Here is a 144,179-nt window from a genome sequence, read left to right as displayed (position 1 = left end):
GTGACTCTATGTAAACTATATATACTATACTATATTTCTAGGGGGGGGGGGCAGACTCCTTACAGGCCTAGGGTCCCAGCATCTCTAAGTCCGGCACTGGCATACGTACAAAACGGTACAATACCTATTATTTATCGCCTAACAGGGGTGTAGACGCGCCCTACTCGTAGTTGATATCATATGTCTCCCCTCTTTGGTGAAGTTACTTCATAGACTTCATAGTATTTATACGTCTTCGTTATACCGGCTATATGAAAAAAAATCATCACTGAGAGAAGAACCGCTTTCCCGCTTTTTCCCCTACCTTCTTCGCCAGATTGTGGGAGTTGCGCAGCGCTGTCAAACTACAGTTTCTGGTAAGTGATATACTTCAATTTCAATCCCCTTCCTCTATCGAAATACAACGGCCCCATGGAAATACCAAAATTTAGTTTTTGAATCATAGATTTTTTATAGACATTGTCACATTGTTTATTTTATAGTCAGAACTGGGAAAGATTAGAACATTGTTTAAGGGCGCAGTTATAGAAGCTCGCACCGGGGGCAGAAAAGGCTAGTTACGTCACTGCTAGCTGGTGCAAAAGTAAGTGATTTGATTGCTCGAGATTCGCTCCGAGTCTGTCACTGACGTCATAGATCTCGCCCAAATCAACTAGAGTAAAACCGCAAATGGAACATGCCATTAAAATATTTCCGCGTTTCGCTGTTCTTCGTCTGCTAGTAATTTGAATTTTAGCGTCATGGTCTGCCAATATGGCCAAAAAATCTAAAAGGAACACTCAAAAATTTGCTCCGATCTCGATCTCGATCCGTTGATCTGTCGAAAGCGGCAGATCGGTTTTCGGCGATCTCGGAGCACCCGAGAGCGGCAAATGGAACATGAGAAACTTGATCGGAGCAGATCCGAGCACGCTAATGGAACATAAAATGTTGTTCAGAGCGATATAGAGCGCTTGAGAGCAGTCAAATGGAAATCGCTATTAGAAACGCCTTGTGGCAAACTATTTTTTAAGATTTCGCTTCCAATTATTACTTTTAATTGCTAAAATTCATTAATCATCAAATATTAATCTAAACTAATCAAATTTTAATAATTGTTTATTTGCAATATCAAATATGTCTGTAGCAGCAGTTCTATTCACTCTTTGAATCTCGTGTTCTGGATATGATTTAAAAATATTTTAATAACTGTTCAAGCTATATTACGCAGACAGTCCATGAGTTTCTCCTTAACTTACTTTTTACAATATTTTTATAGTCATATCAATTAATTGTTCTTGTACAATATTTTTCTGTTTTCTATACATTCATTTCCGTGTCATTTATGGGTCTATAGAATCTAGGATTAATTGCGTATTGTTCCAAGCTCTACCGAATTTTTTTCGAGATCGATTACCAGCTTCGAACAAAAAGTATCGATTGAGAGAACAATTTATAACCCTTTGAAATCCCCTCTGCTCATTTCGCGATTAAACGACTTTTTCCATTTTTTTAACTCCCCCTCGTTGCTGCAATTTCAATGGCAAATTAACATTTTTCGCGCTCCAAGCTTTCGACAATCGAATTTTTTAAGTCTTGTTTAAATCTTTCTTAATAAGGTTACGCAATCAATAAAAAGCCTTTTTAAAATAAAATAGGGTTTCTATTTTAATATACGCACAAAAATTATGACCACCAACGTAGCAATGAATTTATTAAGAAACCGTTGCTCATTTAGTAACTTCTGTCAACACAAAAAGTAGGCAAAAATACTATTTCCATTTGCAAGTTTTTTATAAATTTTTAGGCAATCATATTTATTGCTATATCATTGTATACAAAGGTTTTTTAAGCATTTAACAGATGAATGAGTTTTTTTTCTCATTGGTATCTACATATCGAATATCTCACCGATTCGAAAGCGGGAAATTAGTGTTGCAGAAGCCTATGGAATAAGTGTAGGATCATATATATATATATATATATATATATATCTACTTATTTATCGTTTTTTTATTATTTGCTTTTTTTTATTTTCAAATTTCGAAATATTTGCACTATTGCGTTATTTGATACTTTGAGATCTATTTTAAAATTCGTTTGCGAATGGTTCCCCCTTTTTTGAATGTGACGGGACTAGGGTTTTGCAAACCTGCAATCCTAGTCACTTTGTTAAATAAATGTCAATGACGCTCACTTATCGGTTAAACATTTAACTGTGAAATAATATCATCTTATTGATTGTTTAAATATTCCATTTTATTCAAAAACCAAAATGGATCTTATGGCTGCCTTTTAGAAAATAGAATTGAAGATATATTAGAGGAATAGAAAATGACTTTGACAAGATTTTAAAATGTATTTCGAGTTTCTTAAACTAGAGTTTTCTCGGTTAATATACACGTATATTTCAACATATTACCGGAACTTATTAAGCCTAAAGTTCCCTGAGACGATAAAATGGGATAAATCCTACAATTTTGTTATTTTTATTTTACTTTTCTATGAAAATTCCAACCAAGAAAACTGTATATAAGTCGAATTTTCAAAAACCAAAGAATTGTCAAAGTTGAACGTCCTACTGAAATAGTGCGATATATATTTGCAAAGCGTATGATCGGTTTAGCTAGGAATTTATAGAAGTGCCTAATCTAGACTTTAACTTAGTTTAACTGAAGTGTGTTTGGTAATTAATTATAATCATTATTATCGACACCGAATGACGTGATTGGGAAAATGGACATCCGGTCTTTTGACCTATTTGACCCAGCAAAAACCAGCGGGTGATAATTTCAAACTAAATTTAAAACTATTCAAAACGGAAACCGCTTTTGAAAATTTCGAGCATGAGTGTGAAAATTCCACCAACCAAAAGTTACTTTAAAAACGAGCCAAGGTTAATTAATCACCATCCCCAAAATTAACAAAAAGGAAAATTCTCGGAAGCTATAGGGGGCGTTTGAACACAAACTTTGCCCTGTTCGATATCAAACAGGATGAAGGAAATTTTAGTCTACAATAGTACACTCGATCAATCATTTGGTAAACGCAAAGGTCCTTCAAAATGCAGCGCCGCGGCGTAGGGTTTGCGAGTGCTATAGATTGCACTCGGCACCGACTTCAGTACGGCGTTGTAAGCCCCTGCCTCGGCAAAACAAAGCCAGAGTCGCGGGGTGCTCGGGTCGTAAAGTTAGTATTCGATCGGTTATAATTGAAAGGCGGTTTCCCATCATCAATCTCGCTTATTACAATACACCCCTTTCGGGAATTTTTTTTCCTTCCTCTTTTCCCCTATAGGAGTCGCTTCCATTGGCGGCTGGTAAAATATGTTAGAATCAATCCATAATTCGATAAAACTCCACTATTAAATGATACGTAAACTACTCCATTGGTAAGCCCGGTTTGTCCACGTCGTCATCACAACGCCACCTGGTATCAACGTCTGGAAAGACGAGCGTAAACTGTACCGTCGTCCTTTCGTCCGCTGGTTCGTTTCGGGATGTTTAATCGAGTCGGACTCTAACGGATCATTGTTTGACGTTGAGAATGGTCGAAGCCGGTCGTGTTTGCGGGACTCCGGCCACGATCAAACAACGAGCCAACGTCTCCGCGTTTTTGATTAATAACATTACGCCTATAGCTAAGCCTCGGTTTGCCTCGTTTCGGAGTAAGCCTTGGCCTTCCATGTTTCCCCACGCCATTTGGGGATATTCAGGGTTAGGGTTGTTTAGGGGGGCGGGAATGGGGGTTGCTTGGCGTCCCATCCGGTCCACGCCGAGAAAAGTTTAATTATAGAGTGGCACTAATTGACGAACCCTTCCGCTTGATTGGTCGAATTAATTAGCGATAAAGCGACGGATAGAATATGGCGGGAGTTGGTCGTCTTCGGGCCGGGTTGCACGTGGGGGGTGTTCATTATCCGTTTGCGGGGGGGACAGCGACGCTAGCTGCCCTCCCCCTTTAATAGTACGATCAATATGGCGTAGAATAATCGGGTCTTAACCCATATATTGCCTTTTCAAACCAATGGAGGCATATATAATCTCCATCCTTTCTCCTCCCCCTGCTTGTTTTGTTTCCGATGGACTCCCAATCTAACTCATTAATCCTTTAATTTCCCAGGTATCGTTGCGGTTCCTGATGCTTTATTTGAGATTTTTTCTCTCCTCCGCAATGACTTGATACCTGTGATGGGCATTTGCTATAAAGAGCGGCTCACCTCACGCTTGCTTGGGGTGGCGGAGTGGTTAGCGTTTTCACCTCGCAGTAAGAGGAGCCGGGTTCAATTCCAACTTGTGGCACTGTGTGAAAACTCGGAACTACTCCTTCTGCGTTGAGTTGGCAAGTTGTCTCCAAACTGGTTAAAGGGGTTTTCCCATAATTTCTTCGGTTTTCCCTTCCCATAAAAACTTGTCGAGGTTAACGGTAATAGTTAGTGTAGGGAGCTGTTGGCTCGATCGCGTGGCATGCAGGGCTTGCCACCACCCTCCTACGCATTGTAACCCGGCCACCTGAATTAAAGGCTTCAAAAGTCGCTTGACGACTTAGGCCTAATGTGGTGCCTTGGGTATTAGCCTAGCTGATTATTATTATTTATTTTTAACATCTGCTCACACTTGTGCTCATTCGTGAGGCAAATTCAGTTCAGCGTTACTCTTTGTGAACGCTTAATTGAGCGGAAAGTCAGCTCTCCTCTCTTTCCGTGCTTAAATAAGATACAAAATCATAGTAAATTAACGGCTTTAAAAGTCGCTAGATGACTTAGGCCTAAGGTGGTGCCTTGGGTATTAGCCTAGCAGATTATTATTATTTATTATTAAAATAAATTAATACTTTTCCAAAGATAAATAATATATTTCCGTAAAGATATTACCGATAACCTAAAAAAGAACAGAAGGATACTTAAATTGTAAACAGTAGTGGTAGTTCGATTATAGGAGATGCCCTTTGAAAAAATGTAAGAGTGATGGTGAATATGTTGGTGAAACTGGTCGTTATGTAAATATTAGACTAAGTGAACTAGAGCTGTTCATTTTCCGAAAAAAATAAAAGCGCTTAAATTACCTGAATATTTTCCAGAAAAGTTAGAAATTGGGAAAATAAAAAACTGAAACCAATAACTTTTTAAACGGTTTTATTCTAGACTAGTCTAAAGGTTTAGTTTTACTTTTGAATTTGACAAAATTATGCAAAAATGCCGCGAAATTTAAATTGGCGAAAAATATAAGGAATGAAAACATTTTTTTTCGGAAAAATACGGAAATTTTCCGGAAAAAGACTTCGGTAATTTCCCGTAAAAAGGGAAAAAGGGTAATTTTCCGGAAAAAGGCTTCGGTAAATTTCCCGACTTACAACCCTATAATGAAAACCAAAGATATATGAAAATTCGTGACCAATATAACGGTTTAGCGGTTCACGTGAATTATCTAGCTGCCTGTCTTAGACCGTGAAACAAATGTTTACAAAGAAAAATAACGGAATCAGTGGATAGAAAAAAAGTAAACCTCAAATTTTAATTATTTGTTTTAAACTAAACGGTTATTTTCGATTTTGCTCTTTTAGCGCTCATTGATGGGGAAAATTGGCGCGCTTTCGTTGGAGCTCCTCTCTTTCCACGCTCATTTGAGAGGAGAAATCAGGGTCCTCCTTTCGGACTCACTTGATGGGTAAAATTGGCGCTCTCTCGTTGGAGCTCCTCTCTTTCCACGCTCATTTGAGAGGAGAAATCAGGGTCCTCCTTTCGGACTCACTTGATGGGTAAAATTGGCGCTCTCTCGTTGGAGCTCCTCTCTTTCCACGCTCATTTGAGAGGAGAAATCAGGGTCCTCCTTTCGGACTCACTTGATGGGTAAAATTGGCGCTCTCTCGTTGGAGCTCCTCTCTTTCCACGCTTATTTGAGAGGAGAAATCAGGGTCCTCCTTTCGGACTCACTTGATGGGTAAAATTGGCGCTCTCTCGTTGGAGCTCCTCTCTTTCCACGCTCATTTGAGAGGAGAAATCAGGGTCCTCCTTTCGGACTCACTTGATGGGTAAAATTGGCGCTCTCTCGTTGGAGCTCCTCTCTTTCCACGCTTATTTGAGAGGAGAAATCAGGGTCCTCCTTTCGGACTCACTTGATGGGTAAAATTGGCGCTCTCTCGTTGGAGCTCCTCTCTTTCCACGCTCATTTGAGAGGAGAAATCAGGGTCCTCCTTTCGGACTCACTTGATGGGTAAAATTGGCGCTCTCTCGTTGGAGCTCCTCTCTTTCCACGCTTATTTGAGAGGAGAAATCAGGGTCCTCCTTTCGGACTCACTTGATGGATAAAATTGGCGCTCTCTCGTTGGAGCTCCTCTCTTTCCACGCTTATTTGAGAGGAGAAATCAGGGTCCTCCTTTCGGACTCACTTGATGGGTAAAATTGGCGCTCTCTCGTTGGAGCTCCTCTCTTTCCACGCTCATTTGAGAGGAGAAATCAGGGTCCTCCTTTCGGACTCACTTGATGGATAAAATTGGCGCTCTCTCGTTGGAGCTCCTCTCTTTCCACGCTTATTTGAGAGGAGAAATCAGGGTCCTCCTTTCGGACTCACTTGATGGGTAAAATTGGCGCTCTCTCGTTGGAGCTCCTCTCTTTCCACGCTCATTTGAGAGGAGAAATCAGCGTCCTCCTTTCGGACTCACTTGATGGGTAAAATTGGCGCTCTCTCGTTGGAGCTCCTCTCTTTCCACGCTTATTTGAGAGGAGAAATCAGGGTCCTCCTTTCGGACTCACTTGATGGGTAAAATTGGCGCTCTCTCGTTGGAGCTCCTCTCTTTCCACGCTTATTTGAGAGGAGAAATCAGGGTCCTCCTTTCGGACTCACTTGATGGGTAAAATTGGCGCTCTCTCGTTGGAGCTCCTCTCTTTCCACGCTCATTTGAGAGGAGAAATCAGGGTCCTCCTTTCGGACTCACTTGATGGGTAAAATTGGCGCTCTCTCGTTGGAGCTCCTCTCTTTCCACGCTCATTTGAGAGGAGAAATCAGGGTCCTCCTTTCGGACTCACTTGATGGATAAAATTGGCGCTCTCTCGTTGGAGCTCCTCTCTTTCCACGCTTATTTGAGAGGAGAAATCAGGGTCCTCCTTTCGGACTCACTTGATGGGTAAAATTGGCGCTCTCTCGTTGGAGCTCCTCTCTTTCCACGCTCATTTGAGAGGAGAAATCAGCGTCCTCCTTTCGGACTCACTTGATGGGTAAAATTGGCGCTCTCTCGTTGGAGCTCCTCTCTTTCCACGCTTATTTGAGAGGAGAAATCAGGGTCCTCCTTTCGGACTCACTTGATGGGTAAAATTGGCGCTCTCTCGTTGGAGCTCCTCTCTTTCCACGCTTATTTGAGAGGAGAAATCAGGGTCCTCCTTTCGGACTCACTTGATGGGTAAAATTGGCGCTCTCTCGTTGGAGCTCCTCTCTTTCCACGCTCATTTGAGAGGAGAAATCAGGGTCCTCCTTTCGGACTCACTTGATGGGTAAAATTGGCGCTCTCTCGTTGGAGCTCCTCTCTTTCCACGCTCATTTGAGAGGAGAAATCAGGGTCCTCCTTTCGGACTCACTTGATGGGTAAAATTGGCGCTCTCTCGTTGGAGCTCCTCTCTTTCCACGCTCATTTGAGAGGAGAAATCAGGGTCCTCCTTTCGGACTCACTTGATGGATAAAATTGGCGCTCTCTCGTTGGAGCTCCTCTCTTTCCACGCTTATTTGAGAGGAGAAATCAGGGTCCTCCTTTCGGACTCACTTGATGGGTAAAATTGGCGCTCTCTCGTTGGAGCTCCTCTCTTTCCACGCTCATTTGAGAGGAGAAATCAGCGTCCTCCTTTCGGACTCACTTGATGGGTAAAATTGGCGCTCTCTCGTTGGAGCTCCTCTCTTTCCACGCTTATTTGAGAGGAGAAATCAGGGTCCTCCTTTCGGACTCACTTGATGGGTAAAATTGGCGCTCTCTCGTTGGAGCTCCTCTCTTTCCACGCTTATTTGAGAGGAGAAATCAGGGTCCTCCTTTCGGACTCACTTGATGGGTAAAATTGGCGCTCTCTCGTTGGAGCTCCTCTCTTTCCACGCTTATTTGAGAGGAGAAATCAGGGTCCTCCTTTCGGACTCACTTGATGGGTAAAATTGGCGCTCTCTCGTTGGAGCTCCTCTCTTTCCACGCTCATTTGAGAGGAGAAATCAGGGTCCTCCTTTCGGACTCACTTGATGGGTAAAATTGGCGCTCTCTCGTTGGAGCTCCTCTCTTTCCACGCTTATTTGAGAGGAGAAATCAGGGTCCTCCTTTCGGACTCACTTGATGGGTAAAATTGGCGCTCTCTCGTTGGAGCTCCTCTCTTTCCACGCTCATTTGAGAGGAGAAATCAGGGTCCTCCTTTCGGACTCACTTGATGGGTAAAATTGGCGCTCTCTCGTTGGAGCTCCTCTCTTTCCACGCTTATTTGAGAGGAGAAATCAGGGTCCTCCTTTCGGACTCACTTGATGGATAAAATTGGCGCTCTCTCGTTGGAGCTCCTCTCTTTCCACGCTTATTTGAGAGGAGAAATCAGGGTCCTCCTTTCGGACTCACTTGATGGGTAAAATTGGCGCTCTCTCGTTGGAGCTCCTCTCTTTCCACGCTCATTTGAGAGGAGAAATCAGGGTCCTCCTTTCGGACTCACTTGATGGATAAAATTGGCGCTCTCTCGTTGGAGCTCCTCTCTTTCCACGCTTATTTGAGAGGAGAAATCAGGGTCCTCCTTTCGGACTCACTTGATGGGTAAAATTGGCGCTCTCTCGTTGGAGCTCCTCTCTTTCCACGCTCATTTGAGAGGAGAAATCAGCGTCCTCCTTTCGGACTCACTTGATGGGTAAAATTGGCGCTCTCTCGTTGGAGCTCCTCTCTTTCCACGCTTATTTGAGAGGAGAAATCAGGGTCCTCCTTTCGGACTCACTTGATGGGTAAAATTGGCGCTCTCTCGTTGGAGCTCCTCTCTTTCCACGCTTATTTGAGAGGAGAAATCAGGGTCCTCCTTTCGGACTCACTTGATGGGTAAAATTGGCGCTCTCTCGTTGGAGCTCCTCTCTTTCCACGCTCATTTGAGAGGAGAAATCAGGGTCCTCCTTTCGGACTCACTTGATGGGTAAAATTGGCGCTCTCTCGTTGGAGCTCCTCTCTTTCCACGCTCATTTGAGAGGAGAAATCAGGGTCCTCCTTTCGGACTCACTTGATGGATAAAATTGGCGCTCTCTCGTTGGAGCTCCTCTCTTTCCACGCTTATTTGAGAGGAGAAATCAGGGTCCTCCTTTCGGACTCACTTGATGGGTAAAATTGGCGCTCTCTCGTTGGAGCTCCTCTCTTTCCACGCTTATTTGAGAGGAGAAATCAGGGTCCTCCTTTCGGACTCACTTGATGGGTAAAATTGGCGCTCTCTCGTTGGAGCTCCTCTCTTTCCACGCTCATTTGAGAGGAGAAATCAGGGTCCTCCTTTCGGACTCACTTGATGGGTAAAATTGGCGCTCTCTCGTTGGAGCTCCTCTCTTTCCACGCTCATTTGAGAGGAGAAATCAGGGTCCTCCTTTCGGACTCACTTGATGGGTAAAATTGGCGCTCTCTCGTTGGAGCTCCTCTCTTTCCACGCTCATTTGAGAGGAGAAATCAGGGTCCTCCTTTCGGACTCACTTGATGGATAAAATTGGCGCTCTCTCGTTGGAGCTCCTCTCTTTCCACGCTTATTTGAGAGGAGAAATCAGGGTCCTCCTTTCGGACTCACTTGATGGGTAAAATTGGCGCTCTCTCGTTGGAGCTCCTCTCTTTCCACGCTCATTTGAGAGGAGAAATCAGCGTCCTCCTTTCGGACTCACTTGATGGGTAAAATTGGCGCTCTCTCGTTGGAGCTCCTCTCTTTCCACGCTTATTTGAGAGGAGAAATCAGGGTCCTCCTTTCGGACTCACTTGATGGGTAAAATTGGCGCTCTCTCGTTGGAGCTCCTCTCTTTCCACGCTTATTTGAGAGGAGAAATCAGGGTCCTCCTTTCGGACTCACTTGATGGGTAAAATTGGCGCTCTCTCGTTGGAGCTCCTCTCTTTCCACGCTCATTTGAGAGGAGAAATCAGGGTCCTCCTTTCGGACTCACTTGATGGGTAAAATTGGCGCTCTCTCGTTGGAGCTCCTCTCTTTCCACGCTCATTTGAGAGGAGAAATCAGGGTCCTCCTTTCGGACTCACTTGATGGGTAAAATTGGCGCTCTCTCGTTGGAGCTCCTCTCTTTCCACGCTTATTTGAGAGGAGAAATCAGGGTCCTCCTTTCGGACTCACTTGATGGGTAAAATTGGCGCTCTCTCGTTGGAGCTCCTCTTTTTCCACGCTCATTTGAGAGGAGAAATCAGGGTCCTCCTTTCGGACTCACTTGATGGGTAAAATTGGCGCTCTCTCGTTGGAGCTCCTCTCTTTCCACGCTTATTTGAGAGGAGAAATCAGGGTCCTCCTTTCGGACTCACTTGATGGGTAAAATTGGCGCTCTCTCGTTGGAGCTCCTCTCTTTCCACGCTCATTTGAGAGGAGAAATCAGGGTCCTCCTTTCGGACTCACTTGATGGGTAAAATTGGCGCTCTCTCGTTGGAGCTCCTCTCTTTCCACGCTTATTTGAGAGGAGAAATCAGGGTCCTCCTTTCGGACTCACTTGATGGGTAAAATTGGCGCTCTCTCGTTGGAGCTCCTCTCTTTCCACGCTCATTTGAGAGGAGAAATCAGGGTCCTCCTTTCGGACTCACTTGATGGGTAAAATTGGCGCTCTCTCGTTGGAGCTCCTCTCTTTCCACGCTCATTTGAGAGGAGAAATCAGGGTCCTCCTTTCGGACTCACTTGATGGGTAAAATTGGCGCTCTCTCGTTGGAGCTCCTCTCTTTCCACGCTTATTTGAGAGGAGAAATCAGGGTCCTCCTTTCGGACTCACTTGATGGGTAAAATTGGCGCTCTCTCGTTGGAGCTCCTCTCTTTCCACGCTCATTTGAGAGGAGAAATCAGGGTCCTCCTTTCGGACTCACTTGATGGGTAAAATTGGCGCTCTCTCGTTGGAGCTCCTCTCTTTCCACGCTTATTTGAGAGGAGAAATCAGGGTCCTCCTTTCGGACTCACTTGATGGGTAAAATTGGCGCTCTCTCGTTGGAGCTCCTCTCTTTCCACGCTCATTTGAGAGGAGAAATCAGGGTCCTCCTTTCGGACTCACTTGATGGGTAAAATTGGCGCTCTCTCGTTGGAGCTCCTCTCTTTCCACGCTTATTTGAGAGGAGAAATCAGGGTCCTCCTTTCGGACTCACTTGATGGGTAAAATTGGCGCTCTCTCGTTGGAGCTCCTCTCTTTCCACGCTCATTTGAGAGGAGAAATCAGGGTCCTCCTTTCGGACTCACTTGATGGGTAAAATTGGCGCTCTCTCGTTGGAGCTCCTCTCTTTCCACGCTCATTTGAGAGGAGAAATCAGGGTCCTCCTTTCGGACTCACTTGATGGGTAAAATTGGCGCTCTCTCGTTGGAGCTCCTCTCTTTCCACGCTTATTTGAGAGGAGAAATCAGGGTCCTCCTTTCGGACTCACTTGATGGGTAAAATTGGCGCTCTCTCGTTGGAGCTCCTCTCTTTCCACGCTCATTTGAGAGGAGAAATCAGGGTCCTCCTTTCGGACTCACTTGATGGGTAAAATTGGCGCGCTTTCGTTGGAGCTCCTCTCTTTCCACGCTTATTTGAGAGGAGAAATCAGGGTCCTCCTTTCGGACTCACTTGATGGGTAAAATTGGCGCTCTCTCGTTGGAGCTCCTCTCTTTCCACGCTTATTTGAGAGGAGAAATCAGGGTCCTCCTTTCGGACTCACTTGATGGGTAAAATTGGCGCTCTCTCGTTGGAGCTCCTCTCTTTCCACGCTCATTTGAGAGGAGAAATCAGGGTCCTCCTTTCGGACTCACTTGATGGGTAAAATTGGCGCTCTCTCGTTGGAGCTCCTCTCTTTCCACGCTCATTTGAGAGGAGAAATCAGGGTCCTCCTTTCGGACTCACTTGATGGGTAAAATTGGCGCTCTCTCGTTGGAGCTCCTCTCTTTCCACGCTTATTTGAGAGGAGAAATCAGGGTCCTCCTTTCGGACTCACTTGATGGGTAAAATTGGCGCTCTCTCGTTGGAGCTCCTCTCTTTCCACGCTCATTTGAGAGGAGAAATCAGGGTCCTCCTTTCGGACTCACTTGATGGGTAAAATTGGCGCTCTCTCGTTGGAGCTCCTCTCTTTCCACGCTTATTTGAGAGGAGAAATCAGGGTCCTCCTTTCGGACTCACTTGATGGGTAAAATTGGCGCTCTCTCGTTGGAGCTCCTCTCTTTCCACGCTCATTTGAGAGGAGAAATCAGGGTCCTCCTTTCGGACTCACTTGATGGGTAAAATTGGCGCTCTCTCGTTGGAGCTCCTCTCTTTCCACGCTTATTTGAGAGGAGAAATCAGGGTCCTCCTTTCGGACTCACTTGATGGGTAAAATTGGCGCTCTCTCGTTGGAGCTCCTCTCTTTCCACGCTCATTTGAGAGGAGAAATCAGGGTCCTCCTTTCGGACTCACTTGATGGGTAAAATTGGCGCTCTCTCGTTGGAGCTCCTCTCTTTCCACGCTCATTTGAGAGGAGAAATCAGGGTCCTCCTTTCGGACTCACTTGATGGGTAAAATTGGCGCTCTCTCGTTGGAGCTCCTCTCTTTCCACGCTTATTTGAGAGGAGAAATCAGGGTCCTCCTTTCGGACTCACTTGATGGGTAAAATTGGCGCGCTTTCGTTGGAGCTCCTCTTTTTCCACGCTCATTTGAGAGGAGAAATCAGGGTCCTCCTTTCGGACTCACTTGATGGGTAAAATTGGCGCTCTCTCGTTGGAGCTCCTCTCTTTCCACGCTTATTTGAGAGGAGAAATCAGGGTCCTCCTTTCGGACTCACTTGATGGGTAAAATTGGCGCTCTCTCGTTGGAGCTCCTCTCTTTCCACGCTTATTTGAGAGGAGAAATCAGGGTCCTCCTTTCGGACTCACTTGATGGGTAAAATTGGCGCTCTCTCGTTGGAGCTCCTCTCTTTCCACGCTTATTTGAGAGGAGAAATCAGGGTCCTCCTTTCGGACTCACTTGATGGGTAAAATTGGCGCGCTTTCGTTGGAGCTCCTCTTTTTCCACGCTCATTTGAGAGGCGAAATCAGGGTCCTCCTTTCGGACTCACTTGATGGGTAAAATTGGCGCTCTCTCGTTGGAGCTCCTCTCTTTCCACGCTTATTTGAGAGGAGAAATCAGGGTCCTCCTTTCGGACTCACTTGATGGGTAAAATTGGCGCTCTCTCGTTGGAGCTCCTCTCTTTCCACGCTTATTTGAGAGGAGAAATCAGGGTCCTCCTTTCGGACTCACTTGATGGGTAAAATTGGCGCGCTTTCGTTGGAGCTCCTCTTTTTCCACGCTCATTTGAGAGGCGAAATCAGGGTCCTCCTTTCGGACTCACTTGATGGGTAAAATTGGCGCTCTCTCGTTGGAGCTCCTCTCTTTCCACGCTTATTTGAGAGGAGAAATCAGGGTCCTCCTTTCGGACTCACTTGATGGGTAAAATTGGCGCTCTCTCGTTGGAGCTCCTCTCTTTCGACGCTTATTTGAGAGGAGAAATCAGGGTCCTCCTTTCGGACTCACTTGATGGGTAAAATTGGCGCGCTTTCGTTGGAGCTCCTCTCTTTCCACGCTTATTTGAGAAGAGAAATCAGGGTCCTCCTTTCGGACTCACTTTATGGGTAAAATTGGCGCTCTCTCGTTGGAGCTCCTCTCTTTCCACGCTTATTTGAGAGGAGAAATCAGGGTCCTCCTTTCGGACTCACTTGATGGGTAAAATTGGCGCTCTCTCGTTGGAGCTCCTCTCTTTCGACGCTTATTTGAGAGGAGAAATCAGGGTCCTCCTTTCGGACTCACTTGATGGGTAAAATTGGCGCTCTCTCGTTGGAGCTCCTCTCTTTCGACGCTTATTTGAGAGGAGAAATCAGGGTCCTCCTTTCGGACTCACTTGATGGGTAAAATTGGCGCTCTCTCGTTGGAGCTCCTCTCTTTCCACGCTTATTTGAGAGGAGAAATCAGGGTCCTCCTTTCGGACTCACTTGATGGGTAAAATTGGCGCGCTTTCGTTGGAGCTCCTCTTTTTCCACGCTCATTTGAGAGGAGAAATCAGGGTCCTCCTTTCGGACTCACTTGATGGGTAAAATTGGCGCTCTCTCGTTGGAGCTCCTCTCTTTCCACGCTTATTTGAGAGGAGAAATCAGGGTCCTCCTTTCGGACACACTTGATGGGTAAAATTGGCGCTCTCTCGTTGGAGCTCCTCTCTTTCCACGCTTATTTGAGAGGAGAAATCAGGGTCCTCCTTTCGGACTCACTTGATGGGTAAAATTGGCGCGCTTTCGTTGGAGCTCCTCTTTTTCCACGCTCATTTGAGAGGAGAAATCAGGGTCCTCCTTTCGGACTCACTTGATGGGTAAAATTGGCGCGCTTTCGTTGGAGCTCCTCTTTTTCCACGCTCATTTGAGAGGAGAAATCAGGGTCCTCCTTTCGGACTCACTTGATGGGTAAAATTGGCGCGCTTTCGTTGGAGCTCCTCTTTTTCCACGCTCATTTGAGAGGAGAAATCAGGGTCCTCCTTTCGGACTCACTTGATGGGTAAAATTGGCGCGCTTTCGTTGGAGCTCCTCTTTTTCCACGCTCATTTGAGAGGAGAAATCAGGGTCCTCCTTTCGGACTCACTTGATGGGTAAAATTGGCGCGCTTTCGTTGGAGCTCCTCTTTTTCCACGCTCAATTGAGAGGAGAAATCAGGGTCCTCCTTTCGGACTCACTTGATGGGTAAAATTGGCGCGCTTTCGTTGGAGCTCCTCTTTTTCCACGCTCATTTGAGAGGAGAAATCAGGGTCCTCCTTTCGGACTCACTTGATGGGTAAAATTGGCGCGCTTTCGTTGGAGCTCCTCTTTTTCCACGCTCATTTGAGAGGAGAAATCAGGGTCCTCCTTTCGGACTCACTTGATGGGTAAAATTGGCGCGCTTTCGTTGGAGCTCCTCTTTTTCCACGCTCATTTGAGAGGAGAAATCAGGGTCCTCCTTTCGGACTCACTTGATGGGTAAAATTGGCGCGCTTTCGTTGGAGCTCCTCTTTTTCCACGCTCATTTGAGAGGAGAAATCAGGGTCCTCCTTTCGGACTCACTTGATGGGTAAAATTGGCGCGCTTTCGTTGGAGCTCCTCTTTTTCCACGCTCATTTGAGAGGAGAAATCAGGGTCCTCCTTTCGGACTCACTTGATGGGTAAAATTGGCGCGCTTTCGTTGGAGCTCCTCTTTTTCCACGCTCAATTGAGAGGAGAAATCAGGGTCCTCCTTTCGGACTCACTTGATGGGTAAAATTGGCGCGCTTTCGTTGGAGCTCCTCTTTTTCCACGCTCATTTGAGAGGAGAAATCAGGGTCCTCCTTTCGGACTCACTTGATGGGTAAAATTGGCGCGCTTTCGTTGGAGCTCCTCTTTTTCCACGCTCATTTGAGAGGAGAAATCAGGGTCCTCCTTTCGGACTCACTTGATGGGTAAAATTGGCGCGCTTTCGTTGGAGCTCCTCTTTTTCCACGCTCATTTGAGAGGAGAAATCAGGGTCCTCCTTTCGGACTCACTTGATGGGTAAAATTGGCGCGCTTTCGTTGGAGCTCCTCTTTTTCCACGCTCATTTGAGAGGAGAAATCAGGGTCCTCCTTTCGGACTCACTTGATGGGTAAAATTGGCGCGCTTTCGTTGGAGCTCCTCTTTTTCCACGCTCATTTGAGAGGAGAAATCAGGGTCCTCCTTTCGGACTCACTTGATGGGTAAAATTGGCGCGCTTTCGTTGGAGCTCCTCTTTTTCCACGCTCATTTGAGAGGAGAAATCAGGGTCCTCCTTTCGGACTCACTTGATGGGTAAAATTGGCGCGCTTTCGTTGGAGCTCCTCTTTTTCCACGCTCATTTGAGAGGATAAATCAGGGTCCTCCTTTCGGACTCACTTGATGGGTAAAATTGGCGCTCTCTCGTTGGAGCTCCTCTCTTTCCACGCTCATTTGAGAGGAGAAATCAGGGTCATATCTTGTTGCTCTATTTTCGAAAGCAATAATTGACGTCTTATGTTCGTTGAAAATGACAAAACATCGGAAATGAGAAGAGCTGAGATTTGGGAAATGTGGCGGGGTGCATATTTGAGCGGATTTGTAAAGACATTGTCTCTTATCAATTAAGTAGCAAGCACGAAAATCGTTTTGAAAGCTCTATAATTATTTCAAATGGCGCGAGATTTACTATCGCCTAAATCTTACTTTTCAAAGTTTTAGCACCGTATTTATCTTTTATTGAAATATATTGGTTTAGTTGACATTTTCTATCCTACTTCTAGATATTACACCCATGCGAAGGGGCACCAAAATGATCCTTTTGGACATACAATCTATGAATCAAATCTCATCTTTGGTCGTTGCTCATTTTGTTCGATCGGTTAGTTAAATGTAAAAAATAGTCTTTAGTCTAAACAATTTAACTAGACTATATCAAGTTTTAAATTTTTTGCCTTTGACGCTATTGAAGCACACGCTAGTGACGTTTTTCCTACCCCTACCCCCTCTAGTTCTGGAGGAAAATTCGAACAATCCTCGACATAGTCATTAGGTGGTTCCGGGAATTCGGAGTAGGGTAAGAAGAGTAATGCTATGACGTCCTTTTACTCCGATTCTGTGGTGGCGAATAGTTTAAACTATGATGGTGAAAATATTTCTTTGTAAAAAATTTTCTTATTTACCGCAAGTATTGTTTATCAATAGTGACCCCTTTCATATATATTATTAGAAAATCATTGTTTGATTAAAATTTATAATTAATTTCAATACGTTTGATTAAACTTCTTAACTTAAGCTTAATAAATAGGCTTATTACATATATTAATTTTAAATTATTTATCTAAAGGGTTTTCTAAATGAATTAAATACATATTCTAAAGAGTTTTCTATAGAAGTTAAAAAATATATTCTAAAGGTTTTTCTTTATAATATTCTATAGCACTCTATAGCATTTGCTTTAGAAAGTTTTACCTATTTCTATAGGAATTCTTTCTTTTAACTCTTTAAAATTACTTTAGAAATTCTATACCATTTCCTTTAGAAATTTGGGCCAATATCCTAAACAACTCTTTAGAAGTGTTAATATAGATTCTAAAGAACTTTCTATTCAGATTTTCTTTATAATTCTAAAGGAAGTTTTTATAAGGGAATTGAGTCGTAGTAAAAACGTTTTTCCAAAATGGCTGCCTGTAGCCTTTTCAGCAGATAAATTCTGGCTAGCAGACTACAAAATCCGATTTACTCCTTTACACCACCTTTTCAGTTCATCCCCGGAACAATCGAATAAAACGTTTTACGGTAAAAAGAAGCAGGCGAAAAGAAACCACACACTATCTCTAAGTATAAATAAATACCGAATAAACATAAAATCTCCGATGGATATCCAAGAAATATCAGGTTAAGACATTTGGAATATTCCTAAGAGGATCAAAAGACCCAAACTTTGAAATTTTTTATGTACTGGGGATGATATCACACGGACACTCACACGATATTCGTTAGGGCCTAAGTTGCCCTTTCTGGTGTTGTATTACAGCAAGCGCAAATAGGTAAAATCATAAGTGGATAGTAAACATAAGTATGGCACAGAACGAATTCGGTTAATGATAGTCTGTCGTGGAGTGATTGCGAAATAGGAAGTTTCCGAACAGGAAATTCGTCCCTTCTTACTTTTTCCCTTGGGAAAATAGTTGGTTTGTAGAAAACCTTTTGACACAGTTTCCATCGCATTATCATTGAAGATCGGGGTTAAAAGTTCCTCTCCAGCTCCGAGTAAGAGAGACTGTGGCCGAAAGGGAGGGTAATGTAAATCTAACTCAATAAGAAAACCGCCCTGATACAGAGCGCGGTCCTGTGGCAGCCACCAATCAAATTAATTACAAAACTACTTCTCATTCTTTCTCGGTCTCTAAAGACACGACCTTTTCTGGAGTAGAAACTCCACTTTCGAAAGCATTAAAAGACACTTTCAAGATTTTTCCATTATTTAACCTCTCGCCATCGCCTCCTAGGAGGACGCATTTCCCCGGGACATTCTGGATACACCCAGGGCATCCTCGCACCCATAAATAATTCCCGCTCTTTTAAATATCTTGAGTCTCCTTAATTCAAGAGGGGGCTTCAAAATTAATGAATTCAATTTCGTTCTTCGTGAAATTCTCTTCTCCGTGGCGCCCTCTCTCTTGATCCCTTTACTTTGTTAAGAGCGTGGATTTCCCCCAGCTTTTAATAGCTTACACTCTTCCGCTTTGGAATACTCTGGAAAGGAGTGCGAAAGATCGCTCTCAGCACCATCTAGCCACACCGCGAGAAACTATACTTTGGTAGCCTGTGGTGTTGTGTAATTGAATAAAGTTTCGTGACATAAATTGAAACATTTAATGACAATTTAATAGATTTTTGTGTGTGACTACTAAGTCTAAAACATGTGTGAATACGTTGAAACATAATTTTGAAACTGTCAAAAGAATGGAAGTCGTGTTGGAACGTCAAGTAAAGCTCTGTTAGAATATAATTATAACACCGAGCACTAGCTGTCCTTAAAGGGGAACGGCCAAGCTTTTCCAAATATGGCTTTATTTCCGTATCAAAAGATTAACAAGGCGTTCAATATACTACCACGTACCATTTTTGTCTTGAAAAAATAGCTTTTGGCCCAAAATGTTGAAACGAAAAATAACGCCAGGTGTTTGTGTTTGAATTTTTGCCGCCATCTTAGAGGCTGCCGCCAGCGCCCCTAACCCCGTATGAGCGATTTGCGAACTATCCTAACTTTTAAAATCGCGCAATTTAAGCTTAGGTCTCTTATAACTGGAACGCGCCGCGCATGCAAAACATATTTTTCGCGTCTTCAGTAGCGCGCGCTTTTACGTTGTTTTTCTGTCTCACCGACTTCTCACCAGGTGTCGCGGCGGACGCGCGCTTTTCGATTTCCCGAAATTTCCTTAATTTATTAAAAAATAACCACTCAATATTTTTTGATGCGGTTTTCGCCATAAATTTTAGTTTTTAATGGGGTATACGGCTATCTAACTGGTTAAAGCTTGACCGTTCCCCTTTAACGTCTGCCTTTTTAATTGTTTGTTTTGTTCGCCAAAGTAGGAGGCAGAACCAAACTGCAGGGGTGGCGACTGTTGCGCCGTCTATGGGGATATAGTAGAGATGTTAGTACAGAGCACTCTCCAAGTTTGAACGACTACGTTGAGAGTCACGTGATCTGTGATCATTATCCACGTTTGTTTTGCGTTTATACAGCCTTTGGTAGTGCTAAATCTGTAATCGATTACTAAATCACTTTAGTACAGTCAAACCTACAGGCTTGTACACCGATTACGGATATAGTGGTCAAAAGGTCAGCCCCTCGATCCCCGTTTAAATTGAAATGTTCCTATAAGCCTCGTATATTATACACTCTTTTTTTGGGAATTTTTCTGGGCGCGTTCAAGTTGAGTTTACCCCACTTAACCCCCATTCTCCATATCCTGGGAATAAAGACCCGAGCCTAGACCCCCCACCGGTGGTTCCAGGTAATGGCCGACTAGCGGGCGGCCAAAAAGAGGGGTCGAAAAGACCGCTAAAAAGAGTGTATAGGCGAAATCGAACTACGAAGACACATTTAAAGTAAAGTAGGGTACACGAAAAACAAAATGTTTGTCTGTAGACAATGCTCACAGTTATACATAAGGCTCGTTTTAGTATTGGTTAAACTCTTTTGTATTTTCGTCAGGTACCCGGGTTTGGTAATTATTTCTAAAATGTGTTGTAACTGTAAATGTTATTCTTTAGCAGTCAAAGTGAAAGCACGCTTAACTGATTTTAAAGAAATTAAATTCACGAACGTCTAGATACACCGGACTTTTTCACTCAAACTTCTAGAGTATCCTGCTTAACCTCTGTAGTATGAGCGTAGGTTTTCAATTGAGCTACTGGCACCACGTATCAGGCACAGGGTTGGACCGGTGCCTACGTTATTATAAGGGCCTGTGCACGCTCATCATCTAGGTGGTGACAGCAGCTTTCGGCTTACGCGGGAAAGACCGATAGGTGGCGTTCTTCCTTGTCTTTAACTTTTCAAATATTTGTATCGGTATATACGTTTATATTTTTGATTATCCCGAAATTTAAAATCACCGACAAGGAAGAGCGACCCTAGCGGAAAATAGCGGCGAACTAAAAAATTGAAAAAAAAATAAAAATATCGTCGCGTGCACAGGCCTTTTTAATAACGTACGCCCCGTTGGACTGACTACAGAGCCTCCTATCTTCATTTATTTTAGTAGTCACTGAGTAGTGGGGGTAAAAAACAAGAGGAGCAGCTAACATTTAGCTTTACCCCTAAGAATTAAAATAGGAGTTAATTATCACTTGAGCTACATGACTTTGGCCGATCACAATTTGTTCACGACTTGCAGTTTTTGACTAGTTTAAAATACTTCCATTGATAATATCATCAAAAGACGCATTGATTTGAGATCGAAATTTTGAATCGGAACTTGTATGAGGTGCAGTGGACTCTCAGGACTCTTGATTTTTTACAAGATCTACAAGCATGTTATGATTTTTTTCTTAAATAAAATGGGATTGATGAATGATGAATTTATGATATTCGCCATTATTTATTTAGGTAAAATTTTCACTATTCAAATTGACTAGTGAGCCCCAGATTTCGATTAATTTTAGTAGTCAGAGCATTTATTTTAGTAGTCAAATAATGTTTCTAGTGCCTTATGTCCAACCCAGATCAGGCCCCAACCTTCGTCATTGCCTCTTCATTCTTACGATAATAATATACCGCACCAGCGTTGCCAGGTCCCAAAACTGAAATTATAGTATCGAAGCCCAAAAATTATAAAATTTTCTAGAAAATTGATTATAGTTGGCCGTACCCATATATATTGTGTCACCCACATCCAAGTTCCACGGGACCACGGCCAATTTCGTTCCTACAACACGCTTGATTAGTCAGCCGTATTTGCGTGTCTGAGAAGGTACAAACCAAACACTTTAAGTAGTATAATATTTTTGTTCTTGGCTTACTAGGAGTAATATAACAGACTGGAAACCGGGTTCTTAAATTAACAGAAGGGACCTTTCTAAAATTTCTCAATCTGGGTACGATTGAAATTATAGAACTGAGAAAGTCGTAAGGTAATATTATCGAAATGTACTATAATTATAGTTAGTTTGGCAACGCTGCCGCACATAAAGAAAACCGTTTCCTACCAAGAACTAATTAACTAATTACGTTATTTAGTTCTTGATCCTACTGCCTATTTGAGTAAGAATATGCTACAAGCAAAATTTTCAAATTGGATTTTGACGACTTTTTCCACCGCTAGAGGGCTTATTAAGTACTCTTTGTTGAGTGTCAGTCCAGCTCTGCTATTGAGGTATGTGGCAAAGGGTTTTAGTTGTTGTTGAGTGGTTGCATCTTGAGTTGACGGATTCGTCACGTACCTAGTTAGAATTTCGCTTTGTTTTAGGTTTTCCATTTCTACTCGGGGTGGTGGAAAAGGCATAACTGTTTTGCCACTTGACCTTTACGACCAAAATGTAGGTCATCATTGCTTTCGGTTTAAAGTATGGTAATTAACTTATTATACGTTGAGCGAATTTAGAATAGTCAAGTAACTGGTATGAAAAGTTACTCTCAATTTGCTTCGTACCTAATTTAACTTTATTCTGGCAAGCATAGTTACTTTAAACATAAAACTAATACCACAGCTAAGGCCGTTCAAAAAAAGTATGACCTATGTATTCTTGGAAAAAACCCTATAAAATTACATCTATCGACGACCAAATTTTAAGAATAATGCGAGACAATACAATGGTAATCTTTTAAATTATCTCAACTCGCCGGCAGATGCCGCTTTACACGTACTTCCCCCTTAATATTCCAAGAATCGGCTTTCATATTAATATCTCGTGGAATTGTGAATCAACGCTAATTAAACCCAAACTATAAAGTTTTAAAATATGAGATTGTAGTACAGTCGGTGGAAAAAAGAAAATTTCAAATAATACCGAGAGATATTTATAATGCATGCTTTGAAAATTCGTAAGTTCTACACATCCGCATTAATGATTTATAAAGTTGCTAAAGCATACAAAATGGATAAAACTGGATACTCGACGACGAAACACTGCTGTTTGGACAATACTATTGACCTAATGTATTTTACATTATAATAAATAGCGAAAATTTACGAATTATTTCATTAATTTCGGGACCCAGCTCAAGTGGTTCTGCGTACCGAAATCTCATATAATTTCGAACATATTCTCAGATAACAGCTGCTTTAATCTAGGAGCAACAAAAACAAGGAGAACGCAGCTAGCCTTTAAACACGCTAAGGCAAGGTAGTGTACAAATTTCATTGGACGAGCCTTTACTCTGAACGTTTTATAAATCACCTCGTGAAATAGTGTTAAATTAGCGCCATCTAGAATAAATAAAAGCTTTAAAATTTAACCTCTAATGGCATCGCTTTATATTATAAATGTTTTACTTTAGATCCATGGCAATTTTACAATTTATTTAAAAATATATATAAAAGGACTGCTACTTTATGGATTATAAAAGCATTTTAATACCAAAATTAAAATTTAAAATATTTGGGGAGCTTTCGGACCGTGGTCCTTCTTCAGCCATTATACGATTATTAGTAATACTCGTATACTGGCTAACAAAAGACCACGGTCCGAAAGTTAAAAAAAAATTATTTTTAATTTTGATAAATCATTTGACGGAATCGAAACAAATTTTAATAAAAAACCATTTAATAATAATATGCAAAAATTGTTTCAAACTAGTTCTTTCAACCGAGATAGGACTGTTATCTGTTACTTTGTTTGGTAAGACCAAGATTTTATCAACCCAATTTTTAAACCTTCTTAATTCTTATAAAAGTTAGTAGGTGTATCATACCAAATTTAAAATCTGTTTCTTATCCAAAAAATCAGAACAGAGAGTGAACGTTTTAAACAGCGTTAGGTGAGGTATTGCTTTTTGGTAAAAGTAGTTTTAACCTACAAATGTTAAATGGTAAATTTTAAATGTTTTTATTTTTTTAGAGATAAGGTAATTTAAATTGGGTTATAATTGACTTTTTTAGTGAAAAAGCAGAATAGTTAAAACATTTGGATAAGATGAACATATTTTATTAGATTAGATAACGTGTTTTGAATTCTATGTGATCCGTATAATACAAGAGTACGAGAAGCAGATACAGATACTCCTTAACAGGTAGAAATGGGTGTTTTTTTCTAAAAATTAAAAATTTAGTATGGCTTTAACGGATTGAAAGCTCGACTACCACTAAAAAGTTTATTTCAGTGCCTTATATGAATTTTTTTTCCCAGTGTAGATGTATTTAACATACATTATAAAGTAGAAAACAGTAAAAAAAAATCTTTTATCGGGTCCTAATATGTATTTCTCCCAGTGTAGATGTATTTAGTAGATATTACAAAGTAGAAAACAGTAAAAAATATCTAATCATGCATGTCCTTAAATCCTATATTTTCCCAGTGTAGATGTATTTAGCAGACATTACAAAGTAGAAAACAGTAAAAAAATCTTATATCAGGACCTAATATGTATTTATCCCAGTTCAGATGTATTTAGCAGATATTAAAAAGTAGAAAACAGTAAAAAAATCTCATATTATGCATGTCGTTTTATGAGATATTTCCCCAGTGTAGATGTATTTAGCAGACACTACAAAGTAGAAGATCGTAGTTTAAACTCTCTTTTTAAGGGTAAAAAATTTATATTAGGTTCTAATATATATTTCTCCCCAAGTAGATGTTTTATAGTCTATTAAATGAAAGGCTAGATATATGTGACTAGTAAAGTTTTAACTGGTGATGTTTTTCATACTCAACTTGAAATAAAGAAGAATTTCGCTTGTTTTCACAGATTTTGCGCTTTAATTTGTAGTTTAAAAAAATCGTTTTTAACCATGGATTTTAATTACAAGGAGGTGTAACTCACCGATTTTGTTTAAATTCGGGGATTAAGTAGACCTTCACGTAACTTAAAAAACCCCAAAGGGAAAAAATGCGATGGGCTTTAGTTTTACCATGGCAACCGAAAACGTTTTTGACAACTAAAATATTATATTTATCTATGTAAATTAACATAGGAAAATCGAAGATTCTAAGGGTCCCCCGTTATGAAATTATTCAAATTTTTTTAAACCAATTTGGTTAATTTTGGGTAAATATCAAATTTGATATTTACCCACAATTAACCACCTTTGTTTAAAAAAAATTGAATAATTTAGGAATCTTCAATTTTCCTATGTTAATTTACATAGAATATTTTAGTTGTCAAAAACGTTTTCGGTTGCCATGGTAAAACTAAAGCTCATCGCATTTTTTCCCTTTGGGGTTTTTTAAGTCCCGATTAAAAATAAAACAGAGTGAAGAGCCCAAAACTAGGTTTCCGTCTACAAAGGCCGAGTCCTTTAGGGTGTCCCCATTTCCAGCAGGACGAATGCCGAGTGCAAAGTGCAGATTTAGAAGAGGTGGGACGGGTTCCGAGAAAGAGAAGGGTCACGATGAAGGTCAGCCGAGTCTTGGATGGTTTCGATTCTCTCTCTTACTCTTCCGGTCGTTAGCAATCCTTTTAAGCCGGAAATCTCGGCCAATTCGATAATGTAACTTTCCGAATTCACTTAGAAAAAGGGTTCTTCCCCTCAAAGAGAAACAAGAGGACGAAGATTCGTCGCGAATCGGCTTGCTTTTTTATCTCTTAGTTCTCTCGAGTCGATACGAGATGGCTCTGGCGTCCTAGTTTTGTCCTGAGAGAGAAAAGAACTAGACTACGCCCTCTTTACGAGTTGCTCTTGAAAAATAATCATTTTTTGACCTTTTGTCTAACGTCTTTATGACGTGACTTCCCATTCTTCGCTGGTAATTTAGAATTATGGCTTTGGCTTGGACCAGGACGATTTTCTCCTGATAGGATTAACGGATGAGTGTTTCATCGGATATACCTTGATGTTGAAACTAGAATTGTTTCGCCGAACAAGATTTCCACTATTTATTTTTTTCAAAAGCATTGTTTTTTTGTACATTTTACTGTGGACGACGAGTCATTTTACGCTAATCGCCGGTCTACGTGTGGCGGCGTTTGTCGTTTAGTCGGACGACTATATGAAGAGTGTATCTTTTAGTTACACGATTATTTAGATAATGTAACTTTCAGTCTGACCATGGACAGTAAATTAAGAGGACAGGTTTTCGATACCCTTCCACAGTGCATTTTATTCCTCCCCGCGTATCAATCAGCTCGAGAGACTCCGAGGGAGTCTTGCAAGGTCGTTTGTACCACGTGATCTTAAAATTTCCAAATGGAAATCTAATGCGGTTGATATTGTTACGTAATTTTGTTTTTTTTTTCAATAAAAACTATCAACTGATATTTAGTATATCATATTTAATCTATAAAAACGTGAAAAAATACTTTTTGGCGTAAAAATGTACTTCGTGTTTATCTTTTTTCTTTTTTCGAACAGTATCGTCCACTCTTAACGATACTTGTTTTTTTTTCAAATAACCTTGGCCGACTCCCTTAGTGTGATTGGTTTACGGGGGCTAAAAACCAGGCTTTTTACCGATCCTCTAAAATCTACTATCCATGGTCGGACAATTATTTGAAGAATATCTTTTAGTCGGATGACTATTTGAAGAATATCTTTTAGTCGGATGACTATTTGAAGAATATCTTTTAGTCGGATGACTATTTGAAGAATGTATCTTTTAGTCGGACGATTATTTAGATAATGTATCATTTAGTCAGACGATTGTTTAGTTAATGTATCATTTAGTCGGACGATTGTTTAGATAATGTGTTTTTAGTCGAACGTTTATTTGCAGAATGTATCTTTTAGTAGGTTGACTATTTGAAGAATGCATTTTTTAGTCGGACGATTATTTAGATAATGTATCTTTTAGTCGGACGACTATTTTTTAATAAAATCTTTTAAAAAAACATTTTATTGGATTCAAAACAATTTCCTATTTTCATTGTATTTATTGATTTAAAAAAAATTATTTTAATGGTTTTTATTGATTTAAAAAAAATATTTAAATTGTTTTTATTGATTTTTTAACAAAAATTATTTTAATTGTTTAATCAATTTTTAAACATTCGGTATAATTTTCCTCTCAAATTGAATAATAATTTGCGTACACTAAAAATTAATCTAATTCCCCTTTGTTATATTTAATTATTACTTGTGATTTCCTTTTCTCTGAATTTTAAATGCTCGAGAAATCAATAAAATAAAAATATTAAATTTAAGTACAAAATTTAAATTCAAACCAATTCGATTTATTTATATTAAAAAAAGCATAACCTCCACCCTATTTTGGAGTTTGTAAAATGTGATAATATGTTGTCTGTAGCACAAAAAATCGATTTAGGGTCGGGCTTTGGTTGAAAAGTCGCTATAGGGTCCTGGTTTAAATGCCGACTCTAAAGCCACGGTCACTAAATCGGTTCAATACTGAGTTTTACCCTAACTATTGAAAACTGTTTCGATTCTAGTTTATTCGAAGAAGTTCACACGGGCCTTGCATACAATTAGTATTAACCTTAATTGACTTCTTGTATTTGTTAATAAAGCAGGGTACGCGACGACGAAGTATTAAAGCATAGACTGCAGTTCAATGGACCTTTTACCACGGTTGTAGTACTGTCCAATCACTTCATGTACCCTGGTTTATCGCAAAAATATATCCACAAAATGCTGTATCCTTCAAAACTACCCGTGTTCCGAAACCAGCGCAGCCGAACCAAGTTTACAATCTTCGTGTTGCTTCCAAAACCAGCGCCGCCGAACCGAGTTTACAACAGATATCAGACGACTAATCAATTAGGTATTTAACTAGTTAATTAGGGGGTTTTAGTTGTTGTGTGACTGTGGCTTAAATCTATTCAAAGTTTTTGAGATAATTCCGGGTAAATACGTTTTTGATCCCATTTAAAGTCGATATGGCGACCTTACATTTGGGACCACTAGCCGACTTAAAATAAGACCTTATAATGTTTAATATTAATTTATAAAAGTAATGAAATTCAGATTGTAAATAAGCAAAAAACGAAAAGGTAGCAAGTTTTAATTTATCAATAAAATGAAAGATATCATTGTGAAAATTCACCGTTCTTTTTTATTTGTAAGTCAGGAATTAAATGATATTTCATCAATATTATAGTCAGTTTTGAGTCGGAAATACGGAATTTTATGCAGTCGGTTAACCATCACATATTTAGTCGGTGTAGAGTCACGTTTTGAAATCGGGCCGACGTTGTCTTGGAGTATTAAACAGGTACATTTTTAGTCGACTGAGAGTCGACCCTAACTCCCCTAGGAGATTTCGACTTTAAAACCAAAGGTCAGTCGGCGTTGCCTTTTGAGGTCTTTGGCCAACGTCGACCCGACTCCAATGTGTTACAGGGGGTGTTACTTTAAATACTCTAATAGGAACTCGGCAGCGTGACGTAGATAATACGTCACCCATGCTTTTTCCAAACGGAAAAAACAATATTATTTGTTCTCTTCCGAGCAAAAAGTTTAATAATTGTATAATTAAGTGCATTTAAATTGAATATTTAAGGATTTAATTGTAAATGTTTGTTTTCCTGTAAGAATTATGTGAATTTATCTAAAGAACCATAGTTTAAAAGAAAAATGCTAATTTTACTATTAATGTTTTCTGCTACAAGCGCAAGCTATACGTGCAACATTTAGCAAATTCAATAAGACCAATATATAATTTCATTACTTTTCAGGGGTTTCGTGCCGTCGATAATTTAGAAACATTTCGGAAGTACTTTCACGGGTCTAAGTCAAACACGAAATTGCCGAACCCTTGATTAAATTCGGTATTTAGCCATGGCACTTTCGTTTTCAATTAAGCACGCTCTCGAAACTTTCTTTAAAAGCGTGTGCCATTAAGTCATAATAAATATTAATCGCAACACGCACGTCAAAGCCTCATTTCGGAACACTTTCGGAGAAAGTTTCGACTTCAACACGCTTCTAAATTCCCCTATTGTTTGTTCCCGAATTAGAACGCGAGGGAGCGCTGTCGACGGTACGCCGTCATTAACCACGCCTTTTCTTAGTTAAGTCTTACCCCCCTTAAGTACGCGACACCTTTTCTTAAGACTAGAGTATCCGTACAATGGCGCCCCAAGAAGTGGCTATAGCTAGCAGCCACTATTATAGTGAACTCTCAAAACTTGGCGAACTTGTAACCTCAACGATCCGAGGAACGGTGTCGAGACTTCGCCTCCTCGCGGGAGTTTCCGGGACGTGTTTGATGTCAATCAAGATTTGAACCACCAAAGTCTCACTCGTTCCAGATTCGCCTCATTCTGACTCTCATCTAATCGATGACTCCTATAAGACCTCCAGTATGGTTTTAAGGCTCTTCAAATATAATGGTTTCGGGGAACCATTTCTGGTAAAGGTAATCAACTTTGGGGAAAGTCCAGGTTGACCTTGATTAAGTCCTTTCCTATATTGCAACAGTGCAACCCTTTACGATTTGAGCTATTGCGCAGTTAAACCACTTTTAAACTACAGGTTTTGTAGCTTAGAGTGGACTACAAAATTTCGTTTATCTAAACATTTAAATTCTCAAATTTGTTGTGTATCAATCTAGAGCAAGCTAATTTCCCACTTTATTTAGTTCTAAAGTAGGTAAATTTCATTTCATTATTGTATATTTTTATTCATTTAGAGTAGAATATCTTTATTGTTTAGAGCCTTCTAGAGCGGTGGATCTTCCCACATTATTGTTTGGAACCTTCTAAAGCGGTGGATCTTCCCATATTATTGTTTGGAGCCTACTAGAGTGGTGGATCTTCCCACTTTATTGTTTGGAGCCTTCTAGAGCGGTGGATCTTCCCACTTTATTGTTTGGAGCCTTCTAGAACGGTGGATCGTCCCACATTATTGTTCTGAGCCTTCTAGAGCGGTGGATCGTCCCACATTATTGTTTGGAGCCTTCTAGAGTGGTGGATTTTCCCACATTATTGTTTGGAGCCTTCTAGAGTGGTGGATTTTCCCACATTATTGTTTGGAACCTTCTAGAGCGGTGGATCTTCCCACTTCATTGTTTGGAGCCTTCTAGAGCGGTGGATCTTCCCACTTTATTGTTTGGAGCCTTCTAGAACGGTGGATCGTCCCACATTATTGTTCTGAGCCTTCTAGAGCGGTGGATCGTCCCACATTATTGTTTGGAGCCTTCTAGAGTGGTGGATTTTCCCACATTATTGTTTGGAGCATTCTAGAGTGGTGGATTTTCCCACATTATTGTTTGGAACCTTCTAGAGCGGTGGATCTTCCCACTTCATTGTTTGGAGCCTTCTAGAGCGGTGGATCTTCCCACATTATTGTTTGGAACCTTCTAAAGCGGTGGATCTTCCCACTACTAGATCTTTCTAGTAGTATTGTATTTAATCGTTCTTGATAGTAGTATTGTATTTAATCGTTCTTGATAGAAGTATTGTATTTAATCATTCTTGATAGAAGTATTGTATTTAATCGTTCTTGATAGTAGTATTGTATTTTATCGTTCTTGATAGCAGTATTGTATTTGATCGTCGTTGGTATTAGTATTGTATTTTATCGTTCTTGATAGTAGTATTGTATTTTATCGTTCTTGATAGAAGTATTGTATTTAATCATTCTTGATAGAAGTATTGTATTTAATCGTTCTTGATAGTAGTATTGTATTTTATCGTTCTTGATAGCAGTATTGTATTTGATCGTCGTTGGTATTAGTATTGTATTTTATCGTTCTTGATAGAAGTATTGTATTTAATCGTTCTTGATAGTAGTATTGTATTTTATCGTTCTTGATAGAAGTATTGTATTTAATCGTTCTTGATAGAAGTATTATATTTAATCGTTCTTGATAGTAGTATTGTATTTTATCGTTCTTGATAGAAGTATTGTATTTAATCGTTCTTGATAGAAGTATTGTATTTAATCGTTCTTGATAGTAGTATTGTATTTTATAGTTCTTGATAGCAGTATTGTATTTGATCGTCGTTGGTATTAGTATTGTATTTTATCGTTCTTGATAGAAGTATTGTATTAAATCGTTCTTGATAGTAGTATTGTATTTTATCGTTCTTGATAGAAGTATTGTATTTAATCGTTCTTGATAGAAGTATTGTATTTAATCGTTCTTGATAGTAGTATTGTATTTTATCGTTCTTGATAGCAGTATTGTATTTTATCGTTCTTGATAGCAGTATTGTATTTGATCGTCGTTGGTATTAGTATTCTATTTTATCGTCCTTTCTTGTAGTATTGCCTTCTAGAGCAATGAATCTTCATTGTATAGGTTTATCAAGAGCGGTGAATTTTACCACTTTATTGCTTAGAGCCTACTATTGCAGTAAATATTCCCACTTTATTTTTTAGATGCTTCTAGAGCAGTGGACGTCCCCACTTCATTGTTCAGAATCTTCTAGAGCAGTGGAAGTCCCCACTTCGTTGTTTAGATCCTTCCTGAGCTGTGGATCTTCCCACTTAATTGTTTACAGCCTTCTTCACCAGAGGATATTCCCACTTCATTGTGTGGAGCCTTCTAGAGCGGTGGATCTTCCCACTTCATTGTTTAGATCCAATCAGAGCAGTGGATCTTCCTATTTTACTACTAACGAGGAGACTACCCGAGGTGATATCACCGATTTGGTTGAAATTAGGTGGGTATGTAGACCTTATGGTAACATGAAATTTCACCAAGGGAAAAGTTGCAATGGGCATTAGTTTTGCCATGGCAACCGAAAATGTTTTTGACAACACAGTTTGTATATTTTCACATTGAAAATAACAATCTGATCAATTTTTACATAATTTGATCAAATTGACCAAAATTCATCAAAATATCATAAAATTCATTTCATTTGTCAATTTTTTTAAAAATTTTCACAGGGGGGGGGGGTACCCTTAGAAGTGCTCAGATTACCATGTTATTTTCAATGGGAAAGTAACATACTGTGTTGTCAAAAACATTTTCGGTTGGCATGGCAAAACTAATGCCCATTGCAGCTTTTCCCTTGGTGAAATTTCGTGTTACCATAAGGTCTACATACCCACCTAGTTTCAACCAAATCGGTGATAATCACCTAGGGTCGTCTCCTCGTTAGATCCTTCTAGAATCTAGATGAGTTGATCTTCCCACTTCATTGTTTAGATTGTTTTAGAGCAGTGGATCTAATTCGATTTCGAGCCAGCCATTTATACCACTTGTATAAAGGCTAGCGGCCATATTGACCAAGATGATCCGTGTGGGTAGGCCTATGTACTTGTAGAAGGAGACGTTTTCTGGAATGTGACAATTGTTTGTTTTGTCCGAGTCCCTTTTCGTCGTTTTTCTAATTGATTGGAGTCTTGGAAGTTTCTAAATTTCTAATAAGGGACTATTTCTTTCCTTCTGGGAACTCTCTACACATCCTCATTCCTCTGCCCACTAGGTGTATTCGTTTCTCGTGTACTCTCTCGTAGACTGGAGGAATTTAACGAAATTGATTATCGATCTTTAGTTTGGGTCGAAGTAGACTCGGCTCAAAAGAAAAAATATGAAAAGAAAGGCATGCTTCTTGGGCAATACAACCGGAGGTTGGAATAGAGCATTTTTTTTGGTCTGTAAAGAAAACTATTTTTAGAATGGCAGTTTGAGGAGGGTGAGGGAATTGGGAACGGAATAAAATTGTAGTGTCGCGCGACGTAACTGTTTGATCTTTAGCTTTAAGGATACTTTTGATGAGTAGAATAAGATATTTTAGTTGTGACGGGATATTTTGGTTATTTTGTATGAAGGGTTTCGACTCTGATCAAGTCCTTTTCGAAACTTCAAAGGAGGCGGTGAAACTTCAAACGGTTATGGTAATTTATTTAGAAATACCTTCTGGGAAAAATTTCATATTTTTACTGGTGGAAAATACTTCAAAAACCATCTATTGGTAAAATCTTATTTGTAATTTTAATGGTCTTTGAGTCGATTTGCAAATAATTTTCTATCGAGTTTAATGGATGCTTGAAACATATACCTACACGGATAAGTATACAGGGTGGAAGCCTCAGCCGTGGTCCAGCCTCGGTACTTCATCTAGTACACCAGAGTGCTGCGGGTCGAACACTTCTACAGGTGCTGGTATTCCACAAATAGACCAATGGCATATTTAGAAGCGCCCGAAAAAGCATTTGGAGGATGCGTTTCTAATTCTCCCATTGGTCTGTTTTTAGACTAGGAAAAGTACCGAGGCTGGAAAACGGCTGAGTCATCCATTCTCCCATTGGTCTATTTTTGGCCTACCAGCGCCTATAGAAGTGTTCCACCCGCAGCACTCGGGTGTACTAGGAGAAGTACCGATGCTGGACTACGGCTTAGGCTTCCACCCTGTATATAAATAATATCTTGATAAGCCGCATCACGGGGAAAATATTATTAAATAATGAAACTTATTTTCTATCGCTTCGTAAATATTGCAATGATATGACTTGGTAATACGGACGGCTTTAATTAAAAATTACACGTATAAAGTATTTATCTAAAATGACCATGGTCATTTCTCTGATTCGATAAACTATTCGATTTTCTGACGTGAAAATATTTGTCACTATTATAACCGAGGTAGTCATAATTTTCAGTTTGCAGATAACTTTCTATCAGGCAAATCATAAACTTTTGTATTTTATAATAATAATCAGCTTGGCTAATACTCAAAGCGCTACAATTAATTCAGGTGGCTGTATTAAATGGCCTAGGAAAGTGGTGGCAAGCCCTTCGTCATCCCGCGCGAGCCAACAGTGCCCTACACTCACTATTTCCGTTAAACACAACAAGATTTTATCGGAAGGGGGAAAACCCTTAAACCAGCCGGGATACAAACTTGCAAATTCAACGCGGAAGCAGTTATTCCGACTTTCCAACCAATTCCACAAGCTAGGATCGAACCGCCACCCCACTGTAACGATTACATTTCACATCATCGTATTCAGTAATACGGGACAAAATATTTAAGCAGTCCCTTGACATGTTTCATATTAATTCCCTAGAAAGACACTTATTTAGTAAGACGTATATTATAAACTTTTGACTATACTGATATTCTAGTCTGTATATTACATTAAATTTATAAATTATCACCTTACGCGTTTATAGGTTTTACAAAAAATAAAACAATACAAAATTAAAAGTATAAAATGTTTTTACCTCTCCGAGGGTACTTTGTACCCTGGAGGGGTTATACAATCGTCGTGTCTGTCCGTGTGTGTGTCTGTGTGTCTGTGTGTGTGTGTGTGTCTGTGGGCTGCGAACGCGTTACCGGGGCAAAGTTCAAAACGCGTTACCGGAAAAACCGTTTATGCAGTTTAAAGGTTGGCAAAACCACCGTCTGACGGTGAGCGTAACTTGCGGTTGGTGCGGTTTGGTACGGTTGTTTTTTCGTTAACGCCCACCATCGTGACGGTTTCAACTCAGTTTCAATGGAAATTATGTTATTGTAATGTTTATGCGTAATGTGGGAATGTTGCGTTTGTGTTATGGCAGTTTTGGGTGTTCAGTGTGTTGTGTTTGCATTTTGTATGTATGGGTGTTATCTCTCTAACTTCTTATTGACTTTTGGGACTGACCAATAAACGTCCAAAGGGTAGGGTTTCCACCAATTGTTTACGGTATTCGTCGTAGTATCAATTTGCGATCGCATCAGGTGGGATTTGACAGGCGGACGTTCTACCACAGAACCACCGACACTTATTGCGCTTTATCGAAAATTAGACCTTCAGCTTTATCGGAAGCGTTTATTACAAAATAACAGAGTATTAACTTTCGGTTTTTATTAAATAGAACGAAATTTCGTGTTCCATTTAAATTATTGCATCGAAGTAATTCTAATGTAGCGTATTCTCTGTTGATTAAAAACTAAAGCGTCTTTTATAACTGGAACGCGCCGCGCGTGCAAAACAAATTTTTCGCGTCTTCAGCAGCGCGCGCTTTTACGTTGTTTTTCTGTCTCACTGACTTCTCACCAGGTGTCGCGGCGGATGCCCGCTTTTCGATTTCCCGAAATTTCTTTATTTTATTAAAAATTAACCACTCAATATATTTTGATGTGGTCTTCGCCATAAATTTTAGTTTTTAATGGACTATAGGGCTATCTAACTGGTTAAAGCTTGACCGTTCCCCTTTAAGTTGTAATTTCTTTATATTCCAGGCAGTAAGTGAAGAAAAATTGACGCAGACATTGAAATAAGTTAAAATGGCAACTACTATCGTCTAGCGTGGATTACCCGGAATGAGTGGAGGTTTCCAATACGCCCGAATTCTAGCTATTAAGTGACTCGGCTACAATGCGAATTTTATTTGCAAAATTAATTCCTTTAACGACCGTCAGGAATCCATACCTTTACTAGGAATGCTTATCCTGGCATATCGCGTATGGTAAGATCACTCTGACGGCTTTGGCCCCGCCTACGAGAAAAAAATCCCCTCTGCGCGCGCTCCCCTCTCGCGTAGTTGTTTGTTAAGTTACAAAGTGACGGTATGGATTCCCGCGGGGTAGGTACATTTGTTAGAATTTCAATCGTCCGAACGGTGGAAAAAATGTTCGAATTTCATTCGTAGGAACCGCCGAAATAACAAATGTTTCAATTGTTCGAATTGGACAACTTGTTTGTTTCATTCGTCCGAATCGGTAGCATCACTTGTCCGAATTCTGTCGCTAAATTAGTATTTCTTATTGCTGTTTTTTAATTTTTGTTAAATTCAAAATAAAATGAAATTTAAAATATTTCAATAATAAAAGGATATAAACATTATAATGTCTAATCATTTTATCCTATTATGTTCATTTTTCCTTTGGCCGATATAGTAAGTGGGTATTGTGTTGAATGTTGTGGATATTTTAGGTTAGGTTAGGTTCACGTTAATGTTACTATTTTCTTATATTAACAATATTTAAAAAAAAAACAACCAATTCCTAATATTCGAAAAAATGGACAAACGGTTATTCGAACAAATGAAATTCGCCAGTTAAGTTAACATAAATTGAACGACTAAATCACCAACCAAAGTTGTGATAAATTTTTCGGGAAAATGAAATTTGTTTTCGGACATACGATCCTGTTTTCCGGCATTCGTACCAATGATCCTTCGGACATTTGTACCACCGTTCGGACGAATGAAATTCGAACCGTTAAATCGATAAATATTTAGACTGTATCTCTTAAAAACGGCTGCTTATTACGCTATCGCGTAAACACCCAATTGTGAGCAGTTCAATCTCGAATCGCGTATCTTTGGAGCTCGCGACCAAGTACGGGTCTTAAATGAATAATTGGGATTTACGTCGAAGACGAATTAGGCGATGGCGACCACTAGAGGGCGTTTTATCTCACCTCGCGACTCGGCCCTTGTTAGAATTCCCCTATTAATATTAATGGGCCGCAGAGGGTGATACACCTGTTTTAATATCGGAACGCGCTTGATTTGAAAGACGGCCTAAATTAATTCGAGGGGCTCCGTGCCAAGGCTTAACGAGAAAAACGCGGGGCACCCCTTTAAGAGGCTAGTTGCCCCTCTCTTCGGCTCACGTGTTCCGGCGTCGATAAAGGTGATTGATACTAATAGCCATTGGCTCGCTGCCCCTCGTTGCAGCTATGGCCTCTTCATCTCGTCCTCGTACGGCCGCGTCACTGATACCCTCACCTTGTTGGAATGCGCTGCCTCCCACGATGAGGTACTGCGGGGTTGACGTACTCTCGGATAATTCGAAGCCAGTTTGTGCGGGTTTTGGAATATGTTTTAGTGGGAAACAAACATTTAAAGCGATTTAGTTTAAAAAAAATATATAAAAGGACTGCTACTTAATTTATTTTAAAAGCATTTAAATATCAAAATTAAAAATATTTTTTTTTTACTTTCGGACCGTGGTCTTTTGTCAGCCAATATACGAGTATTACTAATAATGGTATGCTGGCTGACGAAGGACCACGGCCCGAAAGCTCCCAAAAAATTTTAAATTTTAATTTTGGTATTAAAATGCTTTTATAATCCATGAAGTAGCAGTCCTTTTATATTTATATTTAAATAAATTGTATAATTACCATGGATCTAAAGTAAAACATTTATAATTTAAAGAAATGCCATTAAAGGTTCAATTTTAATGCTTTTATTTATTCTAGATGGCGCTAATTTAACACTAAAAATCAAACCAAAACTTTATCTTTTTGGGATAATTTTAAATTTCTTCGTTTCAGAATTGTTGGTGCTATCTAGGAGCAACAAACACAACACCCCACACAAGGAGAACGCAACCCGTCAAAAGTCGTGGATTTTCTTGTGTACGTTTTTCATTGGCTAGACGCTTTAGCGCCTGCTGCCGTCGGAAGGGGAAAATTCGGATATTGTCTTCCCCCTTTCCGTAAAACATTCAGCGTAAAGGCTCGTGACGCTCGTCCAATGAAATTCGTACACAACACTGCGTTAGCGTGTTTAAAGGCTAGCTGCGTTCTCCTTGTGTTTGTTGCTCCTAGGTACCATCTGGTGAGAGTTCTGATATTCAGATATCAACATCTAATGGCGTTACCCCTGTGAAAGGATATACTCCCTTGATAACTTTGTATATCTCTATAAAGTATTTATGAGCATGATTTTCTATTAAATTGTAAAAATTCTAAATGCATATTTTCAATGACACCTTCAGCAACCTTTTCTTCATAATGGGAACATAATTTACTCTTGTAAAACTCGCGTAGGCTTCATTGATAATAAACTAAAATATCCTGAAATCCTGAAAAAAAGTCGTTAGTTCTCATTCAAGAGATTTTCAAAATGAATTTGATATTTAATATTTATAAATCTGATAAAAAATTGAGTGAAATTTCGGTACTTAATTATTGGATGTTAGTCTAGCTGTTTATTTGCTTCACACGGTAAAAGGTTCTCATACACTCGCTTGCAATAAACTCAAATATGTCCGACCACGGATGGAAATTTTAAATTAGGGTTCTTTTGCGAAACAATTACTCGGTAGATCTAGTTAAATTGAAACTTTTATTAAAATTGGTTAACTTTTATCAGGGCTATGAATCTGTAAGTAAATTTTCAAGCAAAATTATAACCGAACCTAACCTTTTCTAACCCTAACCTCAACCCAACTTTATTTTAATGTAATCTCATCTGAAATTAACCTTACCTTAACCTAATCTAACCTTAAATTAGCATTAAATAACCTTAAATTAACCTTAAATTAACCTTAAATTAACCTTAAATTAACCTAATCTTACCTTAAATTAACCTAATCTTACCTTAAATTAACCTAATCTTACCTTAAATTAACCTGATCTTACCCTAACATAATCTAATCTCAACCTAACCTAATCTAATCGTAACCTAACCTAATCTAACATTAAATTTACCTAATCTTAGCCTAACCTAACTTAACCTTAAATTAACTAATCTTACCCTAACCTAACCTAACCTTAAATTAAACTAATCATAATCTAGCCTAGACTAACCTTAAATTAACCTAAGCTTAATCTAACCTAACGTAACCTTAAATTAACCTTATCTTAATCAAGCCTGACTTCAACCTAACCGTAACTTCACTTAACATAACTTAACCTTAACCTAACATTAGCCAATCTACTCTACCTAACCTTAACCTTACTTTTACCAATTTATCCTTCACACAACATATATTGTACCTAACCTTAACCCAACCTAGCCTAACCAATCATAAGCCTTAAGTAAATTAAACGATTCATCACCGAGAAAAACCGGGCCTTGATATCGATTCCCAAATTTCATAGACTCCCGAAAGACGTAATCCACAGCCAATGAAATAAGAGAACCGTTGCTAAATTAAGTCGCGTCTACTACGAGGATGGCAAACATATTTCGCTATTTGAGTCGATGATAGAGAATATTCGCTTAAAAAAAGAGGCGAGTGCAACAGCTAGTGAAGGCTCTCGTATGAGTCAAACCGAAGCGCCATTAGACTAATCCGTGGAGAACCTTTCCCGTCAAACCATTTTTACCTCAAGCCACGTACGACTGCCTCTATACACGCCTATAACCCGCGATATTGGGCGCCAATATGATCCCTGGTTACGTATCGCAACGTAGCAGGCTTAAGGGCGAAGTGGAAGGCCATCTCCGGGGCTGGCCGGGGCCCATTTGCGAAGCCATGGAGGAAATCACTCGCCTTGATTGCCCGCCGTTATTTATGGCTATCTGTAAATAAAGAGCAACCGAGCGGATTAAAGCGAGCCAACGAGAGCTTCCTCGCCAATTGCCCCTTTGCTTATTCATCGCGCCCACATAAAACATCCCCTTTTGCCGCGTTATGCCGAGATTGCCCCGATATCTCCGCGGGAAATCGACAGTCGACAGAAAAAAACGAATTTCCATATATTTATGAAAACTGGTCGTGTCGTTATCCGTAACAGAATATAAGCATGACGGGTTTGTTTTAATGCTAATTTTCTTACCCGTTTTTCGACTTTGATTTGCAACCGAACTTAGTAGTATTGCATTTTATCGTGCTTGATAGTAGTATTGTATTGTATCGTCCTTCCTAGTATTGTTTTTTATCGTGCTTGATAGTAGTATTGTTTTGTATCGTCCTTCTTAGTAGTATTGCATTTTATCGTGCTTGATAGTAGTATTGTATTGTATCGTCCTTCCTAGTATTGTTTTTTGTCGTGCTTGATAGTAGTATTGTTTTGTATAGTCCTTCTTAGTAGTATTGCATTTTATCGTCCTTCCTAGAAGTATTGTATTTTATCGTACGTGATAGTAGTTTTGTATTTTATCGTTCTTAATAGTAGTATTGTATTTTATCGTTCTTAATAGTAGTATTGTATTTTATCGTTCTTGATAATAGTTTTGTATTTTATCATTTTATCGTCATTGGTAGTAGTATTCTATTTTATCGTTCTGATAGTAGCTTATTTAGCCTTGGCTTATACGGGGCTTTTTGCTGAACTAGACCTTGAATGCACAATGATGATTGCTAATTGTCATACTTATTTTTATTACGATACTTATGGTATCATCTTTATTTTTGGACCAAATAAAATGAGTCGAATATTTGTGTAATTTGTTAAAATGAAAATATTATTTCATTACGTTAAGAAGTGTATTGGTATTGAAGAATATTTGTTAAAATTAAATTTCAAATTCCACTAAAAAATGATTCAACTGATTTTCTATCGCTAGAGGCAAACTGGTTTTCTTTTAAAATAAAAATATTGCGATGATATGACTTGGAAGGACGGACGGCTGGCTACTCGTATTAGTGTTAAAGTCATATGAAGTATTTTTCTATTATAACCCTTGTCATTTCACTGAATAGATAAAATACTCGATTATCTGATAATGATACTACGTTAAGATTTTTGACAAGAGATCATATTATAACCTAGGGAGTTTTAATTTTCTATTTATATAGAACCACCTAGCGGACAACAATTTCCTAAACTGTTGTATTTTTGTCTCTTAGGCAGTTGCTTTAGGTTTTCTAAAAGCAGATCATCTGCTTAACACACTATAGTCTAACAATTTATAAACTTGCCCGTTATGTGGCGTTGTGTAAGTTGAAAGGCTGGTACCAACAGAAATTTTACGTTGTCTTAACTATGACACAATAAGATAAATTTGAATTTCAAAGGGCATTGTGGTGTGTCCAATTCGTATCGTTGGTATTTCGATGCCTAAAAATTCGATATTTTCGAAATTTATATTAAATAAATTTAATTAGGCATTTTGATTTCCAATTTTGCTTTATGAATATCTAGTATTGAATATACGAATATGCAAATTTAATTGGGATGGTTCACGTGTTTTAAATATTCTCTTTGTCTCTTTGATAATATTTTGACCAAACCCTCATTTCAAATTGATCGTTAGGAGTGTACATAGTCTCCTCTATTGTTCCTGAATTACCTGAATTGTTAAAATTCCGATGGAGACGGCCTATTTACTAAAGCAAATAGCGAACGAAAATTTAGGACCGCGTAAAGGCTAGTTCCCACTTGGCGAATTTTCGGGACGAATAAAATTTTCGCGCAATGAAAAAAACGCGTTTTTTCGGTCGCTGGGGAAGCGGTTCTCACTTTAGCGCGAAAATTTAAAAACGCTGAAAACATCTCGTGCGGCTTTTTAGTAATGTTTTAAGCCTAACATAAAACATCAGTTCAAAATGAACCAACTGGATGTTCCTGTTGATAATTGCATTCGTGAGATAATTACCTTTACTTCAGTATCTTGGTCAAGTTGGCTGAGCCGCTTTTCTAAAGACCTAGGCTTAATAAGTGACGGACGGGAGCGGAAGAGATCGAGGTAACGCGTCTTCTGATTGGCTGAAGCTTTCTATCTCCAAGGTGTGGAAGTCGAAAAATAGAACATTCGCTAGATACCGCGGAGACGCGACTTTAGCGGCAAATTTGAAAAAAAAAATCGCAAATTTTATTCGCGAGCGTCAATTTTCAGCGCGAAAATTGTTTATTTCGCTAAGTGGGAACTAGGCTTTAGGCTTCTATTGTCCGTCAGCAGATGATAAGAATGAAACTTGCTTTTCAGAGATTCTGGCGAAAGTTTGCTCTTGTTGGAAAATTTACTATTAAGCCTCGAGCTCTCGTTATTTAACACGTAAAATTTCGGAAATTTTGCATAGTTAAAATATTGGTATTTTTAATAATTTGACCGAAAACTATCCTTGCGTTGAATTTTCAAGAGAAGAATGTTGAAATAATAACTTCACTATAAACAATTGGTTGAAAATGCTAAACACCTATTAGACAAAGTGAGTTTTCATTTATTCTTTGATATCATAGAATTTAAGTCAAAATTGACAAATATTTTTTTCAGTTTCTGCATCAATGTTTCATATTGTGGCTATGACTGACCAGTAGTCAATCTCAGAATAAAATGGATAAAAATTACTGCATTTATCCCTTAAAGGATATAACGAATTTTAACCGAAAACAATATTTATTATCTCTTGGTTGAGACCAATCAATACAAAATATTTCAGCCAAATCGGCTAAAAATAAGTCACCTATCGCTTGAAAGATTTCATTTTATCCGCCATTTTCCAAGATGGCGGTGAATTTCTTACTTGTTGACCACTATCCTTAATCGGCGTACAAGCCCGTGGCTTCGACTGTACTAAAGTGATTACGTAATCGATTACAAATTTAGCACTACCAAAGGCTGTAATCGCGGTAATCGGTGTACAGAATTTAAGTTACCAGCCAACGATTAAAAATTAAAATCGATTTAAAATTATAATGCCATGAACGTTCAGATTACTTAACTCGCTAACGAATCGTTTTCGAAGCTCCTAATTAGCGAAGGTGGCCTGTTATATATCTTCACCATACTATCGTTATATTTCTATTTACACTCGCGTTGAAACGGCGCTGAGAAATCTAACCATATTAGGCGAGGTTGATCCTAACATAAAATTCACAAATAGAGTCACTATATCGTGATTTGAGTAGCCGGCACTCTTTTGAAGTTTTCCGGTGCCGAGTTCTAAATGAGATCGACGAAATTTTCTCTTCCGGGCCAAAGCGGAATAAATGGCATCGTTTTAAACGCGCTCACCCTTTCCCCCCAACGTATCTATCGGTAAAGCGCCAAGGAGGGGGAAGGAAATGGGGGAAGCGAGTCGCCAGTATCGCAAACACGCCCGGGCAAATAGCGGGCCAATGAATCTTAACCGAATCGGAAGGAGAAATTTAATGTTTGAGTTGGCGAAATTTTGCAGGAAATAGAGACTAAAGCTTTTGCCAAAGGGGTAGAGGTGCCTAGGGGCGGGGGGGGGGTGCCAAGTGGTAATCCCCTCTTTTCTCTCTTTACGCCCCCCTCCCCACTTCTATCCCCCTATAAATCTTTTCCGGTTTAATATTTGCCCTCGATTCCCGACTTTCCTTTTCAAGTAAATTGGAATCTGTGGCTATTTGGTAGACTCAAGTAGAATCGCTAGCGTCTACGTAGACTGTGACGTTTTCCAGCTTCTAGTCTACGTAGACTGTTATGGACAGGTATGCGGGCGGTTGATTTAAGGAAATACTGGTTTAATTAATGAAAGAGAAACTGTATTTTCTACCTATTGTTAAATTAAGCCGCGAATCTTCAAAGGAAAAGCGTTTAAGCCCGTCACTGGTCTGAGAATGTTTACTCGCTGAAAGGAAGTTTTCGTTACCTAGGATTTATTCCAAATTGGGGTATTAGGAAGTTTTGTCATATTTATAGCGGAAACGTTAAGGTTTGATTGGTGGTGTCTGGAGCTTGAGACGATGATACCGTTAAATATTTGTCAAATGATCAAAGCTAAGCTACGTTCTGATATCGAAACGTACGATATATTTAAGCAAAGTGAAATTTCCCACTCTCAATGGGTTTTAAGTTTATAGGATATTAGGTTCGATCGAGGGGCAGGTCACTTCCATTTTGGGTGCGTCTTAATCATAGTAAAATGATTAAATCAGATTAATCGTGATTAAATCAGGGTAATCAAGATTAAAAAATCTAATCATGATTTAAGCAATCTAATCAAGATTAGAAAATATAATCACGATTTAAACGAGATCTAATATTTTTAATCATGATTTAATCATTTTAATCAGATTTAATCATTTTAATTAAATTTAATCATTTTAATTAAATTTAATCATTTTAATCACGATTAAATCATTTTAATCACGATTTAATCATTTTAATCACGATTTGATCATTTAATCATGATTAAATCAGATATAATCGTGATTAAATTGAATTTAATCAAAATAATCACGATTAAATCGGATTTAATATTTCGAGGGGTGCGTCGTTAATCAAGGAAGTGACCTGCCCCTGGGGTTCGATAGGTTAAAAGAGCCATAAGCTAAATTCTATAACAGCTTTTAGGTTTTCTAAAATGTATTTGAAATGATTTCGGTTGATTAATTTGGACATGGTATTATTTATGATTTTGGTTAATTAAAGGGGAGCGGTCAAACTTGAAATAGTTAGGTAGCCCTATAGCCCATTAAAAACTAAAATTTATGTCGAAAACCGCATCAAAAAGTATTGAGTGGTTAATTTTTAATAAAATAAAGCGCGTCCGCCACGACAACTGGTGAGAAGTCGGTGAGACAGAAAAACAACATAAAAGCGCGCGCTGAAGACGCAAAAAATTAGTTTTGCACGCGCGGCGCGTTCCAGTTATAAGAGACCCTAACCTAAATTGCGCGATTTTAAAAGTTAGGATAGTTCGCAAATCGCTCATACGGGGTTAGGGGCGCTGGCGGCAGCCCCTAAGATGGCGGCGAAAATTCAAATCCAAACACCAGGTGTTATTTTTCGTTTCAACTTTTTGGGCCAAAAGCTATTGTTTTCAAGACAAAATAAGGTACGTGTTAGTATATTGAACGTCTTCTTTATCTTTTGATACGGAAATAAGGCCATATTTGGAAAAGCTTGGCCGTTCCCCTTTAATTAAAAAAATACAACCTGGGCTTGATTATTTTCCTGAAAGTGTCAAAATCCTTGATCCAGATGTTGGTTTACTAACAAGGACACATCCCGAGGTGTTTCTTCCCAATTTTGTTTCAAACTCGGGGGTTAAGTAGACCTTCATGTACCTTGAAAGCTCCTAAAGGGAAAAGTTTCAATGGTCATTCGTCCATGGCAACCAAAAATGTTTTTCACAACTCAAATTTAAACTTTCTCTACGTAAAATAGCATGTGAAAATCACGGATGGCACTACGCTCTCTCCAGTAAAGTAGGTTTTTCGAAGAATCGTATAGATTCATTGCCATCTCTAATAACAAGGGTCCCTCGCCAGGGTCTTATCAAAATACAGGTGGCAATGATTGAGCCGACATACACACGCTCTAAAGATTTATATACCGCCGTTGCTTTAACACTCATGTGGACAATTGTGGTACTATTGTTACCCGAAAAATACATTGTTTGATATGAAAGTGCTAACTGCGTAGGCTCACCAACTAATTGGTACATGGATATAAACATGGACAGTAAATTAAGAGGACAGGTTTTCGATACACTTCCACAGTGCATTTTATTCCTCCCCGCGTATCAATCAGCTCGAGAGACTACGAGGGAGTCTTGCAAGGTCGTTTGTACCACGTGATCTTAAAATTTCAAAATGGCAATCTAATGCGGTTGATATTGTTACGTAATTTTTTGCGCTTTATATTTTAGTAATTTTTATTTTTGGTTTTCTAATTCAATAAAAGCTATCAACTGACATTTAGAACGTGGAAAAATACCTTTTGACGTAAAAATGTACTTCGTGTTTATCTTTTTTCTTTTTTCGAACAGTATCGTCCACTCTTAGCGATACTTGTTTTTTTTTAATAACCTTGGACGACTTCCTTAGTGTGATTGGTTTACAGGGGCTAAAAACCAGGCTTTTTACCGATCCTCTAAAATCTACTATCCATGATATGAACAACTAATTTGGCGCCAATAAAATCGCATATAGTCTGAACGGTACTTACATTAAATTGTTAAAATTAAGAAAGTATAATAATGGTAACGTGTTCATCGACATATGTGAAAAAAATGCGACATTCTTATTGTAAATAAACCCATAAATATATTTTATACACGAAATATTACGGACCTGTACATAGTCACGCCATCTGGCGGGTAATATTTGTAAATTTTCACTTCATTATTAATTTTTTTTATCCTCTTAAAAGAAGTTCGCGAAAGGTTTAGATATCAGTGACTAGTCTAGAATTTTATATTTTTTTTGCTTTGAAATTTCATTTAATCAAACCGCCGAATGTCGTATGTGAACGCGCCCTTTTTTGCAGAGGATAATCTTGATCATTTTTTTTCCTATAAATACGAACGCGACTTTTTTTATTTTTTTTGAATCTCACTACGGTAAATCTTCGCTTTTATATATGATACTCGGAGGGAGTGTGAAAAAAAACGAAAAAGAATAACATTTTTTCAGTCTTAATTAAAGCGCCCAATGTCCTTAAAAATCTACGACGTCTTCTGAAGTTTAGTCCAAAATTGAAAATAAAATAAAATTAGTGCGAACACGTCCACAGTCTCGTTCACATCGAAAAAAAATCACGCACAAAATTAATACTTTAAAAAGAAAAAACGCCAAAAAAAATGTATTGGGTATCTTGAAACTCGATACAGCTTACCGCTTAGAACGAAGTTACAATTTTTTTTCGACAAATATAATCCATGTTTACTCATTTTACACTGTACGTTATACATTTTCTTGTTTATAGGGGCGGATATTTTCTTTGGATTTATTTGTCCTTTATAAAGACGTTTCGAGTCGCTGCCACTAGATGGCGTTTTAAACCGATTGAAATCCCTCTTGTTTTGTTTTTTTAGCTTCGGGATATACTTCTATCACTCTTGGCTTTGATCTATCGACGAAGGCTTTTCTCCTAATTAACTCGGGAAGAAAAGAGTCAGGATGAAGATGGCGTTGTTTCTTCTCATTGAAAATGTATTTTCTTTTTTTCCCTTTCATCTGTTTTGGTTTTTCATTTCATTTTGTTTTCGGGAAATCTTTGTGAATCCTCAATGCGTTTGGGCTATAAATGCAGCTCGCATCGGAACGCGGACTTTTCCATCTGAAAATAAATTGGGCTGTTTTTTAAATTGCTAACTTGATACGCTACTTAAACAAGAGAACATTCTTCCATTTTCTAATTAAAATTACACTTTCAATTTTAGTCTCACTTTCACCTCCTTTTTAAGGGGGAAGACTACAGTGGTCATTGTCTACTTTCACGCTATTTCAAGCTGAACTCTTTTAATTTTGTACTTTAACTTATAAAATTAATATTTAAGTATAGAACAGCCTCTTGTTTAGTGCTTAAAATAATTTTGACAAGTTTAAATTGAAAAGTAATTAAGTTATTACGTTTTAATTCGGACCCCCGGAGCTAAACAAGTTGGGTAAGCGCCTAACCTACCCTTTAGTTAGGACCTTATGTCCCGTTAACTATTAATATTAGAATTATCAAAATTATTTTAAGCACTAAAGGAAGGTTCAGCCTAATAAGAAAAATATAATTCAATTATGTAAATGTTAAAACAGAAACGTTCAGCTTGAACGAAAAAGAGGCTTTTACTGAATTCTTCCCCCTTAAATGGATGGATTGCTAAAAGTGACCACCAGAAGCTTTTTAATATTTCTCCTTTTGCTGTGAATGTTATTTCGATAACTTTTCACAATACTTTTCGTAAGAAAAATATTTTTAGGTAAAATATATTATATTATAAGGCTTTCTAAGACAATAACATATAAGAAATGTATATAAAGGTCTAGATAAATTTCGGGGCGTCTAAGCCTAACATAAAATACGGAATTGACACCTAGCAGACACCGAGGAAGGCACGTGACCAAGAGCCAGGGCCGTAACCAGGGGGGGGGGGGGGCGGTCGGGCCGTGCCCACCCTGAACCGTATGGTTGTATGTACAGTTTTTTATTTTTTTTATTTGTTTCCATTGCGTGCCCACCCTGAAATCCAATCCTGGTTACGGTGCTGCCAAGAGCGCGAGCTCTCTTAGCATTTTAGTACTAAGTGCCTTATAAGGATAGCCTGCAGAAATTACGTGTTTCTGCTAGCTGCCACCTCCGTCTTCACTCCCTTTGAAATATTTTATCTAGACCTTTATATACGTTTCCTATATCTATGATGATAACAGGATTTTAATATAAGTAAATATCCCCCGAGCTCGCAAAGGTACACGTTTCGTTTTAATTGATACTTCTCTTGTAAGAGATATTTTATTAACTTCTGGTGATAGATATTTAAGTTTCCACGCCACTAATGCGGTATAAATAAGAAATGATGACAACTAGTTGTTCCAATTAGCAAATGAGGTTTCGAATATCTTTTTTCGGTAAATTAAAAAGTAAACCTAAATTTAGCTTTACGAAAATGAATTTTATAATTATAATTAAAGCGGAAGATGTCAATGTACAAAACTAGGGGGCTTTCCCGTCTTTTTTATTTTTAATAAAAAAAATTATTTACGTATAATTTCGTGTTTTATCTATATTCTAATTTTATTTTTTGATTTCACGACGAAGCATTTCAACAGTTAAGTGGACCGTTTAACCGTTTCCCGCTGGGTGTTTCTACTGTCGGCTAAATTTTAACCACGCGCTAGTTTTAAAGACCGATCAGACCCGACCCTATTAAAAAATACAAAATTGAAACCCGACCTGACCCAAAACACTTGTGCTTTTTATGTTTATAGCATACACTTGTACTAACATGGAGACATCCCGAAGTGTAACCCACCGATTTTGTTCAAACTCGGGGGATTGGTAGACCTTCATGTATCATGAAAAATCCTAAAGGAAATTTATTCAATGGGCAACCGTTTTGCCATGGCAACGAAAAAAGTTTTTGACAACACAAAATATTAAATTTTCCCATTGAAAATAACATGGGATTTTGACCTCAAATTGATCAAAAGTTGATCAATTTTGATGTTTTTTTTTATTAATTTTTATCAATTTTTTACATTTTTGGCATTTTCGAAATTTTTAAATTTGTTAAACTTTTTCACAGGGGGTCCTAGAAATCGGTCAGAATCCCATGTTATTTTCAATGGGAAAATTTCCATTTGTTGTTGTCAAAAATATTTTTCGTTGCCATGGCAAAATGGTTGGCCATTGATAAATTCCCTTTAGGATTTTTCAAGTTACACGAAGGTCTACCAATCCCCCGAGTTTGAACCAAATCGGTGGGTTACACTTCGGGATGTCTCCATGTAAATGCTAGAGCAGCCTCCCAGATTCAAATTTTGTCAGTAGATGGCGCTTGGAGCTCTTGGAGAAACGGTTAAAATTAGTGAACGTGCCCAGAGCATTCTTAACATGTGATAATGATTCGCTTTCTGTATGTAGAGATTTGCTGTTGCAAATAAAATAGAAACTTGAAGGCCCGATCACTAATATATAAAAAGTCCGACCCGATCCGACCCGTTTAAATAAAAGCCCGACCCGGTCCAGCCCGAAAAAAAATTATAAATTTAAACCCACCCCGACCTGACCCATCAAAATATGGGATACCGAAAACCCATTAGCGGGCCCAGGACTCATCTCTACCACGAGGGGTGCCTTTAAAACAAATGGAACCTTTACTTACGCAGTGATGGGAGACTGAGGTTGGCAACATGGCGTTCTCGTCTTCCCCGCAGTTGGTCTTCTGGTACTGGGGCTCCTTCCTCCCCGATGTCCACTTGGCCTTTAATGTCCTCGAGAATCTGTCTCTGAATCTAAATAGCAAGGTGACGAGAGCGGCGGCCGCTACGGCTCCAGCGATAACCCCTCCCAGAATGATCTGCCTGCGGGCGCGATCGGCATCGCAGTCCAAGTCGCCGGTGCTCAACTCCACCAGGGGCATGCCCGCCAAAGAAGAGGGCTCGCTGCACAAGACGTGCACCATCTCCGAGTGCAGGGTCGAGTTGGACGACTGCAAGTACATCTTCAACCACAACAAGCTGCAGTTGCAAACCAACGGGTTGTCACGCACGTCTAACATCTCCACTTCGTCCCACTAAGAACGATAGAAGATTGCGCAATTTGTACAGGTGTCACGTGACTCGTAATCGAAACAAATATTAATTATTCGAACGGCTAGAGCATTGTGAAATTCATTTTGAACCAATCATAATCGAAAAGGATGAACATTATACACCATAAGACTATCAAAGTCCCCCTAAGTTTGAAACGAATTGGATTTTCACGTTAGGCTAATGACTGGCCAAACTGGTTACTTGAATCCACCTGGTGGTAAAAAACTGAAATTTATACAGAAATCCACCAATGCATGCTACCGGATGACAAGAGGTAGTAAAGGTGGTAGGGGGAGAGGGGTTAGGAGTATTTGCTCTTTTTCTCCACCAGGTAGCGGAAATTTTATTTATTTTTTCTCCCACGCCTATTTATTGGTTGATAAAGGCGCCTTTATGCCCAATTCAAACTTAGGGGGGCCTTGATAGTTTTATGGCTACCCTTATATTCAATTTCAATCGTTATTAATTATGGATATCTTTGCGTTTATTGACTTTCCATTGTAAATGAATATTTTTGTTAATCCTCAACATCAAAACTAGTTTAAATTTAATATTCATCAAATTTTCATTTGTTAATTGAGACGAGATTTCCTGCCATTTAAAATCGAGATAACTTACTTTAAAAAGTATAAATATTCGAATCTAGGAGCAACAAACACAAGGAGAACGCAGCTAGCCTTTAAACACGCTAACACAGTGTTGTGTACAAATTTCATTGGATGAACCTTTACGCTGAATGTTTTACGGAAATGGGGAAGACAATTTCCGAATTTTCCCCTTCCGACGGCAGCAGGCGCTAAAGCGTCTAACCAATGAAAATTGTACGCAAGAAAATGGACGAATTTTGACGGGTTGCGTTCTCCTTGTGTGGGGTGCTGTGTTTGTTGCTCCTAGTTGGAATGAAGAGACTCTTACCGGAAGGAGCGAGTGGTCGACGGTGGAGAATCCGTTGGCCCGAAGACTGACGTATCGCAAATTGGGCAAGCCGGCGAACGCTCCGGGGTCGATGGCTCGCAATTGAGTGTTGTGGTTCAGGACGATTCTCTCGAGGTTGGGGTTCTCGGAGAAGGCGCCCGCGTGCAGACGACGAAAGTTCTTAGCGCCGTTGATCACCACCGTCTTCAAGTGCTTCAAGTTTGGGAAGGAAGCCGGCACCAGTTCATCGAACATGTTCTGTCCGATGTACAGCTCCTCCAGGCGCTGCACGTCCACGAACACCATTACCGGCAACGCTTCCAACTCGTTATCGTGGATTTTGAGTTTAATTAGCGACCCTAGTCCGGCTAAGCCGTCACCGCTCACTAAACGAATTCCGCACCCATCCAGAAATAGTTCTTCCATATCGCTCAGATGGTGGAAAGACGCGCTGGGTAATTCTCGAAAGTAATTGAGACCCAAGTCCAAACACAACAGATTGGGTACATTCTGAAAGGTGGCGGTCGGGACGCGTTCCAGCTTGTTGTCCCTCAGAAGAAGTGTCCTCAAGTTATAAAGTCCCGCGAACCCTCTGGAACCCAAGACCGAGATCCGATTCCGGGACAGATCCAGCTTCTCCAGTTTGGTCAGCGAAGAGAAGACTCCGTCCGGGAAATCACCCAGAAAGTTTTCGTTTAAGTGAAGCACTTGTAAATTGTCGAGACCGCGAAACGTCTCGTTGTCCAAGGACGAGATCATGTTGCGATTGGCTAGCAACACTTTCAACTCCTTCTGGAAAATGAAGTTGCCTTGTCCCAGCGTCACTAGTTGGTTGTTGGACATGTCCAAGTACTGGAGATGGTGGTAAACGCTGAAGGACGTCATGATGCTCTTGATGTGGTTGTTCTTCAAATGAAGCTCTCGCAAGTCCGGGTTGAGCGTAATTGGTACCTTTCAGGAGTAAAGTTAGAACGCTATGCGCCTGAAGACAAGTTGTTGATTACTTACAACGTCCAGATTGGCGCTTTCGCAAAGCACCTGCAGTACTTCGTCGTCGCAGTGACATCTGGCTGGACAGAGGCCGATCACTTCGGCAAAGCGGCAGCAGAAGTAGAATAAGAGAACCACAATCGAAGGGAACCCTCGAAGACGCTCCATCCCGTCGCGTGTCGTATTTCTGTTGTATCTGTCACGAGAAATAATTTGCTTGAGTCATTTATTTACTGAACGGCTGAAAGATAAGGGAAAACCTGTGTGAAAACAGAAACGGCTACTATCACCAGATGTGGTAAGAACTTTATTTACTAAATCACGCAAGAAATTTTGTGGAATTGAAGATAACATTGAGTTTTTAGGTAGTGAATATTTTTAAAATTAGATTTGTACTTTTGAGCTCAAGCTTCTTGGGTATGTGGCTCACATAATTGCTATCTAACCTGAGGTTAGGAATAATAATATAATGATCAGCTAAGCTAATACTTTGGTCCCAAATCATCTAGCGACTTTTAATGCCATTAATTCAGGTGACCGGTTACGGTGCACAGGAGGGTGGTGGCAAGCCTTCAAGTCACGCGAGCCAACAACTCCCTACACTAACTATTACCGTTAACCTCAACAAGTTTTTAGGGAAAGGGAAACTGAAGAACTCGGTGAAAAATCCTTTAACCCGTGAGGCTAACGCAGAAAGACTAACTCCCAGTGCCACAAGCTGGGATCAAAGCGAGCGCTAACCACTTCGCCATCTCACTTTAACCTGCAAGTTTCGAAACATCGTTTTATAAAATAATTAAGGGCTTAACTTGGAAATATAATCTAGACAGATTTTAAGCTATTACTTATTTAACAAAATAAAGAGAAACATCCATTTATCTACCATTATTGTTTTTAAAAATTGATTAAAAAGTGTCAAAATGTATGATTTTGAGTTGGTTCTTCACACAAGTTTAAGATTATTATCACAATAACTAGAGGGTTAATGAAATAACTACCCTGAAAATTTTCGAGACTGCATATCATAGTCTCTTCTTAACTATTTTACTGAGAAATAAACTGCAGGACAGCTGATCACATTAAACCTTTTAGTAACAGTGGAAGTTAAATTTAATTTGCTGAAAATTAAAGTTCGCTAATGAAATCTGTTTCGGGTTTTAAAAGGTTCCTAGTACAATCGTAGCATCTCTTGAAAAATATTAGTTGAAAAGGAAAGCTACTGCCATCTAGGAGCAACAAACACAAGGAGAACGCATGATCTAGCCTTTAAACACGCTAACGCAGTGTGTACAAATTTCATTGGACGAACCTCTACGCTGAACGTTTTACGGGCGGGGGAAGACAATTTCCGAATTTGCCCATTCCGACGGTAGCAGGCGCTAATGCGTCTTACCAATGAAAACTTTACAAAAAGAAAATGCACGAATGTTGACGGATTACGTTCTTCTTGTGTGGGGTGCGGTAGCGGTGCTAAGGTTTCTTCACAGGTGGGCTAATTATTTTGTGGCCCCTAAGAATTTTGTGGCCCTTAGCGGGAATCTTGGATTGACCATATTTCGCAAAAGTGGTAAAATCGAAAAAACCGAAATTTTCTAGGAAGCGAGAAGAGCAAGGTCGTTTTATTGTTGCGGCTCTCGTCGCGTTTTTTGGACTCCCTACTGACCTTGTATCTGACATGGAGGGGACACGTGCATGCCTGGGATATTTCCGTAAATTCCCATAAGTCCCTTTCTTTTCAACTTTATCTCAATTTTCGCTACCTTCCTCCCGAATCTATATGTTTATGGTTTACTACCTTTTTGAGTAAACAAATCTAGAGATAATGAAAATTCATAAATTAAAATATGTGGCCTCTTAATTATGAATATGGGTTGTGTACCATTGAACCGAATCCCGTTCGACCGAATCCCATTGAACCGAAAAGTATTTTCGTTTATAGGCCAACATGTCGGGATTCAGTTGAATGGGAAATTTAAATCTGGTTCGTTTTCACTTCGGGTAGGTTAGTTCAGGTTGGGTTAGGTTAGGTTAGGTTAGTTCAGGTTGGGTTAGGTTAGGTTAGGTTAGGTTAGGTTAGGTTAGGTTAGGTTAGGTTAGGTTAGGTTAGGTTAGGTTAGATATGGTAGGCAACTATTTCACGTCGGGTCTTATCAAGGTTATTTTCCAAAATTAAACCCGGAAAATATCAAATTTCAAAGGAAAAAGGTCTAAAAATACACGTCGGTACGAAATAATAAATATTTAAGACATAGTTTAGTCCAAATTAGATATACTATCGTCACGTAACCTACGATATCTAAATATGTATCACTAACGGTATATTGAATGAAAACCGCGCAAAACGCGGTTTTCGGTCGATTGGAATTCGGTTGAATGGTACATTCGGACGAATGGGATTTCGTCCAATGGTCTACAATCATGAATATGTGGCCCTTTTAATTTAAATATGTGGCCCCTCTCAGAAATGCAGGGGGGCTAAAGCCCACTTCAGCCCACCCTTAGCGCCGTTACTGGTGGGGTGCTGTGTTTGTTGCTACTTGCTGCCATTAAAACTCCGAGCCACCGAGCTCCTCATTGTCGCGCAATCGATTTTGACAATTATGGCTGCCAAATTATTTCAGATTCTTCCTACGCTTAAATAAATTATGAAGTATACTTTTTCATTCTCTTTCATTTAAAGTGAAAAGGGTGCTTTTGTCAGTGAGTCATCGGTAGGGGTGATATTTTCCCTAAACGGGTTGTGTCACGCATTTGCTATGTAGGTATATGGAATGGTGAATATCCTTTTCCGACTCTTCCCGTATACGTCGCTTTTATATTTTAAAGCGTCGAAAACCCCGTCATGGATCGGGGAAGTGTGGATTTTAAAAGTAGCAGGGAGGTGACGGTCACCTCTACTATCTCTCCTCCCAAGAATGGATCAACCAGAAAAAAGGGAAAAGGCTGGGATCGCTTATTGTACAGGGCGTTTGATATCCTGCGATTCTAAAAGGTTTTAGTTCGAGTAATTAGTGGATTGTACAGGGCGTTTGATATCCTGCGATTCTAAAAGGTTTTAGTTCGAGTAATTAGTGGATTGAACTGGGCGATTTATATCCTGCGATTCTAAAAGGTTTTAGTTCGAGTAATTAGTGGATTGTACTGGGCGATTTATATCCTGCGATTCTAAAAGGTTTTAGTTCGAGTAATTAGTGGATTGTACTGGGCGTTTTATATCCTGCGATTCTAAAAGGTTTTAGTTCGGGTAATTAGTGGATTGTACAGGGTGTTTTATATCCTGCGATTCTAAAAGGTTTTATTTGGAGTAATTAGTGGATTGTACTGGGCGATTTATATCCTGCGATTCTAAAAGGTTTTAGTTCGAGTAATTAGTGGATTGTACTGGGCGATTTATATCCTGCGATTCTAAAAGGTTTTAGTTCGAGTAATTAGTGGATTGTACTGGGCGTTTTATATCCTGCGATTCTAAAAGGTTTTAGTTCGAGTAATTAGTGGATTGTACTGGGCGATTTATATCCTGCGATTCTAAAAGGTTTTAGTTCGAGTAATTAGTGGATTGTACTGGGCGATTTATATCCTGCGATTCTAAAAGGTTTTAGTTCGAGTAATTAGTGGATTGTACTGGGCGTTTGATATCCTGCGATTCTAAAAGGTTTTAGTTCGAGTAATTAATGGATTGTACTGGGCGATTTATATCCTGCGATTCTAAAAGGTTTTAGTTCGAGTAATTAGTGGATTGTACTGGGCGTTTGATATCCTGCGATTCTAAAAGGTTTTAGTTCGAGTAATTAGTGGATTGTACTGGGCGATTTATATCCTGCGATTCTAAAAGGTTTTAGTTCGAGTAATTAGTGGATTGTACTGGGCGTTTGATATCCTGCGATTCTAAAAGGTTTTAGTTCGAGTAATTAGTGGATTGTACTGGGCGATTTATATCCTGCGATTCTAAAAGGTTTTAGTTCGAGTAATTAGTGGATTGTACTGGGCGATTTATATCCTGCGATTCTAAAAGGTTTTAGTTCGAGTAATTAGTGGATTGTACTGGGCGATTTATATCCTGCGATTCTAAAAGGTTTTAGTTCGAGTAATTAGTGGATTGTACTGGGCGTTTGATATCCTGCGATTCTAAAAGGTTTTAGTTCGAGTAATTAGTGGATTGTACTGGGCGATTTATATCCTGCGATTCTAAAAGGTTTTAGTTCGAGTAATTAGTGGATTGTACTGGGCGATTTATATCCTGCGATTCTAAAAGGTTTTAGTTCGAGTAATTAGTGGATTGTACTGGGCGATTTATATCCTGCGATTCTAAAAGGTTTTAGTTCGAGTAATTAGTGGATTGTACTGGGCGATTTATATCCTGCGATTCTAAAAGGTTTTAGTTCGAGTAATTAGTGGATTGTACTGGGCGTTTGATATCCTGCGATTCTAAAAGGTTTTAGTTCGAGTAATTAGTGGATTGTACTGGGCGATTTATATCCTGCGATTCTAAAAGGTTTTAGTTCGAGTAATTAGTGGATTGTACTGGGCGTTTTATATCCTGCGATTCTAAAAGGTTTTAGTTCGAGTAAATAGTGGATTGGACCGAAATCCCATTCGTCCGAATGTACCATTCAACCGAATTCCAATCGACCGAAAACCGCGTTTTGCACGGTTTTCATTCAATATACCGTTAGTGATACATATTTATATATCGTAGGTTACGTGACGATAGTATATCTAATTTGGACTAAACTATGTCTTAAATATTTATTATTTCGTACCGACGTGTATTTTTAGACCTTTTTCCCTTGAAATTTGATATTTTCCGGGTTTAATTTTGGAAAATAACCTTGATAAGACCCGACGTGAAATAGTTGCCTACCATATCTAACCTAACCCAACCTAACCTAACATAACCTAACCTAACCTAACATAAATCTTCGAGGCAATTTTCAATTACATTAGAAGCATACATCGAATCATGATTCAATATTTACCATCTAACGATGAAAAATATGAAAATCAAATTGCCAAGGCATATAAACTAATTTATAAACTATATTTTTGGTATGAAATCCGTGCGGTTGGACACTTGCAAATTTTGTGTACGGGATTTGGAATCTCCGAACAATTTCAAAAATCAGAAACTGATTTTGAGATTTCAAAGCACGGTTTCGTGCTCGTTTTCATGCTTTTTACCCTAATTTCTAGATTTTTGGAACAAATTTTCGCCCAGATTTGGGGATTTACAAGTTTGTTTCACGATTTTCCAGTGGTTTTATTTTTTTCGAATTTTACCATTTTTCTTTTGATTAGTGTAAGAAGATAAATACTTATATCTACAAAGTATATTATTTACTTATGAAACTATTGACAATTGAGCCAATTCACAAAAACCTATTAATCGGTGTTTTTGAATCAGTCTTTGAATCGGCACTAATAACTGAGTTTCTTTGCTCCAAAAGATCTTTTGAATTTTTATTTTTTATATAAACTATTTAGTTAACTCATAGTGAGATGCAAAAGTAACTTAAGTTATACATCAGTCCTGATTACTAATTTTTTAAAAACATTGGGGTTTCCAGTGATTTTCCCGTTATAAATGGTTATTTCAACTTTCATAATATTTATCTTAAAATATATTAAAAACCTATAATATAATATAACTAATATAAATATGGCCATCTCGACCTTCAAACTGATTATTTCGACTTTAATAATATTTATCTTAAAAATATAGTAAAACCTATAATAAAAAATTACTGGTATAACTATGGCCATCTCGACCTTCAAAATTGTTAATTTGACGTTAATAATATTTACTTAAAAATATAGTAAAAACCTATAAGAAAAATAACTGATATAAATATAACCATCTCGACCTTAAAAATGGTTGTTTCGACGTTAATAATATTTATCTTAAAAATAAAGTAAAAAGCTATAAAAAACAATGAAATAAATATGGCCATCTTGACCTTCAAAATGGTTATTTCAACTTTAATAATATTTATCTTAAAAATAAAGTAAAAAACTACAACAAACAATGAAATAAATATGGCCATCTCAACCTTCAAAATGGTTATTTCGTCTTACATAATATTTATCTTAAAAATAAAGTAAAAAACTACAAAAAACAATGAAATAAATATGGCCATCTTGACCTTCAAAATGGTTATTTCATCTTACATAATATTTATCTTAAAAATAAAGTAAAAAACTACAAAAAACAATGAAATAAATATGGCCATCTTGACCTTCAAAATGGTTATTTCGTCTTACATAATATTTATCTTAAAAATATAGTAAAATTTTATAATAAAATAACTTGACCTTCAAAATTACGATCTTTCAAATTTGATTATTTGGGAAAGCCTAGAGTAGCACTAGTGTAGCAATGGTGTAGCCAATAACTTCGACCCGTGCACTCAGCGCTCGAACCATTCCAAGTAAACGAAGCGAACGAAACACCCTGTCCAGTAAGCGGGGGATTCTGGAGTGAAAGAGAGATCGGTGTCGTAGATCGCGTTAGTCCGAAACTATTGACAAAAAAGCGGAAGAGTTTAGCCCTAATATCTTTGGATATATATTTACTATGGGGGGGGTCCTCTTCGGCGCCGAGTCTATAGTTGACGTGAGAGACTCTGACGGATAAAAGGATCGACATCGTCACCTTCATCCCTCCCCCTATTCCTCCCCCTTTCGTTTTAAAACTCTCCTCGCGCCTCTAAGGTCTTGGTCGGATTTACTTCTTTTTCAAAAGCAAAACAGATTTAAAAGGTTCTATCAAATTTTATCTTTATTAAAGTAATTCAAGGTTACCACCGAAAACTGGAAAATATTAAAATTAGCTTTATTTCCATGATAAAAATAAGGGAAAATATATGTATATTTTTAAATTTGAAACAAATATTCGAAAGTGTCAACCAAATAGTCTAAAATAGGAACCAAATATTTTAAGATAGGAGCTAAATATTTGAAAATATGTACAAAATGTGTTAAAAAAGGAGCTAAATATTTGAAAATAAGTACAAAATGTTTTAAAATAGGAGCTTAATATTTGAAAATATGTAAAAAAATGTTTTAAAAAAGGAGCTAAATATTTAAAAATCTGCTAAATATTTAAAAATCTGTACAAAATGTTTTAAAATAGGAGCTTAATATTTGAAAATATGTACAAAATGTTTTAAAATAAATACTAATTTTTTTTTAATTATTAAAAAATAATTTGAAAATAATTACTAACTAATTGAAAATTGGAACCAAATATTTGAAAATTGGAAAGAAATATTTGAAAATTGGAACCAAATATTTGAAAATTGGAACCAAATATTTGAAAATTGGAGCCAAATATTTGAAAATTGGAGCCAAATATTTGAAAATTGAAAACTTATATTTTAAAATAGGAACCAAATATTTGAAAACTGGAATCAATTAGTGACCAATGGTATACAAATTTGAATATTTAATTCAACTAAAATCCCAAAAGCTGACTCAGTTTTTCAAAACTTATCGCAAAAGTGATTTTGTGTTTAATATTCCCAAAAAAAATGACTTTCGAACTAAGTTTCTATTAATGCGTATCGATAACAGAAGTATAAAAATATTTTAAAACAATGGTTCTTTTCCCCGGATTAATTGAAAATAGGGTACTTTATGGAGCAAATCCTCATTTTAGGTTGTTTTATTTACCTTGAAGAAAAATAGGAACTTTTTTGCAAATCGCTCTTGATGTAATCAGATAAAATTTGATCTAATAATTCGATCTGAAACCGTAATCGTTCAGAACGTTCCATTTTATATTTCATCCTTATTTTGGTACTTTCACAATTTATACCATTGTCAAAGGTTGAAATTTATCGGGTAGGCCTAAATCCCTATCAGAAATCTAATACTCTTTCGTTGTATATCCGCCTTTTATATTGATAACACCCAAACAGGCAATGGCTTTGAAAAGTCACGGAGGAAAAGCCAACTTTCGCTTTCGTTACGTCGTAGCTTCCGGTTTCTATGGATTTCAAACCTTGCCGCCACTGGCGACTCCTTATTCGTCGTTCATATTTATATCAGCGCTTTAGATATATCCGTTAAGAAGTTTCAACGGTGGCGTAAGCTGTAAAAAAAAACTACGTTCCATAAACATTTCAATGGCCGAATTTCGTGCCCTCTTTTTCACCATTACCGTTTGCTTCTTCGATTCTATCTTGTGAAAAATTTATAGAAAAACGATTTTTATATATAAATATATATATATATATATATATATATATATATATATATATATATATATATATATATATATATATATATATATATATATACGTTCTCCGTAACCTAAATATGTTCTTGTATATATATATATATATTTTTTTTTGTTGTTTCGAAAAAATTCTAAGGTTTGAATTGATATTTTAAACCTATCCCCCCCTACTGACTTGGTTTCTCGCTGAAGTCGAATAAAAGATGAAAACTTTTTTTTGTAAAGATTAAACTAGGTCGGGCCTACAGCTCCCTCTTGCGTTCTTTTTGACGACGTTTTTGGCTCCCTGACGCCCCCTGGTTTCGAATTTACCCTTTCCTCTTCCATAGTGCAGATTATGCGTATCTTCATTTCTTTAAAAAAAGAGCTTTTCTCCAGTACGGATGTTGTTATGATTCTTTTACGAAATTTCTCTGAAAAATGGGTTCCGCATTTTGAACGCTAGAATTGCATCGCGGAAGTGTTTTTCAACTTCCCGTCGGATATAAAAGAGAATTTCATTTGTTTGGGGTCTGTAGCGTTAACGTCTCACGCTCCAGCTCTGCTGTAAAGCCCGTTTTATAGCTATAGTCTTCGAATATTTTAGATGGTCTTTGCCAACCGTCTGAACGCCAGAGTATAGGCTTCCATCGGCTTTCTTGGCGTTTGGAAAATAGCCTAGTGAAAGTCCACACGTTGCCGTTCAACGCCGGCTTAAAATGTTTATTTTAATAATTTCTTTGAATTTCTAGTTCGCTTTCTTCGATATCTATATTTTTATTGTTTGTTTATTTAATGTAGATTTTTCAAGTTTCTCCTCCTATTTAGATTCGGTACTTGAGAGTTATTCAAAGTTTGGACTTAGTTTTTTTTTGTTATGCTAATAAATATTAATAAATATTGGGTATTTTTAGGAATATCTCTGTAATTTTCGTATATCCTATTTAGTGATATTCTTTACGTTTGGTTTTTAGAAATCAGTTATTTATTTCAATAATAGGACAAAAAAATTTCACCTTTTAGCCTTAAAGACCTTTTCGGTCACATACTGAAAATCCCACGTTTAGTAACATTAGTACTATTTCTTTCACCGTCAGTGAAACCACTTACACAATGAAACACTAAATAAATACTAACACTTTTTAGCCCTGACGAACTTCAAATTTTCGGTCACATACTGAAAATCCCACGTTTAGTAACATTAGTACTATTTCTTTGACACTAAAGCCTCATTTTCATGGTCAATTTTCAGCGGATTAACACAGCAAAAGTAGATTGGTTTTTTCACATTAGCTACAAATTTTTAATTCTCAAGATACTGATAGCTCAGGAAATGTAGCATGTTTTCGTTGTTTAAAGCAAGTGTCGGCTCGACGTGTACTAGCTCCTTTATCAACAGATGTCGATAGCATCTAAATAAAAAAACAAGATGCTTAAGCTACATTTGAGAACAACTTAAATTATAGTAATTTTTTACAATATATTTTATGTGGGATATATATTTTCGTTTAAAGTCCACTAAGTAGAGTATAAGTTGTCTAATTATAATAATTATAAATGGTTATCTGATTACGTAAGGGCCTTATCAAAATACAGGTGGCAATGATTGAGCCGACAGTTGCTTTAAGCGCGATCAGAATGCATTTGATATTTCCAGCTCTATATTCTATTCCACGCTTAAAATCATCAATATCCCCGCGATAATGTGGTCTGATAAATATTCATCAACAATAAACCACAGAACATATAAAAGAGGAGTTGCAACTTCTCTGAGTAATTTAGGTTAATTATCTTCTGGTAAAAATATTATTTATTATATTTATTAATCCAATGACACATTTTTAAGCCTTGTTCAACCTAGATTTGCTATTCTTCTTCTATATGTTCTACCATAAGTCAATAATATTGTTCCGTAAGTTTGTAACTTTTAGGAATATTTTACTGAGAGCTAGTCACGGAGTGACGTCATCACAAGAAACAAATATCCCCCTAGCGACGCGCTGTGAAAGGCTACGAGTGACGCGTGAGAGAGCGAAGAATAGGAAGTGTCACACTTATGGTACAATATTATACACTTATGGTTCTACGAATAAAATAAAATATTTTCCATGAAAATAGCCAAGCGTAAGATTAAACGGAAAATGACGCAGAAGCGTAAACAAAATCCGCTTGACTTTTACTAGTTTTTGTTTAAGCAAACATTTTCTGTTCAACGATCGACCATGAAAACGAGGCTTCAGTGAAAGAAATTACAAAAAGGAATTCCTAACCAAATACAAATTAACAAAAAACTAAAAATGGCAATGGGTCATCGTCAATAAACATATATGTGCCCTTAATTATCCCTGGGAAAGTTGAGAAAGTTATAAATTTTCTTTATTGCTTCACTCGTACGGTAACAAGCCCTAACAGCCAAGGAAGGAGAATAACACAAGGAAAAAACTAACACATTAGTATTCAAAAGATGGCGCTATTAACAAACCAAAAGAAACGTAAACGTAGTTTACGAGGCTACGCCACGTATGTCATGTCTGTCTGCCAAGACAGGTTTTTGTTTTCTTTGGGGTGGAGAAAGTTCTCCCCTCAAACCTAGGAGCAACAAACGCAAGGAGAACGCAGCTAGCCTTTAAACACGCTAACGCGGTGTTGTGTACAAATTTCATTGGACGAGCCTTTACGCTGAACGTTTTACGGAAAGGGGGAAGACAATTTCCGAATTTTCCCCTCTGACAGCAGCAGGCGCTCAAGCGTCTAATCAATGAAAACTGTACACGATAAAATGCACGACTTTTGACGGGTTGCGTTCTCCTTGTGTTTGGCAGTGATGTGTTTGTTGCTCCTAGTTGGAATGAAGAGACTTTTACCGGTATGAGCGAGTGGGTAAAGGGCCTGGATTGTGGGCGCACAAATGAACTTGATGAGTTACTTCCGGGTCCTCTTAAAATCGACGTGTTGGCCCAAATAAACTTCGTTTAAGTTTCAGACTAGGATAAGATTCCAACCACGACTCTCCAGGTCTCGTATCGACCAATAATCTCAGATATGCCTAATGAAGTTTATCTCTTAGCTAGACGACGTCTACGTTTGCGATTATTTCCGAGTCACTTAATAGCTAGAGTTTGGGTGTATTGAAAACCTCCACTCATTCCGGGTAATCCACGCTAGACGACAGTAGTTGCCATTTTAACCTCTTTCAATGTCTGCGTCAACTTTTCTTCACTCACTGCCTGGACTATAAAGAAATTACAACTTAAAGGGGAACGGTAAAGCTTTAGCCAGTTAGACAGCCCTATAGCCCATTAAAAACTAAAATATTGAGTAGTTAATTTTTAATAATATAAAGAAATTTCGGGAAATCGAAAAGCGCGCGTCCGCCGCGACACCTGGTGGAAAATCGGTGAGACAGAAAAACAACGTAAAAGTGCGCGCTGCTGAAGACGCAAATTTTTTTTGCACGCGCGGCGCGTTCCAGTTATAAAAGACTTAAGCCTAAATTGAGCGATTTTAAATTTAGGATAGTTCGCAAATCGCTCATACGGGGTTAGGGGCGCTGGCGGCAGCCCCTAAGATGGCGGCGAAAATTCAAACCCAAACACAGGTCCGGACTGGGACCTAAAACCGGCCCGGGCATTTTAGAAACGTCGGCCCCTACTTCCCACAAAAACACTACTTGTCATGCTGGCTAGATGGCCTCACGGCCCTTTGACCACACCGGCCCATCGGGCATTTGCCCGATCTGCCCTATGGCCAGTCCGGGCCTGCCCAAACACCTGGCGTTTATTTTTCGTTTCAACTTTTTGAGCCAAAAGCTATTTTTTCAAGACAAAAGAAGGTACGTGTTACTATATTGAACGTCTTGTTAATCTTTTGATACGGAAATAATGGCATATTTGGAAAAGCTTGGCCATTCCCCTTTAAGGCTGGTTCGCACGGACAACGTTTTCCTGATTGTCTCTATTTTCTCGTTGTTCTTACGCGCGGGAACTCGACTGTACACACGGAAATAATTTGCCGGATTTTACCGCCTCCAGGCTGCCGGTAAACGAGAAAATTGAGAAAAAAAATGTTGAAATATCTCTCCTTTATTTTCCCGGTTTTTTTAAGTACTTTCAGCTCGACCAATCACCGTGAGTTACGCTGTCATGTGACATAAGGTGAGAATTTGATCTTTAAAAGTAGGCCTACGAATTTTTGCGTCTACCACGTGGCGGTATAACGCTCGCTGATTGGTCGAGCCCAACGCGCTTGAAAAAAAGGTCCACCATTTCCTAGTTTACTGGCAGCTCTCGCCACGGTAAAATCCGGCAAATTTTTCCATGTGTAATGTCGTTTTCCCGTACGCTAGAACAACGGGAAAAGACTAAAACATGAAAATAGGGAAAACCAGTTTCGACTCTGGTTCGCCAAACACGTTGAGTTTTAGTTCACACGCTCCACAAATTGTAATTAGGATTTCGCGTGTCAACCGGCAAAAAATAAATTTTTTACTACAAAATATGTAATTTTATATTAATAAAGGTATTTATTGTTAAAAGAGAGTTTAAGCAATCCATTTCCAAGCGTAAACACGAACGTCTACGTCTCTTCCCGACGTGTGGGTCAAAATTTCGTTAAGCAAAAATTGTTTCAAATTGTTTACTTCTAGTGAAGTGAAATGAAATATGGCGCCATCTTTGTTCCAAATAGGATACTGATAAGGCCACGTTGTCACATGCACCAACAACATCTTTCTAACTTTGAAAAAATGGTGTGAAGGCCCCGATGCCATATGCTCCCAATAAAACTTAATTTATATAAAAAAAAGTGTTACACACAACATTTTGTTCGCTTTCTGGCGCTCTTTTAACTCATCGTAGGAAAATGGGGAAAAACAGGCATACTTGTCAACTCACCCTCTACAACTCCTTAATTCCTTATTTTTTTGCATAACCTTTCGAAACACCCTGTACATCATCGAAACACTTTTACTTCTTCTTATATCCTGTCTTACAGCAAAGCCAGACTCCAAATCCTCGCAATATGGATACCCGCTAAAACTAGTTAATTAGTGGGTCTATGCTGTGGTGTGTTCGAGGCTTTTGTGACGGATAAAGCCTTCACTTGGTAGCTTTTGTGATAAACCAAGATACACGAAGAAGAAGGAAAAGTGATTGGACGATACTACAGACACGGTACAAATCCCTTAAGACTTCAGTTCATCTTTACAATTTGATGCCTCACTTTATCAAATAATACTAGATGACCATTTAAAACATTTTTAATTGTTCTTACATATATTTAAGCGGTGTAGCCGCTTATGTAACTGTTGATAAAGTTGAGTTAAATACACTAGTCTTCTACCTTTTTGTTCTGGTATCATGTAAGGTTGATTTCCAGTGTGTACAGCAACAAGTAAATTTTCAATAAGCTTTTCCATAAAAGATTCTCTTTTTACTTCGGTTAGGCCTAAGAGAAGTTATTCTCGTTGACGCAAAAATCTCATTTAGGCCTAACAGAAGTTATTCTCGTTGACGCAAAAATCTCATTTAGGCCTAACAGAAGTTATTCTCGTTGACGCAAAAAATCTCAGTTAGGCTTAACAGAAGTTATTCTCGTTGACGCAAAAAATCTCAGACGAGTTTGAGTCGACGCTTTCACCATTTTATTGGAAACTAGCTCTCACAAGGACCACGTAAAGACTAGCTTGCACGTCCAGGCTCGTTGAATGACTTTTATTGAAGTGTCTTTGGCTTTTTCTGCATGACCCGTTGGACAACAAACAAAAAGCAGCATGGGGATAGATTTTAGATATATTTATTATAAGTAGGTTTTACGCAACGGTTCCTTTGGGAATTTTCGAGTCAGCAATGCAAGTTGTAGATTTCCCAGCGGAAACGAGCAAGTTCAGTAAAACTGGTTGAAGATTAGATCACGATTTAAACTGAAATTTGTATTTATTTATCTGGTATTTATGAAATTCTTCTGTCGAAATAACAAATTTTATTAACTCTGGACTTTTCTACGTTACGTAAAAGTTTAGACAAGAATCTATAGGTTTACGCGTACTTACGACTAATATATATTTCAATAGACGAGGTTTAATTCAAAACATTAGTAGAGTTGTTAGGTTAAATATCCATAGTTCAATTGAATTATTAAAAATTGTGGTAGTAGTGCCCTCTACAGTTGTATCTTTTGAGAGACCTAAAAGTTCATAATTAATAGTAAAAATTTCTCTGGGAGATTATTTGTAACCAGGAAGTGCTGCAGAGCCTGTTGATCACCGTGGAAGTTGGTAAAGAAAACCATTCTAAAAATTCAAATCTTTCTATCAGCCAAATCGGTATTTTTCGTCTTATGACGCAGGAATCCATACCTCTACTTGGAATGCTTATCCTGCCGTATCGCGTATGGTAAGATTACTATGACGGCTTTGCCCCGCCTACGAGAAAAAAAAATCCCCTCTGCGCGCGCTCCCCTCGAACGTTGTGGTTTGTTGAGTTAACATAATGACGTCCAAAAAACCGTCAGCCACATCGAGACGAAAATAAACATTCCAAGTAGAGGTATGAATTCCTGTATGACGTCATAAGATTAACTAGAGCCGTGCCAGACCAAATCAACGCTGCTAAACGTATAATTTAAAAAAGTGGTTATTATTTAATTTTGACTGACGAAAAAGATTTAACCTAAGTTTTATAAACTTTTGGTTCAGTGTTAGTAGTTTGGTGTGGAACTATCCCCAACATATTCTTTTTACCCAATATCCTCGTATAGTTAAAACAGAACCTTACAAAAAGAATGTTCGTGCAAATCCTAAAAAGGTAAAATTTCCTTCGAAAATATGTAAATAGTTATTTAATTCTTTTCCATTTATCTTCGAATAAGAGAAGGCTTAAACAAGCGTCTGTGACAAATGAGAAAAACAAAGCCGATTGCTTTTTCCGTATGCAAAGCATTTTTTAATGCTCATCTGCCCCTCCGATCGAACCCCGTCCCTGGTCGATCCCCGCAAAACTAGCGCTACTTACAGCGTGCAAAGTCATCTCTAGCCTACCTCCCTGTTATTTTTTACTCAATAAAAAATACTCCAAAATATCGACTTGAAAGTCTCTGGCGTCCCATCGGGCAAGATGGCTGTCTTGGGGCTTCCCCGATGCTTCTCTCTAGTCGCATCGCGGGCCCCCCGAGAGAGCCAATAACGCCACTAGCCCGTTGCTGTAAGAGATATCCAGCGATTTTCCCCGAAGGGTTGCTACGCAGGGTACCATGACCCGGCTCCCACACGCCGCTTGCACGGAGCATTTGGACCCTAACGGCTTTTAATAGTCCCTGGGTGCTCGGATGAAAAACGAGTATGGGGAGAAGCGACGTGTCATATAGGACACTGCCAGAGAGAAGGGAATGTTGCGTATATAGTCACCGTCTCCGCTTCGTTGGGGCCAAAAATGAGTTTTTGATTTTCCTATTGTCTGAAGCTATATGTGTTTGGTGGAAACCCCAAAAAAAATACGTCTATTTTTTATGATTCCTCTCTTGAGTTTAGGGGAAAGAAACATACTTTCATGGCTGACGCAAGTCGGTTTTTAGTTACCCCTATTGCGATGTCACGATTTTAATGGGTTGCAGGTGGCTGGTGCTTCCCCCGTTTTAGAAAGTTATAAATTATTCCGATGTCTACTTTTGAGCTACTGCGCCTGTAGAAGTATCGCCCACTGCCGATCTCCAGTGTTCAGGGAGAAGCTGACAATCAGGGGCTAGCTATCGCGATACAACATAATCTCGGATTTTACATTCAATCCTCTTGGGTATTGTATGTAATAGCTTTTTGTATGAGGAAATTACATACACTAGGAATGTATGAGGAAGACTTTGATGGCCCTGATGACTTAAATAAAAACGGATTAGTTTTAAACCGAAATGTTTCACTATGCGACGATTCGAATTTAAGCCTTGGCTCAAATGGACATGAAGTTGACATGACTTTGAACCCATCTTATTCAAGTGACAAGTTTTGCGAATAACATTATAAATCAGACAAGAACTTCAGTGTGAGCACGAATCCGGGTTTCATAAATCCATTTGCTGCTTATTTTATTTTTTCGCGTTGGTGGTTTCTTAGCAACGGCGTCAAACCAAAAACATTAAGAATACATGTGATGTCGTTTATGCCCCGCCCTTTTCTCCGAGTGGCAATTTAGCCTTACACATTCCAAGTGTATATAAATATAATTTCCTGATTGAAAAATAGCTGATAATGCCGTATTTCACGAAACGTTTGGTGTGTTATTGCTTGTCAACTACACGTTGAATCCGGTTATTAATATATTACTGGGAGTTAGAAGAAATAATTTGCTTGTTCGTTTATTACTTCTCCAATAATTTCGTTGCTGTAATATCTCTTACGACATAAGTGTCCATCCAAGCCATTAATACGCAGATTCTGGATAAAAGAGCTCGGGGAAACGGATAAATTAACCGTCAAAATTTCAATTAATCATAAAAAATTTGATGAACTGTTTAATTATGAATAATACTGGCAATTATTATACGATTTAATACGCAAGAAATAAGTTTTTATTCGGATAATTTTCGGATATGGATATAAAAGAAATGAACGGAAAATTTCATATCCGAACGCCGAGCCCTAAATGACCTTGAGCGATATCCTGTGTTTCAAGCGAATGCCATTAGCAAGATAGGTAGATGAATACTTATCCCGTAAGAGATATCTTATAAACTTATGATAACATTTATGCACCGTGTTATTGGGCTCAGATTTTCTAAGCGAGATATTTTTTATCACTATCATTATTTTCATATTTTTTAGGATTGTCCTGGGGATTACGGATAAAAGACGATAGCCCGCGCGGAAACTGAGACGCAGAATGGCCTCAGACAGAAATTATATCTTTTTCTCCGGGCGCTCTTATAATTTTTGTTCCTTTTCGGTGGTCTTGTACATCAACCGCATCTTCCTTATGGTATTTCTCCGATGACTCACTGGAAGAAGAATCAATGCGGTAGAAATTATTGGGCTCGCCGTTCGGATAACAAATTTCTTTTATATCCATATCCGAAAATTATCCGAATAAAAACTTATTTGTTGAGTATTAAATCGTATAATAGTCGCGATTAATATCCATAAATAAACAGTTCATCGAATTTTTTATGATTAATTAGAATTTGTGGCGGTTAATTTATCCGTTTACCTGAACTCTATGAAATATTAGGTCGGAAAATTTTCCGGAAAACGACCAAGGCCTTTTTTCTGGAACATTTCCGTATTTTTCCGAAAAAAATAAAAATAAAGTTTTTATTCCATGATTAGTCTAATTACGCTTGCAAATTTCAATAAAGTGGCATTTTCGCCTAATTTTTTCGAAACTGAAAGTAAAACTAAACCTCTAGACTAGTTTAAACTGATTAACAACGTAAGACTATTAATGTTTCGTAGTATGTTTACTGATATTAGACATTTTATATCGATAAAAAGTTAAAAACATTATAAACCCTAAAAAAGTAATTTATGTTTGAATTTTTTATTATTCCGATTTGCGGAAAATTTTCCGCATTTTAATTCTACGGAAAATTAACAACACTAGGTTTTTCGCTCCGTCATCAATTAAAATGATCACCATTTTGAAGGTTAAAACCACCCGGTTTCGACTAGTTACTTTTTAGTATAATGTTTTTGTTTATTTTCGAGATCGTTTCCCATTTACACCATGTAGTGATATCAGAAGGACATAAAATACCTCTTACGAGAGAAGTACCCGTTCAGACAAGAAAGGTGAACTACTGTAGAACTAGATACGTCAATCTAAGAGATACAACATTTTTCCTCCTAAAATCCAATTGGTTCCCTAAAGGTGCAGCGATTGAAGTGTACACCTCAGCTAGGCTAATACCAAGTCACCACCTTAGTCCCAAGTCATCATGCGACTTTTAAAGCCATTAATCCAAGTGGCCGGGTTACAACGCGTAGGAGGGTGGTGGAAAGCCCTTCGTGCCACGCGAGCCAACAGCTCCCTACACTAACTATTACCGTTAACCTCGACAAGTTTATATGGAGGGGGGAAACCGAAGAACTCGGGGGAAAACCCCTCTTGCTGCGAGGCGAAAGTGCTGACCTTTCTCAATATTATAATTCTCTCTACTGGTAAAAAAATACATTATTGGTAAAATATATTCCTGAGCATGTCTAAAGCCTTTACGAAACCTCCCTAGCACCCAAGGTCGTCCCTAGGAATGGAACTCTAGGCTAATATGGAGGAAACCAAAGTCCACTATTTTTGCTGAGTGTTTCTTCGTTTTGGATTCATCATAGCCATTTGGTAAAAAATAAAAAAACGCTGGTTTTCATTAGGGCAAAAACGTCGACGCTAAATATTTCCGTTAGGCCTATCATGCAATATTTTTGCGTCGACTCTCACCGTTGTGGCCACAGTTGGGCAAAACTCGGAGTGGTTTTTCCCCACACTTTTCTCCAAATAAAAAACTCCACTTTTTCGACAATCGCCGAGTGAGGTCGCGGGAAAAGAGTGAAGGTGGTCAAGGTCAGCTCTTTCACTCTTGTCGATTTTCAAGACTATTAAAAGAAGGCGGGAAATTCGAATTTAAATTTAAATTAATGACATTACTGGAGTGCGTGGTGCCATCTATTAACGGGAAGGGAGGCTAAAATATACTTTTTGGAACGAATTCAAATTTCCCGACTTAAATTTCAGGTTTTCCGCAAAGAATATGAGTGAAATTAGTGACCTTGACTAATCTCACTCTTTGAAGAAGAGTGCACTCGGCGAGTGTCGAAAAGCGAATGTGGGAAAGAGTGAAGATTTTTTTTAGTTCCACTCTCACTCTTGAGGGAGAGTGAATCTCTCAAAATCACTAGCGATTTTGCCCATGATTGGACTTGTGGCGTTTAGTGCCCTAGTGAAAACCAGCCTTAACGTTAACGATAATTGCGGAGCAAAAAGCAAAGCAAGGTCTAGACCGCAGATTTTTATTCTCTTACCAAAAAAGCAGACCCGAATTTCGTTATAAAAATAACAATAACTTTACACGATATAACGCGTTTTCACCTTTTATATTTTTCGTTGTTGGTCTAACTCTAGTATTTTGTTTTTGAGATACGTCTAGTGTTACATCCCTTGTCGAGTCTATTCTGGGAAGTTTTATATCTGTAGGCATTTTCTAGTACTTTTTTCCTCTCTTTCGGTTCGAAATGGAATCCGGCTTCGAAAAAAGGGGGCACCTTGCTTTTATCCGAATTCGCGGATACTAAATCCGACAGACTTACATTATAGCTTACCCGGGCCGGAGACAGCGAAGGGGAGCAAAAAACGCCACGAAGTGCACTTTTACCGGTTCCATTGACATCCAATAATTCCAGCTATGAACCCATCGCTTTTATTTTTACCTCGCTACTTTACCCGAAGGTTTTGTTCGCATTCCCGAAGGAGTTTAAAAAAAATGGTGTAAAAAGTTCGATAGTTTGTGTCACGAAAAGCTCTCAGTGAAATGGAACTATATTTTTTTCCAAGAATGTATTTGACTGAACAGATAATATGTGTCGACTGGTGATCCCCTGAAGGAAAACCACGCCCCTTTTCTCTCGCTCTCGCTAGGGAGTACTGAATGAATGAATGAACATTTGAATTAATATTTATTAACTCGTTGTTAAAGAACAAATCCCATTTACATTTTCCATCGGCAAAAACATATTATATACAATAATTTAGTTTGAATAAATTTGGCAAAAAACTGAAGAATTTGGAAAAATAAAACAAAAAGATGGATATGACAAATATTACAGCTATTTACAATATGTACAGCTCATATATGAATGAATTTGCAAGAGCGAATACAATTTTGAATTTGGCACTAACTAGATAAAGGTTAATAATCAGCTAGGCTTATACCCAAGGCACCACTTTAGGCCCAAGTCATCTAGTGACTTATAATGCCTTTAAACAGGTGGCCGGGTTACAATGCGTAGGAGGGTGGTGGCAAGCCCTTCATGTCACGCGAGCCAAGAGCTCCCTGCACTTACTCAACAAGTTTTTATGGAGAGAGGAAACCGAAGAACTCGGGAGAAAACTCCTTTATCCAGTGATCGAAGGTTTAGTTCTCAATTGTCCCCAACGCCCCAGAATTCGTTTCTTCTCGACCAGATCTTGCCAATCACTCTGGTACCTAGGAGCAACAAATGCATTGTACCCCACACACGGAGAACGCAGCTACCCTTTAAACACGCTAACGCAGTGTTGTGTACAACTTTCATTGGACGAGCCTTTACGCTGACCGTTTCACGGAAAGGGAGAACACAATTTCCGAATTTTTACCTTCTAATGGCAGCGGGTGTTAATCTTCAAACCAATGAAAACTGTATACAAGAAACTGCATGACCTTTTATGGGTTGCGTTCTCCTTGTGTGAGGTGTTGTGTTTGTTGCTCCTAGCTGGTACGATCTCCGTGTAGGTGGAAAATCTATTCCAGGAATGATGAAAACAATGGTTACATTTTTGGTTAACTTCAAAGCATTCTTGTTTGACCTATGATGGTAGTGAGCAAAATGGAATTTTTATTCCATTTTAAATTTACGATGACGAACGCTGATAAGATTTTAAATTTAAGTAGTTTTTTCGCCAATCTAGTGCAAAATGTGTAGTAGACTAATAAACTATTGGACTCGTTGCTTTGTTCATTTAGAATAGTCCCGCTTGTAGCGCCACGGTGGCCAATATTGCAAAGATTTCCACCCAAATATGAAACAACAATATAGGCAACAACGTTAGACCTAATATCTTAGGCTTCTCAATTCTCGAATTACGTAGAAAAGTTTCACCAATCTGTCGGTAGGAGCGCTGGCTACAATTTGAAGAATGGGGGTTTGTTTTACGATTTGGGTCCGTTACTTTATTTGTCCGGGATATAACGGGGGATAAAACAATTATGAATTAATCAATTTCTACACTTACGTGACAGAGAAACCTACCCAAAGCTAGCCCATAAGTGAAAAATACTGCTTACTTTGAAGAAACCATCGAAATAACTCTGAACAGCAGTTGCGATTTACAATTTGCTTACGGGGAAACAAATATTTGGAGCGAAGCCATTAGAGGTCGATTTTTCTGCTTTTACTTTCTCCTAGATGGTGCTAATTTAAACTTTAAATTAATAGTCCGGTTCGAAAATCGCTTAAGGGAAACAAACATTTAGAGCGAAGCCATTAAAGGTTCGATATAGCCGCTTTTATTTATACTAGATGGCGCCAGTTTAAAATATATGATGGGAAGGGAATAAATACTCACTGATTTATTAAAAAAAATCAATTTCTAAAATAATTTTCGGCCATTAAAAATAAAAATTTTTCACGCATGGCACCGTACCCAATATAACTAACTAACTACCCAATTGTACGTTGATTACATAATAATTTGCCTTTTATTATACGACCTAGTGTCTATAGAAGAAGGTTTAAAAAAAAATTGCAATAATTGAGGCTTTTTTGGTAGTATGCCTAAAGAACTAATGTCTTGTTCAACTTGTTAAAGTGTTCCACGCGCTCTTTAATATTTTAGCGTGAAAGGCTCGGGGAGCACGCGCGAAATCGCTCGAGCCCATTTACGCTAAAATATCAAGACGCGCGTGGAACTTTTAAAAAGACATAAATAGAGTTTATGCAAGCGTCTTTAGCGGATATACCTCATTATTAAATTAATTCAATTAATTAAAGTTGGTTTGCCGACCTTAACCGTCGCAAACCACAGTCAGGGTACCATGAGATAGTTTACCAAATGTGGTCGACCTTAGTAGAAAACTGTAGATTCCTATACAGGGTGTCCACTAAAAACGATCCAGGGCGAATATCTCAAAAACCGTTTTCTCTAGGAATGTTTGCTCTAATCCTAATGTATGATCTTGAAGACATGGTTCAAGGTCATACAATTTTCCGAGTATTAAAATCTCCTACCATGATGCGATTGTCTAGAAAATTTCGATAATGTAGCACGGCTTGTTTATTGCGCTGTCTTGCAATTTTCCCTCATACAAGCTTTGTGATTTTGGTAAAATCTTTCTCGACTTACTATTGGTCGAATCCGATCATGTTTACGCTATGTAGACATAAAACGTGACGGGGAACAGTTTTATAATTGGAACCAACTTTCTAACACTTACGGTTCTCTAGATAGTTTTTGGATGACCTTGAAGACATTGTTCAAGGTCATCGAGGTTATCATTTTTCCTTGGCCCCCTGCGTAAAAAATTTAAATTCCTAGAGAAAACTGTTTCTGAGATATTCGCCCTGGATCGTTTTTTAGTGTAAACCCTGTATATACAAACACTCATCTTTATATATTATATGCATATTGCGGAAGCAGAGATAGTGTAGTTTTGGTTTTATTTTAATTGGATTCCTCCCTGATTTATAAGGGATTTGTACAAAATAGAAAGAGGTAATAAATATTCATTCGGACAGTCATCTGGTAAGAATTCGGGTATTTAGAAATAGCCCTCTGTGAAGAATATTTTTCCTTACCAGAAATGTGTATCGATAAAGATTTCGGGTATTTAGAAATAGCCCTCTGTGAAGAATATTTTCCTTACCAGAAATTTGTATCGATAAAGATTTCGGGTATTTAGAAATAGCCCTCTATGAAGAATATTTTCCTTACCAGAAATTTGTATCGATAAAGAATTCGGGTATTTAGAAATAGCCCTCTGTGAAGAATATTTTTCCTTACCAGAAATGTGTATCGATAAAGATTTCGGGTATTTAGAAATAGCCCTCTGTGAAGAATATTTTCCTTACCAGAAATTTGTATCGATAAAGATTTCGGGTATTTAGAAATAGCCCTCTATGAAGAATATTTTCCTTACCAGAAATTTGTATCGATAAAGAATTCGGATATTTAGAAATAGCCCTCTGTGAAGAATATTTTTCCTTACCAGAAATGTGTATCGATAAAGATTTCGGGTATTTAGAAATAGCCCTCTGTGAAGAATATTTTCCTTACCAGAAATTTGTATCGATAAAGATTTCGGGTATTTAGAAATAGCCCTCTATGAAGAATATTTTCCTTACCAGAAATTTGTATCGATAAAGAATTCGGGTATTTAGAAATAGCCCTCTATGAAGAATATTTTTCCTTACCAGAAATGTGTATCGATAAAGAATTCGGGTATTTAGAAATAGCCCTCTGTGAAGAATATTTTTCCTTACCAGAAATGTGTATCGATAAAGAATTCGGGTATTTAGAAATAGAACTCTGTGAAAAATATTTTTCCTTACCAGAAATGTGTATCGATAAAGAATTCGGGTATTTAGAAATAGCCCTCTGTGAAGAATATTTTTCCTTACCAGAAATGTGTATCGATAAAGAATTCGGGTATTTAGAAATAGAACTCTGTGAAGAATATTTTTCCTTACCAGAAATGTGTATCGATAAAGAATTCGGGTATTTAGAAATAGAACTCTGTGAAGAATATTTTTCCTTACCAGAAATGTGTATCGATAAAGAATTCGGGTATTTAGAAATAGCCCTCTATGAAGAATATTTTTCCTTACCACAAATGTGTATCGATAAAGAATTCGGGTATTTAGAAATAGAACTCTGTGAAGAATATTTTTCCTTACCAGAAATGTGTATCGATAAAGAATTCGGGTATTTAGAAATAGCCCTCTATGAAGAATATTTTTCCTTACCAGAAATGTGTATCGATAAAGAATTCGGGTATTTAGAAATAGCCCTCTGTGAAGAATATTTTTCCTTACCAGAAATGTGTATCGATAAAGAATTCGGGTATTTAGAAATAGACCTCTATGAAGAATATTTTTCCTTACCAGAAATGTGTATCGATAAAGAATTCGGGTATTTAGAAATAGCCCTCTATGAAGAATATTTTTCCTTACCACAAATGTGTATCGATAAAGAATTCGGGTATTTAGAAATAGAACTCTGTGAAGAATATTTTTCCTTACCAGAAATGTGTATCGATAAAGAATTCGGGTATTTAGAAATAGCCCTCTGTGAAGAATATTTTTCCTTACCAGAAATGTGTATCGATAAAGAATTCGGGTATTTAGAAATAGAACTCTGTGAAGAATATTTTTCCTTACCAGAAATGTGTACCGATAAAGAATTCGGGTATTTAGAAATAGCCCTCTATGAAGAATATTTTTCCTTACCACAAATGTGTATCGATAAAGAATTCGGGTATTTAGAAATAGAACTCTGTGAAGAATATTTTTCCTTACCAGAAATGTGTATCGATAAAGAATTCGGGTATTTAGAAATAGACCTCTATGAAGAATATTTTTCCTTACCAGAAATGTGTATCGATAAAGAATTCGGGTATTTAGAAATAGAACTCTGTGAAGAATATTTTTCCTTACCAGAAATGTGTATCGATAAAGAATTCGGGTATTTAGAAATAGACCTCTATGAAGAATATTTTTCCTTACCAGAAATGTGTATCGATAAAGAATTCGGGTATTTAGAAATAGACCTCTATGAAGAATATTTTTCCTTACCAGAAATGTGTATCGATAAAGAATTCGGGTATTTAGAAATAGCCCTCTGTGAAGAATATTTTCCTTACCAGAAATGTGTATCGATAAAGATTTCGGGTATTTAGAAATAGCCCTCTATGAAGAATATTTTTCCTTACCAGAAATGTGTATCGATAAAGAATTCGGGTATTTAGAAATAGTCCTCTATGAAGAATATTTTTCCTTACCAGAAATGTGTATCGATAAAGAATTCGGGTATTTAGAAATAGACCTCTATGAAGAATATTTTTCCTTACCAGAAATGTGTATCGATAAAGAATTCGGGTATTTAGAAATAGCCCTCTGTGAAGAATATTTTTCCTTACCAGAAATGTGTATCGATAAAGAATTCGGGTATTTAGAAATAGAACTCTGTGAAGAATATTTTTCCTTACCAGAAATGTGTATCGATAAAGAATTCGGGTATTTAGAAATAGACCTCTATGAAGAATATTTTTCCTTACCAGAAATGTGTATCGATAAAGAATTCGGGTATTTAGAAATAGCCCTCTGTGAAGAATATTTTCCTTACCAGAAATGTGTATCGATAAAGATTTCGGGTATTTAGAAATAGCCCTCTATGAAGAATATTTTTCCTTACCAGAAATGTGTATTGATAAAGAATTCGGGTATTTAGAAATAGCCCTCTATGAAGAATATTTTTCCTTACCAGAAATGTGTATCGATAAAGAATTCGGGTATTTAGAAATAGCCCTCTGTGAAGAATATTTTTCCTTACCAGAAATGTGTATCGATAAAGAATTCGGGTATTTAGAAATAGACCTCTATGAAGAATATTTTTCCTTACCAGAAATGTGTATCGATAAAGAATTCGGGTATTTAGAAATAGCCCTCTATGAAGAATATTTTTCCTTACCAGAAATGTGTATTGATAAAGAATTCGGGTATTTAGAAATAGCCCTCTATGAAGAATATTTTTCCTTACCAGAAATGTGTATCGATAAAGAATTCGGGTATTTAGAAATAGCCCTCTGTGAAGAATATTTTTCCTTACCAGAAATTTGTATCGATAAAGATTTCGGGTATTTAGAAATAGCCCTCTATGAAGAATATTTTCCTTACCAGAAATTTGTATCGATCAAGATTTCGGGTATTTAGAAATAGCCCTCTGTGAAGAATATTTTCCTTACCAGAAATTTGTATCGATAAAGATTTCGGGTATTTAGAAATAGCCCTCCGTGAAGAATCTTTTTATTTACCAGAAATATATATCGATATATTCTGCTTTCTTTGCATAAACGCAAAAATGTCCACGTACGCCATTACCCAGGCACTCACGCGTGCACTTTGTCGATTGTTAACCCAATTCCGAGCGTTGTCTCAACTCATTCACTCGATCTAATAGCCTGGTAATAATAACAATAATAAAGTCGATCGTTTTATTATGCAATGGCGCGCGTTAATGGGTGAGGTCAGTCGAAGGAGGAGGAAGAAACTGACCCTCAGAATGAGGATCGATAAGGAATGTCCACCGTATCAGGTGTGACGCCTGGCTAGTAGCTTTAGCCACGTGTCCGGACGTCGAGGTCCGTTGGGATGTTGAGGGCTGCCGCAATGCCCGCAGCGCGACTGGGGCCTGTCATTCAATTCGGGGAAAGGGCCTCCAAATATCCATCTCGCTCGAGCCTCCTCGCTAAGCGGGATAAGAAAGGAAATATCTTCGGCTCCATCTCGCCTTGACGCCGCTTTCATCCGTCGCCCATGTTTTTTCTTCATTTATTGATTTTCGGAGCAAACTCGAAATGGTGGTCCGAAAACGAGAATTTCCCAGAGCGACAAAATCTCCCCCTTACGCCGTATAGAATCTTTTCTTTACGTTTTTATTTTTTAGATCAATAGGCATATCTTTGACAATTGAATCAAATAGGCCTACCTAAGGGAAAGGGGTGTTATAGAGGGGTTTTAAAGGGGCTAAATATGACAAAAGGTTTCCGCTATTTTTAGGGTCGAGTTTCAAAACGGGACAGTTTGTGTTTTTTATGTTTGGTTGGCTGGAATGTGAAATGTTTTTTTAGGTAAGTTGTGTCAGAAAAATACATAAAATGCAAAGCCAAATTATTCTAAAAAACACCAAAGTAGTTTGACGGGTTTTGTCGGAAAATATCTGACTCTCTGTACGGATAAGCTAAATTTCGTAACCAGGATCAGTTTAATAGGATATAAAAGTGTGAAGGGCTGGGAAGTACCAGCCACTCTCAATAGACGGAATTCATTAATGGGTCTAAGGAGGCAACGGCCCATAATCACCGACAGCTACCCGAGCTATCATCTTTTATTATCCATAAAAGAGACAGTAGATAAGTTAGGCAGCAGGCTTGAATAGCCTTGTAAATAGACTGATTTGCTATGGGGTGAAGATTCTTTCACAGTGGTAACGCCATTTTAGGTGTCGATTTTTAAACACTGATAGTCTTACACGATTTTTGAATCAATTAAGTTATATCAACATTTGATCCAATTTGAATCAATTAAGTTATATCAACATTTGAACCAATTTGAATCAATTAAGTTATATCAACATTTGAACCAATTTGAATCAATTAAGTTATATCAACATTTGAACCAATTTGAATCAATTAAGTTATATCAACATTTGATCCAATTTAAATCAATTAAGTTATATCAACATTTGATCCAATTTGAATCAATTAAGTTATATCAACATTTGAACCAATTTGAATCAATTAAGTTATATCAACATTTGAACCAATTTGAATCAATTAAGTTATATCAACATTTGAACCAATTTAAATCAATTAAGTTATATCAACATTTGAACCAATTTGAATCAATTAAGGTATATCGACATTTGATCCAATTTCAATCAATTAAGTTATATCGACATTTGATCCAATTTCAATCAATTAAGTTATATCAACATTTGATCCAATTTCAATCAATTAAGTTATATCAACATTTGATCCAATTTCAATCAATTAAGTTATATCAACATTTGATCCAATTTCAATCAATTAAGTTATATCAACATTTGATCAAATTTCAATCAATTAAGTTATATCAACATTTGATCAAATTTCAATCAATTAAGTTATATCAACATTTGATCCAATTTCAATCAATTAAGTTATATCAGTAATGGTTATTTTAGAGCGCACGCCACTTAATATTTCCATATAGAAAATATCGTTAAATTTCGCACACGCCTTCTGAAAGAGAAAAATGTGCGCGCTATCAACTTTAGCCTTACAAATAAAACTCACATAAACACGTGAGTGACTATTTTAATCAGTGGCTCGCGCATGCGCGTAGGGGAATAACTAAAATGAGAGCGGCATTTATTGAAGCGCCTATTATTTGCCATGAAAACGTAAAATTTTAAACGCTGGAGAGACTTTAAGGTATCAAATTCATTTCCACGCGCGCCAGGAAGACGTCACTTGTATCTGGTCATTCTGTTGATAACGGCGTTGGTCCGTTATCGGTGCCGCGTCGTATATTTGGCTAACAGGTTTTCGGTGTGTTGCGACTGTACGATTCATTTAGTTTATTGTTATTTTTATCCCGAAGGCGTTGTTTCGCGTTAATATGGCGCTTGTTATCAGAGCGTTGTCGGTCGAGTTCACGGCTGAAGAGTCACTCACCCCAATTCGCCTAATTTGGGGAACATACGAACGCCTTCTTGAACCGATCCCCCTCGAAATGCGGCCGACCTTTCCGATCGAATAGCTTGAAAAATTACCAGATCCCAACCCGCGGTAATTAATCGTGGCATGTGTCCGCGGGGTAATGTGTTGGAGGACGAAGAATTTAGTCGCTTTCGCCGGAAACCACGCGTTATATCGGATGGTTTGCCATTTAGGGCGTTATCTCTAAACGCGTTATTTTAGAGTTATTTCATTTAATACTTAAGAGGAGATAGGGGTACAAAACGATATAACTATTAACTAACGGCATTAGACATTGGACATTAGAGATTAAGCTCGTGCACTGAAAAACACGCAGAGTGTGGTTAAATTTCACTACGCGAACTATCTAAGGGAAAACCCTTTGACTGTAGAATAACGCTCAAATAAATGGTTTCTAACCAGAGCTGGGTAAATTTCCCTAGGCGAATGGTTTAAGGGGAAACTAGGTAAATATTTAGTAACGTTTTCTGCCACCAGAACGAGTAAAAACTCAACTCATTATCACATTGTATTGTTATAGTAAAGCTAAAAAAATGGTCTTCGACAACTTCATTTAATTAAGTTCAAACTTTATTACAGAGGTGGCCAAATAGTGATCTCGACCTTGAATAAGCCCATCTTAAAAAGGGTATCTCGAAAATATACTTAAAAAGGGTATCTCGAAAATATACTTAAAAAGGGTATCTCGAAAGTATACTTAAAAAGGGGTATCTCGAAAATATACTTATAAAGGGTATCTCGAAAATATACTTAAAAAGGGTATCTCGAAAATATACTTAAAAAGGGTATCTCGAAAATATACTTAAAAAGGGTATCTCGAAAATATACTTAAAAGGGGTATCTCGAAAATATATTTAAAAAGGGTATCTCGAAAATATACTAATATCTAATAATAAAAATGACTACTATAAAAATCACGCTATCAACCTTGAGAATGGTCATCTCGATCTTCAAAATGTCCATCTTTTGAATTGGAAACTTGCGCACCCTTGACCTACGCAGTTCCTCCCAAAATCCGCAAATAACCCTTAAAACGTGATATATTTCATCTTCTTTGTATCTACTTAAGACTTTTAAATAAATTAATCTTGAACAGGACAAGAAAATCTCTGGTTTTAATTGTACCATCCCAATAAATCAGCGTTGAAAGAGTTCGCAAGCTATTAAAATTAATTAATGACTAGGATATTCTTGAGACACAGGTCATTAAAAGTCGCTAGATGACTTGGGCCTAAGGTGGTGCCTTGGCTATTAGCCTAGCTGATTATTATTATTATTATTATTATTATTATTATAACTACCCAGGTGTTGGGGCTTTCAAATATTGCTTAAGGTAAATTGAATCTAAAAGCGATTCACCAAAACCAAAATGATTTTGAGATTTTAAAGTCCTTTTTTTTCGAAATGATAACCGTTTTCCTATACTGATTTTGAGATAATGCAAACTGATTTACTTCCAGATTTTCAAGCATATTTCAAGTTAGCATTTTTCTAAAGTCTTTTTTAGAGCGTAAGGGAATTTAACAAATGCTAGAGCTTTTCGGAATAGACTTTATCTAGGAATTGAGATTAGGAAATTATCAACGGAAAACTACCAATGTTATATTTCAATTACCCATAGGGCCGGGCTACCTGAACCGGGGAATTTTCTTAAATCGTTAACTACGTTTCGCCCAAAGCGATGCGCGGGTAATTCTCAACGGGCTCTGCGGGAGGAGGTTAGTGGACGAGTTGTTCTTATAGGGATTTTTCTGGCAAGTTCATCAGAATTCTCTTTCCCTCTGGCAGACTTCCCCTCAAAAGGGGATTCGGTCTGGGCAAATATTAGAAATTGGCTTTTCTAGCGGAAGAAAAAATTTCCCCAAAAAAAAAGTCTTCGGAGAAAAAAAAAAGTAGTTTTTGGGCCAACTCTTCCCATATTCCTTCCCTCCTGTTATTAGACCGTCTATTTGGATGAAAAAAAGAGCGGAAAATAAAAAAATTTGGCCCAACAATTTCACCATGGGTATATAACCTGTTCCACTGCCTACTTAATGGCAACAAGAACTATGCTAGAGCGCCAAGACAGAATGAGACTACCTTATACACTTTTCAGATGATGCTTATAATTAATTTAATTCACTAAAATTTATTATTTATATTTATTTCAGTATAGAAGATTAACTTTTGTTTATGAAACAGAGTGGAAACCCAGTTTTATAAGCATAATCTGAAAAGGTATAAGCTACTATTTTTGTAACTCATCATTTTCCCGCTTGTAAGAAAATTTTTGTTTTCTATCTACAAATCGTCTAAATTAATTAGTGTAATTAATTATTGAAAATTACTCATAACCTGACATTAGCTATTTAATTTTAGTTATTTAATTAATTATAAATTGGAAATTATTTTGTCATGAAAATATATTATAACGTTTACATTTTTGGCATCATTAGGGCTGGGAGGATTTGGCGCCCATTGGGCTTACTTGTTAATATGACCCTGGATTTGAGTCGTCATTACCCAAATAGATACTGAAGAGTTTTTTAATGTAGTTTGTTTCTCGTTAGCTCTGGCTTACTCGTACATGATTCAAATATTTTGTTAATTTTTTTTAGTTTATTATTTCGGTTGGTGGATCGAAGTTATATTTTGTACTACTTTATCTGGGTTTAAGATTATGGTTTCTTGCTAATGATGAATGTTTTTTTATTTCGAAGCAGCTTTTACACTGTAAATGTAAAAAAATGCACTGTTAAATATTTCGTCTAGTTTTATTTCGTCTGGATTTCTTAGGCTAATACTTTAGTCCCAAGTAATCTTTTAATGGCTTTTAAATCAGGTGGCCAAAAGCTACTATTACCGTTAGCCTCAACATGTTGTTATGTAAAAGGGAAACCGAAGAGCTCGGGGGAAACCCCTTAGACCAGTGGGGAGAGAATTTTCAAACTCAACGCGGAAGGAGTGGTTCCGACTTCTCACCCAGTGCCACAAGCTAGGATCAAACCCGGCTCCTCTTGCTGCGAGGTGAAGTGCTAACCACTCCGCCACCCAACTAGGTCATGTCTTATCCCGACGACTTACCGGAAACACCTAGTAATGTCACAGAATTATCCGTATTATACTTGATACCAGTGGCGGATTAAGCAACAGGCTGAGTAGGCTTAAACCTAATGGTCCGGAACTTGCCAAAAGGTTGGGAGGCCAAGACGAGGTTAGAACAACCCAAGTAAGGTTCTTAATACAGCTCGAGCCTAGCGACCCTTGGGGTAGCTAATCCTCTACTAAATTACAACCTCCTAAGAATGGGTATCCGCGATGGGAACTAATGATGCAATGACCCCTTCCATGAGCTACGCAATTATCCGAATAAAAACTTATATTAAGTCGTATAATAGCCGCGAATAATATCCATAAATAATCAGTTAATTGAATTTTTTATAATTAATTGAAATTTTGGTGGTTAATTTATCCGTTTCCGCAAGCTCTAGAATACCAAAATAAAGGTATGAACGCCGGGAGTAGTGGCTCACTCCTATAATCCCAGGCGTCCGGGAGGCAGAATTTGTGGATGGCCGTGTGAGGACGACCACTAATCCCCCAACGGGTGGTTGTCATACTTCCGCCACGGGTGTCCCAACCTAAGTATCCCCCCGTTGGCGTGGCCGTAACACATGCCTCGCACCGGATTAATCAAATGGACGAGCGGACTGAATTGTCCCACCCGTTACAATCGCTCATAACGAGCTTCTAAAAAATAATAAAAAAAAGGTATGAACATTAGACCCAACCCTTCGACTATGAATGAACTCTTAAGGTTACATCTGAGAATAAAATAGAACAATTATCTATTTATTACACTATCTGATCAAAGCGTTCTAGAGAAATCGAACAGACTCTTCTCGAAATTTTTTTTTTTGGAAACGGCGACTTCAGCCAGGTTCACACTTACCCTTAAAATCGCTTCGTTTCAGATAACTAAAGCTGGTTTCACACTCGACGGAAAATATGCCGTAAAGACGATAATAAACGCCGAGCTGAAAATGGATTCCTATTCAATATACCGCTAACGTTCAACTTTACGCTGCTAATTTTCCGTCGAGTGTGAAACCAGCTTTATTTTCAAAACCAACGTAAGAAATCACTTCGTGTTGGTTCGGGAAGCAACTCGTCCAAGTCGGTTCGAATCGCTTTCAAAACGACAAGGCAAGGAAATAAAATTGCTCGTATTTTCCCAAATAATGGGAATCAAATTCTAAATAATGTCAAACAAAATTAGTGTATGTTTAGTAAACATGATTAACGAATTGTTTTTAGGATACAATTTAGTATTTTCAAAATTCTGGTCATAATTTGAAATGACGTTAAGCCTTTGCTATAAGCGAACCAGGGTGAAGCGATTTCGCGTGTGTGAACCAAGAATTATCTTCGGCGGTCAAAACTGGCATTCAAAACTTGGATTGAGGTTAACGGTTATAGTTAGTGTATTGAGCTGTTGGCTCGCGTGGCTTGAAGGGCTTGCCACCACCCTCCTACGCATTGTAACCCGGCCACCTAAATTAAGGGCTTTAAAAGTCGCTTGATTACTTAGGCCTAAGGTGGTGCCTTGGGTATTAGCCTAGCTTATTAATATAATTATTATTATTATTGATATGTAACATATTCTAAGTCCAAGTTCAAACCGACCTAAACTGGGTTTTAAGCTCTAGCCCAACATCGCGATCGATTCTAGTAGTTTCATCCGAAATGTCCCATCGTAGGACAGGGACTAAATTTGAAGGTATATGGCGGCACGCGTAGAGAGCGAGAGAGAAAGAAAAAACATCCATTCCTAATCTCATTTCTTCCTTAAATAAAAGTTCCGTTTAAAGCCGCATTGGGGACTGGCGGCGCAGGAAGCCAGGAAAACATTAAAATACTATTGATTGACCGATTAAACGGAAAAGGAATGGTCGCCCCCCCCCCCGTCTGAGGAGGAGGGCAGGGAGCCAAAAGAGCGAGCGAGGATGTGGGCCCCCCATCGCCGTTCGGAGCCGGCATCTTATCAAAAAGGGGGAGTCTTTCGATTGGATGAAAGTAGCATCTCCTTACTTTCTAATTTCAGCCTTCTTGTTTTTCCCGGGTCTGAACTGCGTTCCCCGGCACAGCCTTTATAGACGCGCTCTGAAATAACCCGTCTTTCGAGTCTAATAAAATAAAGGTTAACCCAATTTACCCGAACGACGAGTATTTCTAGTTTGGGAAGTTCGGCTTCGAGAACTAGGCTAGTAGGAAACTTCGGAAAATAACCCTCAATGACGGTTGGTTTAAAGAAAAGGATTTCTCGATTTGAAATTGCTGTTTTCATCAAATAAAAAATAATATATTATCGAAGTATAAAATATATAAAATATTATCGAAGTATAAAATATATAAAATATTATCGAAGTATTAAATATATAAAATATTATCGAAGTATTAAATATATAAAATATTATCGAAGTATAAAATATTGTCGAGTTATAAAATATTATCGAAGTATAAAATATTATCGAAGTATAAAATATTGTCGAGTTATAAAATATTATCGAAGTATAAAATATTGTCGAGTTATAAAATATTATCGAAGTATAAAATATTATCGAAGTATAAAATATTATCGAAGTATAAAATATTATCGAATTATAAAATATTATCGAAGTATAAAATATTATCGAATTATAAAATATTATCGAAGTATAAAATATTATCGAAGTATAAAATCTTATCGAATTATAAAATATTATCGAATTATAAAATATAAAGTAGACGAACCACAACTTAAATTCAATTTTCTATAAATTAAATTAAAGGGACATAGAATCGTTTTAATTTTGAATGTGCGGCTTCAGGGAGGCAGGAATCCATACCTCTACTTGGAATGCTTATCCTGGAGTATCGCGTATGGAAAGATCAGTCTGACGGCTTTGGCCCCGCCTACGAGAGGAAAAATCCCCTTTGTTGCGCGCGCTCCGCTGTCACGCTGTTGTTTGTTAAGTTAACATAGTGACGTCAAAAAAACCGTCAGCCACATCGAGACGAAAATCTGCCGCGATAAGCATTCCAAGTAGAAGTATGGATTCCTGAGGGAGGCTAAAATCAAAAATTACCCAAAAATCATGATCCGTCAAAAATGGCAATACGCGTGTGCAGAAGACGCTGAGCGCTATCGAAATATCCAACTATCAAATTGGTCAAATTCAAAATCGTGGCGGTCTGTAATGCCGACGTAAGTGAATTTAAGGAAATGCTTCGATAAACCGTCGATGGTACTAAAATTTGATACGAATTTTTAAAACGATTATATGCACCTTTAAATTAACCTAAATTAATGAACTTAAAATGGACGTTCGCTTTTAATAAGGTCCTTTAATCTTTGATTAATATCTGCTACCAGAGTGAATTTTCAAGTATGAAAACATCCAATTTGTAAAGTCAAAACCATTCGAATTAACGTAAAATTATTAATAACAGAACAAATATTGTTTAGGTTTACTCGTTAGCGCGGGGACGTTTTCGATCCAGAAAGAGATACTCAAAACTTTGTCATCGCGATCCGCAGACGACTCGGAACGGAACAAACAAAGCGGGCGACTTTATTAAGTACATCGTTAAGTCTATTCGTGGCTCTCTCGTTAGGCGGAATGTCCGTAATCACATTGGGTTTGCGATATACGAGTTTTAAGAGGGTTGGAGCTTTAAAAGTATTCCGATGTTTCTCCCCAATTTGTAAGTTCAATTAAAAATGCGCTCGTTTCTCCGCGGCCATCAATCGGGAACCCTGGCTCCAATTAAGCGCTCCCCTTCGCTTCGACTTCCCTGTCTATCTTCTCTAACGACGCGATTCGCCTCCCTTTTATCACCGTCTTTAGTCCCAAAGATCCAGTGGAAGATCTCACCGTTTCTGCAGCCGGAATTACACGCTATAGGAACCTTAATTTCGACTTCCCTTTTGACCGTTATATATAGAAGGATTTTTCCCCGGCCTTTTTTTTTTATCTCGATGAAGTACCGCATCCTTCCGTCAGATGTCGTCGTTAGCGAACTTTAAAGGCCTCTGAATCTCTTGGTGCTTTTCAATGTATGTATTTTAAGAATCTTCGTATTTATTTCAAGTGTTGGACCCAATTATTTATAATATAATTAAGCAAACATCTATAATCTTGCAAGTTTTCCCAACTGGTTTTCTGGATAGGGCTTCAATCTCATTAAGACTAGTTATTGTTAATTTGATTTGCCAAAACTGGCATTTAAACCGATTTAATATTAGTTTTGTGGTCTAGTTTGATCGTAGGTTTCATATCAATACAAAAGAATTGCTACATCTATAGATTTATTTAAACTATAGTGTTAAATTTGACCTGAAATATCTCAGGATCTTGCAATTGTTCTGTTCTTGCTGTGGTCTTAATGTCATCGATATCAATTTATGCGTTTTATGTGGTAGCTACATATATGGATTTATTTAAACTAGTGTTAAATTCGATCTAAAATATCTCAGGATCTGGCAATTGTTCTGTTCTTGCTGTGGTCTTAATGTTATCGATATCAATTTACTTGTTTTATGTGGATCTACATTTTCATTGAATTCGCTTGGTGAACTTTGATATGTAAGCCACAAATCGAAATTTTAAATTGATATTTCGTTGGGAACCTAACAAAATTAGCTAAACGTCAACGGTTATAAAACCCTCGTTCCAATAAGTCTTCGAGCAAACATAAAGACGATAAACGTCATATATTGTCACTGACTTTCGGACTTAAATTAGTGAACTTTGATCTAAGTATCTGACCTTTATAATTTATCTGTTCTTCTTCCATTCAAAAATTCATACCAATCGATGTTAATGATTTCCAAGATTCTTACATGGTGGAACAGTAACTTTAAGTAACACTAAAGACTTGTTAGCTCTAATTTAATTTATATTTATTGAAACCACGTGTTCTAATGGCAACACCAGTAGTCTTAACCTCATAGGTCTTTGGAAACAAATTTATTTTTAAGGGTGCACCTTAGGAATTTGCTGGGCCCCCTCAACTTAAAAATACTGGCTGCAGACCGGTTTCAATCGTCAATGGTGTCCCTTTAAAGTATAAATTTTGATTTCATTCTGTTATTAAATTTCACTGCCCAACGTCCAATTTTTCATTGGATAAAAAAATACTTCAGCTACATTGGATCTATTAAATTTTCTAGATAACTCGTAAAATATACGTATACGAATAACCTAAAATAACCACTCATTTTCAAGATAAGCCGAATGTCGAGAAAAAAATGCCTATAAAACCCATTTATATTTCGCATAAATTCGCGAATATTCTCTGGAGAACAACGTTCGTCCGACTTCGACGTTTGGAAATAGCCTAACCACCCCGATAACCGAGATAAAATGAAATTAGACTTGGCCGTATGATTACAATAAAAAAACCAGCATCGAAATTATTCCCTGGTGGATAGTCGGAGGGAATTTCGGGATGGGAATTTCTGCTCTACGAAGCTCTTAAAATAATGCGCTACCATTCTTTTTATTTTGCATTTGTGATCTATTTGAAATAATGACCATTTAGCTCGCGACCGTATATGGCGTAAGAAAGTAACTTTCCAACGATTGAAGAAGCCATTCTTTTTTTTTCAACCTATCTTCAAATTTTTTTAGGCACGGGAAAAAGCTTAATAGCCTAAAGAAGAATTTTAAATATGGGCCGTGACTAGGAAATTCTGGAATTTTATTACTATCTAACCTTCCCATCCTATCTCTCCGCTTCCTCTCAAGTCTTAGCCTTCCGATGCCTCGACGAATTTACGGTTGTAGGTGGTCCGACTAAAAGTTGATACTCATCTTTTTCTACGAATATTTTTTCATATAATATATCTTGTTATTAATTTATTGTAATTTAAATAAACAATACACGTTTTATCTATTAAACGATTCCATATATGAAATTGTCATCTGATAAACTGCAAATTTAATACGAACACAGATAGGTTTGAAATAATTTGTATATATAGATGGCGCTGTTATATACATTTCGCACTTATTTAATAACCCTATCGTGTTTGTACTCGATCGTACGAGCGTTTAATAAGGAATTCACCTATCGAATCTAAATCGCTTAAAACGAATGTTTAATTTACAAAATCCTTCTATGATCACTGAAGTCAAATTATATTTTTGTCTATGAATTTTTTTTCAATATAGTAACTCATTTTATTACACTATTAGTTGTAAAATGCGTGTAACTTCCTATAATGAAATAAATAAACGACCCATGGATAAAACGATAAAACATTCGAAATTGCCAGCTAATAAGATCTTAAAGGAATATAAACAAGATACTACGAAATGATAGATAGTTTAAAATAAAGGTGGCGCTGTTTTATAAAAATCACACTTATTTAAAAACCCTATCGTGTTTGTACTCGTTCGAACGAGCTCTTAAAGGGTATTTACCTACGATATTATGAATGTTTAAATATATAGGTGGCGCTGCTATATACAAATTACACTTATTTAATAACCCTATCGTGTTTGTACTCGTTCGAACGAGCTCTTAAAAGGAATTTACCTACGATATTACGAATGTTTAAATATATAGGTGTCGCTGCTATATACAAATTACACTTATTTAATAACCCTATCGTGTTTGTACTCGTTCGAATGACCGCCTTATAAGCAATCCACTTAACGTAGGTAAATCCCTCAAAATATAATTTCTAATTTACGAAATCTACGGTCGAGCCCCGAAGCCAATTTTAATCTTTCCAAAATATAACACCTTTCTATCTAAACTTTTCCCCCCATCGAAGTTAATTTAATATATCCATAGAGTAACGACAACTCCGATAAGGACCAGGTTGGAGCGCGAAAGGCCATCCATCCGATTGCCTAAAGCTAAAATTGCCTCTTCTCCCCTCCCACCCTCTCCCCGATAAAGGCTGGCTGAGTTTTGGGAAGAGGAACACCAGAGTATTTGAGAAAATAAATCTGACAATCGAGAATAGAGTCGGGGAATTTCTCCGGGCTCGCGGGCTGCAAAGGCTGAATGACTCCCCCTCCTAGCACCGTTTCGGAAGATACTGTTATCGGTTCGCGGAGGTAGAAAACGGGTCCATTGCTCTAATAGCTGTCCCCTTTTTTGGTACCGCTAGAGTCTACGTTCTTTCTTTTTCGCGAAATTCTCCGCGTCTCAAGACTTAGTCGTACGAATTTTATTTGCCTTTGACGTAATTTGCAAAATTACGCACTTAGCCACTCGGAATGAAAAAAGGCAGGGAATAAAGGGAGGGGTTCGAGTAGGAAGATTTACTTTAAAGAAGGAATTCGTAATTTCCTTTTAAATAAAAAGACAAAAAAGTTTTTCCGCCACGTCTCCCAGAACGAATTTAACGTTCTCAAACTTAAAAATTGTGTCCAATCGTCCAGAATTCATTTCAGGTTGATTGTGGCACGTGCGGTTATACGCACTTAATTGACATATATATATATATATATATATATATTTTACCAGATGTAAATAATATTTCTATGCTTCTTCGGAATAAATAGTTATTTTTAATCTGAGTCATTGAATATCGGCTCTCATTAAATATTGGCTCTCATTGAATATCGGCTCTCATTGAATATTGGCTCTCATTGAATATCGGCTCTCATTGAATATTGGCTCTCATTGAATATCGGCTCTCATTGAATATCGGCTCTCATTGAATATTGGCTCTCATTTAATATTGGCTCTCATTGAATATCGGCTCTCATTGAATATTGGCTCTCATTGAATATTGGCTCTCATTGAATATTGGCTCTCATTGAATATCGACTCTCATTGAATATTGGCTCTCATTGAATATTGGTTCTAATTGAATATTGGTTCTCATTGAATATTGGCTCTCATTGGATATTGGCTCTCATTGAATATTGGCTCTCATTGAATATTGGCTCTCATTGAATATTGGCTCTCATTGAATATTGGCTCGCATTGAATATTGGCTCGCATTGAATATTGGTTCTCATTGAATATTGGTTCTCATTGAATATCGGCACTAATTGAATATCGGCTCTCATTGAATATTGGCTCTCATTGGACATTGGCTCTCATTTAATATTGGCTATCATTGAATATCGGCTCTCATTGAATATCGGCTCTCATTGAATATCGGCTCTCATTGAATATCGGCTCTCATTGAATATCGGCTCTCATTGAATATCGGCTCTCATTGAATATCGGCTCTCATTGAATATCGGCTCTCATTGAATATTGGTTCTCATTGAATATCGGCACTAATTGAATATCGGCTCTCATTGAATATTGGCTCTCATTGGACATTGGCTCTCATTTAATATTGGCTCTCATTGAATATTGGCTCTCATTGAATATCGGCTCTCATTGAATATTGGCTCTCATTGAATATCGGCTCTCATTGAATATCGGCTCTCATTGAATATTGGCTCTCATTTAATATTGGCTCTCATTGAATATCGGCTCTCATTGAATATCGGCTCTCATTGAATATTGGCTCTCATTGAATATTGGCTCTCATTGAATATTGGCTCTCATTGAATATCGACTCTCATTGAATATTGGCTCTCATTGAATATTGGTTCTAATTGAATATTGGTTCTCATTGAATATTGGCTCTCATTGGATATTGGCTCTCATTGAATATTGGCTTTCATTGAATATTGGCTCGCATTGAATATTGGTTCTCATTGAATATTGGTTCTCATTGAATATCGGCACTAATTGAATATCGGCTCTCATTGAATATTGGCTCTCATTGGACATTGGCTCTCATTTAATATTGGCTCTCATTGAATATCGGCTCTCATTGGACATTGGCTCTCATTTAATATTGGCTCTCATTGAATATCGGCTCTCATTGAATATCGGCTCTCATTGAATATCGGCTCTCATTGAATATCGGCTCTCATTGAATATCGGCTCTCATTGAATATCGGCTCTCATTGAATATCGGCTCTCATTGAATATCGGCTCTCATTGAATATCGGCTCTCATTGAATATCGGCTCTCATTGAATATTGGCTCTCATTGAATATTGGCTCTCATTGAATATCGGCTCTCATTGAATATCGGCTCTCATTGAATATTGGCTCTCATTGAATATTGGCTCTAATTGAATATCGGCTCTAATTGAATATTGACTCTCATTGAATATCGGCTCTCATTGAATATCGGCTCTCATTGAATATTGGCTTTCATTGAATATTGGCTCTCATTGAATATCGGCTCTCATTGAATATTGGCTCTCATTGAATATTGTCTGTAATTGAATATCGGCTCTAATTGAATATTGGCTCTCATTGAATATCGGCTCTCATTGAATATTGGCTTTCATTGAATATTGGCTCTCATTGAATATCGACTCTCATTGAATATTGGCTCTTATTGGATATCGACTCTCACTGAATATTGGCTCTCATTGGATATCGGCTCTTATTGAATATTGGCTCTCATTGAATATCGACTCTCATTGAATATTGGCTCTCATTGGATATTGGCTCTCATTTAATATTGGCTTTCATTGAATATTGGCTCTCATTGAATATCGGCTCTCATTGAATATTGGCTCTCATTGAATATTGACTCTCATTGAATATTGGCTCTCATTGAATATTGGTTCTCATTGAATATTGGCTCTCATTGAATATTGACTCTCATTGAATATTGGCTCTCATTGAATATTGGTTCTCATTGAATATTGGTTCTCATTGAATATCGGCTCTAATTGAATATTGGCTCTCATTTAATATTGGCTTTCATTGAATTTCGGCTCTCATTGAATTTCGGCTCTCATTGAATATTGGCTCTCATTGAATATTGGTTCTCATTGAATATTGGCTCTCATTGGATATTGGCTCTCATTGAATATTGGCTCTCATTGAATATTGGCTCTCATTGAATATTGGCTCTCATTGGATATTGGCTCTCATTGAATATTGGCTCTCATTGAATATTGGTTCTCATTGAATATTGGTTCTCATTGAATATCGGCTCTAATTGAATATTGGCTCTCATTTAATATTGGCTTTCATTGAATTTCGGCTCTCATTGAATTTCGGCTCTCATTGAATATTGGCTCTCATTGAATATTGGTTCTCATTGAATATTGGCTCTCATTGGATATTGGCTCTCATTGAATATTGGCTCTCATTGAATATTGGCTCTCATTGAATATTGGCTCTCATTGGATATTGGCTCTCATTGAATATTGGCTCTCATTGAATATTGGTTCTCATTGAATATTGGTTCTCATTGAATATCGGCTCTAATTGAATATTGGCTCTCATTTAATATTGGCTTTCATTGAATTTCGGCTCTCATTGAATTTCGGCTCTCATTGAATTTCGGCTCTCATTGAATTTCGGCTCTCATTGAATATTGGCTTTCATTGAATATTGGCTTTCATTGAATATTGGCTCTCATTGAATATTGGCTCTCATTGAATATTGGCTCTCATTGAATATTGGCTCTCATTGAATATTGGCTCTCATTGAATATCGACTCTCATTGAATATTGGCTCTCATTGGATATTGGCTCTCATTGAATATTGGTTCTCATTGAATATTGGTTCTCATTGAATATTGGCTCTCATTGGATATTGGCTCTCATTGAATATTGGCTCTCATTGAATATTGGCTCTCATTGAATATTGGCTCGCATTGAATATTGTCTCTCATTGAATATTGGTTCTCATTGAATATCGGCACTAATTGAATATCGACTCTCATTGAATATTGGCTCTCATTGAATATCGACTCTCATTGAATATCGACTCTCATTGAATATTGGCTCTCATTGAATATCGACTCTCATTGAATATTGGCTCTTATTGGATATCGACTCTCACTGAATATTGGCTCTCATTGGATATTGGCTCTCATTGAATATCGGCTCTCATTGAATATCGACTCTCATTGAATATCGACTCTCATTGAATATTGGCACTAATTGAATATCGACTCTCATTGAATATCGACTCTCATTGAATATCGGCACTAATTGAATATCGACTCTCATTGAATATTGGCTCTCATTGAATATCGACTCTCATTGAATATTGGCTCTCATTGAATATTGGCTCTCATTGAATATCGACTCTCATTGAATATTGGCTCTCATTGAATATCGACTCTCATTGAATATTGGCTCTTATTGGATATCGACTCTCACTGAATATTGGCTCTCATTGAATATTGGCACTAATTGAATATCGGCTCTCATTGAATATCGACTCTCATTGAATATCGACTCTCATTGAATATCGGCACTAATTGAATATCGACTCTCATTGAATATTGGCTCTCATTGAATATCGACTCTCATTGAATATTGGCTCTCATTGAATATCGACTCTCATTGAATATTGGCTCTTATTGGATATCGACTCTCACTGAATATTGGCTCTCATTGGATATTGGCTCTCATTGAATATCGGCTCTCATTGAATATCGACTCTCATTGAATATCGACTCTCATTGAATATTGGCACTAATTGAATATCGACTCTCATTGAATATCGACTCTCATTGAATATCGACTCTCATTGAATATCGGCACTAATTGAATATCGACTCTCATTGAATATTGGCTCTCATTGAATATCGACTCTCATTGAATATTGGCTCTCATTGAATATCGACTCTCATTGAATATTGGCTCTCATTGAATATCGACTCTCATTGAATATTGGCTCTTATTGGATATCGACTCTCACTGAATATTGGCTCTCATTGAATATTGGCACTAATTGAATATCGACTCTCATTGAATATCGACTCTCATTGAATATCGACTCTCATTGAATATCGGCACTAATTGAATATCGACTCTCATTGAATATTGGCTCTCATTGAATATCGACTCTCATTGAATATTGCCTCTCATTGAATATCGACTCTCATTGAATATTGGCTCTTATTGGATATCGACTCTCACTGAATATTGGCTCTCATTGAATATTGGCACTAATTGAATATCGACTCTCATTGAATATCGACTCTCATTGAATATCGGCACTAATTGAATATCGACTCTCATTGAATATTGGCTCTCATTGAATATCGACTCTCATTGAATATCGACTCTCATTGAATATTGGCTCTCATTGAATATCGACTCTCATTGAATATTGGCTCTTATTGGATATCGACTCTCACTGAATATTGGCTCTCATTGGATATTGGCTCTCATTGAATATCGGCTCTCATTGAATATCGACTCTCATTGAATATCGACTCTCATTGAATATTGGCACTAATTGAATATCGACTCTCATTGAATATCGACTCTCATTGAATATCGACTCTCATTGAATATCGACTCTCATTGAATATCGACTCTCATTGAATATTGGCACTCATTGGATATTGGCTCTCATTTAATATTGGCTTTCATTGAATATTGGCTCTCATTGAATTTCGGCTCTCATTGAATATTCGCCATTGAATACTGCCTCGAAACTATGGCCTAGATGTGTACCTCACTTCGCACGTGGACTAAAAATTTCAAAATCTTGATCGACTCGAGCGCGTGATCTCTGTCTTCAATAACTATAGCTAAGGACGTAGAAAATACATTTACACGTGACCTCCCGTATTTGATGGAAACTCCTATGGATCCGTTTTGTACGAAATGAACAATAGGTTGAAAGCACGCGCCAAAGAGTCACGTGGCACTAGACGATTGTTTCTCACGAACAGGGTTAAACTTCCATGACGTTGGATGACGTCATATAGTGCCTTCTTGAGTCCTATGATTACCAACGTTACGCTTTCTAGTCTAGAAGTTTAAACTTCGATGACGTTGGATGGCGTCATATGGTACTATCTTGAGTCCTATGATTACCAACTTCACGCTATCTAGTTTAGAAAATTAACCTTCTATGACGTTGGATGACGTTATATTGTACCAATTTTAATGCTACGATTAGTAACCTTACGCTTTCTAGTTTAGAAGCTTAACCTTCGATGACCGTTTTGAATCCTACAATTATAACATAACGTCATTTTATCTTAAAGCAACTGTCGGCTCAATCATTGCCACTTGTTATTAGGCCATGAATCTATCCGATTCTTCGAAAAACCTACTTTACTGGAGAGCGTGGTGCCATCTATTAATGGCGCAGGAAGTTAAAATTCAAAATAGCGAAACGATGACGTCGTCAGAGAACCATTGAAGAGAATTATAATTAGACAACTTATAATCTATTTAGAGGAATTTCACCTAAATTATATATCCCATATAAAATATATTGTTAAAAATTACTATATTTCAAGTTATTGTCAAATTTAAGAACGAGCCAATCAACGCGAGGGGTACTTTTATGTCCAGCTTTTAGGGTCAAAATGTAGCTTAAGTATTTTGTTTTAATTTCAACGCTAGCGACATCTGTTGAAAAAAGAGCTAGTACACGTCGAGCTGACACTTGCTTTAATTCTACAATCACTTCGTTCGGTCTAACAACAAACTGGCCACGCTTCCATTATTGCATATAGCGAGCTGTTCTTCTATACATTTATCTAAAACACGTGTAGTTCCACTAATGAAAATGTCTTCGCCAGCCTGCTATAAGTAACGAAAATATTACTAATTTTGTACCCTTTAAGATTTGATTAAAACCTTATTAAAATCGCACGAAAATGAAGCCTTCGGCGACCATTTCTCTCAATTTGTTACGAGCGGGGGTTTAAAGGAAAACTTTCAATTAAAACGCTCATTTATTACCAAAAAATAACAGTGGCTTGACGTCGCGATAGGTGGCGGCGCGAACAATCTATTGTTTAGCGTCGGATTGCCACCGAAACCTCGTACACGATACATCCAATCTCGGCCGCAAAATAAACAATAGATCTTTCAAAACTAAGTCTTTGATATTGACTTTTCTAAAGAGTGTCGGCGTTGAGCTACGACAATGGGTGGTGCAAAGGCAGTCTGGGAACGAGCCGGAAGGGACTGAGCCGAAGTGAAATTATATCTCCGAAAACAAGGCTCGTGGTATGACTTCTTTTCTCATATCAATTTTCGGCTCACTCCGCGAAATCTCTCGCTCTTCCCAACGGAGCTCCCGACTTAAGCCTCGGTCCAGTTTCCGCGAAGTCTATGCCTTGGCTGAAGTGGCGGCGACGATGACGCCAGTGTAGTCTCGAGGAACCTTGTCTTTCGCCGACCCCCCCCCCGTCTCCACCCCTTTTCCAAGCGCGGGAAAAATAGCCAGAGCATAATGAAATTTTGATGTTACATCTTAATAGCGAAACCCTCGAGATTGGAGAGTGGAGCCATCAAGAGCAGCTGTCGGGGCAGCGGCTAGTTTCCTGCCCCCCCGGTCCCTTTCGCGCGTGGCTGGCAGTCTAGTGGCGCCCTTCGGTGATCAATGTGGCCGAACAAAGAAAGCCGGGCGTGGAGGGCGCTAAAGAATTTTATTGGCGCGTTTATAAAGTTCCCGAAGATTGTCGATAATGAGTCCTTGATTAATTACAACTTTACCTCCCACCCTTTTACTCCGGGTATAAAACAACCGCCCCGCATTCAGCCACCCCCTTCCCCTGCCACCTTCGGACCAGGGGAGGAAATAGTGGCGCCTTTGAACCCGCCACATTTATCCCCCGTTTTCTTGTTTCCTAGTCGCCAAGTCTCGGATAATGAAGTAGAACGCTTTGCGAGTTTTTAGAAGACCCTACTCTAGGTCGATTGCTAGTTTTTTTTCTCTCTCTAAAATCTGTTTGAAAGTAGGTCGGTTTTTGTTATTTTTTATTAATTAGTTAAATTTAAATAATTGACTCCTTAATCGACCTCAATCGGGGCGTGAGGCCCTAATCACCGCGCATAATTTTGCAGGTGCGTTTAATATTATTTTCGTTATTATTTTCGTAACCGTCTCGTCGCGCTCTTTCTAATGAGTATAAACAATCCAAACGAATAATTAGATTGGTCGCGTAGAGGGCGCCACTATCGGATAAATCTATGAGTTATAATAACACTGTCGTGTTTATACTCGTTCGAAAGAGGGTGATTAGACGATAATAACAGTGGCGCTTACAGTCGTTTACACAAAGCGCCTAAATCGGAATTGATGTCGTTTCGTATTTATGCATACCTCGAAAGAAAGACCAAAAATCTAGGTATTACACTGTCAACGGTGAAATGTTCAAATCCCTTCACGACTCTTAATGCCATAACTTCCAATTAAAATGTGACTATTTCTTGTCGCGTAAAAGGGTTGTTTTCCTAAGGGAGTCTACGCTTTTTCCTTCAAAAGTTGCTAATAGGCAAATGGTCTAAAATGGATTCGGGGAAGATTTTTCAGACGGCATGTTAAAATAAAAAGAATTAAGACGCGGAGAAACGGTGAGATGGCGTTCGGAAGGAACGAGAAATAATCGGGGCAGACGTTTCAATCTTTCCGCTAGGCCTATATACGCTTATTTCTTCAGATTTATGACTCGCTTTTATTACAGGGCGAACGAGCGATGCTTCTCGGATTGATTTTTCTTCGCCGTTCTGCGGAATAAATTAAAGGTGAGCCTACCTCCGAGAAACGAAGGGGTCCGCTGCATTGATCATCTAATCCCTAGGATCATTTTTGCCCGCCAGGGGAATATTTGGCGCGATTTTTTTTATCCCTCCGGAGAGACGTCAGAATCCAAATTTTGCTTTTTAATCATCTGCAAAAAGAAAAAGAAATGAGGTTGGGTTTTTAATTAATGAACGCGTCATTCCGAGTTGTGAATGTATGTGTGTGTATGGCTGCAAAGCCTTCCGAAAACTTTCTCGTTTTTTACCGGTTTTTGGGGGTTTATCGTATACAGTTTTGGGATGATAAATCAACCCGCTGTTCAAATAGGGGTTTCTTATAGTTTGCCAGATTTTAGGAGACGTCGTTGTAAGCTTCTGGGATTTGGTTAATGAAATGAATATTTATATTGGGCTGAAATAATTACAATAGAAGAATTATTTTTAACCAGTGGATGAAGAATCACATATCTCCTGTTAAAGGTCAAAGGTTAGATTGATATCACCCGAGGGGCAGGTCACTTCCTTGATTAACGACGCACCCCTCAAAAGATTAAATCCGATTTAATCGTGATTATTTTGATTAAATTCAATTTAATCACGATTAAGTTGATTAAATCACGTTTAATCATGATTAGAATGTTTAAATCTGATTTAATCATGATTAAATGATTACATCTGATTAAAATGATTAAATCCTGATTAAAAAATTATATCGTGATTAAATTGTACTTTAGTTTTGATTTTAATGATAAATTCTCGATTCGACCGATTATATTGATTCAATCTAATTAAAATGATTAAATCTAATTAAAAAGATTAGATCATGATTAGAATCATTAAATCTCGTTTAAATGATGGAATCCTGATTATAAAGATTAGATCATGATTAGAATGATTAAATCTCGTTTAAATCGTGATTAGATTTTCTAATCTTGATTAGATTTTCTAATCTTGATTACCCTGATTTAATCACGATTACCCTGATTTAATCACGATTACCCTGATTTAATCATTTTACTATGATTAAGACGCACCCAAAATGGAAGTGACCTGCCCCTCGATATCACCTGTTAAAATTAATACCCCTTTGTTGATTTGCGTCGTATCATTTGAAAATCAATATCCTATATTAATATTTAATAGAATCATAAGCGTATAATTTATCTCTTACTCTTATCTCTGTTATTCGTTTGAAACATCTGTCTTTGCAGGCTACCGCTGATTTTCAAAAATGTGTTTCGTAAGAAAAACTATGCTATTCTGGTGTTTTTCTAAAACTATGTCGTATGAATAATATGGTTTATAAGTTAAATATGCTTAGGCAATTTAATGTTTATATTCTATATCGTTAGGCAAGAAATGTACGCGGTAATATATATATATAGTATAAAAATATTCTATTCACGTAGATCATCTTAGCTATGTTCACAAAATCGATCCACTGGCTGGCGTTTCAGCAAAATTTCAATATAAAGAAGAAAATTGGTGCCTACTAATAAACAACTGGATGGTTTCTTTTCGCTTGTTCCGGGATTTCGGAGTAGGGTAAGAAGAGTAAGGCTATGACGTCATTTTACTCCGATTCTGTGCAGTGGCGAATAGTTCGAGTCGGAGTTAAACCGTTTTTCAAAAATGGCTGCTGGTGGCGTTTTAGCAGATAAATTATGGCCAGCAGACGACCAAATACAATATACTCTTTTAAACCTCCTTTTCAGAAGGAGTAAAAAGTGTAGCCCTAATACTCCGGAACAAGTGAATAGTTTATGGGCCGGAGTAATTCTCATCCCCGGAACAGGCCAATAAAACGATTTAGGTTAAAAAGAGTACACTTTTAGTCCGAGAATAGGCCAAAAGAAATCAGCAAGTGTTGCTGGTCGTAGTTTGCACATACTGGTTTTTGTATTGAACCAAGAATGGATTTATTTATTTCAATGGCGTGGGAAGATGTAATGAGAATAATAATAATAATAATAATCAGCTAGGCTAATACCCAAGGCACCACCTTAGGCCTAAGTCGTCAAGCGACTTTTGAAGCCTTTAATTCAGGTGGCCGGGTTACAATGCGTAGGAGGGTGGTGGCAAGCCCTGCATGCCACGCGATCGAGCCAACAGCTCCCTACACTAACTATTACCGTTAACCTCAACAAGTTTTTATGGAAGGGGAAACCGAAGAACTCGAGGGAAAACCCCTTAAACCAATGGGGAGAGAACTTGCAAACTCAACGCAGAAGGAGTTGTTCCGAGTTTTCACCCAGTGCCACAAGCTGGGATCGAAGCCGGCTCCTCTTGCTGCGAGGCGAAAGTGCTAACCACTCTGCCACCCCATACGAGCATGATTGGAATAGGCATTTCCATAAATTAACTACGACTGTCAAACTTGTTGTTGAGATAGTACAGTCGAGCCTATCGACGAATTGCAGGCCAGTAGCGGCGCTAAGGGTGGGCTGAAGTGGGCTTTAGCCCCCCTGCATTTCTGAGAGGGGCCACATATTCATAATTAAGAGGCTACATATTTTAATTTATTAATTTTCAATATCTCTAGAAATTTGTTTTATTGCGAAGAAACTTTTTTCTGGAAAAAAATCTTTCAAAATCAATTTGTTTACTCAAAAAGGTAGTAGACCATAAACATATAGATTCGGGAGGAAGGTAGCGGAAATTGAGAGAAAGTTGAAAAGAAAGGGACTTATGGGAATTTACGGAAATATCCCAGGCATGCACGTGTCCCCTCCAGGTCAGATACAAGGTCAGTAGGGGGTCCAAAAATTCGCGACGAGACCCGCAACAATAAAACGACCTTGCTCTTCTCGCTTCCTGTAAAATTTTCGGTTTTTTCGATTTTACCACTTTTGCGAAATATGGTCAATCCAAGATTCCCGCTAAGGGCCACAAAATTCTTAGGGGCCACAAAATAATTAGCCCACCTGTGAAAAAACCTTAGCGCCGCTACTGATGCAGTCTGTCTTGTGAATAGCTCTCAATAAAACATTTGCATGTGAAGAATAGGAAGTGTCACACTTATGTAACAGTATTATACACTTATGCCATGGTACTATATAAAAATATAATATTCAGCCAAGTCGCTCATAATTTAAAAATACATGTACATTTTAAGCTTGAAACTAATACAAACCATAACTAAAAATGAACTACATCTTGGTCGAACATTTATCGGAATATTAAGTTTAAGAAATTACTAAGAAAAATAAGACTTTAATGGAAATTTGAGAAACTGCAGCTTAAGCTCTCAATTTTCTTTAATAGCTTTTTGATAATAATCAGATTATATAGGGTAATAGGCTTTAGTAGGCTCATTAATTAACCGAATTAAATTACTGACTATGTAGTGGCATAAATGTAGTGTAACGGATATTAGAAAGCTAAGTTTTGTTAAGAAGAAAGCTTTCGAAAGCCGATGCTGAAATACAAATAAAAAGATGATTTAATGCGTTAGTTCTTTCCGCAAAACGCTTTCATCTTTGATGAAGTTTATTTTTGAAGTAACTAAACACACAACTGCTTTTTCTTCATATTGCCAAGACGTGGGAGGGTCGAGGGAGGTTATTTTTATTGAAGTACCTAATTTATATGAAAGCAACGATGAAAGACTTTTCGGTCTCCCAAGTGATTTCAAGTTCGTCTTTTCGCGAATTTTAAACGATATACTTCTTGGAAATGTTTATCAAAATTTGCAATTTTTGTGGGATATTAACTTAGTATAATTAGTTATTTTAATTACTGAGAAAAATTTAGCCTTTGAATGTTCCCAACATTATCAGCTTTCCATAGACTACGCATAAGGCATTCTTTTTCCAAAGAGCAGCTTTTCTTAGACTAATCACTAGGCATTCTTTGCTAAAAAGAGCAGCTTTTCTAAGACTAATTATAAGGCATTCTTTGCTCAAAGAACAGCTTTCCATGGACTAATGACAAGGCATTCTTTGCTCAAAGAGCAGCTTTCCATAGACTAATCATAAGGCATTCTTTGCTCAGAGAGCATCTTTTCTTAGACTAATGACAAGGCATTCTTTGCTCAAAGAGCAGCTTTCCATAGACTTCTCACATGGCATTATTTGCTCAAAGAGCAGCTTTCCATAGGCTACTCACAAGGCATTCTTTGCTGAAAGAGCAGCTTTCCATAGACTTCTCAGAAGGCATTCTTTGCTCAAAGAGCAGCTTTCCATAGACTACTCACAAGGTATTCTTTGCTCAAAGAGCAGCTATCCATAGACTAATCACAAGGCATTCTTTGCTCAAAGAGCAGCTTTTCTTAGACTAATGACAAGGCATTCTTTGCCCAAAGAGCAGCTTTCCATAGACTTCTCACAAGGCATTCTTTGCTTAAAGAGCAGCTTTCCATAGACTTCTCACAAGGCATTCTTTGCTCAAAGAGCAGCTTTGAATAGACTACTCATTCGGCATTCTTTGCTCAAAGAACAGCTTTTCTTAGACTAATGACAAGGCATTCTTTGCTCAAAGAGCAGCTTTTCTTAGACTAATGACAAGGCATTCTTTGCTCAAAGAGCAGCTTTTCTTAGACTAATGACAAGGCATTCTTTGCTCAAAGAGCAGCTTTCTTTAGACTAATGACAAGGCATTCTTTGCTCAAAGAGCAGCTTTTCTTAGACTAATGACAAGGCATTCTTTTCTCAAAGAGCAGCTTTCTTTAGACTAATCACTAGGCATTCTTTGCTCAAAGAGCAGCTTTCTTTAGACTTCTCAGAAGGCATTCTTTGCTAAAAAGAGCAGCTTTTCTTAGACTAATGACAAAGCATTCTTTGCTCAAAGAGCAGCTTTTCTTAGACTAATGACAAGGCATTCTTTGCTCAAAGAGCAGCTTTCTATAGACTTCTCAGAAGGCATTCTTTGCTCAAAGAGCAGCTTTCCATAGACTACTCACAAGGCATTCTTTGCTCAAAGAGCAGTTTTTCTTAGTATAGATACAAACCGCTAGATGGCATACTCATTGTGGGAGGATGCGAGTTTTTATAAGTTGACATTATCATAATGGTGCCAATATTTGACGATAGATGGGGTATCTCCCTCTAAAGGTCCTTCTTTCGTAGAGTGAAATATTTCTTATATAAGATAGCATGAGGGTGATTTGGAGAATGAACCAAGAATCTAAGGGAACTCACTGTTCCCGATATTGTGACACGGTAGGCATGGCCTAAATCGGAAGGCTTACTGAGGTACATAAGCCGCTTTGAAGCGCCTCAAGAAATCTGTTTGACTATTACTACGTGAGGCTTTGTTGAAGATTACGTGACTGCAAGGTTCGTAAAAAAGGGAACTATAAGATTGCCTTGATCGCGTGGTTTTTAATCCAAATATTACGGCTTTTGCGTTGCTAGGTAAAATCGTGACGTCACCCAGATGAGATCGTATTGAAAATCAACGGAAGCTCGTCTGGGTGACGTCATCAATTTTAACTCGTACAGAAATTTTTTCAAACATTTTCTTGATCGAAACCCCCATAAGGCGACAGTACGTGCGAGAAAGTTAGGTTAGGCTTAGATCATTAATTTTTTCAAGTTTAGAAATGAAATGGATTCCAGTTAATTTGATAAAAAAAAAACCTCAGCCACATGTGGCTTATGGGTCTAAAACTTACTAGGCCTAATCATTTAACCGACAAAAACGGCTCCATTTTGTTCCAGGTTCGCTACGAAACTACGTCGGAAATCGACATCAGCGACGCCAAGTTTTTCCACATTGAACTAAAATTAACCGTGATTTTCCTATTCCCAGTATTCACGCGTTCTTTTAAAAGCCTGAACTAATGTTGTTAATTTTCCGGAAAAATAAAATGCGGAAAATTTTCCGCAAATCGGAAAAATAAAAAATTGAAACATTAATTAATTTTTAAGGGTTTTAATGTTTTTAACTTTTTATCGATATATAATGTCTAATATCAGTAAACACACTACAAAACATTGATAGTGTTACATTGTTAATCTGCTTAAACTAGTCTAGAGGTTTAGCTTTCCTTTTAGATTCGAAAAAATTAGGTGAAAATGCCGATGGATTTAAATTTGCAAACAATATATTAGACTAATCATGAAAACTTCTTTTCTTTTTTTCGGAAAAATACGGAAAATTTTCCGGAAAAAAAGGCCTCGGTCATTTTCCAACTTGCAACTCTAGCCTGAACTGAATCTTAGCGACGCAAAAAATTATCATAGTCATATATACATTTTCTAGGTTAAACGTCAAATATCATTTTCATAGATCTAGGAGATAGTCACATGACGTCATCCACAGACCAAAGACAGACTGACCGAATCTATTGCGGTAGGATTGCTATTCCGTAGAAAATAGATTTCTTGAATAGAAAATTGTGTTCGTTCTCAAATATTTTCAGTCTGCTTTTTTGCGTCTTGTCTCTTTGATTTGAAAAGCTTTCGTGAGGCGTCAAAAACAAAGTTGAAAAGGCCATTCGAGGGCTGCGGGAACAAAAATTGGGTCACGGGTGAAATCTTTTCCCGTCATTTCAATCAGAAACAGTTTGAATCAAAGTAGAATTCATTCTTTGGTCTCGCGCTATCGAGATTGAAAACTGTTTAAACTAGACGCTTATAAATGAATGCGCGATTTAAATTTAGAATATACTTTTCGGGTGTATGTCTAAAAATTTAAAAGCCATAGTGAACATTATATTATATTTCTTTAGGCTAGACTACATTTAAAAAAATTTTAAATATGATTTTGGTCTCAAAAAATAAAAGTATATATTTACTTTATTATTTCCTTTAAGAATAAACCTTATTTAAATTTAATATATCCCTTTTGGAGTATTAATATTAAAAACTACTGCTTTATAAATGATAAATATAGCTTAATAATTGATAAATATAGCATAGTAATTGATAAATATAGCATAGTAATTGATAAATATAGCATAGTAATTGATAAATATAGCATAGTAATTGATAAATATAGCATAGTAATTGATAAATATAGCATAGTAATTGATAAATATAGCATAGTAATTGATAAATATAGCATAGTAATTGATAAATATAGCATAGTAATTGATAAATATAGCTTTAAAATTGATAAATATAGCATAGTAATTGATAAATATAGCATAGTAATTGATAAATATAGCATAGTAATTGATAAATATAGGTTTAAAATTGATAAATATAGTTTTATAATTGATAAATATACCTTTACAATTGATAAATATAACTTTACAATTAATAAAGATACATTTATAATTGATAAATATAGCTTTAATATTTATAAATATATCATTTAAATAATTATCAATATATCATTTAAATAATTATAAATATCTTATTTAAATAATTATAAGTATCTTATTTAAATAATTATAAGTATCTTATTTAAATAATTATAAATATTTCTTCTAAATTATTATAGATATCTCTTTTAAATATTTATAAATATATATTTTAAATTATAATAAAAATTTCTTTAAAATATTTATAAATATATTATTTAAATTATAATAAATGTGTTTATAAATATTGTTCAAAACTTTCATTGAGAAAATCATGATAAATATATATTTTAAATTATCATAAAATGACAATAAATGTGTTTATAAATTTTGTTTATTCGCCAAAATAACTTAATAAAACGCTCATAGATACTTTCAGTAGAAAATTATCTATGTTGTATTAAAAGTTTTAAACATTTATTATCGACGTGAAAATATCATCAAATTCGTAGTGTATAAAAGTTGAAATTTCCTCCAAAAACGTATATCAAATTACCTTTGAAAGTCGTAACTCATTAAGCGAAGCTTACCCCTGCTTAAGCGAACATTTTAAGTTTTCAGGGCAAGCCCTTAAAATTCCAACCCACATTGAGCATTACCGTCTAACAACTCCCCGGAGAAAAGCTATTTGGCGTGTATTAGGACTGTTTTATTTTTACTTGGAATACATTTGCCAGCGCCATCTCACGACTATGTTTGGCGGCGTCGCCTTAATATTTCCGGTTCCAAGTTTTAATCCCTTTTATTTGGAAAAGTTGGCGCGTTTAAATTCTCGCTTCATTTTTCAATATTTATTCACTTTTAGGACGTCGTGAGTTCCGAGGAATATTTTAATTATAAATTCGTCCTCCAGTTTGGTACTACTCTACACGCCGTTTGTATTTATTGAATGGCGTTTATAATCTGACTGTACAGTGGAAGGTTTACGGTTAGGTCTAGTCCGCGTCGCTTTGATAGCGAACCTAAATGTCAAGTGTTACGACAGCTTGGAGACCGGGTCTTAATTTTGGTCCTTGTTTGGATTTCGGACTTGGGAGAGTTTGCACAGCGCAATTTTCATCATGGTTTCCATTTATGATAATCGTCTCCAAGTTGAATCTACTACGGCCACTTTCTCTACAACTATATTTGTTTAAAACTTGGCTGAAAAATTTAAAATTTCTATGGAACATTCCTCGTGCAGAGGGACATTTATTAGTGCAGAATTGAATGACCTTGAACCATGTCTTCAAGGTCATTCAAAAACTGTCTCAAGAACCGTTGGGTTTACGGATATGGTTTCAATTAAAAGGTTTTTGCTTGTAATATTATTAGTTCAAAGAACTTTGATTTGACCAATTTAACCAATCACATAGATCCCTTTATTTAGCGGACTATATTTCTGGCGGAGGCCGAAAAATCCCCGCCTTTGGTAATGGTCGAGGGCAACAGTGACTTCGAGTATACGATAAAATCAACTTGTAGCGCGTGTTAGCCAGAAAATGTTGCTATTTAAAATATTCCCATTTCAACAATTTTGTGTTTTCGCTAATATAATACTTTAATTTGAGTAATATAATAACAAAATTAATGAACAAAACTTTGGTGTTATATTACAGCACTTTTAGGCCCAGTACAATATCGCAAAATAGTAAAACAATTTTCAGAACTTATGACTGACCATTTGGGCCTTAAAGAAAATTAATATTACTTTCAAGATGTTGAGATAATCTTTTAAATGTACGTTAAATTGCTTTCATAAATCCCAATGATGAATCGATTTCGTTTCTTTCATATAGAAAGATAAACGTTAAGGCTTTCGGACCTTTCATAGATGAAAGATTTGGGCACTTACATCGGATAAGATACACATTATTTATCTCCAAGATTGGTGCTTATGTGAAGAATGTGAAAGCTTTGGCGAGTGAGGTTCACCATTTAGAGTCGATACCGTAATTCTGGAAATATTTATTGCAATCTAGCTAATGGCCAAATACTAGCCCATTTTTTTGGGGGTATCTACCCCTTTACCGCAAAACGCGGTGTAAAAAAAATCTAGAAATTTTGAAACAGATATGAAGTTTACCCCCGCGGAAAGCTAAATTCTTTTTGTAGTGTAAAAAAAATATTTTATATTTTATATCGTTCTGAGTAAAGGGTGTTTTTTTTATTTTCAACCTAGAATCGCCAAAAAGTAGCCGTGTACAAGACTCAGTAGCAAAAAAAAATAATCTAAAGAACTGGAAGCAGTAAAACCAGAAAAAGAAGGCAAATAATTCTTGGGGGCCAAAACCTCGCATTATCGTTAAATCTTTTTTTCTCGGGGTCCCAACGTTGATATTTCAGCCTTTTTATGACTTATACGAGTTCTATCCCCCTTTTCGCTACCCCTTCAGAAACCCAGATAACGCAAACGTAACAGTCAAAAGGGATAAAAAAAAAAAAAGGAGATTGGGATGCCATTTTTCTCTTCTTCCCTTACGTTCCCCCCTTACCCCCCCCGCAAATGTCCGCGGGCCATTTTGTCTTTATTAAGCTATACTGAGGTATAACCCATATTTCCTTAACCTATATTTGGCTTACCCATAACTGGTATAACATATAAAAGGGGTCGTTGACTCGACTGTTTATTTTTAAATGAATTGAAGTTTTTCACCATTTTCATTTTGAGTTCTTATATCGGACACAAACTAAGTCAGATTTTACTTTTATTTGTGATGAAAACTATTGGACGTTGAATGTCTAGCTTTTGATTGGCTGTAGACAAGTGGCCAGGGAGGGTTATTCTTCAATTTATGTTCGGAGCTGTTGGCTCGCGTGGCGTGAAGGGCTTGCCACCACCTTCCTACGCATTGTAACCGGGCCACCTGTTTAAGGCATTAAAAGTCGCTAGATTACTTGGGTCTATGTTGGTGCCCTGGTTATTAGCCTATAGCTGATTATATATATTATTAATATAATTGATAATTGTGTACACAAATAACTAAATAACCAATTGAGACGCATTACGCTTAAAGGCCTAGGTTTTCTACTGCCTGTTTTCCTTTAAGTTCACTTCCCGCCGCGCAAATATCCTGGTGGTAGGCCAACCGCACAACACGTTGGTCTACCACCAGGATATTTGGGCGGCGGGAAGTAAACTTAAAGGAAAACAGGCAGAAGAAAACCTAGGCCTTTAAACCTTTTAGTGTACCATCGTAAGCTAGCCTGCCTACTTGAGTAGGCTGGTTAATTCTTATTGGTTAAATAAAACACGTCATTCGTATAATGCCTAATGAACCCTGCCTTTTGCTATTAAAGAGATTTATGAATATTATTGAGTTAAATAAGTTATCGTTCCAATTTAACAGTACAGATTTCTTTATAACCTAATCATTTGTAAAAGTGTAATCATGGATAGTAAATTAAGAGGACAGGTTTTCGATAGACTTCCACAGTGCATTTTATTTCTCCCCGCGTATCAATCAGCTCGAGAGACTCCGAGGGAGTCTTGCAAGGTCGTTTGTTCCACGTGATCTTAAAATTTCAAAATGGCAATCTAATGCGGTTGATATTGTTACGTAATTTTTTGCGCTTTATATTTTAGTAATTTTTAATTTTGGTTTTTTAATTCAACAAAAACTATCAACTGATATTTAGTATATCACATTTAATCTATAAAAACGTGAAAAAATACTTTTTGGCGTAAAAATGTACTTCGTGTTTATCTTTTTTCTTTTTTCGAACAGTATCGTCCACTCTTAACGATATTTGTTTTTTCAAATAACCTTGTCCGACTCCCTTAGTGTGATTGGTTTACGGGGGCTAAAAACCAGGCTTTTTACCGATCCTCTAAAATCTACTATCCATGGTATAATCCACATGGTATATTTATTAATTAATTATTTTATTAAAATATTTGAAATGCCAGGGTGTTACGGATAAGTATGTAAAAAATTCAGAGGCGTGTTCTATGGATTATCATAGGTAAGAAATGTCTCCGGAACATGAGTCCTAAAGTGCTTCGTTTTAGAGGTATGGGATTCCAAAAATCAACCCCAAAAACGGTTTGGTTCAAAATTTTGAAAACCCATTTCTCTGAAAAGAAGCACTTTAGGACGCATGTTCATTCGATATTTTTTACTCATTGGGACCGATAGAACATGCCCCTGAATTTTTTACATTGTTTTCCGTAACACCCTGTATATATAAAAAGTTAATAACGCTTATGATCGTTACATTTTCTGAGTAAACGAAAGTTTGGCGAGACATTTATATCTATTGCCATTTATGGGTAATAGCACTTCGCTATTAGCAGGTCTGCCGACTTCTATCGAAATGGATATTTTCCCTTCGTGTGAAATATGAGGAGTCCCTCCTTTTCAATCCGGTATCAGTGTTTTATGCCCTAACGCTTCCGTGTTTCCCAACGGAAATCGTCTCTCCCCTCTTAAACCTTTCCCCCCCGCACAGTTTTTCTTATTTTAGGAGGGTGGGCCACCTAGGGTTCGGTTCGCTAATACTGGAAGTAGCCCAATTTGGAAATAGCACCCCCTTCGTCTTTTTCCACTTATCTAGACACGGTTGTATAGTCGAGCTAGAGTCTCGGAGTGCTAGACGCGAAATATCGACGTTAGGCCTTTGCCGGGCCTCGGCTCATCGAGAGAACGCGGGAAATGAAGTTTGGTCCCCGAAGAGATCACTTTTTGGCCTATTTCTAGTTTTCAGGTTGATTAAATTTGTAAGCGAGAGATGGCAGGACGGATGCTGCTATTCGACATTTTCCGAAGTCTTTGGAAATCGAATCTAATTTAATATCTAGCTGCGCGTTACCGAAGCCGAGTCCCGTCTTTTCCATTAAACTAAAAGCTGATACGGAACTCTCCGGCGTAGTTCATTTCATTTTTCTACGGGAAAGGAACGTAATTATATTCGTATCGACAGAAGGGAATAATCCATCTCGTATAGAGAAGTGTACTTTTAATTTCTATTATAGACTATACTGGGTGAAAACACGCATTAACTCCGTCCGTGTTGAGTTTGCAAGATCTCTCTGCACTGGTAATAAAAACTGGTTCAGGTTAACGGTAATAGTGAGTGCAGGAAGCTGTTGGTTCGCGTGGCATGAAGGACTTTCCACCACCATCCTGACCAGTATAATCCGGCCACCTGAATGAAAGGCATTAGATGACTTGGTTGTGAGGCTTCATACATAAGAATGACTAGGCTGAAGCCTAAGGGCCCACCAAGATCAGGGGATGTTGAGGGGTTTAGGGGGCCAAATATGCTCGAAGCCTAGGGGCCCTGCCATGGGTTAATACGGCACTGTGACTTGGGCCTAAGGCGACGCTTTGTTTATTAGCCTAGCTGATTATTATTATTATTATTATTATTGACTTAATTAGGGCTCGGCGTTCGGATAAGAAATTTTTCGTTAATTTCTTTTATATCCATATATCAGAAAATTATCCAAATAAAAACTTATTTGTTGCATATAAAGAATAATATCCATAAATGAACAGTTAATCGAATTTTTTATGATTAATTGATATTTTGGCGGTTAATTTATCCGTTTCCCAGAGCCCTAGACTTAATTTATTTAAAAAAAAAACAATCTAATAAAAATCAAGTTTCAAATTATTAAAATATTTTATTTTAGCTTTTAAAGGTTCTGAGGTGGTTCAACCAGGAAATTATATATCTATACACTGGGAATGTCTCTAAATAAGACCATGATGGCCCTGGTGATTCCCATAGAAACGGGCGTGGTTTCAGGCCCAGATTTTTTCTCGCATCCCCTTGCATTAAAATAATTTATAATAATAATTTTATCTTTTAAAACCAACGAAATACATAATTTTTCAAATGAGTGAATTCTTCTAGTAAATGTCTTCCATTAACAACGTACTTTAAGTCCAACCATTTTCTCCAAGTGTATCTGCAGCAAAGTTGTAAAGAGGCCTTTGACAATCCTAGTATATAAACCCATAATTTCCTGATACAATCGAAAAAGTTGATATATTTAGTAATATCATATTTCTTATAATATCTTTAGACACTAGAATTTAAGAGTATAAAAGTTTGAATTTTAAGTGATACCAATTTCCAGGATCAGATTTAATCAGCTTGATAAATATATAAATGTAGTTAATCGTGAGCCACTTGCCCCCCAAATATATTTAATTAGTTTCCGCTAAATTAAAATATTTCTTAAATAAATAACCAGTGTATACGCGAGTTTAATTATAAGGTACCCATTAATTCAAGCAGCATCTCATTTCACGCGACTTTGCTCACGACAGCTCATCCGATTTCAATCTAAAACTTTTATCCGCTGATGACAATTTCACGGTCTGCGAGCTATAATTTAATCAGAATTACATAGACCGGTATTAACTTTCGTTGCAATGCCGCGATTAGGAATCGTTTGAAAAATGGCGAGCCAAATTCGTCAATTATATACAGGGTGGAAGCCTCAGCCGTGGTCCAGCCTCGAAACTTCTCCTAGTACACCAGAGTGCTGCGGGTGGAACACTTCTACAGGCGCTGGTATGCCAAAAATAGACCAATGGGAGAATTGGATGACTCAGCCGTTTTCCAGCCTCGGTACTTTTAGTAGTCTAAAAACAGACCAATGGAAGAATTAGAAGCGCATCTTCCAAATGCTTTTTCCGGCGATTCGATAAAGATGCGCTTCTAATTAAGCCATTGGTCTATTTTTGGAATACCAGCGCCTGTAGAAGTGTTCGACCCGCAGCACTCTGGTGTACTAGGAGAAGTACAGAGGCTGGACCACGGCTGAGGCTTCCACCCTGTATAGGGGATTTATTCGATAAGGTATAACATACGTATTCAAATATTTCCGCTTTTCAGTAAGAAAAAAATTAACGCAAAATTTATTAAATTGTTCACACCGTACAACAGGTTAAGCCTTTAGCTACTAAACGTGTACGTAGAACTTGTAGGATGGTAGGTGTAGAATTATTGTGCTTGGACATTTTTCTCTAAGCGTTTTCAGTGACGGTTTTCTAGCACATGACGAGGGAGAGGTCACTATCATGATTATTAGAATATACTAAAAAATGAAATAAGATTGAGTCATGATTAAAATTATTAATTTATAGGTAAATGCCTTAAATCATGGTTGAAATAATTAATTCGTGATTAGAATGATTAAATTGTAATTAAATAGATAAAATCGTTATTAAATCATTATTAAATGGACTAAATAACTATTCAATTATTAAACCGAAATTTTATTGAGTAAATCGTTAATAAAATGATTAAACCAAAATTTGAATGACTAAACCTTGAATAAAATTATTAAACCGAAAATTTAATGATTAAACCTTGAATAAAATGATTAAACCCAAATTTTAATGATTAAATAGTGAATAAAATGATTATATGAAGATTGAAATGATTAAATCTAGATTGAAATGATTAAATCTAGACTTAAATGATTAAATCTAGACTGAAATGATTAAATCTAGATTAGAATGATTAAATCTAGATTAAAATGGTTAAATCTAGATTGAAATGATTAAATCTAGACTGAAATGATTAAATCTAGACTGAAATGATTAAATCTAGACTGAAATGATTAAATCTAGACTGAAATGATTAAATCTAGACTGAAATGATTAAATCTAGATTGAAATGATTAAATCTAGATTGAAATGATTAAATCTAGATTGAAATGATTAAATCTAGATTGAAATGATTAAATCTAGATTGAAATGATTAAATCTAGATTGAAATGATCAAATCTAGATTGAAATTATTAAATCTAGATTGAAATGATTAAATTTTTAATAATTTAATCATTATTATATCTTTTGTAAACTAAACCTGTGGAAGAAATTATTTATTACAGAACCAGAAATAAATTAAATTTCTTTTACAAGGGACGCAATCAGCTAGCTCAGACTTTCACAAGAAAGCCAAATATAAAATTTACAAAAATCTAATTTTAAAGTTTATTTCGGTTATTGTTAAGACGTATTTCGAAAACCAACGGCCCTTCAAAATATAAATGTCCCAAAAAATGTAATAACCGATTTAAAAGGTGAATTACGGTTTAAAAAATTTAAACATCCATTTATTTTTCAAAATTATTTCAAAAACCAAAATAAACCTACAAATATTCCAAAGATGATATTAGTCTCGCGAAAGATACAGAACGAAGAAATTAGCATAGTTTTAACATGTTGTCAACAATATTTGTCATTACGTAAATGTTAACCACGCCCCTTAAAGGTATCCTAACATTGTAAGAAATAAGCATTTTGTTAATTAGTTTTTTGCCCGTTATTCAGATCAAATTTGCCATCGTATCATTGAGTAACAAATACTATCTAAGCGGATAGCTTAGGAATGTATATAAGAAAAGATTTAATCGTAAAGTCCGCAAAGGGTGCCATTCTGTAATCATTTCTCTCCGCAGCTTGTTAGCCTTCCCTCGGACCAACGGCGAGACAAAATCCCCCGAGGCTATTAGCGGGCGGCCATCGCTTTATTTCTCACGGCCTGTCGATTGCCAGCGGTCATCTCCTTGACCAACGGCCCAAGCTTGCTCCCTCCTACTCGGCCGAGCTATCCCTAATACTCGTTCAATAATAATGGCCAGAGAGATTGCTGGCGAATACGAGCTTATAGATGGCGATGTAAACCTATCCACTCTTTCTCTCTATCCTACAGTTCAGCCTTAATGAGTCGGAAAGCGATACCCATTGCCACACAACCGCTCATCGCGGAGCCAAAACCAAGTAACTCCCTAATGACCTTGTTTTGACGAAACAAGGTCATTCTACGTAGGTCAATGCGTAGAAAATTGGGTTCTGAATTGTTTCTTAAAGGGATAATGAAAAGCCTATAATACAGGGTGTTTCAAAAGGTTATGAAAAAACTTTTAACTGCGTTGAACCGTGATAGAACATAAAATCTCTAAAAGCCTCGTTGATATTTTAATCCCTTATTGACTCGTTATTGAAGTTCACACATACGCCGCAAGTGATATTGGCGCTGTGTGTAATTTCCAGCAAACATTTGATTGAAACTTGAAACGCTGTTATCACGAAAACTGTCACTTAGTTTGTCGAAATAACGAGCAAATTATTAATTCTAAACATTTAATTATATTTTAAACACTCGAATCGTTTCCCGCCATCAACGTAACTTATAGGTCCTTTAAATTACGTTATACAGGGTGTTTCAAAAGGTTATGCAAACATTTTAAGGAGTTGTAGGGGGTGAGTTGAGAAGTATGCCTGTTTTTCCCCATTTTCCTACGATGAGTTAAAAGAGCGCCAGAGAGCTTCAAAGTGTGGCCTACTAGCCCCGGGAAGTAGGCTGCGACAAGCGCAAAACCATCGAAATTTTGGCGGTTAATTAATCCGTTGCCCCGAGATCTAGTGCTGATAGCTACTCGCTTTCTGTAATACCAAGAATCTTTTTATTTATACCTCGAAAGGATGACTATATTGAGACGCTCCTGGGCCATCATGGTCTGATTCACCCCTGTCACGTGAGGAGGGACTTTAAAGACTTCACTTTTAGAGAAGCTTACTCTTCGAGTGGGGTGGCGGAGTGGTTAGCACTTTCGCCTCGCAGCAAGTGGAGCCGGGTCCGATCGGAACAACTCCTTCTGTATTGAGTTTGCAAGTTCTCTCTCTACTGGTTTAAGGTTTTTCCCGAGTTCTTCGGTTTCCCCTTCCCATAAAAACTCGTTGAGTAAATCAGGTTTTAAGTTGTCAAAGACATTTTCGTTTCCATGGCAAAACGAAAGCCCATTCTTGTCAACCCTTTAGGGATTTTCAAATTCCGCGAATTGGAGGATCTTAAAATTCATTTTGCACGTGAAAATACGCCGCCATGTTAGGGTAAAAAAGCGGATAAATAAGATTGCTATCCCTCACAGTGTAAAGGTAAAAACGCCATTTGGAAATCGGACAATTTGAACGAAATCAGAGCTGAACACCTTGCTTGGCCCAAGGTGGTGCCTTAGCTATTAGCTATAGCTAATCATTATTATAGCATTAGGCTGATTGGCAGCCACGCTAAAAAACGTCTCAACAAATAACATTATCCCTAAATAAAAATAAATACATTTTTGGTAATCCTATTGGTGCCCATCTAAGGATATTCCTGGTACATCTAAAAACCTAGAAACCAAGTAACTCGAGATAGTCGATATTTGTTCTTCAGTCTCCTAGCAACGTCGCCACGTTGTCCTTCTTGGCGCATTCTTACGGTTTGGCTTAGTCCTATTATCAGTTGCATTCTTATTTCTGTCGGTTAGTGTCTCGGGGTCCGGGAGGGGAGCGATTGAACGCGGTGGCTGATATGGCGGCGATGGTGCCCCCGGATTAAGTATTTATGCACATTCTCAGATAATCACTCTCCCGTTTAACCTAGTTATTGATCCACATCCGCCTGCGCGAAATGTCTTTGATCTAATGCCAGTATTTCGACCGAATTAGCTAAGTTTGGAAGGTGGGTTCCCGTGGGCCATTTTAACGTATGTGTCTTGTTATTAAATTGGCGAAGTTTAATATAAAGATGTTTAGGAAATCTATTGTTATTAAAATATTCATTAGTAAAGGATTGTGTAAGCGGAGATTTAACCAGATCTAAATTAGAAAGTTTACCCGCGCTTAGCGATATAAATAAAATTATAAGGGCATTGTTTCCAAATTTAATTATCACGGCTGATTTATTTACAACTCCGAGTGAAGCGATCACTTCTACTGGTTAGGAAATATTATTGGATCTTTGTGTTTTGTGCTGACTCAATAACAAACGCAAAATGTTTCTAAGGAGAAATTTAAGCAGTTGATGAACTTTTCTGTGCTTTATATTTTGCTTTAAGTCTTTCAGAGTTTATACTTTGTAGAATAAAATAAAATAAATGAAAATCATTTGGGGTTAATGGTAAAATTTATTTTGACAGTGAAATTTTTGTAGAAGTGACATAATTACCAATTTTATCCAAACGTTTTTGAATTTTTGTTAATTTTAGGTAGTTCTAAAATATCCTCAAAATAGACACTGGTGACAATCTAGAATGACGTAGAAAATTTTAATTTCCCATCCTGCAGCTTGAAATATTTTGTTATTTTACTACATCCTAGACAGTCGCGCCACCCGTGAGTATTGAAAGAAGCTTGACCTTCCCTGCTTGGATTATACTCCTTTTAAATCAGGTATTTTGTATTTTATTGAATTTATTAATTTTTAAATAATTATATTTATAATCTCAAAAAAAATTAAATGATTATTTAAATTTAATTTTTAAGTTTAATATTTTTATTTATGAATTTTAGTATTGGAATTGTTTAAAAGCCTATCGTTTTCCATTTCATATTTCTTCGTTGGAATAGATTATTTAAATCAACTTACTTTTGTTAAGTAGATTCGACCTATTGGTACGAGCTATTTGTAAGTTCTTAAATTTCTTCAAATTTGTTTAGGGTTTAGCTTTTTTATCCTTTTTCATTATGGACTAATCTACTTATTCACGTATTTCATCATCCTTTACAATGCAAAATATCTTATTCTTTACCAAATAGATGTCTTGGTAAAAAAAACATTTTTTTAATCAATAATTAGGTTTTTCTCGTAAGTTCAAAGAAAATAATGTGTGTTTTTTTAAGTTTATTAATAAGTTTTTGTTTATAAGGCAACACAGAATAGTTTTTGTCGTGTTTTTACCAAGTCTTAAAATGTAATCTTTTTTTCCCTTTGCAGTAATGCGATAACCCTAAAATTTAAAGACTCGATTAGAGTGTTTTCTTTCCAGTAGACAACGCGCAATTGACAAACTATAGCGGAATATTTTGGCGAAACTGTAATTTCGTTCGCAGCTTTTTCGTTGTTTGCGCGTAAACGAAACGACAATTTCTTCTATATATGCAAATTACCCCAAAGGTTCTTTTCGCGTTATCCTGTCGGTTTAGATTTCGTAACGTTACAAAACGCCATCTAACGGTGAACCTTTGTCTTACGTCTAGCTACAACGGTAGGGAATCGTCAGTGTTGAAAGTCGTTTTAATATCGTGAGAGGGCGGTCCAATTTCACCCTTTTACGCGAGATAGAACGAGGGTTTGCGTGGCTTAGTCCGCACTTTATTTGGTGAGCCTGGCATTTATACTTCGGCCTCTGTCTGAATAGTTTGCTTCTGTTGTGTTTTGTCGGGCTCTCCCGGAGAAAGAAAGACAGATATATACGGAAACAGAAGTGGTTGAAAGACTGAAACAAAAGCCAGCGATCTTTTCGCCTTCAACTCTATCGATCCGCAGTCGAGTCGGTCGTAGCCCGAGAAGGAAGACTTTTATCCCAGCGAAATCTAGCTCGCCAGATATCGTCTTGCAAAACGCCATCCAACTGAGAATCGCAGCGCCGGCGAGATCAAAGTTCACCTCTCTCAGCTTCTCACTCCCACATATCTCCTTATATTGTATTTCACTTTCAGGCTGCATATTTTATTGTGTTGAGACTTAGAAAAGACTTATTGTTTTTTAAAAGATATTATAATTTCTAAATTATTTTTGTGTAAAAGTGGCGAAATAGAATACTTCTCTTACGAGAAACATAACCATTTTCTTTTCCTGCTAATTTAATTATCTTGAAAGGAGTACCTTCTCGGAACAATAATGCAACCAGAGTTATTCAACGTTAAAGAGGTTTGATTACACAGTAAGTAAGACTTTGTTCCCCCCTCAAATGAATGAATGAGAGGAGTTTTACGTTGATTTGTCAACAGCACCTTTTATGGGGTCCATTATGAAAAAAATTTCATAATATTTATTTACTTTCATAACTTAGAAAATTAATATTTTCAGTCAATATTTATTTTAAATTATAGATATCTTTAATTAATGTGATTAACAATGTTATGTATGTTTTACCTAGATGGAAATTCCATGCAATAAAGATAAAAGAGAGGGAATTTCGGGAACGCAAGTCTGACATACGGGCGCCATCCAAAAACTTTCCGTAATCTAACCTCATAAAATTGAATAACTCTGATACAACTTAGTTTATTATTTTGATAATACTAGTGACATACAGCGGCGAAAAATGTAACAAGTCGTAATTTTTTCGTCTGCTCGCTCTAGTTCAATCTCGAAGCAGCTGAAAAATCATTCAATAATATTGATCCAAGCAGACGAATTCAAAGCATGTAGTATGATTTTATAAATGTAGATGGCACGAGGAGTGAAGAACTAAAACTCTAGTGGTGCAAACTAAGCCCTCACTCTCTCACGGTACGTAAATAGAGTTATTCACCATAATTAGTGCATTACGCTTTCAGGGAGCTCTTAGAAACACGACTAAAGTTCCCTTCGAAATCTGAATACGGTCCCTCGCTAATGAACCAAGTAACTATATATGGATCAACTAATTTAACTTAAATTTTGTTTGTGAACCTTTGGCTTGTAATTCCCCAGACAGGAGCTAAAGCTTTTATCTAAAAACGTTTCCAAGTTCTCATTTACCAAAATAAACCATTCGATGATACAACGATTTTACAGTTCGTATATATTTAATTTTATATAGGTTTTCAGTACAAGATAATATTGAAAAAAAAAGTTATAACATCTAATGTATTTTTTGTTGCTAACCTAAAACAAAAAACACGTTCACTGCATTTCGAAGTCGAAATATATATATATTTTCACGCGAAAGATTGTGGGCTTTACCTAGAACACCAATGTGCTGCGCGTACAACACTTCTACAGGGGTTTGTAGGTCAAAAATAGGTAATGGTAGAAGCCATCAATGTAAAATTGTCTATTGATCATTTGTTATCATAGTACATTGAAATTTTTATTTTAAAATATTTTTAGTAAAATTTAATTTAATTTAATTTAAGAGCGACAGTGGTTTTTAAATCAATGCTAGAATACTGCATATCAATTTTGAAATAAATCTAATTTCAAATGTATCTTCAATTCCTATTTGGATTTTGATAACTTATTTAAAATTAACCCATTATCACAGATTCAATATTTCATTAAATTAAGAGGAAAAACTATTAAATTTGAACTTTAATTTTGTAAGTTCATGGCCGTTTTTCTACACTGGTATTCGGATACTTTTAACACTTATTTAACGGAAAGCGAGTTCATCTAAAAATACAGACCACTTAACCGTATCTACAATCTTAAACGTTGCAAATATACGCTTAAAATTCATCTAATTTTTGGTGAAAAATCTCCATTTGAAAAATGGTGAAAAATAAGCGCACGTTAAGCGCAAGCGAGCGAGGTCACGCCGGGCCTTTTAGGCTCTTTTAATTATGGATCCATTTTGGGCCACTAATTATGAAATATATCCGCGAAAAAGAGGGGAAAATGTTGGTCCATCTCAGCTAGAGAAGAAACCCTATGTTGGAATCCCTTTTAGTTTTATTCTCGCTCCGAAGAATGATTATTTTTCGGGTTTCCTTGGCTCCGGCTCTTCTCGCTTTCGGTTCGTAATGGGAAATCTTCTGGGGCTCTCAGGATTTGGTCGCCGCCGTCTCGACCATTAATAAATGGAAATAAGATTTGTAATAGTCGCCTTTCTCTTAGCCGCCCCCTGGTGGATTTCTTAAGGAACTATAACTTCATTTATTATAATAGTAAGAGATTTTTCGCGGCTCTATGGACGTTTTTCTCTTTAACGGACTTGGCGAGCTTTGAGAATATGCTTTTTATTGTTTTGGATGATATTCTGGTGGAAATAATAGTTTGTTTGAAAGTGGGGCTGGGTTCGTTTTGAATAAAAATGTTGGCAATTATCTTGTTCGGTCATTTTTTGAAGGATAATGTTTCGGTGTTAATTTAGGTGGACCTTTTTTCGGTGAAAGAGACATTTAGGGGTGGGTCTTTCCTTCAGGAGGTTTTCGGAGACTGACCTATTGGGTGGAGGACGATTTTGTGTTTTGATTTTACGATGGAAGACATACGAAATTTACAACCAGACGTTGCCGAGGGTATAAGTTAGCATACATTATTTTTCCCTAAAAAGACACCCAAATGTCGAGCTCGACGGATTATTGTCCAACCATTGAACACATTCTCCAAATTGTCGTACAAGAAATTGAGGCATTCTCCTCAAATAGTCGTACAAGAAATTGAGGCATTCTCCTCAAATAGTCGTTCAAACAATTGAGGCATTCTCCTCAAATAGTCGTTCAAACAATTGAGGCATTCTCCTCAAATAGTCGTTCAAACAATTGAGGCATTCTCCTCAAATAGTCGTTCAAACAATTGAGGCATTCTCCTCAAATAGTCGTTCAAACAATTGAGGCATTCTCCTCAAATAGTCGTTCAGACAATTGAGGCATTCTCCTCAAATAGTCGTTCAAACAATTGAGGCATTCTCCTCAAATAGTCGTTCAAACAATTGAGGCATTCTCCTCAAATAGTCGTTCAAACAATTGAGGCATTCTCCTCAAATAGTCGTTCAAACAATTGAGGCATTCTCCTCAAATAGTCGTTCAAACAATTGAGGCATTCTCCTCAAATAGTCGTTCAAACAATTGAGGCATTCTCCTCAAATAGTCGTTCAGACAATTGAGGCATTCTCCTCAAATAGTCGTTCAAACAATTGAGGCATTCTCCTCAAATAGTCGTTCAAACAATTGAGGCATTCTCCTCAAATAGTCGTTCAAACAATTGAGGCATTCTCCTCAAATAGTCGTTCAAACAATTGAGGCATTCTCCTCAAATAGTCGTTCAAACAATTGAGGCATTCTCCTCAAATAGTCGTTCAAACAATTGAGGCATTCTCCTCAAATAGTCGTTCAAACAATTGAGGCATTCTCCTCAAATAGTCGTTCAGACAATTGAGGCATTCTCCTCAAATAGTCGTTCAAACAATTGAGGCATTCTCCTCAAATAGTCGTTCAAACAATTGAGGCATTCTCCTCAAATAGTCGTTCAAACAATTGAGGCATTCTCCTCAAATAGTCGTTCAAACAATTGAGGCATTCTCCTCAAATAGTCGTTCAAACAATTGAGGCATTCTCCTCAAATAGTCGTTCAAACAATTGAGGCATTCTCCTCAAATAGTCGTTCAAACAATTGAGGCATTCTAACAAATTTTCGTTCAAACAATTGAGGCATTCTAACAAATTTTCGTTCAAACAATTGAGGCATTCTACAAATTTTCATTCAAACAATTGAGGCATTCTTCAAATATTCGTTAAAGACATTGAGGCATTCTCCAAAAAGTCACCCAAGAAATTGAGGCATTATCCAAATAATCGTTCAAACAATTGTGGCATTCTCCAAATAGTCGTTCAAACAATTGAGACATTCTCCAAATAGTCGTTCAAACAATTGAGACATTCTCCAAATAGTCGTTCAAACAATTGAGACATTCTCCAAATAGTCGTTCAAACAATTGAGACATTCTCCAAATAGTCGTTCAAACAATTGAGACATTCTTAAAATATTCGTTCAAGACATTGAGGCATTCTCCAAATAGTCATCCAAGAAATTAACGCATTCTCCAAATAGTTAAGAATAAAAAGCATGTTCTAAAAATGGTCGTTTACTAACAGACTTTTTCTTTGAGTAGTTGTTCAACTAAAAACGCTTTCTCCAAATAGTCGTTTAACTAAAACCGCTTCTTTCAAATAGTCGGTCGAATAGAAGGCGCATTTTCCAAATAGTCGGCCGAATAGAAGGCGCAATTTCCAAATAGTCGGCGGATTAAATAGTCAATTGCTGAAAAACTCTTTTTGAAAAAGTCTTTTACGGAAAATTTCTTTTTGAAATAGTCTTTTACTAAAGAGTCTTGCTTTAAAAAGTATTTTACTAAAGAGACTTCTTTAAATAGTATTTTACTAAAGACTTCCTTTAAATAGTTGTTGAATAAAATTTCTGTTCCTAATAGTCGTTTACTAAAAGTCGTATTCTCCCAAGATGTTTTCTCCAAATATTCTTTTACTAAAAAAATAATTTCTCCAAATGGTCCCCCAACTAAAAAAGCTTTCTCCAAATGGTCGCCCTACTAAAAACGCGCCCTCTTATGGTCATCCAACTAAAACGCTTTCTCCAAATTTCCGCCCAACTAAAAACGCTTTCTCCAAATGGTCGCCCAACTTAGGAAGCTTTCTCCAAATGGTCACCCAACTAAGGAAGTTTTCTCAAAATGGTCGTACAACTAAAAACGCTTTCTCAAAATGGTCGTACAACTAAAAACGCTTTCTCAAAATGGTCGTACAACTAAAAACGCTTTCTCAAAATGGTCGTACAACTTAAAACGCTTTCTCCAAATTTTCGTACAACTAAGGACGCTTTCTCAAAATGGTCGTACAACTAAAAACGCTTTCTCAAAATGGTCGTACAACTAAAAACGCTTTCTCAAAATGGTCGTACAACTTAAAACGCTTTCTCCAAATTTTCGTACAACTAAGGACGCTTTCTCAAAATGGTCGTACAACTAAAAACGCTTTCTCAAAATGGTCGTACAACTAAAAACGCTTTCTCAAAATGGTCGTACAACTTAAAACGCTTTCTCCAAATTTTCGTACAACTAAGGACACTTTCTCCAATTTGTCGTCCAACTAAAAACGCTTTCTCCAAACAGTCATCAGACCAATGGACACTTTCTCCAAAACTTCCTCCACCGTAGAAACTTACAACCAATTGTCGGATACCAGTTTTCAAGGTATCCGACACCGCGTAAATTTCGTCCTCGTTCTTTACCAATTATTAAACCTCCCCAACTTAACCGACTGTTCCAAGCAGTATCCCACAATTGAAACCATAAAATCTAAATTCGTTGTTTTTGGGAATTTAATGCGTTTTTGGGCTGTTACTAAAGGTAACACGACAATTCGAGTTAGTCGCGTAGGGCTGCCCGGAGCGCGCATCTATTTCAATCTTTCGCCAGGTTTCTACCCAAAAAATCCAGAAATACATTGAGATTTATGACTTCGTTGTATACTCCCAAAAAGTTACATTCTTCTTGGCAAAACAAAAATAAAACTATATTTGAAACTATAGTAACTTTGAAATGCCGGGCATATGATATAAGTCCAGTTCTCCCCGCCTACTTTGTTAGCCCCCCCCCCCACCTCCTCCGCCCCTCCCCTCCGGCTTTTTTCTATCATTTTTGTTGGGTTTTTTTTATTCAATTTTACAAAACTTTCATCCTGTTATTTTAGGCGCGTTTCCGTTACCAATTTTTTGGGTTTCTATTCGAATTTTTTTCGCGAACATTTTCAATGCAAAAGGAAAGGGGGAATGAATTGGGGGTAGAACTGCTGTTTTTTTCATTCTTTTACTTTTGTCTATGTATGCGAGAAAAGCAAATCAAAAGTTATTTACGCGACTACTGATAGAAACAAAGACCGATAGAATTTTTTTTTCTGCAGGTGCCTAGTTTCTTTTTGCTCCAGCGAAGATCCATTGGTCTCTAGGAAAACTACTTTTTCACAGAGCTGTATATCATTCCATTTCCAACCTTTTGTTCTTGTATCTTCTTTCTGTTACTTCGATTCGCGCCATCCGGATGATAAATTCACCTTCGAAGTGTGCGTCTACTGACACTACCTTTCTGTTGTCTGTCAGTTATCGGGTTTCGTTTTCAATGCCGTTATTGGTAACATTCTATATGTATTTATTTAATAATAATTATAATAATAATAATAATAATAATAATAATAATCAGGTTTTGGTTGATGGACTCAAGTAGTTGAATGTAAATATTTTCTTTTCTTTGATGTAGTGTTGTAGGTCGAAATTTTCCGAAAACTTTTTCGAGGCCTTTTTCCTGAATATTTTCCGTATTTTTCCGCAAAAAATAAAAATGTTTTCATTCCATGATTAGTCTAATATATTGTTTGCAAATTTAAATAAAGCGACATTTTCGCCTCAGTTTTTCGAATTTAAAAGTAAAACTAAACATCTAGACTAGCTTTAAACTGATTAACAATGTAACACTATGAATGTTTTGTAGTATGTTTACTGTTATTAGACATTTTATATCGATATAAAGTTAAAAACATTAAAAACCCTTAAAAAGTAATTTATGTTTAATTTTTTTATTTTTCCGATTTACGAAAATTTTTTCCGCATTTTATTTTCCGGAAAATTAACAACTTTTGTTTGAACCCAAAATTTTCGTTACCTCCATGGCTTATTCGTTTAATATTTCGGTTGGTGGATCGAAGTGGTATTTCGTACTAATTTATCTGGGTTTAAGTTTATTTTGCAATGAGTAATAATTTTTTTAATTTATATGGTCAAAATGTAAAAAAGTGCATTGTTAATATTTCGTTTATTTTTTAGGCTAATACCTAAGACACCACCTTAGACCAAAGTCTTTAATTTAGTTGGCCGGGTTACAATGCGTAGAAGGGTGGTTGCAAGCCCTTAAGCCCTACATGCCACGCGAGCCAACAGCTCCCTATACTCACTATTACCGTTAATCTCAACAATTTGTTTCGAAAGGGTAAAATGAAGAAATCCAAAACCCCTTGGGAAGATAAATTTCTAACTCTACGCGGAAGGAGCTGTTCCGAGTTTTCACCTTATTCCACAAACTTGGATCGAACCCGGCTCCTCTTGCTCCGAGGCGAAAGTGTTAACCACTCTGCCACATATTCATTATCCCTAACTATAAATAAATACATTCTTCATATTTTACTTTTGATTTTATGGAGAAAGTATTTTGCATTTTACATTTTGCATTTTGAGTTATGGAGAAAGTATTTTGCATTGTACATTTTGCATTTTGAGTTATGGAGAAAGTATTTTGCATTGTACATTTTGCATTTTGAGTTATGGAGAAAGTATTTTGCATTGTACATTTTGCATTTTGAGTTATGGAGAAAGTATTTTGCATTGTACATTTTGCATTTTGAGTTATGGAGAAAGTATTTTGCATTGTACATTTTGTATTTTGAGTTATGGAGAAAGTATTTTGCATTGTACATTTTGCATTTTGAGTTATGGAGAAAGTATTTTGCATTGTACATTTTGCATTTTGAGTTATGGAGAAAGTATATTGCATTGTACATTTTGCATTTTGAGTTATGGAGAAAGTATTTTGCATTTTGAGTTATGGAGAAAGAATTTTGCATTTTGAGTTATGGAGAAAGTATTTTGCATTTTGAGTTATGGAGAAAGAAATTTGCATTTTGAGTTATGGAGAAAGTATTTTGCATTTTGAGTTATGGAGAAAGAATTTTGCATTTTGAGTTATGGAGAAAGTATTTTCCATTTTAAATTTTGCATTTTGAGTTATGGAGAAAGTATTTTGCATTTTACATTTTGCATTTTGAGTTATGGAGAAAGTATTTTGCATTGTACATTTTGCATTTTGAGTTATGGAGAAAGTATTTTGCATTGTACATTTTGTATTTTGAGTTATGGAGAAAGTATTTTGCATTGTACATTTTGCATTTTGAGTTATGGAGAAAGTATTTTGCATTGTACATTTTGCATTTTGAGTTATGGAGAAAGTATATTGCATTGTACATTTTGCATTTTGAGTTATGGAGAAAGTATTTTGCATTTTGAGTTATGGAGAAAGAATTTTGCATTTTGAGTTATGGAGAAAGTATTTTGCATTTTGAGTTATGGAGAAAGAAATTTGCATTTTGAGTTATGGAGAAAGTATTTTGCATTTTGAGTTATGGAGAAAGAATTTTGCATTTTGAGTTATGGAGAAAGTATTTTCCATTTTAAATTTTGCATTTTGAGTTATGGAGAAAGTATTTTGCATTTTACATTTTGCATTTTGAGTTACGGAGAAAGTATTTTGCATTTTACATTTTGCATTTTGAGTTACGGAGAAAGTATTTTGCATTTTACATTTCGAAAAAAGGCATTTTGAGCAACCCGGTTGAAAAGTGCTAAGATGTCTCGTATGATAAGTATTATTTTGTGATATTATTTACAAATAGAAATATAACTTAGAGTATAATATTTAAGCAACCGATTCGTGGGCATAATTTTCGATGGGAGGAAATCAATCACGTCTGAAAACGTCAGTTTAAGAGAATCCATACGATAACGAGCTGATTCGATTATTCTGGGGACAACGAACTTACTCTGCGAGCATAGTCATTCGTAGAAATTTGCTAATTTATTACAATTAAGTGGCTGCTATAGGAGCAACAAACACAGCACCCCACCCAAGGAGAACGCAACCCGTCAAAAGTCGCGGATTTTCATGTGTACAGTTTTCATTGGTTAGGTGCTTTAGCGCCTGCTGCCGTCGGAAGGGGAAAAATCCGAAATTGTCTTCTCCCTTTCCGTAAAACGCTTAGCGTAAAGGCTCGTCCAATGAAATTTGTACACAACACTGCCTAAGCGTGTTTAAAGGCTAGCTGCGTTCACCTTGTGTTTTTTTTTTATCCTAGGTGGCAGTGTAAATAAGCGTTGAAGACCAGCATTTGAAAAATTGAGTTAAGTGAGGACTTAATTCGTCCTTGGATTTAAATAGTTCAAAACGGATGTTGTTATTGTTTTGTATTTCGATTAAAATTTATTTTTTCATCTGTGCGTTAACATTTTTAGTAGTAAATAATGTTTAAGTGTCATTCTACGAGCTCAATAAATCTGAACAACCATATGCTTTTAAAACACCCCTACAGGCCTAACGTAATTATTTTGCGTCTATGCGTTTTTGCCTTTTTCAAAAACCAGTCCTTATTTCCGGCACCGCTTTAAATTTAAGCGGAAAGAACCATACAAAGATTGGCTTGGACATCCACGCTCTGCGACGCTCTGTGTATGAATCCTTCCTAGCGGATCGCTGAATCGGTTTTATTGAAATAAACCGCCAAGGGCTAAAAAAAAACAAATTCAAACAATCCACGAGCAATTTATCCCCCGTAAAACCGGGTAAATCGGTTTAGAGAAACCTTGAAAGTGTAAAAAATAGGGTTATTAAAATTATCTAAACGCCATTTGAAAAGTTTTCAAACTGGTTCCTTCCTTCTCCCCCATTTATTCAAAACAGGGTACGCGCAGCCGGAGAAATCATTGTTAGGTTAGCAGCGCCTCCCCCGGCCCTCTCACGCACTTTTTTTAAGCTGTCTTTTATAGCAGACGGTTGCTGAAAACATTACATTGAAAAGAGTGCGGAGCCGGGGATGATAGCCCGGGACTAGAAGGAAGTCATTATGACGGCGGCAAGGCTTAGCTCAAAATTCAGTTAGACGCGAAGTTTAGATTGTACTCTCTCACTCTCCTGGTTTAGGCTTAGCGACGTTAGCCGTTTCCCCCGCTAGATGGGGTTACACAAAAGATTTTCCCTCCTTCCGTTTTGGGCGCGGGTGTATGGCGCTTAAATTCGCCCCATTCGATCGGCCGGTTTCGAGGGAAAAGAACCTTCAATAGCCTCCGAAGCCCATTGTCGGAACTCCCGTTGGTATTAAACTCTAGCCGCTCGGTTTTGGGGGGCCCCTATACATCGTATCGCGCTGTTTTGAGGGAATTTGGGCCCCCCTTACAATTTTAGTCTTCCGATACTTAAATCCCTTGAAAAATGGTCGAACTCCCCACGGTCCCTCAAATGTATCATAAAAAATTAGTTGAAAGTATTATAGTTACTTAGTACCCGTTTCGAGCTTAGCCAACAGGTTCGATCATACAATGTAATTTGATAGAATATATATTAGGCTCATAGAAGAGCGATAAAAATATAAATTTAAATTGATTTTGAAACTTAGATTTGTAACTGTTAGAATTTTCGCTGATTTCATCGTTTCGTAGATAAACGAAAATTACAGAAAAAAAACTCGTTTTTAATTACAGCTACAAGTTTCATTTGTTTAAACTACATTTTCTCCTTAGACACTTAGAATAGACGAAAGTCAAAACCAAAAATTAGACAAGCGAAAGATACAAATGAAATTTAATCTACATTTTCACTTAAGAACAAACTAGAATAGACGAAAGTGAAAACCAAAGATTAGACAATTGAAACTTAAGTTCCTCTTTCACCTATTATTTTTGGTTTATCTCAACTACATTTTAACCTTAGACAAAACTATAGGCGAAAGCGAAAACGAAAGATTAGACCAACAAAATTTACAAATGAAACTTAATTTTTTCTTTCCCAGATAATTTTAGTTTGTCTAATCTACATTTTCACTTTAGACCAAAAATAGAATAGGCGAAACTGAAAACCAAAGAGTATAGTTAAACGAAACTTAATTTCCTCTTCCACCTATAATTTTAGTTTGTCTAATCTAAATTTTCACTTTAGACAAAACTATAGACGAAAGTGAAAACCAAAGATTAGACAAACAAAACTTAATTTCCTCTTTCACTAATAATTTTCATTTGACCCAAATTTGTCGATTTGTTTTAGTTCACACAAACGTATTCTAGAAATATAAAATTTCGAAATGCGATCATAATACTCGGCGCACTTTTAAGATGGAATACTTGCAATATTAAACTTTCTCTAGGACAAGCAGGCATTCGCTTATAAAGAATTCGAGGATAAAGTTTCCTCTATTTGTATTCGAATTTAAATCTGTCCTAGCCGCAGGGTTTTCAAATCTGATGTTTATTAAATATTAATACAGGTTCGTTTTCCCGGTGAAATAAATCCTCAGATGGAACTACGGTGGATAATAAATTCATTATACAAAGATGCTCGTATAATGTCGTCGCAAAATACGAGAACCGCATTAGCTCTTTATTTTTCATCAAAGATTCAATATCAGCCTACAGGAGGTCCTAAATTTAATATAAATGCTGTATAGCAGATTTTGAAATTTTAATTTTAGGCTTTTTCTATATACGAATTTAATCCCCTTCCTTGAAGACTTCAAAGAACGTATTCAAGATTTTGCGCCAGTATTTCTTTATATTAAATTTATTTCTGACATGAAAGGGTTATTTAAATTTTTATTTTACAATTTTTATTTATTATTCCGCTCTCATACAAATTTAACTAGCAAGCTTATAATATAAGAGATTAGCTTTGCCGTTTCCACACTGTTGCCAGGCAAAAAGGAAACGATTAGCGGGTGGCTAATAATTCATTGGTTAACTATTAATTAGTGAAGTAGGTGGAACCTCTAGTATAGTTTACTATGTAGTTATCCTTTAAACTTTCATTTAAGCTTACTACGTTGTTCCTTTTATTATACTAATTGAAACTTAATTTTTAATATTGGGTGATCACTGATCAGTCTTGAAATTTAAATTACCAAGAACATATCTACACTCTTAAAAACGTTGGGTTAAATTATTTTGGTTATTTCATTTTTAACTACTTTTTGAGTAAAAAATAATCCAAATGTAGTTGAAAATCTTGAAACGCAAAATTTGGGTTAAACAAAATTAGGTTGTTTTTAAGATAATATAATAGCAACCCAAAATTAGGTTGTTTTTAAGATAATATAATAGCAACCCAAAATTAGGTTGTTTTTAAGATAATATAATAGCAACCCAAAATTAGGTTGTTTTTAAGATAATATAATAGCAACCCAAAATTAGGTTGTTTTTAAGATAATATAATAGCAACCCAAAATTAGGTTGTTTTTAAGATAATATAATAGCAACCCAAAATTAGGTTGTTTTTAAGATAATATAATAGCAACCCAAAATTAGGTTGTTTTTAAGATAATATAATAGCAACCCAAAATTAGGTTGTTTTTAAGATAATATAATAGCAACCCAAAATTAGGTTGTTTTTAAGATAATATAATAGCAACCCAAAATTAGGTTGTTTTTAAGATAATATAATAGCAACCCAAAATTAGGTTGTTTTTAAGATAATATAATAGCAACCCAAAATTGGGTCATACTATCGAATTTTAAGTTCCCACGCGCCAAAGACGATATTAAAAATTTAGCGCCATTCTTCATCGTTTCCACGAGTGCTTGAAAGGATTCTGAATTTTTGATTCTAAAGGTATAGAATATTTTTAATTTTATTTGCTATTTATAATTTAAAGTTTTCCAATATTTTAAATTTATTTTTATGTTGTGTTGATATTTCAGCGGAAGAACGTAATGGGCTCCCATGTTTAAATTTATTGAAAATTGCCAAGGCCTTACGATATTCTTTTAAGTGTGATCAAATTTATAAATGGATGTTTTTGTGGAAACAAAATTGAATGAGTGGTCAATTTATAGGCATTTTTATATCCCCATAGACCAAAATCTTAACAGGACATGCAGGTACAAAGAATAAAATTGGAAGGCTTATAATTTCAAGATATACTTTTATACAACCAAATTTATTGTTAATTTATAACCCAAAATTTAGTCATATATTAACCCAAAATATGGTTATTAAAATAACCCATTTTGGGTGAAACGAAAACCACCCAATATTTTGTTTGGTTAAATACTGACCCAACAATTTGTAAAAAAACAACCCAATTAATTGTTAAATTATAACCCAAAATTAAGTCATATATTAACCATATTTTGGGCTAATGTTCAATCCATATTTGGGTAACTTATAAATTTAACCCAAAATAGAGTTATGAAAATAACCCTTTTCGGTGAAAACTAAAACAACCCAATTTTTGTTTGGTTAAATACTGACCCAACAATGGGTAAAAAAACAACCCGATTTGGGTCAAAAACAACCCAATATTTTTAAGAGTGTAGGTACCTTCTTTGTACGTATAGTTACAATAAAGAAAATGCAGTTTTCTTTAATAATTTGCTACTTGGCGATAACTTACACCGTATCACAACTCAAAATGAATCGCGAAATTTAAAATTACCCTGCGTAACGTTTTTTCACTCTACACATTATTTTCTTTCGAAATGTATTTCGTAAAATCAGTGGAGCCTACATGTTTCAAGCGAATAAAGTTATCAGTATGGAGATATATATATTATCATATAGTTTTGATAACATATTAGTTAATAAAATTAGAACTTCATAAATGTTAGAAATATTACCAAGTTTCTTTGCAGACCCTCATAGGGAAATTCCAATTGGTTTTTCAGTTAAAAATTTTCAGTTAATCCTATAGATTCCACAATCAGATATAAAATTGTATCTGACGCCTTCTCCTAAGCAACCGATCTGAACTAATAATTAACTATAATTCATCTAACCAGATTCAGTTAGCTTAACAGATATCGGACTTATAGCTATGTTATAGATATATTATTATACAAAATAGAAAATGTATTCTTTAATAATATCCAAAATAATAAAATTAATCTTTTAATAATATCCAAAATTATAAAATTATTATTTTAATAATATCCAAAATTATAAAATTATTATTTTAATAATATCCAAAATAATAAGATTATTATATATATTAAACTTATTATTTACCATGGTGAATATTAGTAGAAATTATGTTTAATTCAGAGAAAACGGCATGGTATTAGAAGATAAAACTTATTTTATACAATAAAATAAGTTTTATCTTCTAATACCATGCCGTTTTCTCTGAATTAAACATAATTTCTACTAATAAGATTATTGTTTTAATAATATCCAAAATAATAAAATTATTCTTTTAATAATATCCAAAATAATAAAATTATTCTTTTAATAATATCCAAAATAATAAAATTATTCTTTTAATAATATCCAAAATAATAAGATTATTCTTTTAATAATATCCAAAATAATAAAATTATTCTTTTAATAATATCCAAAATAATAAAATTATTCTTTTAATAATATCCAAAATAATAAGATTATTCTTTTAATAATATCCAAAATAATAAGATTATTCTTTTAATAATATCCAAAATAATAAAATTATTCTTTTAATAATATCCAAAATAATAAAATTATTCTTTTAATAATATCCAAAATAATAAGATTATTCTTTTAATAATATCCAAAATAATAAAATTATTCTTTTAATAATATCCAAAATAATAAGATTATTCTTTTAATAATATCCAAAATAATAAAATTATTCTTTTAATAATATCCAAAATAATAAAATTATTCTTTTAATAATATCCAAAATAATAAGATTATTCTTTTAATAATATCCAAAATAATAAAATTATTCTTTTAATAATATCCAAAATAATAAAATTATTCTTTTAATAATATCCAAAATAATAAAATTATTCTTTTAATAATATCCAAAATAATAAAATTATTCTTTTAATAATATCCAAAATAATAAAATTATTCTTTTAATAATATCCAAAATAATAAAATTATTCTTTTAATAATATCCAAAATAATAAAATTATTCTTTTAATAATATACAAAATAATAAATTTATCATTTTAATAATATACAAAATAATAAATTTATTCTTTTAATAATGTACAAAATAATGAATTTATTCTTTTAATAATTTAAAAAATAATAAATTTATTCTTTTAATAATATACAAAATAATAAAATGAGCACTCCATAAGTGTAAGAAATATGACATCGATTCTTCACAGACCCTTCTAAGGAAAATCACCTTTTTGGGCTGTTACATTTTCGTCGCGGCGAGTGGGCCATCAAACTTGACCCAGTTCTGGAAGAGCGAATATCAATTTATGTAAAAATAAGCCAATCGTTCAAAGACGGATGAAGGCGCGCTGGAAAAAAGGCCCCAAAAGGAAAGAACGAAGCAAAGACATTGTTCGGAAGATATTATCTTTCGGTATTCATTTTCGGGCCGACACTTTCGGGCCGTAGCGTCTCTTCTTGCGGTGGCCGAGACGAAAAGAAGTGAGACAAGACTAGGATGGAAAAAAATTCCCTCTTCTCGCTTAGCCACGGTGCCACCTTACGCCTCTAGCGTTACCAAACCGTACCAAAGTTACCCGATTAGGGCCCGTATTAAAACTATCGGGTGACTGAAGGTTCGAAGACGCTGAAGGAATATCTTTGTGATGAAGGAGAGGAAAAAAAAAGCTTGTCTACGCATTAGCACCCTCTGCCGGCTCTCTTGTCAAACAAAAGGATTCTTACGAATAGCCCCGTCTTACTTTTAGCCATTTTGGTTCCCGCCCACTTCAGCGACAGTGCACCAAAAAAGATCCGTTGACATATGCCCTCCCTCCCCTCTATGTACTATTTTTATCCCCGCCCTACTCCGATCACGGCACGTATTGCCATCTAGGGTTTCCTAGCCCCCAACTCGCTGCTAATTAAGGGGAGGTTAATGCGATCGTTTTTCTTACATGTCCCGCTTTTTATCTGGGTCTGTTGCATATATTAAGCAAAATTGCATAAATTATCTCGCTCTGATTTTATGTTTTTGGGTTTACTTTATCGGTGTTTTTTATAAGCATTTCTTCCTATGAATATTCCTAACTGATATTACTCGGATTAATTCTGTGAAAAGTGATTAGTTATTCTCTTATTTCAGAGTTTTTAAAGAAATTTAGTTGACGTAATTGTTAATGGTGATTATAAGTTAAATTTCAAATATTGACCTTTATAGGACCCTGTGAATTTTTCCGTTCATTTCTTTTATATCCATATCCGAAAATTATCCGAATTAAAACTTATTTGTTGCGTATTAAATCGCGTAATAGTCGCCAGTAATATCCATAAATAAACAGTTCGTCGAATTTTTTATGATTAATTGAAATTTTGGCGGGTTAATTTATCCGTTTCCCCGAGCTCTAGACATTTAAAATAATTATTAGGTTAAAGGTTATTTTACCACTTTTAAATTTTGAAATCATCCAAATTCTAAAGCAAATTATTTACATTATCAATTCTGATCAATTACAATATTATCTAATAGGATTATAGCACAATTAAATTAGAAATGATGCATATAGTTAATAGGCGATACTATAAAGTAAATTTGGTCTTAACCAACTTGTTAAAATGGGAAAACAAAATCACGTGACTACCTTTTCACAGCCAACTTCAATTCGGTAACTCGTGTAAATAGTTGGCCATGTGACGTTACTGAAAAAAATTATTCCTTCTAGATACTACAGGCCGCTAATTAACTTTTCTGTTACAATTGTTTTTAAATAATAATCATAACTAGATAATTTAGACGAATCGATCAAAATTTAAACCACCATTAGCAAAATAAATTGAATTCGTATTTCTTAGGATAGATGGCACTGCAGCCCCCCTGGACTTTATAGTTTCGCCTATTAAACATTTAGCTATAGGATTTTAGTTGAATCTGCTATTCACTATGTATCTTTTATCCTATTTTAATGTTGATGCGACAAAAAACAACACTCATCTAAGCCAAATTTTGAAGAAGCTTATTATTAAATTTAAAAAAATAAATATGTATACGAAAAAATCTATTTTGTACAAATCAAAACATTTTAGAGATGCTTATATACATAACTATTTTATTTGAGTTTTTCTAAAAATATTGTTACAAAATAAGACCAACAATCATACATTAAAGATAGGTAAATCAATAGATGTACCGATAAAATTTCAACATTTATCAGTAGAAACCTCAGTCAATAGGCGCTTCAATAAAACATCTTCAAGGAAATTGCCTAGAGGTAATATTTCCGAGAGCCAGGACCTGCAAGTTAGTGTTAAATGGTGCTTTTGAAATAATGGAAACTTTTCACCTGTAAATAGAACGTAGTGTTTTTGCTAAGCCTTAATATGTCAAAAAAAAAACACTTGTTGCATCATCTATATAAATAGTAGCTTGCAGGTCCTGGCTCTTGGATATATTACTTCTTGGCGATTTCCTTAAAGATGTTTTATTGAAGGGCCTATTAGGCATTTAAGTAAAACCTTTCTAGATGATTACTCAATAAAGCTACATAATTATGTACTTTTTCATACAATTCTGTACATTTTATATAAACTGAAAACGGTTTAATTTAAAATTTATTAACTTTCACTTTTCATATTTAACAACTGTTTATACGAATGCCTAACTTTGAAATTTAACTCGCTTAATGTACGAACAATACCATACATAAAACATTATCATTTATTTCTCAAACAGGCAGTACAGCCTAAGTTCCAAACTTCAAAGGAATTCCCAACAATAGTCCATTATGATGTAATAAAGCATTTATAGGTTATTCACATCTTGGACGCGTTTCAAGGAAGGGGCCACCAAATTTTAGTCAGTGTCTTGAATATCCACAAAGAAACGTAGCTATAATACCCCTAAATCTAAGACGAGGAGGCCCTTTAAGGCCCGTGATTGCGTTGGAGGCCCCTCAAAATAGGGGCTCGTTCCAAGAGCGTTTTCGATCTATATAAAGGCGAAAATTAATGGCGCCGGTTTCAGCTGGGAGAAGAAGCTGCCGACAAAATCGCCGGATGACGAATGATGAATCAATTTATAACACGTTTCTCTGTCCAAAAACGCGTCGAGGTGAGGCTTAAACGATACTTCTATTAAGCCTAGGCTTCACCCTTTCCTCTTATTTAAAGCGCGACTACCAGCTAGAAATCTTTGAAGATATTTTCTAGAATGTTAAACACGGAGATTATTAACGAATAAACTTAGGCCTACTGTTGTAAGTCTGAAAATTTCCCGCTCGGAAAAAATAAAAAATGTTTTCATTCCATGATTAGTCTAATATATTGTTTGCAAATTTAATAAAGCGGCATTTTCGCCTCATTATTTCGAATATAAAAGTAAAACTAAACCTCTAAACTAGTTTAAACTGATTAACAATCTAACACTATTAATGTTTTGTAGTATTATTACTGATAATAGACATTTTATATCGATAAAAAGTTAAAAACATTAAAAACCCTTAAAAAGTAATTTATGTTTCAATTTTTTATTTTTCCGATTTGCGGAAAATTTTCCGCATTTTATTTTTCCGAAAAATTGACAACACTACTTAGGCCTAAAGCTAATGATTTCACCTCGGTCGTGTTTGTGCGTATAAACACTAAAAAACGCGTCACTACGTCATAAAGGGATCAGGCTTTACCGGGCGGTGGTGAGATATGGAATAAAAATCTAAATGATTATTTATAGGATCACAAATAACGTTTAAAGTGTACTAGATTCTACGTTCACATTAATTTGAAAAGTCAAACGCGTCTAAATGGCCTTTAAAAGCAATTTGGGGCCCCCTAGAGGCTGGGGCCCTCGGCAATCGCTGACCAGAATAGGGCTCGGCGTTCGGATAAGAAATTTTCCGTTCATTTCATTTATATCCATATCCGAAAATTATCAGAATAAAAACTTATTTGTTGCGTATTAAATCGATAATAGTCGCGATTAATATCCATAAATAAACAGTTCATCCAACCTGGCCAGTGGCGTAGCCAGGATTTTGTTTCGGGGGGGGGGGGGGCACGCCATTGAAAAAAAAGTAAAAAAATAAAATATTTGTACGTACGACCATACGTTTCGGGGGGTGCGTGTGCCCCGTGTGCCCCCCACCCTGCCTACGCCACTGGACCTGGCCAGTCCGGGACTGAAGGGGATAAACCGAATTTAGATCAAGCTGCCAGCGCTCTTTCCCCGTTGAGTGTAGAGACATCTATCGGTAACCTTGAGCACGAACCAATGATAATGTTCTAGAAGAAATCAATTATTTGTCCATGCGATAAAGGCGACAAATTTCCAGCGAGGTCAAATCCTCCCAGGGTGAAATGTGAACGCGACCCTGGTGAAACGTTTTAGCGCAGTATCGAATTGATTCGCGCCACGCTAATTCGTCTATCTTGGCATCGTCTTCAACTCGTAATTGCATTCTCAGGGTTCCCGTTCCCTAAAAAGCGTGGATGGTATTTCCGTTTTAGTTAAGGGAAATTATTTCTACGGATTAAACTTAAAACCTCTTCTTGAATAAAGATAAAGACTTCCTATTTACATTTCCGGAGCAGTATTTCTCAGAAATTTCTGAATGTTTACATTTAATTAAATTTTTATTTAAAATACGAAGCTGAAAATTCTTCTTTAAATATGGTGATTTTATTTCAACGACTACATTCTAAGTCTTCGACTGGTGTATGTAAATTAGGATTAATAAACATTTTATCAACTATTAGGGAGATGGAAGAAAATTACTTAAGGCAAAATCACTCTCCATTATTATTATCATTATAACCTGCAAAGCAATCTTTATGGAAGACCCCTTCAATTTTTAAAATTACCCTGTACAGTGGCGCCAAACGTTTTTAAAGCCAAATGCAAGAGTGGCCAAAGCTTCAAACATTTAAGTTCCACACCAAATAGCTGAGGATATATTCCCTTTAAACCCTAAATTTATTGAAATACATTCAAAATTAAGTATATTTTTTATTATTTTACATCTAACGATACTATTATAAATACGAAAAGATTTAATTTGTTTTGGTACCTTAAAATAATTAACAAAGAAGGTTTCGGTACAGAATTATGATACGCGATGTAACAAATTTTATACGACCCATTACCGATGAAGTTTAACGTAATTTGTGTATGGACCCTAGAAAATATCTACAACGAAAAAATAAATGCACTAGCTACAAAAACATTTCGTTTTATTAATAGAATATTTATTTAATATTTAATAGCCTTATGGCACTGCAGCATAGCATAATTATCCTAAACGTAATTTATGTATGGACCATAGAAAATATCTACAACGAAAAATAAATGCACTAGCTACAGAAACATTTCGTTTTATTAATATAATATTTATTTAATATTTAATAGCCTTATGGCACTGCAGCCTAGCATAATTAACCTAAAATGTTGATTTTTCCACAAAATCCTTGAAAAGCTAGTGGAAACCTATAGCTAAAAAAAAGATTGTGCTCTAATAAATGAATTTCCTGAATGTGCGGAATTTTCGTCTAAAACTAAGACATTTATCTTAATGCAATACGAACTATTATGTAGTCATCCACTGATCGAACACGGCTGAAAATATCGTTTTGTTCGTGGTTGGTTTTACCTAGGAGCAACAAACACAGCACCCCACCCAAGGAGAACGCAACCCGTCAAAAGTCGTGGATTTTCTTGCGTACGTTTTTCATTGGTTAGACGCTTTAGCGCCTGCTGCCGTCGGAAGGGGAAAATTCGGAAATTGTCTCCCCCCCACCCGTAAAACGTTCAGCGTAAAGGCGTGTGACGCTCGTCCAATGAAATTCGTACACAACCCTTCGTTAGCGTGTTTAAAGGCTAGCTGCGTTCTCCTTGTGTTTGTTGCTCCTAGGTTTTACGATATGGTTATTGGCAATAATTTGTAATTTTAACTGCGTTGAACCGTGATAGATTATAAACATTTAATTATATTTTAAACACTCGAGTCGTTTCTGAAGGTACTTTTTCCCAACGGAATTTCCCGCCATCAATGTAACTTATAGGTCCTTTAAACTACGTTATACAGGGTGTTTCAAAAGGTTATGCAAACATTTTAAGGAGTTGTAGGGGATGAGTTGAGAAGTATTCCGGTTTTTTCCCCATTTTCCTATGATGAGTTAAAAGAGCGCCAGAGAGCTTCAAAGTGTGGCCTACTAGCCCCTGGAAGTAGGCTGCAACAAGCGCAAAACCAAGCAGCAGGGAAACGCGAACATTAGGGTTTGGGTTCGTGTGGTAGGTAAAAAAAGGACTTTGTAAACAAATCTAGGTAACCAGCGTAAATAGTAAACTTAAACAGTATTTAAACTCCCCGCTGCTTGTTTTTGCGCTGGTTGCAGCCTACTTCCAGGGGCTAGTAGGCCACACTTTGAAGCTCTCTGGCGCTCTTTTCACTCATCGTAGGAAAATGGGGGAAAAACAGGCATACTTTTCAACCCACCCCCTACAACTCCTTCAAATTTTTGCATAACCTTTAGAAACACCCCGTATAGAGTGGAAAATTTAAATCATCTTAGAAAATGGGGAAAAAAACCGGCATACTTCTCAACTCACACCATACAACTCCTTAAAATATTTGCATAACCTTTTGAAACACCCTGTACCTTTCACCATGTATGGATAAACTTAGAAGAACCATAGGCGTCTTCTATCTATAAATTTAGTAATGGCTCTGTTTTGTTGTTTTCCGCCCCCCGAAACAGATGGTTCCCGTTTGTCATTCTCAAATTCGCGTCTCTCTATCTTTAACTTTCGCGCGAGGCGCTGAAAATTCGCGAACATAATTTCTGTCTGTGACTGAAGAGCGCGAGGACCTTTCCCGGAGACCAGTCGCGCTCGTCTTAATAGCATTGACGTCTTCCCGCGCCTCAAAATCTCTTCGGGAGTTCCTACAAAGCCTCAATACGAGTTACAGATCATTATAAGTTTTGTTACTCTGTCAACGCGTTTTCCGGCCGTTGCTGGGGCTCCTGTTTTCCGACCTCCTCGTACTAAAATACATTATACGACTCTGTACTAACTCCAGGGACTTATTTTAAGGCAATAGGGATCAGCCGAAATGAAGCTTTGTAACCAATAGGGATTGTTGTTAAATGCGCCATTGATTGCGCCACGCTTATAGTGTAATGCCAATGACCCTGGTTCGGTCAAAGGGAAGCGGATATTTCGGTCAAAGCCTGTTCGAAGAGGTGAAGTTTACGAATGAATAGCGTAGATGGAGTATCTTAAAGTACTCGGGGAAATTTTATGGGCTTTTGAAAGACTTAGTTTGCGTTTAATGGGCGTGCGTTCGTCCCAGTTGGTTTGATATTTTTGGGATAATTGACGGGTTTTTGAACCCTGCGCGTGGTTCAAAATTTAAGTCTTTAAACTACTTGTATACCCGAATTTACATAAACTCATTAGTTTATAGAAATAATGTGCTTTTAGGTAAAAAAGTTGTTTTATTCCAAATTTGGTCAATAGAGTAATCCACTCACATAGAGTGGAAAGCTATCAGTGAAATTTGTTAACACTTTTCGTACGCAACGTCTTGTTCTCGAGGCGTGAAATAAACAAGTTGGCCTAAGGTTATGTACAATATCTTGATAAAAAAGTAACTTTATACCCAAAAAATGTAAAAACAATACCATCACTCTTATAGGACTATATTTATTTACGCCTCGAAAACAAGTTGGCCCGTTAGGATTAAGGTTTCAAGGGCCATCCACTCTATGTGAGTGGGTTAATCTATGATTTGGTCAATTACTTTTTACTCCTATACACTAATTAATTAACAGAAATTGATATCTTTTAAGTATAAAGTCATATTATGAAAAATACGGTATATTAATCCTGTCGATACCTAGTGGCAATTTTTGGCAGTTTTTTCATTATTCAAAAAATCTGAGATAGTATTCAACAATTTCTAACAAAAAGTAATCCATGGTTATAACTATAAACCATAAACCAATAGGTTGTACGTCCAGACGCGGTAACAAAAAACTCTATATTTCCCTTTGAACCAGAATGTTCAAATTATACTTATTAGAGAGTTTCAGCAAACCATTTCTAGTCGTAAACGCGAACGTCTACGTCTCTTCCCGACGTGTGGGTCAAAATTTCGTTCAGCAAAAATTGTTTAAATTTTTTTACGCCAAGCGAAGTAAAATACGCACCAACAGTATCTTTCTAACTTTGAAGAAAATGGTTTGAAGGCTACGATACCATATGCACCCAATAAAACTTAATTTAGAAATAAAAAGTGACACACAACATTTTGTTTGCTGAACGACCTAACTAGTTAAAATAAATGGCCTTTTTCAAATTCCGGATCCCCGTGTTCCCAACGTTAGATAAACTTCTCGGATCTGGCGTAGGCGTTCGCGTTTGAGCTTAGAAATGGTTTGCTGAAACTCTTTATTGGTATTAACACTGAAAATCGTCAAGCTATTTAAACTAACGATAAATAAATACATTCTTGCGTTGGATTAAATTTAATAAAGCCCAGTTCACACTATACAATTAATTGGGCCACTTAATTGAAACCAACTAATTGTAAGCAAGAAAATTGAATTGTGTGAACAGAAAAATTGTAACCATTGTTCCAACTTTTTCTGTTCACCTTGTACAGTTCCAAATGGCAATCTAATGCGGTAGATATTGTTACGTAATTTTGGTTTCAATAAAAACTATCAACTGATATTTAGTAAATCATATTTCATCTATAAAAACGTGAAAAAATACCTTGTGACGTAAAAATTTACTTTGTGTTTATCTTTTTGCTTTTTTCGAACAGTATCGTCCACTCTTAACGATATTTGTTTTTTTCAAATAACCTTGGCCGACTCCCTTAGTGTGATTGGTTTACGGGGGCTAAAAACCAGGCTTTTTACCGATCCTCTAAAATCTACTATCCATGGCTAAATTGCTCACTAACTCCATTAATTGTGATGTAATTATAGAAATAGTTCAAAAGAATTTTTTGGTGTTATAGAAGGTGTAAAATATAATCATTCTGTTTTCTTGGTATATTTTTATCATATTATCAAACAGTTTTTGTACATTCCATTCGGAATTGGATTTTTACGGACGTTATTAAATAGCTTTTCACCAAATTTCATTATACCTAGATGAATACGCGAATTAACTTAATTGAAGCTCTTTTCGTGTGGAAATTAGTATAATAATTTAGGTCTTGAATTGTTCATACCGTTGTTATAAATTAAGCTATTTTCCATTGAGTAATTTATCAGACCATAAAAAACTTTAACGTAATAACAATTCATAAAAAGACCCGATATTTTTATTTCAAAAACAAATAAAATAAAATTCGACCCTATTTCAAATAGTCAATCGAAATTAATACAACTTTATGCATGCTAAAAATAGACTATTTATTCATTGAATAATTCATTTTAGTAAAAGCCTTTTACATAATGGAAAAGAAATGTTTAAAAAAGCGAAAACTTAATATTCAAATAATCTCCTAAAAAATTCTAAAACTAACATCGTGATTTTTGAATACGATTATCTCTCCAAATACCTTGCCCAAACACTCGACCGATTTTATAATTCAACTGTTTCATACCACCTCGTTAAAATTAGACTATTTTTTCCATTGAATAATTTATTTGAGTATAAAAACCTTTCACGTAATGAAAATTTGAAGAATAAAACGTCAAAAAACCACGCAACTTTTATTCAAATAATCTTCTCGAGAAATATCCCAAGCTAACATCGTGATTTTTGAATAACATACTCTATATAAATACATCATTTACATAAAACGCACCACCTTTCGGGAACGAAAATTATACAGTCGAAGTTAATTCAAATGCGTAATATTTTGATGCGTTCCTCCATTTCATTATTTACCCGGCCCACCGTGAAAACGAGTTCTTTGGAACATTTTTTTCTTGCTGAGAGAGCTAAATCAAATAGAGTAGTTTTTTGTTTATATATTTCGTCGACTTTTAGGCGGTAAAGCGAGCCAGAAGTCAAAGCCTGAGAGGCTTAAGAAGCTCTTAAGAAAATTTCCAAAGAAAGAAAAACGAACTTTTGATCTCACGTCGGGAACTTTGAGGGGCAAAATCACCCCTAAATACAAACTTCATTAAAAAATAAACAGCTAACCCCCTTTTTATCAAAAGATTTTTGGGAATGGTATTAGAGATTGAAAAACCAAGCTAGTTTAGAAAGCGAAATTTCAAAGAAGATTATATAAGATAAGTATATATATACTTGTAAGTCGTTTTTAGATTTTTTGGGGGGATAAAACTCGTATAAAATTTTTTTTTTGTACACAAAATGACTCAGATCTCTGCTTATAAAATTCACTACTTTGAATTTTAAATTAAGTTTTTTAGCTTTTCTACGGTTGGTTTTTTAATGAGAAAAGTGAAATGTATATAGCTTGAGATGGACTTAGACTTCTGTAAATCTGTAAATTAGTTCTTAATATGCGACTTTTTCTATATGTTTTGGTTTTTGTATTTCATATGTTGAACTTTTTTCACGAGCTACCTAGCAAAATATACCAAAACTATTTTTAGCACTAAAAGGAAGCTTAATCTACACCTTGAAAAATAGATTTGGTTTTTAGAAGTTAAACTAAACCTTTGTGGTGATTTTTAACGTATTATATTTTTTCTTATACGTTCAGATGATATTTTTTCTAGTGTTATTAAATGTATTATAATTATTCTTACAAATTCCGATAATGTTTTCCTAGTGTTATTAAATGTATTATCGTTTTCCTTATACATACAGATAATATATATTTTCTGGTGTTATTAAACGTATTATATTTATTCTTATACATACAGATAATATATATTTTCTGGTGATTTTAAACTTAAAAATAACTCTTACGAATTCCGATGATATTTTTTCTGGTTTTATTAAACTAATTGTCGAATTCTTACCGATTCCGGTGATATTAAACTTATGTTAATTACTCTTACATATTTCTATTATAATATTTTTAGGTGGTACGAATCTTATTATCATTTATCTTACAAAATTCTATGATATCTTTTACCTAATTTATCTTGTGAAAATTTTCAAATAAGATAAATTGGGAGTGGATTTGACAATAACTGTTTTTCAAATAAGGTAACTACGGATTGTAAGATAATTCGTAAAAAGTGTGAGTGGTGCTTATTACGCAGTTATCCATACAAATTCTTTTTTGTACAGATGTATTACCTTAAACTCTATTAATATTTTTACTTAATTTTACTCAATTAAGAATTACCGGGAAGTTGATAGAATTTTAACAAAATCTAAAAGTATAACTAAGCCCTAATTTTTTATTTGGAATATATTATGGAAATACGCTAAAATATACTAAAATCAACGGAAATATAAGAAAGTAATACGCTAAAATAAACGACAATCAACGGAAATATATGAAATAATTCTTACCTTTCAAACTGATTGAGAAGCTCTATATTTTCACTGTTTTTTGACTCGAAAATAAGCTTTTAGATCCCGCACGTGAGCGCCACAGTTCGCGAAAGTAACTAACACCTTTTCAGAGCCCGCGCGATGGAACCAGGATGAGAGTAGTTTTTCCCGCGGATCTCGCGTTGCCCCAGAGTGGCGGCTTCGTCGCGCGACATTTCTCAGGATGGCTGGATATACTCCGAGATCGTTCGCCGATCCTAAAACTCTCGCTCTTAAGCACTCTGTCAGCTACTATTTGTAGCCGCGGCCACCAGCGACCTTAGCGCCGCTTTGCCGACTAGCGATCGTCCTCGGAAGCTCTTCCAGCTTGGTGTTCCCCACCGACAGAGGGCGGCCGATCGCCAATAAACTACTAAAACTAGACCGGCATTGGAAAAACGGTTCTCCTCGGGGCGAGCGCTAGTCATACCTTATTCCCTACCTTTTATACGTAACTATCATGCTAATAAGTTTATTTTGTAGGATAAATATTTTTCACGTTTATTATTTAAACTCGATTTCGCCAATATGTTGGTGTTATTTTTACGAATTAAACAACCGAAACGAGTCAAGGTAGCGTAACGGCGCTACCTTCTCCGAGGTTGCGACCAGGCTTGGAAATAGCGTCTTATTCCCGACCTTTTATACGTAACTATCATGCTAATAAGTTTATTTTGTAGCATAAATATTTTTCACGTTTATTATTTAAACTCGATTTCGCCAATATGTTGGTGTTATTTTTACGAATTAAACAACCGAAACGAG

The 144,179-nt window shown here is 36.7% G+C and overlaps 1 protein-coding gene across 1 annotated transcript; it reads right to left on the bottom strand.

Annotated features, from left to right (window-relative positions):
* Positions 1-44,760: 44,760 nt before the first annotated feature.
* LOC149951479 (uncharacterized) lies at positions 44,761-143,622 on the bottom strand. Its single transcript, XM_090170037.1, has 6 exons — positions 143,394-143,622; positions 97,609-97,744; positions 50,668-50,845; positions 49,660-50,610; positions 48,315-48,725; positions 44,761-45,778 (listed from the first exon to the last, which is right to left on the bottom strand). Exons 2-6 carry the CDS (start codon positions 97,641-97,643, stop codon positions 45,740-45,742), a joined length of 1,614 nt encoding a protein of 537 aa, XP_090026163.1. The 5' UTR covers positions 97,644-97,744; positions 143,394-143,622; the 3' UTR covers positions 44,761-45,739.
* Positions 143,623-144,179: the final 557 nt, after the last annotated feature.

This window comes from Leiobunum rupestre, chromosome 3, assembly GCF_980474605.1.
Source record: "Leiobunum rupestre chromosome 3, qqLeiRupe1.1.hap1, whole genome shotgun sequence".
Classification (NCBI taxonomy): domain Eukaryota; kingdom Metazoa; phylum Arthropoda; class Arachnida; order Opiliones; family Sclerosomatidae; genus Leiobunum; species Leiobunum rupestre.
Note: the sequence above shows the minus strand (reverse complement) of the source record. Positions and strands in the feature narration are given on the sequence as shown.

Excerpts from the sequence above, each read along its gene's own strand:
- LOC149951479 (XM_090170037.1), bottom strand. The coding sequence starts at position 97,643 with ATGATCAATGCAGCGGACCCCTTCGTTTCTCGGAG. Across the intron at positions 50,846-97,608 it reads GACCCCTTCGTTTCTCGGAG|ATACAACAGAAATACGACAC; the intron begins GTAGGCTCACCT and ends TTCTCGTGACAG. Across the intron at positions 48,726-49,659 it reads TCGACCACTCGCTCCTTCCG|TGGGACGAAGTGGAGATGTT; the intron begins GTAAGAGTCTCT and ends TATCGTTCTTAG.